This window comes from Sarcophilus harrisii, chromosome 6 (assembly GCF_902635505.1).
Source record: "Sarcophilus harrisii chromosome 6, mSarHar1.11, whole genome shotgun sequence".
Taxonomy (NCBI): domain Eukaryota; kingdom Metazoa; phylum Chordata; class Mammalia; order Dasyuromorphia; family Dasyuridae; genus Sarcophilus; species Sarcophilus harrisii.
In genome coordinates this window covers 35,309,441-35,418,164 of record NC_045431.1, presented here as the reverse complement: position 1 = coordinate 35,418,164, position 108,724 = coordinate 35,309,441, and the positions used below count along the sequence as shown (strand labels likewise).

At 35.6% G+C, this 108,724-nt stretch overlaps 1 protein-coding gene across 1 annotated transcript; it reads left to right on the top strand.

Moving 5' to 3' along the window:
• Positions 1 to 3,302: 3,302 nt before the first annotated feature.
• TEC (tec protein tyrosine kinase) lies at positions 3,303 to 107,759 on the top strand. The gene is made up of 19 exons (XM_031943411.1): positions 3,303 to 3,529; positions 30,900 to 30,983; positions 47,190 to 47,377; positions 69,483 to 69,587; positions 74,189 to 74,270; positions 75,887 to 76,015; positions 77,796 to 77,836; positions 81,277 to 81,449; positions 82,039 to 82,104; positions 86,664 to 86,718; positions 88,729 to 88,808; positions 91,175 to 91,308; positions 94,839 to 94,913; positions 95,907 to 96,078; positions 96,159 to 96,375; positions 102,381 to 102,445; positions 104,490 to 104,608; positions 104,694 to 104,851; positions 105,836 to 107,759. The coding sequence occupies exons 2-19, from the start codon at positions 30,980 to 30,982 to the stop codon at positions 105,917 to 105,919; spliced, it is 1,947 nt and encodes a 648-aa protein (XP_031799271.1). The 5' UTR covers positions 3,303 to 3,529; positions 30,900 to 30,979; the 3' UTR covers positions 105,920 to 107,759.
• Positions 107,760 to 108,724: the final 965 nt, after the last annotated feature.

Genomic DNA, 108,724 nt, shown 5'->3' with positions numbered 1-108,724 from the left:
AGCCACCCCCAGTCAGGAAAAATCCCCAAAGAAGAAAACCCTTAGGTTAAAAAAAACAAAACAAATACTACTTTTTTCTTTTTTTCTTTTTTTTCTTTTTGCAACCTTGCTTCCCTTCCAGAACAAGAACTCCCTTGAGCCAGCTTGATACTTATGTTGGTGTGAATAAATTCCTTTCAAACCTCATATCACACCCTTGGCAGCTGGTGCCAGAAGCATGTAAATTAGCATGGAGTTTCAGTTGATAGTATTGAACTGTTAGAGTAGAGCTGGTATCCTTTACCTTGTATTTCTACAGCTTCACCCGGATCAGAGAACTCCTTAGACCATTAACAAAACAGAAATGCTGAACAAGGGGGTCTTACCTAGAACCGGGAGCCTTGGCTTAAGGGCTCCAGGAACAATTTTTAGGGAGTTCACTTTTCTTACCTCTAGAATGAGGAAGTAGAAGTAGATGAGCTATGAGACTCCTTTAATTCAACAAACATTATCAAATGCCTACTATATAGGGAGTTTATTAAAGACTAGCTACCAGTGACATTAGAAAAAGGAATTACACTTTACAGTGGCAGGTCAGTAGAAAGGAGGCAACATGTTATACAAGTAAATACACTTGGAATGATTCAATGGGATCATAAAGCTAAGGGATTCCAAAAATGAATAAAATAAGGGATGGGAGAAAGTGAAAGAAAGAAAGAGAGGAAGGGTGGAGTGAGGAGGGGGAAACAAAAAAGAGAGAGGGGGTGAGGAAGAAGGGAGAGAAGGAAGGATGTGCCAAAGACAAACTTTGCTTAAATTATAATTTATACACAAATCATAAATGGGAAAGGATGGGGAAGATAGATTACAATACAATCAATTTCAGGGCCTGTGTGATTTCCCATGACAAGTCCACAAATGCAAGTCCACAAATTTCAGTTTTCTGTTCTGTGGATCCTTACTTGTTGGGGGAACAGGACTAGAGTTTTCTGACAGGAATAGGTTCTGCAATCTTTGTTTTATTTCAATTAATATACATATACAAGAAAATATTGTCAAGAATTGATTAATCATTTCAAGCTGGATTATAGACTGATTCCTAAACTGGACAAGGCAGCTTTGAGAAATTTAAATTATTGGTATATTCATTATATATATTTTGATAATTATAAAAATCACAATTTTTCCTTAGTACATATATATGCACACAAACATACATACGCTTCACAAGTTACCATTGCTTAGAATCCGAGTCTTTTTTTCTCTCTCCATATATATATATATATATATATATATATATATATATATATATATATATATATACACTATCACAATTCTATTGAAATAAATGCAAGATAACAGTTTATATGACTTCCTTTGGCAATGGCATACTGCCCACCACAGTGGGGAGCCTCTTCTTGGCTACTTCCTTTGCCTAAGTCCCCAAAATACTTTTTTTTAAGAAATGTGATTAATTGACAAAGCCTCTTTTAAAAAATTTATTCTGTTTTCTGTTAAAAGTAATGATCTTTTTGTACGAGAAATAAACAATTACATTTGGCTTTTAATTTTGTTGTTGTTATTAACCACATCCTGAATTCAGTTTTTACTTCTGTTCACTGAAGTATGTTAACTCTCTGAAGATCTACATTTGCCTACATCCTGCCTCTTAAGGTAGCTCTCACTGTCTGATTTGAAAAGTAACACTTCATAGTACATCTCTGTGGATTTTGAGCCTTATCCACACACCTAAACTATTCAGTTGACACATATAACAGTTAACTATCTGAAACTTTATAGCCACAGAGACAGATACATTACACTAATAGTTCTGGATAAAAGTTACAGTAACCTAGGGGCTTTACTAGTTAAGCATTTTAAAACCTTTTTTTTTTTTTTTTTTTTGAGAGAAAAGGAAAGCTCTTATACTTATCTAGCAAAGGATTTTCTCTTTGTTCCCGACTTCCCCCATGCCTTTTCCCAGATATTTTCAGTCTAAAACAGGAATTGAGTATTACTCCTGGATTATCTTCCTCAGTTGCTATCTTTACCGTCCTTAATTTCTGAGTCTCTGGATTTCAAGATTAAAGTACAAAGACCCACCCAGAAGTATGAAGCAATCTCTTTCTTAATTAAAGGTTAATTGGAATGTAGCCCTTCTTCCAATCTAGTCAGCTTAACACCTTGTTAGTGAGGGTGTGTGGGCTGCTGGCATGGAATTGGGGATTTTTATCACTTTTTGAGATCTAATCTCCAGGGGAGTACTGAACATAAAAAAAAAAAAAAAACTTGGGTAAGATCTGGCATACTCTCTGATGGGGATAATTAAAAATTTAATACGTTTTAAGTTTACAAACATTCATTTTATAGAGGTGGTTAACAATCCTAGGACAGAGTCTGAAACTGAGGATCGGGAGGGGCTACCGATTAGATAGGTGGCACCTAGGCACCTGGACAAATTTCTCTTGTACAACGTTGCCAAAAGCTTGTAGACTGTCATCCGAGGTTCTAAGAGCAGGATGCCAGGCTACTAAGCAGAATGTCAGGAGGAGGAGGAAGAGGTTCCTGCTGCTTAAACCCTCTTTGAGCTACTAACTGCAGGTGATCCCACAAACCCAAGGAGAAACTTTTGGTTGCCCGAGCAAAGTCGTTTCTTTCCTATAGTATGTATTTCTTGGTTCTCCAAAACACCCTCGTTCCCTTACTTACCGGTGAAAGTCTGGGTTCTAATGTCAATTCTGTTGAGCAAATCACTACAAGCTTTCGGCATCTCACTTTCCTGGTCCGGAAACCAAAGGAGTGGGATTGCATGACTTCTCAATTCCTTCCAACTTTACCATTCACAGAGCGAGGATCCAACGCTTCTGCTTTCTTTGTATTTCCTGCGCCAGCATGATGCCGGGCACGGAGTGGGCGCCTGAGAAACGACAGTTTCCAGCCTGATTCTTGTCAGTCTCCAGAAGGACTGGCCGGCGATAGTGGCGAGTCACCCGCAGGTGGCACTGCTCCAGGCTCGGACAGGGTCCGAGGATTCAATCCCCATGTGAGAGGAAGCAGGGGTTTAAGGAAAGCGGCGCCCGAGTTTTGCCAGCGCAGCAATTGCGCAAAGCCCAGCTGTGTGAGCCGAGCCCGGAGCGCCCGGGCTGCCTGCTGCCCACTACCGCCTGGCCACCTGCTGCCCACACTGTGCCCTCCGGCCGCCCGCTGCCCACTGCGCCCAGACCGCAGCTGGGGGCCGGCGCGGGAAGCCGCAGAACTTGTTGTGGGCCCGGCCGCTTAATCTCTGCGGATCCACCCCTTTTGGGTCCGGGCGGCCGCGAGACGTGGGGCGGGCAAGTCGTGGCGGGAAGCACGGTGGCCGAGCAGAGGCCAGCGGCCCCAGCGGGAGCAAGTGGAGGGCGGCTCCCGGGGCGGGGCCAGCCCATCTCCTTCCCTCCCGCCTTTCCTCCCTGCATCCACCTAGGCCACGGGAGCCGCGGCGAAGACTCCTCCATCCAGCCTCGTCGCAGGGCGCCCGTGACGCGGAGAGTCGGCGTGCTCCAGCAACCAGGTAAGGGTGCCGCCGCCCAGGGGGCGGGCCTGGAGAGGTGCGGGGACTCCGGGCAGCCTGCAGGCCGGGGGGATAGGCTGGAGAAGGAATAAAAGTGGGCGAGGGGGAGATCACCTTTCAGAAATCACTCCGGGGTGCTCTGTCCCGGAGGAATGGCAGAAAAAGCCTGGGGGAGAAAGCGTCTCCTACTTTTCCCGTCCGAGTAAGGGGACGTGAATGGGACCGACTTACTCCGCAGGTAAGTGGCGCTGGCTCAGTGATTAGAAGAGTTACGTCCAAATCCTGCCGTGGGAACTACTTTTGTGACCAAAGCCAGTCTCTCGGGGCTTCCCTTTCCTCCTTTGTAAACTGAGGTGGGGGTAGGCTAGAAGGGGTCCCTTAGGGCTTCCGTCTCTTACTTTTGTAGGATTTCCTCGGGCTGGGCAGGCAGGCAGGCAAGCACCGGCGAATTGCACCTTGGGGCTAAGCCGGAGAGTCCCCAATTTCCCTAGCAGCTGGTAGGGTGCCCGGAGCTTTCCGGCCCCCCTTGTCTCCTAGCCTTTCGCGTTGGGAAGGCGGATTGATACCTTCACAATTCCGGGGTGCGCTTGTTTTCCCAGCTGATATTCCAGTAGGGATTTCCCCCTCCCCGCTCCGTTCCTAGCTCTTTGGACTCCAAAGAGAGAAGTCGGGGAAATTCTGGAAGTCGGTCTGTGTGCCTCCCTTAGTCTCCTTTTCATTCATGTTCCTTTCCTTGAATCTTGGACTTGGGTGCTGTGAATGCTTGAAGTTTGGAGTTTGGTCTGGAAATCGGAGAAAATCCCCCGATCTTGGAAAGTGTGTTTCCCTTTCCTGGATTCCCTTTCGTCTCCTTCAAGAACAAGTAAATAAAATATGGGGACGGAGCAGGTTTCGAACTGTTAACACACTTGGGAAAGCAGATTAATATGCAATTAGAAGAATTAATGTGGAGGCAAGCAGAGGGCTCCCTGAATAGTGCACCGGCCCTGGAGTTAGGAGGACCCAGAAGAGTTAATATGGATGTCAGCACAAAAAGCAGCCAACATTGTGACTGGTGATTAAGAGGGCCGGAGGGCTGACAGTGTGCTGTACATGCACAGATGAGCCCTGTTTTTCCAACAGAAAATGTATATGCTTATTTTCCTCTTTGGAAAGTCTGAGAATTCCTTTTTCTCTTAGACAAACTCCATTAGATTGTACAGCAAATTAAAGACCCGTGGCTTTCTCAGTTGGATTTTTAAACAGGTTAGTTTGTGCCACGTGGTATTTAGATTGTCACCTTTGTATAATATTACTACTGTAATAGGAAATAATACATTTGATTGATAATTATATTTGAGCGTGTTGAAAAGGCCCAAAGTCTCTCTTGTAAAGTTAGATATGGAGGAGAATCTTATATTTATCTTTTCACAGTTCCTACTGTCAAATACATCTTCTCAAATACAGGAGGCCTTCCCTAGCCCCTTAATTTCAACGCTTCTTTTAATTGTTAGCGTCCCATCAGTTCTGCCAGACTCTTCATGACCCCAATTGGGGTTTTCTTGGCAGAGAAAGTGGAGTGATTTGCCGTTTCCTCCTCCACCTTATTTTACAGAAAAAGAAACTGAGGCAAATAGGGTGAAGTGACTTGCAGGACAAGTAGGTACCTGAGGCCAGATTTAAGTTCATGAAGAAGACTTCCCTAGATTTCAACCCTGGATTGTATCCATTGTGCCACCTAGATACCACCCTCCCCTTTTAATTATTTCCTATTTATCTGGTATATTGCTTGTTTTGTACATATTTATTTGCATGTTATCTCCCTCTGTAGATTATAGATATGCTCCTTGAGGTCATAAACACTATTCCCAGTGCCTGGCACATGGTATGCTCTAATACATGTTTATTGAATTTATTGAATGAATGAAAATAGAAGAGTCTCTGTTACTTATACTGTTTGAGTCTGAGCTATCATTTCTTCTTACTAGATAATGGTAAAACACCTCAGTTCAAATCAGCCTCAGACTGGATCAAAAGATCTGAGTCTCATTTTTTTCTTCTCTGAAAATTGAAAGTTTTCGATTAGATCAGAGATATCAAACAGGCCTGTTGACTGGAACCATATTAAAATGTAATAGACACATTTTTTAACAAAATAAACAATGCAACAAAACATAGACAACATTGATAAATGACTTTTTAGTATACAACTTACACTAGTTTCTTTTTTTATTGAAGCTTTTTATTTTCAAAACATATGCAAGGATAATTTTTTCAACATTGATCCTTAAAAAAGCTTGTGTTCCTATTTTTCCTCCCTTTCCCTAGCCCCACCCCATACATGGCATGTAATCCAATATATGTCTTTTGCTTTTTTTGGGGGGGGAGGGGGGAGGCAATTGACATTATGTGACTTGCCCAGGGTCACACAGCTAGGAAGTGTTAAGTGTCTGAGGCTAGATTTGAACTCAGGTCCTTCTGATTTCAGGGCTGGTGCTCTATCCACTGCACTACTTAGCTGCCCCCCAATATATGCCAAACATGGTGAAAATATATGTTAATTCTAATGTGGCATACATATTTATACAAGAAAAATCAGATCAAAAAGGAAAAAAAATGAGAAAATAAAATTCGAGCAAATCACAACAAAAAGTGAAAATGCTATGTTGTGATCCACTCCCAGTTCCTGCAGTCCTCTTTCTGGGTGTAGATGGCTCTTATCATTGGATAAGATTGGATGGCAAGATCATTGGAAGAAGTCTGAATCACCTCATTGTTGAAAAGACCCATGGCCATTAGAACTGATCATTGTATAGTCTTGTTGTTGCTGTGCACAGTGATCTCCTGGTTCTGCTCATTTCATTCAGCATCAGTTCCTGTAAGTCTCTCCAGGCTTCTCTGACAGCCTCCTCCTGATTGTTTCTTAGAGAACAATAATATTCCATAACATTCATATACCATCACTTAGTCATTTCCCAACTGATGGGGATCCACTCAGTGTCCACTTTCTTGCCACTACAACAAGGGCTGCCACAAACATTTGTGCACATACAGGTCCCTTTCCCTCCTTTAAGATCTCTTTGGAATATAAACCCAATAGTAACTCTGCTGGATGAAAGAGTATGTACAGTTTGATACTCCTTTGAGCAGAGTTCCAAACTGTGCTCCAGAATTGCTGGATCAGTTCACAACTCCAACAACAATGTATTAGTGTCCCAGTTTTCCCATATCTCCTCCAACATTTTTCATTATCTTTTCCTGTCATCTCAGCCAATCTGAGAAATGTTACACTAGTTTCTATGTGAGTCCTGTAATACTGGTATAGAAGCAGCTAGGTGACTCATGCTAGCTGCTAGGCCTGGAGTTGGCAAGACCTGAGTTCAGATATTCTCTAGCTGTGTGACCCTGAGCAAGTCACTTAACCCAATCCACTGGAGAAGGAAATGACAGACCACTCCAGTATCCTGGTCAAGAAAACCTTATAGAGGGTCAGGAAAGGTCGGACACGACTCAACAACACCATTGGGATGACCCCTAAGGTATCTCTAAATTTATGAGCTTGTGAACTACTTAAGACTAGGGGCAAATTTAATGAAAACATGATAAATACCATAGGGTTAGAGGCCATGAAAGTGTCATACACTAGGATTGAGATAATTTTTATTGACGTGTGCCTAATGGGAGAAAGTCCTTCCTCTTCTTTCCACTCAAGGTTTTGACTTTTAGGAACCTGAGATCGTGAGTCTCATAAAGGATTCTCTTCCTGATATTTTCTTCCCCTATTCCCACCAGTACGATCACTGGCTTCCTGTTTTGAGTGTGAATGTCTTCTTCCTTCTTAAATTAGCTAGCATTTTATTTCTTTATATACCTGTTACACAAATATTTTGTTAGAAGCAAGTAAGTAATGTAGAAGATAGAGCCCTGGGCTTCAAGTCAGGAAGACCTGAGATCAAATAAAACCTCAGAGATTTAATAGTTGTGTGATCCTGGGCAAGTCACTTAACTATTGCCTGCCTCAGTTTCCTCACTTGTAAAAGGGGGATAATAATGGCACCTACCTCCCAGGTTTGTTGGGAGGATCACATAAGATAATTATAAAGAGCTTGGCATAGTAAATTGGCAATAAGAGATCCTATACAAATGTTAACTTATTTATTAATAATATTACTATTATTTGTAATGTCCATTATACAAACACATTTTATTAGGGGCAGCTAAAGGGCACAGTGGGAGACCTAGTGGACCTAGAATTAGGATGAGTTCAAATTCAGCCTCAAACAATAGCTAGGTGACCCTGAGCAAGTCACTTAATCACTTTCTACCTCAGTTTCCTCAACTGTAAATGGTGATAATATCAGCTACCTCACAGGGATGTTGTGAGGATGAAGTGAAATATTTTAAAAGCAGTTAACATAAAGCCTGGAACATAACAAGTGACTGATAAATATTTATTTTCTTCTTTCCTCCCTCCCTCCCTCCCTTCCCTCCTTCCCTTCCCTTCCTTCCCTCCCTCCTTCCTCTCCCTCCTTCCTTCCCTCCCTCCTTTCCTTCCTCTCTCCCTTTTTTCCTTCCCTCCCTCCCTCCCTTCTTCCCGTGCTTGGCAATTTCTTGCAAAGACTAGATGTGCCCCCCCCCCCATTTTTTTTTTTTTGGTGTGTTACAGGGAAGAAAAAAGCAAACATTAAGTGCTTACCTATGATTGATGTAAGTGCTTTGCAAATAATAGCTCTTTTAATCCTCACAACAAATCTAGAAGAAAGGTACTGTTATTATCCCTATTCTACAGTTGAGGAAACTGAGGCAGACAGATTAAATGACTTGTCCAGGATCACACAACTAGTAAGTGTCTGGGGGAAGATTTGAATTCAGGTCTTCCTGATTCCAGGTCTACTGCTCTGCCTTTTTCTTGTTTAGGTACCGACTGGTTGCATGAGGTGGTTTCTGAGATCTCTTCCAACTCAGTAAGTTTGTGATTCCCCTCTGTGAAGTACATTCAGGTTCCAACGTGATGATGGAAAGGTTATCAGTACTGGGCTAGTGCAATAGTAGGTGCCCTGTGGGTACAAAAAAGCTTGATTGATGACAGTGTTAAATAAATATCCGTTCTTCCACGATGTGTATATGGGCAAAATGAAATAGAGAGTTGAGACTTGGGTAGTTGTTTTCCACTTGGACTGGGATAGAAGCTCAGCAGGTCCTGTGAGTTAGAGAGATGCTTAGAGATCAGGCCCGTGGTACCCAAGCACTAGTAACCTTGCAGCGAACATTGTAATTATTGGGAGTGACTTGAATTGCCAATCCCTACGAGGATTCCAACCAACATCAAGGATCTTTTAAATTTCTGCCCTTGTTGAAGCAATTTTGGGATCCAGCATCCCTTCTGCTCCAAATACTAAGCAGGATCCTAGACACTATATCTGATCTTTCTTTTGGCTCTTCGTGACTTTGTTTTGACAACCCCCCCACACCCCTCATCACTGAAGAGTTGATTCTTCCACCTGGGTTGTATTTCCACCTTGCCCTCAGGTTATTAGTTGGGCCACCTCCCTGTAGATAACACACCTATGTTAACCCTCCCTGGCTCTGCCTTGATCCCAAAACTCTTTCTCCTGGCCCTGGGGTCCTTGGTTCCACCCATCCTGTTTCTGGCTCTCTCTGCTAAGAGAGAGAATGCTAGCTTCTCAAAGAGAACACATTTGAAGTCAGAGACTCTTCAACTTCTGTTTTTCTGTCTCCTGCCTAATCTACCAGCCAGCATGGATGGCTTGTTGCTTGACTCTTGGCTCCTGAGACCTGGGTCTTGCTTCCAAACTCCATTTCTACTGCCTGTTAATCTTTGCCATTCTGGCCCATTATTTAGAGCTTGTGTGACTTTTTCATGGCACTAAACTTATTGTCAGCCTAACAAAAATTATTTTCTAAACTTCACAGCTCCACACAAATGTCAACTCTTGTTCATGAAGAAAAGATGCAACTTTCCAGAATGGTACCTTCTGCCTCATAATTTACAGGAAGTGAAAATTATTTGACTTGGGCAAGATGGGATTCAGTAGGTCTTGCTACCCTAGAGGGAGATGGGAGAAGAGCTTGATAAAATCAGGAATAATGATGATAATCATCCTTATTTTTGTCTCATTGAAATAAGTACCATCAAAAACAGAAACCTGGGAGCATTGTTTTGTTCTCAGAGAATAGATGTGCTCAGCCCTTTATTTTCCCCCATGCCTTCCTCTGGATTGCTGTTCTTAATACTTGCTTCTGCCTCTGTCTATTCAAATGACTTGCTCTTTATTACAGGCTATTTAGTTTCAGTTTGAGAGTCCAGATCAGGTTTTTTAGTCTTGTGTTTAGTGTTCTGTATACCAATCACAGTTTTCTAGTCAGAACTCTAATATTCTTACTTTTAAAAATAGGCTAAAAATGGCTTCTGTGTGTGTGTGTGTGTGTGTGTGTGTGTGAGTGCATAGACCACCTAATCTAGGAGGTCTTTACTATCTAAAGGAAGAAAAAAAATTTTTTTACATCTTAGGCTATAATTGAGTGATTGTTAAAAGAAATGGAAGGTATCAAAATGTGTATCAGCACAATAAAAAATTACAAACTTAAAATTTATACATATAAGAAATACTTTGAAAAGAACTCATTCACAAAAAGCTCTTATACAAATTTGTTTGGAATTCAGAATACATTATTTCTGGAGGAACAATGTTCCATTTATCAGCTTTATCACCTAAAGTCTATTCAATATATAATATAACAGAAGTATAGCATAAGAGTATGTAATCTAAAAACTATGAGAAAGTGATTCTGTACAAAGTTTCAGTTTGTCTCCATTTCTTTCCTGAACATATTTTTTTTTTTATTTAAAGCTTTTTATTTTCAAAACATATGCATAAATTTTCAACACTGACCATTTCCATATCTTGTTGAACATATCTTTCTTTAAAAAGTTCTTTTTCATTTAACAAAAATTTATTACACAGGCCACTCAGTTTCAGTTTAGGAGTCCAGACTAGGTTTTGTAGTCTTGAGTTTGTATATCCAAAAGAAGCAAAATAAAATCCTTTATTGTTTATACTCCAGAATATATGTCTCATTTTGAACCCCAAGTCTAATATGTATGTCAGACAAGAGCTAATTAGGATAGCTCATCAGTCCTTGGGGATTTTGGTTGGTCAGTTGCATTGACAAGAGTTTTGAAGTCTTTCAAAATTGGTTGTCTTTTCAATGTTTTTATCTCATAAATTGTTGTCTGGTTCTGCTCACTTCATTCAACATCAGTAGATATAAGTCTTCTCAGATTTTTCCGAAACTGACCCTTTCATTATTTCTTATAACACAATAGCTAACATGCTGTCACATTCAAATGGCACTATTTTCTAGGTATGCTCCAAATGATGGGTACCTTTAGTTTTTAGCTCTTTGCTATAATGATTTACATGCTATATTATTATGCTGTATTATATGCTATATTACAATGCTACAAATATTTTTGTATGCCCTTTTATCCTTTCTTTGATCACTTTGGATCTAGTAGAATGTATTTATTTTTTAGTAACTTGACTAAAGATCTTAACTTCCCTAAAAGGAAGGTATATGATTGTCATATCCAAAATTTCTCTCTTTCCCCATCCTCTAAATCTTGGCTCTTTTTTAAAAATTTATTTTTATTTATTTATTTCTTTTGCCGAGGCAATTGGGGTAAAATGATTTGCCTAGAATCACACAGTTAAGAAGTGTCAAGTGTCTGAGGCTATATTTAAACTCAGATCCTCCTGATTTTAGGGCTGGTGCTCTATCCACTGTGCCATCTAACTGCCCCCATTCTATATAATCTTTATTATAAAATAGAGAAATAGTTAAGCAAAACTATCAAAATGACCAAATCTGACAACATATGCATAATATCATATTTGGTAACATAGGCAATGGTGCATACTTAGGGTTTCTCTCTTCCCCACCCCCCATTCCCAGAATGGGAATCAAGATTCTTCATCTTTGGTCTAGTGGGAGCATTAAAAGGGATTCCCTAGCTCCTATGACCTGGCTGTAGTATATGACCTAGTTTGGGCAGGGATTGGGATTAAAGGTTTATGGAAGGTGGTAGGAGTCAAGGATATGAGTTTTCCATCGAGCCAGACTTAGAAGATTTGGGGGAGGGGGGAAAGGGTAGCCACTAACAAAATCTCTGACTAGCCAAGAAGTGCTTTTCCTCTCTGCCTTCTCTCTCTCCTTTCCTATTATTCCTATTCATTTTCTTTTCATTTTGAGCCCAGGGACTTATCTCTTTCCTTTTCTACCAACATTTGGATTCAACAAACATGTATGAAATGGCTACTAAGTGTTAAGTGGCAAGAATAAGCTATATGGTATCGATCCTCTACTCCAATTAAATTAGAATCTAATGGAGGTCTGGGGGGAGGGAGACATCACACTTTCCTTTATTTCATAGTTATTTAGACACTAGGTAAGTGCAAAAGAAAGGTCCAGGAAAAGAAATATGGGAATGCAGAGTAAGGAGAGAGCATTAATTGCAAATTTACTTTTGATTTGCCTTGGCTATGAGAAAGCCCTGTAACTTTTGAATGGAAAAATTAGGTCATCAGAGTAATGCTTTAGGAAAATTACTTAGGTAGAAGTTTGTAGAATAGCTAGACTGGAGAGAGGTTAGATATGAAATAAATCAGTAAGATCAGTATAGGAAATGGTTACAACAGTTCAAATAAGATAATGCAATGATAGTGGAAAGGTGACAGACGCTAGAGTTATCAAATAGAATTGGTCAGACTCAGAATTTGGAAGAGCTTGAGAGAGAGAGAGAGGTTGGGTCATGAAAAGATTGGTGGTGTTATTAATAGAACTAGAAAAGCTAGGGGAAAGGATTAGTATTTTTTGAGGAGGAAAGATGAATTCAGTTTGAGTCTTGTTGTGTTGGAGCTGCTGATGGGATAATCACATGGAAAAGAAGTCCAAGCAGGGAAACCCAATCCAAATCAACTGTAGGGCAGGAATTCTTCAACTAGGATCTACTATAGATGTCAAGGTTTCCAAAAACTTGGGGAAAAACATGTTTTTATTTTTACTAATCTTTGGTTTTCTTTGTAAGCCTATGTATTTAGTTTTATTCATTTAAAAACATGATTCTGAGAAGGGCTCCACAGGATTTGCCAGACTGCCAGAGAAAACACAAAGAAAGTTTGAGATCATTTGTTCTTGAGCATCTTCTTATGAGGAGACACAGGGAAAAAGTCCCGAGGATATAGGATTCAGGGATAAAAGTTTATAAAAAATCTGTGAAATGGTGTAATAATGGATAAAATTGTTTTATTTGTAAAGATGAAAGATGAGAAAGCAGAGGTCCCAATAGTCTGTTGGAAGATCACCATCAACATGGTGCAAGTGAGGAAATCTGAATTAGCTTTTTTTATTATCATTATTATTACAGTGGTCTGGATGAACCCATAAGGGATAAATTCTGTGTAAATGTGCTATTCTTTGTTTTCATTTAATTTTTCCTAGGAAAAGTTGCATGTAGGTTCTGCTTTTAGTTGTTTGTACTATTAAAAAAAAAGGAACCAACATTCTGGTGAATGCTCTTCCACTGCACTGCATTCCATATAGGTAGTCCCAGTTCTCTTATGGAAAAGAAAAATGTAATTTCCTTATCAGTTCTGTAGGATCATGATCATTCATTATAGTGTAACTACTTTTTGGTGTTATAATTTACAGTAGTACAATTAATTGTGGGGAAAGTATATATAATTGTGTGGGATCTGTTTTCTTCTTGATAACTTCATGTAAGTTCTCCCATATTTTTTTGAAATCCTCAGATTCATCATTTCGTCCTATACAATAATATTCCATTATATCCAATTACCACATTATATTCAGCCATATACCAATTAAGGGTCATGCCTTAAGACAGGGCTGCAGCACTAGAAATGTTTTTGAAAGTCTACTCCCTAAGGCAGCCGGCTGGTCTCTCTGTGCTTTGCATGTATGGTTCAAATTCAGTTATTTAAAAAAAAAATTAAATGAACTTATAATGCAAATCCACATTTTACATGGTAGGATATGGTTGCTGTGTAGATTAGTTTTGGTTCTATGCTTTGAGGTTTGGGGTTATAAGGAAGCGGGGGAAGAAGGTTAAGAGGAAATGACTGGGTTAAAAATAAAAGACAACAATGAAACTTAATAAAATGAGAAGCTTTTGCACTAGATATGGTCATAAGACTTGATTATATCTTGGGAATTCTTTATTGAACTGAAGAAGAGTATACTTTGGCTGAGAATTTGGGAATCAGGAAGTTGCCAATTTTGCCTTTGTAAGAATGGGGACAGAAAGAGAAGATTAGACTCAAGGACTTTGCAGTCTTTTTCTCTGGACTTCCCTCCTGAATTCCCCCTCCCAGATCTTTTCATTGGCTTTGGGTCAAAGCCAGAAATGCCCTGATTTTTTTAAAGCGGGATAAAGAATGGAGTCTGGCAGCTATAGAAGCCAATGACATTGGCAGACCTGTAGAACATCTTATTAAAGGAATGGTTAGTGAGTAAAAGGAAGTGGTGATCACAGACAGCCAGCATGATTTCATCAAGAGCACGTGATGTCAGACTTCCTTTTTTGATAGGTTTGCTAAGCTTGACATTAGCAAAAAACATGACCAAGTCTCTATAACTATTTTAATTAGAAATATGGAGAGCTGTGGGCTAGATGAATTCAGTTGAATGACTAGACCAAAAGAATTGTCCTAATTGGAAAAAAGGTTCTGGCAGATCATCCAAGAACTGAGCTTGGCTTTGTGCTATGAAGCATTTTTACCAACGACTTGTATAAAGGAATAGAATGTATGTTTAATCCGTATATTTTTACCACATTTAAAATAAGTTGGATTACTTGCCCCCAGGTGAGAGGGAAAGTTGGAACACAAGGTTTTGCAAGGGTTAATGTTGAAAAATTATACATATGTTTTGAAAATAAATGGCTTTAGTAAAAATAGAAAAGAATCTATGTTTATCTTGTTTACTGATGACAAAAAAATGGGAGGGACAAACTAACACATTGGATAAGAGTCAAAATTCAAAAAGATCTTCCTGAATCAAAGAATAATTTACTGTTTCCTTCTATAGCTCATTTTATAGATGAGGAAGCTGAGGCAAACAAAGTTGGGTTATTTGTTCAAGGTCACACAACTGATGGGTTTCTGGGGCAGTCTTTGAACTCTTGAAGTCTGTCTGACTCCAAGCTCATTTTTCTGTCTACTGAGCCACCTAGCCTATATAGTGATTACAACATTGTAAAGCAACTCAGTCTGAAAGATTTAATAACCATGATCTTTATCGGTTCAATAACTAATCATGATTACAGAATTTATGATGGCACATGCTTCCCATCTCTTGGCATGGGATGATGGACTATAATTGTGGAATGAAACATACATTTTCAGACATGATTAATATGTTCATTTGTTTTCATTGACTATGCTTATTTGTTTTTCTTTAAATTTTTTTTTTTATTATTCTTATTTTCCTCAGTTACATGTAAACACTTTTTTGTTATACATCTTCATTCACTTTTTACATATTTCCATATGAATCATGTTGGGAAAGAAAAATCAGAACAAAAGGGAAAAAGCACAAGAAAAAAAGTGAAAATAGTTAAGTATTAATCTATATAATGGGCTGAAGCTTGAGTTGATGCACTGAGGTCCCAAGCACGTGAGGCTAAATAGTAATTGGACCATATTCTATTAATATATATGCTTGGAGAAAGAATGGCCCCCGCCCACTCTTCTTGCAAGTCCTATGTGTTGTATAGGAAATGACGATTTTGGTGGGTGGAGGCAAGAGGAGCGGAGAGAGAAGCAGAAAGAGACAGCTGGCTGGCTTCTTGTCTGGCTGGCTTCTTTACGCAGCTGCACACATTGCTATCTCGATCCCCCCTTCACCTCTGATCCCCCTTCACCTCCGACCCTTCTTCACCTCTACTGAGAATAAAGATTGAAGATTTTCCCTTAACCTGAATTCCTGACTCCGGCTGATTTTAAAATACGTGGTCATCACAGATCTACATTCAGTTTCCATAGTACACTCTCTGGATGCAGATGGTGTTTTCCATCCAAAATTTATTGGGATTACCTTTGATGGGATCTATGTTTTTCAATGTGGAGGGAAGCTGAGAAAGAATGGGAGGCTAGCATTGTATTCCTTGTATAAGCAATACAAGTGTAACTCCCTCCCCCCCCAAAAAAATAGGAAAGAAAAAAAAATTATAAAACATTTTAAAAATATACAAGAGAGAACAAAAGAAAAGGGACCTGGACAGGCTGGGTAATATTGGTTGTGCTGTGTTAAATTTGGTGTATACTATGTATACACTATTCTCTAATTAATTTGTTGTTTTTTATACAATCTATTCTTTGTGAATGGAAATGTTCATATCTACTGATATTTGCCAAGTTCAGAATTTAAAAAAAATAAAACAAAAAAGATCTTGATTTCTTAGTTCAACTAGTACAACCAAACAAGCATTAATAAGTACCTTATTAATTAAGGGAACATTACTCCTGCTCTGGCCTAGCTTTTTTCTCTATTGAGGCTTTATAGGATCATAGATCTAAAATTGGACCATCAAATTCAATTTCCTCATTCTTCAGATGAAGAAACTGAGGATTAGGGAGGATAATTGACTTACTTTAAGATCACACAGGTAATAATCATCAATTAATCATATAACCAGTTTAACTTCATATTCTTTTTTACCTTTGACTACCTAGCCTCCTTGTTCTGTTGCCCCTCATCCTTTCTCAAACTCCAGCTCTGAGTTCCTTCTACCCTCTCTCTGCCTTCTCTCTTTCTCCTCTAGTATAGCTAGCTGAATGCTGCTGGAAGAAGCCACATGACTGTGCCAACAGGATCTGTTATATATTTGATATCTAATTCTAACTGGAGCCTTACTAATTTATTATAATTCTCTATTATAATCCCCAATGTGTCTGTCCCAAAGCTTGATCATCTTCCACATCCCTCTCTTATTGTCATTCCCTCTTTCCTGCTGCCTACAAAATAGCCAGATCCTTTTCATTCTTTAAAAACTTTCTCTTGACTTTGTTGAATTTTTGAACTATTACCCCATATCTACACTCATCCTCTTGCACTGCCAACTTCTCCTAAATCTGATTTCAGTCCTTACTTTCACTTCTTTGCGAATGATTCTACCAGTGGACTGAAACTATTCTTTCCAAGTTTGCCAGGGGGGGTCTCTATCTTTTTTTCCATTTAAAATATTTTATTGATCTCTTGTTTTTATGTCATCATTATTTGTATAAATAGCCTTCCCTTGTAACAAAAACTCAAAAAAGAACGAGGGGGGAAAAATTCAGCAAGGCTTATACATTAACTGAGTCTGATAGCATCTGTAGTGGTCCATACCTATGAGTGCCCACTTCTGTAAAGAGGGGTAAGAGTTGCATTTTTTAAAAAATCTCTTCTCTGGAGCTAAGTTAGATCATTACCCTTATATGCTGTATTTATATTGTTGTAGTCATGTCTTATAATGTTTTCGTGATTATACTTAATTCACTTTGCATCACTTCACATCAGTCTTTCCTTGCTTATCTAAAACTTAAACTTCATAATCATTCTTTGAAGTACAACCTGTCATATTCATGTACCACCGTTTGTTTAGTTGTTTCCCATTCAGTGGGCACCTACTTGTTTCCAATTCTTTGCTTCTACCAAAAACCCTGGGATGACTATTTTGGTGTACATAGGACTTTTCAAAAAAATTTTTTTTTTAATTTTCTTTATGACATTTATCTAGAAGTGGGTCCTCTGGTTCAAAGAGATTGGACATTTTAGTTCCAAATTGCATTCCAGAATGAATAGTAGATTGCTTCACAGAGAATATATTGATAATCTTTTTACAATCTTTGTATAACTCTTCCAATATTGACTTCCCAGTTTTGTAATCATTGCTAGTTTCCTGGATGTTGCTGAAACTTGAGAAGTTTTGATTTTGATTTCTTTCATTTTATTACATAGTTGTCAATAGCTAACAGTTCTTTTGAAAATTGTTTGTTTTTATTCTTTGACCACTTATCATACAATGATCATCTCTTAATTGCTAGATCTAATCACCTTTCTTATCCTTAAGATCTCTAAAGCAGTTGACTTGTATATTCCCTTTTTCTTGAGTATTCTCCCAGTTCTAATCTGTGTTTTTGTGATATTCCTTTCCTCTAGTTTTCCTACAAGTCTGAAAATTCCTGCTCAATCTCCTATCCTAGATCCATGGCCCAACCCCTGTGCATGATATTTTTTCTCAGGGCTCTGTTTTATATTGTCTCTTCTCTTTCTTGATGGTATAATAAACTCCCCTGACTTGACATATTTCTAAGTAGGTATTTCCTAGATGTTCATATCCATCCCTCAACTCTTTACTGAACTTGACTTGCATTACCAATTGCTTATTAGACATTTCAAACTGGATGTCATGTAATGTCAAGTTTATTACATACAGCTCATCATCTCCCTGTATCCAGCCCCCTTTCTGACCTCTCATTTTTGTTGAGCATGCCGGCTTCTTTCTAGTTACCCAAGTTAAAAACCTTTAAGTTATTTTTGAGTTCTTCCCTTTCCATATCCAATACTTGTTAACCTTTGTCAATTTTCCTTACTTAATCTCTCAAATATATCCCCTTCTTAATCTACTATTCTGTGTCAGTCCTTCATTATCTCTCACCTGGAATATTACAGTATTTTTCTGTTTGATCTTTGTTTTCTCCATGCCATCCTTCTCACAGATATCAAGTTGATATTCCTTAAACATAGATCTGGTCATGTCACAATCATACTAAGAATTTTTTTATAAGTTTCCTATTATGTCTAGGATAAAATTTACAGACTCTGCTGTTTTGCCATTTAAAGCCCTTCATGATCTATTTTCAACTAGTCTTTCTAGACTAATTACATTAGATTATTCCCCCTCATATACTCTTTTTTTTCTAGCTAGACTGTTCTATTTGCCATTCCTGGTGGTATGCACTATTCCATTTCCTGCCACTGAGACTTTGTACAGCCTGATTCCTGTACCTTCCATGTATTCTTTCCTCATCTTTATCACCTAACGTCCCTTTAGCACTTGGCTCAAGTTCCACCTTCTACTTGAAGTATTTCCTGACTTCTCCAGATATTAGAGCACTCTCTCTCTTTCTCTCTCTCCCTTAAATAATATTTTATTTTCCCTCCAGTTACATGTAAAGACAATTTTCAACATTCATAAAATTTTTTTTATTTTCAAATTTTCTCTCTTCATACTTTACCTCTCCATTCCCTGACATAACAAGCAGTTTGTTATAAGCTTTACATGTTCAATCATGTAAAACATGTTACTTTTCTTTCCCAAATTATTTTGTACTTATTTTACATGTTATTTATTTACTTACCTATATATAACATGTTTCCTGCATACTATTTCCTTCAAGAAGGATCTACATTTCTTAAAATTAGGAAATATTTTAATTTTGTCTTTGTATCTTTAATACTTAGCAAAACATGATTCACTAGTAGGTGCTTCATAAATGTATGTATGGTGAATTGAATTGGAACATTGAACTGTATCTTATAATGTGAAATCATATTGTGATAAATATAATGTTTTGATTTCAGTTTTTTTTACACGGACTGATTGGAGAGCTATGGTTAGGTAACACTTTAGCTGAAAAAGATCAGATGATTGAAGTGGACTACAGGGTCAATCTAAGGAGTCCATAGTATGATATAATGACCAGTAAATCAAATGCAGTCTTAGATTATTGTAACAAAGGATTTGTATTTATAATTAGAGCAGTGATAGTACTGTTGTACTCTGTGTCAGTCAACATATTTGGAGTATTGTGTTCAATCCTGGACACCACAGCTTAGAAAGGGTTTAATGAGATGGACGTTGTAGGGGAAGAGATAGCCAGGATGATTGAGGGCCTTGATTTTATTCCATAGAAGACTGAATTAGCTTGGAAAAGGGAAGACGTGATAGTTATATGCTATTATTTGGTGGACTCTCAAGTGGAGGAAGGTCTTAGTAGAAGTAATGGGTAGGAATTGTGGGGACAAATTTAGGCTTTATCTCACAGTAAAATAGGCTGCCTTAGGAAAGTTTTAGGTCCCTCTCCCCCAACTTGTGATATTCAGACAAAGGTCAAATAACCACTTGTTGGGTATGTCTTACCCAGAGGAATTCTTGTTTCAGTATGGGTTGGATTAGGTGGTACTGACGTCTCTGCCCACAATGAGATTCTATGACTTGGTAAGATGAGAGAGGGTGGTTGGCAGAAGGAAGAAGGGAGTAAAAACCCAAGGGGCAGCAGGATTTCAGGGATTTCCTGTGGCCGCATGCCATTGCAGTGGATATAAGTTGGCTGTGGTTATGTCTGTCTGTATTGGATTTCATTTAATATGACTTCAACCAAAAGCCACAGAAACCAAATATCATTTTAAGTGAATGTAATTTGATGATTGAATGTTTCTTTAACTGAGCATATTCTCAATGGATGACATGAATTTTCAGCATTCTGTGTCCTCATTTACTCCAATATTATGTTTCAACCATAGCTAGTGGGATCTCCACATGATATCTCAAGAGATTAAAACTATAGCCCATATTTTTTGCTCAAGAGGAATGATTTTGAGGTTTATTTTTCTGTAGGTTTTAAGTGCAAAGAAGTTAGTACTCTCATGCTGTGAATTCTTAAAAAAATAAGCAGTTTAAAAATCTTATAATGTAAGCCCCATATTTTGTCATTGAAACACCAATGGAATTTGAACCTACAAATTTTGACATAGGAAAATGTTTATTATCTCCTAGTAGGTACATGGGTTGGACATATACATTTTTAAAGGAATTTGCCTAAGTCTTTAGTTTTTTTCCCCAATGTACTTAGAAATACGTAGAGGGGCATTATACTCTAATGTACTAGTTCTTGACCCTCTGTTCTGAGTGACTGATGTTCTTGTTGAAACTGATAATAATCAGTAGCATATTGTGTTGGTCCTATAGAATGTCCCAGGGCCTTGGCCCTGTCAGTATAATAATAACTGGCATTTAAATATCATTTTAAGATTTGGAAAGGGTTTTACATATATTATCTCATTGTATCATCCTAGTCAGTGCTGTTATCACCCCCATTTTACAAATGGGGAAATTGAGTTTGAAACAACTTAAGTGATTTGGCCAGGGACTTATGGCTAGCTCCTGAGGCAAGATGCAAACTCGGTATTACACCATCTATTCTACCATCTAATTGCCTACTTGTTGTCTTCTTCCTTCTTTCTTTTTCTTCTTTTTCTTCCTCCTCTTCCTCCCTCTTCTTTCTTTTTTCCTTCTTCCTTTTTCTTATTTCTCCCCTGCTTTCTCCCTCTTCCTTCTTCTTTCTTCTCCCTTCTTTTTCTTCCTTTTCCTTCTCCTCCTCCTCCTCCTAATTACATGTACAGATAATTTTTAGCATTCATTTTTGTAAGATTTTGAGTTCCCAAATTTTTTCTCCCTTCCTTCCTTCCCTCTTCTCTTAGATAGCAAGCAATCCAATATAGGTTATACATGTACAATCCTGTTAAATATATTTCCACATTAGTCATGTTGTGAAAGAAGAATCCTAACAAAAAGGAAAATCCACAAGAAGAAAAAAAAACAATAACAAAGCGAAAATATTATGTTTCTACCTGCATTCAGGCTCTGTAGTTCTTTTTCTAGATGTTTATCATTTTCTATCACAACAAGTCTTCTGGAATTGTCTTGGGTCATTCTGTTGCTGAGAAGAGTTAAGTCTATCATAGTTGATCATTGTACAATGTTGTTGTTATTTGTACATTACTCTCCTGGTTCTTCTCACTTCTTTCCACATCAAATTCCACATCAAGTTAGTCTTTCCAGGTTTTTCTGAAATCTGCCTGCTCATCATTTCTTTTAGAGCAATATATTCCATTACATTCATATGTCACAACTTATTCATGCATTCCCCAATTGTTAGGGATCCCTTCAATTGCCAATTCTTTGCCACCACAGAATGAGTTGCCATAAATATTTTTATATCTTTCCCCCCTTTTCATGATCTCTTTGGGATATAGACCTAATTTAACTGCCTATTCTCATGCTAGTTCCTTGCTTTCCCCCAAAAAATCCTCTTGTATTTTTCCTTAGCTTTTAATAATGTTTATAGGTAATATTGCCTCTGATAGTCATGGGGCAACAGGTTCAGTGAGAACCTGTTTGCCTCAGTTTCTTCAACCATAAAATGGGAATTAAGTAGCAGGATTGTTGGAGATCTGAGGACAAGACAATGATGGATAAAACTTCTGTCTATTCCATTTTTTAACCATCTGTCTAGAACATTAGATTTCTAAAATCCAGAAGGATGCCACTTTTGTCTCTCTTATATGCTATCTTTCCATGCACAGATCTTTGTTTAAAATTTCTGCTGACTCCCTTTTGCTTCTAGAATCAGGTTCAAATTCTTGAGCTTAGAATTTGAAGCTTTCCCCAGACTGACACTGTTGTTTCTTGTATGTATCCTGCCTTCACACTGCTGTGCCTTTCTTAATGTAACTGTGTCCTATGTGTAGCATGATTTAACTCTTCCTTGCTTTAACTGTTGAATGCTCATCCTTTTTATTTTAAACACTACTTCTTTCAGGAAGATTTACCTTATTTCTCAACTGATAACTACCCCCCCCCCCATTTCAAGGCATGTGTTATTTTTGTGTTGTTATCTATATATATGTCATATCTCTCCCTCCCACCCCAGGAAGTGCCATGACTATGTGGACAATGTCTCATCTAAATTTTGTCTCACCCTTATAGTCTGTGTCTGGTATATATAGTAGGAGCTTAATAAACACTTGTTGAATTGAATTTGTTTTTCCTGAATGCTTAAATTTCTTAGGTTCTGATACTAGAAGTTGAAAGTTGTTATTGCAATGATGTTGAATTTCTTCATATCTAATAACTGACCTCCGTATAACTGAGAAGATATTACAGATTCTTAGGGAAATCCAGCCCTCATATTCATTTCCCGCTTCTTCCATAGAACAGTTGATAGTAATAGATGATAGAGCACTGGGACTGGACTCAAGAAGATCAAATTTGACCTCAGACACTTACTAGCTCTGTGACCCTGGACATGGTAACTTAACCAGCATTTTTCTTAATTTCCTCAGCTGAAAAATGAGAATAATAACAGCAGGTTTATTGTGAAGTCCAGATGAGATTGTGTTTGTAAAAAGCACAGTGCCATAGTATGTGTTGTACAAAAATATTTATTTATTTCCCATTCTTACCTGCCACATAGCAGATACTATTAAGTATTTATTCCCATTTCCCTCTATTCTGCTCTTTTTGAATAAATGAGGTATAGAAAATTGTACTTGACAACAAAGATGAGTAAAATTTTGGAATGAATGTGTAAATATAGTAGTTCTTTGTTAAGCGATATACAGTTAGAGGTATTGCAGGTAACTTTGTGCTAGGGCAGAATTAATTCCAGTATAAATATTTCTATAGCAGTTTTATTGAATCATAGTTGTTAGTAGAAAGAACATCTAGTTCAATCTCTCTTATTTTACATATGAAAATATTGAGGCAAGGAAGGTGAGAGGGGAATGAAGTAGATTTAGAATGTTCTAATTACTTGTTGAATTGGGGCTTTCTAATGAGTAGAATACCAGAAAAACAGATCTCTTTCTCACTCTTCTGTTAATTAGTTCTTTCATCAATAAAGATATTTAATAGATAAAGATTTATAATGAATCTTATGCTTCAGGAAGGTTCATGGTTTAATATCATTAGGTACTATCAAGTAGTTAAGAATAAAGTTCTGTTTAATGATGGTATATTGCATTATTGCTCTCTTAATGTTTCCCTAATAATTAATCTGCTTGATTCAGGTAGAAAGTTATGGTACATTAGACTCATTTTCTAGTTTAGAAAAGTGAGACTAACAAAAAAACCAATGATTTACTGGGAGCCCAAAAGCAAATTCAGATGTAATGTTTGTCAGATTTTCCTTGAAACTTTTAGAAGTAGAGAAGTAGATCTGTTATTTAAAGGTTATATTTTAGAAGAAAACTAAGAGCTGATTTCCTTTTTTTTTAATTAAAGCTTTTTATTTTCAAAACATATGCATGGATAATTTTTCAATATTGACCCTTACAAAACCTTGTGTTCCATATTTTCCCCTCCTTCTACCTCCTCCCCTAGATGGCAAATAATCCAATATATGTTAAACATGTTAAAATATATTAAATCCAATATATGTATACATATTTATACAATTATCTTGCTGCTCAAGAAAAATCAGAACAAAAAGGATTTTTAGGTATATATTACATTTAAAAAGCTAACACCAACATTGCCTTGCTTGTCTATATCCCCTTCTGTACTTTAAAATTGATAGCATAATCTTTTTTGTCTTTTTTTTGGGGGGGGAGGGACATAATTTTTACCACCTCCAAATTCTCCTTTCCCTTTCTAAACCCCCCCCCCCTTTTTTTTTTTAATAAGTGGAATCAAGAAAAACAAATTCACTCTTTGGCCTCTAGAGTATCAACTCCTCGTTAAAGGATAGGAAGATTTTAACAGTTTTTTAAGGGTTTGATTGGTTATTATCTTGATCAGAGTTCTTAATAGCTAGAATTTGTTAAATAGACATGTGGATAAGAGAGAACTAGTGACTTTTGAATGTTCTGGACAAAGATATGAATTGAATCACTATTAGATAAGGAATAATGCCTTTTTTAAAAATTGTTAAAGAGCTGGCTAAGTTTGAGAAAATAAGGCAGATTTAAATGGGCACCTCGTGATTTTATTTAATGTTTATTACAAATGAAAAGAGGAAGGAGCATATTTTCCAAGTCTGCAGATGACATTAATATTTTTGTATAATGAAAGGCTGAGCTGTGAATAAACATTAGTAGGATTCTCTTAAGCTTATGTGAATAGGTGTACCTATTAGCAGATGAGCTTCAGTGGGCTAAGAAATAATTGATCTTAATTGTGGTGGAAAACCATCTAACAATTAGAGCTGTCCAAAAGTGGGATACCTGGGAAGCTAGTGATCCAGTAATGGATTGAGTACCAAGAATCTCCAATCCCCTGGGCACTTGTACCGATGCCCTCTTCTGAGTGCAGAGAATTTCCCACGGGATCTTTCTATCCTCTTGCCTCCAGATGCAGAGCCCTGTCTCTGATCTTCCTCTGGTAACATTTGTACTTCTACCTGCTTTTTTTTTTGTTAACTCCTGTTATTGAAGAAGTCACTTAATGTAGCTTTTCATTAAATGCCATTTTGAGTGGTATGAATTTAGATTTTTGCTGGAGTAATTATGTGGAAGTTGGGTAGTCTGCCTATTCCGCCGTTCTATCTGCACTTGTGAGGAAGGGGGACAACAATTTCCCATCTCTTGCCTTCATCTCCCTTTACTGATCACTGCAGCTGAGAAGCCTAAGGCTCTGCTTAGAGCCAAACTCCGAGAGATACTGATAACCTCCTGAAATTTGTCCTGTTACATACTCCCCATTCCAGTGATTCTGCCCTGTCACTCGGACGCCTTCCTCCATCCCTACTGCCTGATGTTTTATTTCCATTCCCCTCAGCCCCTCTGCATTCCAGAGTCCCTACATACTCCTATTCTAGCCTTCGCTGTGCTTTTTGGAATGTCTGCTCTGTAGATAACAAACTTGCTTTCTTCTTAAATCTTTTTCTTCTCCTGTCCTCGTCTTTTGGCTGTAACTGAGACTTTGCTCCTCATGATTCAACTTTCCTTTCTATCACTGGGTGAACTTTCACTCATTCATCTCCACTCATTGGTCAAGGTGGGGAGAAGTCCCCATACTCTGGGCTCTCGCTCTAGTACTGTGATTCAGGAGCCTCTCCTCCTTTGAGGGCTCACTTAACCCACATATACACTCCAATCAAAATTCTGGTAGCTGCTGTCTACCAACTCATTTTTTTTCTTAGTGAGTTCAGTGCTTGCCTCATGACCTTTCTCTCCTCCCCAACTTCTGCCTTGTTCTAGGGGACTTCACATATATATTGATACTCCCTCAAACACTCCAGTCTCTTAGTTCTTCAGTTTACTCATTTCAAATGACCTATTCAAATGGCACCCCAGCTCAACTACACACAGAAGTAATTATACCTTTCATCTTTCCATCATCTCCAGATGTACTATGAATTCTGAAATTTCCTTATCTAATCAGTCTGTTGTCACTCCACTTCTTTCTTCTCTACTTTATAATCCCAAACCCTATTCTTAGTCTGTACTTTGACCTCCCATCACTCAGCCCTTAGTTCTTTCCCAGGCCATTCATTACCCCTGCATTAGCAACAATCTTCTTTTGCCATCTTGATCCCTTGGTAAACAGTCATCTCTGCATTGTCTTCTTTCGACTCCCTTCCCCCCATCTTATTTTGTCACCAATCTTGCCCTGCCCAGCCTTAATTTGGATAGTTCCTTCCAACTGCTGCCTTAACCCCAACTCCTGGGCTTCTGAATTAAGTTGGAAAATATTAAATGTGCTGATGGGGCCACTACAAATTCATTTTACGTCATCTCAACTGGACGCTCACTACTGCAAGGCAATGCTTTTACACTTCCCTAAATAACTTGAGATTTCACTCAACGCGTCTTTTCTTTCCCTCTTTTTTCCTCCCTCTTTAAGTCTTTCAAGGTTTCCTTTCCTGACCCTTTTAGCTAAGAAGTTTGCTTGATAAGGAAAACATTGGGGCCCATTTGTCCAAGCTCTTCTCTTTCTTATTTTTCATTACCTAGGTTCTTCTACCACCATCTCCTCTACTTATTTCTCATGTAAGGAAGTGATCCTTCTCCTTGATAGGATCTGACCCTTTCCAACATTCATAAATGATTCTTTCTGATTCTCCTTTCTCTCTCTCTCTGTCTCTCTCGCTCTCTCTCTTTTTCTCTCTCTCATCTTCAGTCTTTCCCTGTTTACTAATGCCTACAAATATGGCCATGTCTCCCTCATTCTGAAAAAAAACTCATTTAATCCAAACACTCCCCACTAGTCACCACTTCATATCTCTTCTCTCTTTTGTCACTAAATTTTTTGCAAAGGCTATCTGTAAACTATGCATGTGATTCCTTTTCTCCTACTTTTCTTTAATTCTCCACAATCTCTCTTCTGACCTCATTATTCAGCTGAAATTTCTCTCTCCAAAATGACCAATAATCTCTTAATTGACCGACCAAATGACCTTTTCTTAATCTTCTTTATCCTTAACTTATCTGAAGCTTTTGATACAGTGAATCACTTTCCTCCTTGATGCTCTCTTCTCTCTAGGATTCCATGATGCTCCTCTGTCTTGGTTCTCTTCCTACTTATCTGATTGCTTCTTCTCAATCTCATTGCTTGATGTTCAGCAGGTCACTTCTTGATCCCTAGGGTTCTGTCTTAGCCCCTCTTCTCTCTTGATTTTATCTCAGTCAGTCATTCCATCAGCTCCCATGGATTCAATGATCATCTTTATGCTGATGATTTTCAGATCACTATATCCAGCTCTAGCCTCCCAATTCATATCTCCAACTGCCGGTTGTGTATTTCAAACTGGAAGTCTGGTATATATATATATTAAGCTCAATATGTCCAAAACTGAGCTCATCACCTTGACTGCCAAATCATTTCCTCTTCCTAATTTCCTAATGATTGTGGAAAATACCATCATCTTCCTAGTCAACCAGTCATCCTTAACTCTATTTTTTCCTACTCCCCCCTATCCAATCTGTTGCCAAATCCTGTCGATTTTGCTTTTGCAATATCTCTCATATATATTCCGCTCTCGTCTGGGAAAAAAAAGTAACCCCAACACAATTAATTACTTTGGTATAGGCCCTCATCATCTTATATCTGGACTATTGCAATGCCCTGATTGGCCTCCTCACTCAAATCTCTCCCCATTTCAGCTCATTTTCTAATGAACTGTGAAATCAATCTTCCTATAAAGCTCAGAGCTGACCATATTGACTTTCTTTCCTCTTCTGCCTCCCCCAATAAACTAGCATCTCTAAGGTTAAGAATAAAAAACTATTTATGATATTCAAAGCCTTTTCCCACCCCTACTCCTAACTTTTCATTTCATGCTTCTTCTCATCTTATCTCTTTAGTCTATTTTTGTGACATATTTTTTGAATCTTTATTTTGATTTTTTATTATAGCTTTTTAGTTATAAGATATATGCATAGGTAATTTTTCAGCATTGACCCTTGCAAAACTTTCTGTATTTTGTGACATACTTGAGTTGAAAGCCATGATTTACTTAAAACATAGCTTCAGTTCATATTATTTGTGAAGTCAATAACTTTCACTCCAGATACTTGTTAAGAGTATTGGCAAGATAAGGAAGCTGGAATGGATGACTTTCCTTAGGGTTCTGTTTTATAAAAGAAACAATAGAAAATCTTCTGAAATGATACAAAATCTTTCTTCAGTTAAACTTCCTTTTGCCTGGACTCTGGCCTCAAGTGGTAGTTTTGATATTGATTCTTGGGCATCCATTTGTGACTTTCCTGGGTAGTACTCTTTTACTCTCACTGTCTATCTTCTTGTTCCAGATGACACCTTATTAGGCTGGAGGGAGACAGACAGAGGTGGAGCGAGAGAGAGAGAAGAAGAGAAAGAAAAAGGATAAGGGAGGGAGAAAGAAGGAAGGAAAGAGAGAGAAAGAGGGAGAGAGAGAGGGAAAAAAAGGAGAAAGAGAGAGATGGAGAGAAAGAAGAAAGGGGAGAGAGAGAGGAGGGACAGAAAAAGAGCAGAGAAGAGAGAGACAGAAAGAAAGAGAATAGAGAGAGAGATAGAGAGAAGAGAAAATGAGAATGAATATGTGTGTGTAGTTAGGTGAGCTTCATAAACAGCTGTAAATGTGAAATACAAACTGGGGGAAAGAATAGAAATAAAAAGGTGAAACAAGTGCAGTTGTTGAATTAGGTCATGGATCTATTAACCACTAGATACTGCATACAACATTTTTACTTTGAAGAAAGGTGGAAGTCTGATATTATGTTATCATGAGACTGTTGATTTTTAGGAAAGAAGGACTGTCTTGTAACATGGCATAGAGGATAGAGTGCTGGATATGGAATCAGAACACTACCTTATATATTTCCTATATATTTACTTATATATTTACTATCTGGGTGACTGTGAACAAATCCTTTATCCTTTTCAGTGCCTCAGTTTGCTCATCTGTAAAAAGTAAATAATAATATAAAGTAAATAATAAAAATAATAAAAAATAAAGTAAATAATAAAAAGTAAATAATAATAGTTGTATCACCTACCCTGTGAAGAAAGTATTTTTCAGATTCACATAAATGTGAATTATTATTGTCATTGTCTAAAAAAATGGAATGGAATGAAGTTGGTGATTGGTTTGGAGCAGTGGCAGTGGTTTGAGGTAGGGAGGCCCTTTTAGCTGTTTCTTGCTATTTCTTTCTTTTCTCCTTTTATTTGTGTCTTCTTGGCCCAGAAGGAGCAAAGTGGGTAGAGGAGGAGAGAGCCTGGTTAAGGGGGAGATGGAACTATCTAATTTCTCTTAAAAAAAAAAAAAACAAAAAAACTTCTTATATGATGATCAATTCTGATGGACCTGGCCTCTTCAACAGTGAGATGATTCAAACCAGTTCCAATTGTTTAATGATGATGAGAACCAGCTACACCCAGAGAGAGGACTGTGGGAACCGAGTATGGACTACAACATAGCATTCCACTCCTTTTGTTGTTTACTTGCATTTTATTTTGCTTTGCTCTTTTTTTTTCTGGTTTGATTTTATTTTTCTTGTGCAGCAAGATAATCATATAAATATGTATGCATAAATTAGATATAACATATTTCTATCATGTTTAACATATATTGGACTACTTGCCATCTGGAGTAGAGGGTAGGGAAAGGGGAGGTAATTGGAACACAGTATTTTGTAAGGGCTAATGTTGAAGAATTGTCCATGCATATGTTTTAAAAAATAAAAAGCTTTAATAACAAAAAAAAATCTTATTTTGAACTGGACAGTAAGTACCCTAAAAATGGGGTACTTGCCTCTCTTCCTCCACTACTTATTTTCAATTTAAGCATTTATATCGTCCCTCACTAGGGACTAGTGGAAATGGACGAATCATATTTGTCCCTCACTAGATTGATTTATTTATACATATACATATAAATACATAATACAGATTTATTTATACATACATATAATTACATACATTTATACACATAATATACATTTATTTATACATTACACATAGGCATATGTATATATACACATATTTAAAATTAATATATATATAATATACTTACATACATTATAAAATAGAATTATATTGTATCTTTAGTATATTGTAAGGTTTATTTAATATGATTTATGTTATACTACATTATACATGACATAAATCATAACTTGTATAAATAATTTACTTTATATGATTGTAGTATGTGATTTATATATATATATATATATAAAACAGACATATACATATGTGTATGTTTATAGGTGTGAATGCATGTAAATGGGTAGAGGGGGAGACAGAGAAAAAGAGGGGAGACAAAAAAAGGGGGGAGAGAGGAGAGAGGGAGAGACAGAGAGGCGGGGAATAGGGGAAAGAGAGGGAGAGGGGAAGGAGAGAGAGAAGGAGAAAAGGGAGGGGGAGAGAGAAGGAGGGAAAGAAAGAAAAGGAGATGCATATAGACATACCTATACACAGAGACATACAGAGTTGTAGACTCCTTGATGCAGTGGAAAGGACCAACTGCTGGTAGGAGATGCAGTATCTGGTGTCAGCTCCACCATTGACTTTCCCAGGGACTGAGTAGATGTCCCTCTCTGAGCTCAGTGTTCCCATTTGAAAAATAAAGGGATCGGACTGAAAGATGTAGGGTTTCTTTCAACGGTTATAGTCTTAAGATCTTTCCATAAAAGTAATTCAGAAAAATTATAGTAAAGGAACAAAATATAGAGTTTGAGGACGTGGCCATCCTTCTCTTTTCAAATAACTGCCTCTTTTTCTGGAGTTTTTCACAAGTGGTGCTTAATCTCATTCATCAGCACAAAAACCATTCTATCCCTTAAATGCAGAGATAATGGGAAAAAAAAGTCCATGTAGGATGTTTCTATGTAAAAGCTTCGTTTTTGTGGGTCATTGTTTTTTCTCTGAATCTGTCAGAAACAGGAAGAGAAACGTTTTTCAGATAAAGAGTATATGTTAAACTGTTGCTTGCTTAAAAGTTACACTCTCACATAATACTTTTGCAATTTTGGGAAATGAAACAGTAACTTCCTATTGCTCATGGTTCACCAATTGATTAGCATCTATGTTTTTTTACTTAAGGCATCAGATAGTGTGGTGGACGTGGAGTCGGGAAGAGCTGTATTTGGATCCTGTCTTAGACACTCCCTAGCTATGCGACGATGGGTAAGTCACATAATTTGGAAACCTCAGATTTCTGTGATCTGTAAAATGGGGCTGGGAAAGGCTTGTACTTACCTTCTCGGATATAAAAGGGGTGTGTGTGTGTGTGTGTGTGTGTGTGTGTGTGTGTGTGTAGAGAGACAGACATAGACGGACAACCAGAGAGAACCTGATAGACAGAGAGAGGATTCACACATACAAGTGTTATAATCTTAAATGCAATAAAAAGCCTTTTTTTGTAAGTTATAAAGTATTATATAAATATTACTTATGAATTTATGATTGCTTCTGCTGCTTAATTTCCTTTTTTTTTTTTTTTTTTTTTTACAAAAGGGACGATATAAATGCTTAAATTGAAAATAAGTAGTGGAGGAAGAGAGGCAAGGTGGTATAGGAGAAATAATATAAGTTGGAGTCTTAGAACCAGAGTTCAAATTTCAGCTGTGGACTTATTTGCTGCATGATTGAGGGCAAGTCACTGGGCCTGAGTTCCCAGTAAAATGAAGGATTGAAAATTCCTTCTAGATGTAGAGGAGTGATCCTATTATCTCATGTTGCCAACTAAGGCATGGGCTTGACTTTCTCCACCATTATGGAAGTACCTTAAGGCATACAAGCCAGTATGTACAAAATATATTCTATAAAGATAAATGTTAGGTAGGAAGAAAGTGACTTTAAAAATATCTTATTTTGGAGATTGGAAATTCTTGCTGGACTGGAACCTCTCTCATTTTAAGACTTCTTTGAACTTTGGACTTCTACTTTGATTCTTTAGTTTATGACCTTTGAACTTCCTCTCTTCCTACTAAAACTACGTCATTTCATCCATGCCTTCCTTATTGCCCAATTTTGAACAGTATTGAATGGCTCTGTCAGCACATATCCATTGATTACTATGAATACTAGTGTGGTTTAACAGCACAGTTTTGGCTAGCCCCTAATAATTAGCAACCTATGTTTTCCAGTTATCTTGTCATAAAAGAATTATACTATTGATGTCACTCAGCCTTAGGTCATCTCTGATAAATCTGAATGTGCTGTCTTGCTCAAATCATTTTTTATTTTTTATCGATTTGTTTATTGATGATGTTCTTTTCCTTTTAAATATTAATTTCCATTCCTCCCTACCCACTGAGAAGGCAAAGAATATTTCAGTTATGTATGTGAAATCATGCAAAATGTCTTTCTATATTAGCCATATTGTAAAACAAAACTGTAAGAAAATTATACTTCAGTTTGTAACAAGAGTAGTTCTCTTTGGATAGCATTTTTAAAAAATCATAAGTTCTTTGGAATTATCTTGGATCATTATATTGATCTGTGTAGCCAAGTCTTTCACAACTGATAATCATTACAACATTGCTGTTAGAGTGAATATTGATCTCTTGATACTTCTTGCATTTAGTTTTTGCATTAGTTCATATAGGTCTTGCCATGGGTTTTCTCAAGTCACCACTCTTATTCTTTCCTATAGAATCATATACTCCTTCACAGTCATATGCCATAACTTGTTTAGTCATTTCCCAATTGATAGACAACCTCTCAATTTCTATAACTTTACCGCCACAAAAAATTGCTATAGTTTTTTTTGTGGGTGTATATATATATTTTTTTAAAAGTTTGAGTACAATATACACATACACACATATTTGTATATATCAACTTTTTCTTTGATCTTTTAAAAAATATCTCCATATTTGTCATGTTGTGCAAGAAAAATCAGACAAAAAGGGGAAAAAATATAAGAAATAAAAAAAAACAACCAAAAAATAAAAATATGATTCATTCCACATTCAGTTTCCATAGTTCTCTTTCTGGATACAATTGGCATTTCCCATCTTGAGTCTATTGGAATTCCTTGAATTACTACATTATTGAGAAGAGCCACGTCCATCACAGTTGATCATTGTATAATCTTATTGTTGCTATGTATACTCTTGATTCTGCTCACTTCACTCAGCATTAGTTCATGTAAGTCTCTCTAGACTTTTTTGAAATTCACTCTGCTCATCATTTTTATGGAACAACAATATTCCATTACCATCATATACCATAACTTTTTCAGTCATTCCTCAACTGATGGGTATCCACTCAAATAGCAGTTCCTTGCTCCTACAAAAAGAGCTGCTACAAATATTTTTGCACATATAGACCCTTTCCCCTCTTTTATGATCTTTTTGGGATGCAGACCCAGTAATAAGACTGCTGGCTCAAAGAGTATGCTCAGTTTTATAGCCCCTTAGACATGGTGCCAAACTGATAATGCAGTTTTATAGTACTTTGTGCATAGTTTTAGATTGTTCTTAAGAATGATTGCAGTTTTCTACTCTACCAGTAATTCTTTCATGTATGTTATCTTCCCTCATCCCCTTCACATTTGTCATTTCTGGAAGGTCTTAAATGATATCTCAGAAGTATTTTAATTTGCCTTTCTCTAATTGTGATTTAGAGCATTTTTTAAAATGATGATAAATGGCTTTGATTTCTTATTCTAAAACTTGTCTGCATCCTTTGTCCATTTATCAATTGGAGAATTGCTCATATTTTTATGAATTTGACCCTATTCGTTATATATTTGAGAAATGAGAACTTTATCAAAGAAACTTGCTGTAAAAGTTTTTGAAATCAGTTCACTGTTTTATGTTACCTTTTAGCAAGATGTAGAGTTTTTGATTATCTTTTAATTAGGTCTATTTTTGCTTTGGGTTCATCTGAGATTATGGTTGCTACTCTTGCCTTTTTTACTTTAGCTGAAGTAGAACAGATTTTGCTCTAACCTTTTATTTAAACTCTGTGGGTGAATTTCAGCTTGAAGTGTGTACATAACATTGTTGGATTCTGCTATCTGCTTCTGTTTTATAGATTGTCTCATTCCATTTACATTCACAATTGCGATTACTGTGTATTTCTCCCATCTTGTCTTCTGCTTATCCTTCTCTTTCTTTCTATTGTACTCCTCTTTAAAAGTCTGTTTTGCTTCTGATCACTGCTTTCCTTAATCTATTCTCCCTTTTATTACCCCCCCATATATTTTATTCCCTTCTCCTCCCATTTCCCATTTCTATGCCCAAATGAATGTGTGTGTGTGTGTGTGTGTGTGTGTGTGTGTGTGTATTCTTTCCTCTTTGAACCAATTCTTATAAGAGTTAGGTTCAAGTATTGTTCACTACCTTCCTCCCCTCATTTCCCTGCAATTATAAAAACTCTTACATAAGAAAGAAAACTCTTTCTTATGTACCTCTTTTATGTGGGAAAAAAATTTACCATTCTACCTTTCCCTTCCCCCATTTCCAAGTCGTTCCTCTTTCTCAACCCTATATTTTTCTGAGATGCTTGCAACATAATTGATTTATACTTCTGTCAGATTCTGTCTTTGTAGATTCCTAAAAATGATAAAGTTCTTAGAAGTTACATGTATCATTGTTCCACATAAGAATGTAAGCAGTTCAACTCTATTGAATCCCTTATGATTACTCTTTAATGTTTACTTTTTGAATCTTCTGTTTGAATGTCAGATTTTCTATTCGGGTTTGCCCTTTTCATCAGGAATACTTGGCAGTCCTCTATTTCATTAATTACCTATTTCTTCCCCTGAAAGATTGCAGTCAATTTTGCTTTTTTTTTTTTTTTTAAATCATGGCTTTCAGAAAGTTCAATAATTCTTAAATGATCTCTCCTTGATTACCAGTTCAGTTGTTTTTTTTGAGGAGATAGTTAAGATTTTCTTCTACTTTTTTTTATCCTTTGTTGATTTCTCACAGAGTCATAAGTTTCCACTTGCCCAGTGCTCAGTATTTTTTTTTCCTACCTCTTTTACCAAGCTATTAATTTCCTTTTCATAACTTTCTTGTATCACTCATGTTTCTTTTCCCAATTTTTCCTCTACTAAATTTATCTGGCTTTGGGTCCAATTAGCATACTTTATTGAGACTTTGCTTGTGAGTGTTTTCACATTACAGTTATCCCTTTCCTATTGCAGGGATTAGGGGCACATATGCCCCCTATAATCTGGAAAATTCAAATAATTTTTTCTCCCTCCCTTTGTACAAGAGAAGTCTGAATTTAAATTTTTTTTTTTTTTTTTTTAATGGAGTGTTCACAATACCTTATTGTAAAAAATGGGTTAAGTATTTGATTTTAGGTCTGACCTTTGTATATCTCTGTGGTTTAAACTCCTCCCAAATTCCTAATTTCTTAGGCTGGACTTTGATATATCGACATCATGATAGGAAAGTTATGATGTGGAAGAGATAATTGTATTCTAAATTTGTGCCTTAGAGTTAGCTTTTTTATAGTCAAACTTCAGGCTTTTTCATGCTGCTGTTTTCAGAGCTAATTTTGGGAGTTTGGGTGTTTTTGGTACTTCCAAAGTGGTGTTCTCCTGGGAGATAGGTAGTCACTGCTTTCCTGCTTTGTGTTCTGGTCTTTACCCAGGAAGGAACTCTGCTCTCCTGCAACCACTACTACTAGTCCTCCTCTTGGTCCTGGAACTGTGACCAGGCCCCCTTCTCTCTTGTAGCCACGACTACTATTTCTTTTCTGTGCTCTATAATTTTGAACAGTGCCCTTACTCTCTTGGGACTGATCACAGATGTTCTTCTTCCCATAAAACTGTGACCCAAAACTGCCTCTAGGCAATAGAGTTGCCATTCAATGCCAGGTTCATTCAGTGCCAACAAAGGGTCTCCTGTGATCTCTTTCTGATGAGTTGTCAGAGATTTATGGTCTCTGAGCTGACAGCTCCTGAAGCTGCTGCTGTTGCTGTTGCTGTTGGGCTACTTACAACACCTTTCCTGGTGCTCCTGCTCTGTCCCTGTTGTTTTATTGCTGGATAAATGTGTTTTTCTGACCTTTTCTTGGTTTGTTGCTCCAAAATTTGATTTGAGGTATTATTTTAAAGTTGTTTGGAAAGGATTGTTGGTGAGGTGATTCAGGCCAATTCCAATAGACTTGTGATGGAGAGAGCCATCTATCTCTAAAAGGAGGATGTGAGAACTGAATATGAATCACATCATAGTATTTTCACCTTTTTGTTGTTGTTGTTTGCTTGTTTGTTTTTTTCTCATTTTTTCCCCTTTTTGATCTGATTTTTCTTGTGCAGCATGATAAATGTGGAAATATGTTGGGAAGAATTGCACATGTTTAACTTATATTGAATTTCTTGCTGTCTGGGGAAGGGGGTAGGGAATAGGGAGAAAGGAGGGAGAAAAATTTAAAACACAAGGTTTTTCAGGGGTGCGTGTTAAAAGCTATCTTTGCATGTATTTTGAAAATAAAAAGCTATTATTAAAAATTTAACAAAAGAAAGGATTGTTGGGAGAAAATTTTCTTGAATAAGTAAGAGGGACCATTATGGGATATAAAGTGGATAATTTTGATTACATTAAATAAAAAGGTTTTGTACAAATAAAACCAATATAGCCAAGATTAGAAGGAAAGCAGAAAACTGGAAGAAAATTTTTTCTATCCCTTTTCTTGAATAAAAGCCTCAAATCTTTAGTATATGGAAGACTTTGTCAAATGGATAAGAATATGTTATTTCCCAGTTGATAAATGATCAAAGGATATAAACAAGCAGTTTTTGAAGAAGAAATCAAAGATACATAGTCATATGAAAAATGCTCAAACCATGATTTATGAGAGAAATGCTAATTTTAAAAAGCTCTGAGAGCAATTTGGAATTATGCCCCAAAAGTTATAAAACTGAATCCTTACCCAGCAATACCAGTATTATGTCTGTTTTCTAAGATGATCAGGATAAAGGGAAAACAATCTCTGTGTTCTAAAATATAGCAGCAAGGAACTGGAATTGGAATCTTTGCCAAGAAAACCCCAGAAGAGTTGGACATGGTTGAAAAACAACTAAACAACAAGAGAACATCCTATACAGTAACAGCAGCATTGTTTGAAGAGTAATTGTGAATGACTAAACTATTCTAAGCATTATAATCATTCAAATCAACTATAAAGAATTTAGGAAGGAAAATGCTATCTACCTTTAGAGAAAAAAGAGCTATATGAAGGTATATTTGTATGGTTCCCCATATGTATCTGTATCAAACATTGACCTTCTCTAGGTTTGGAGGGGATGGAAGGAGTGAACTCAAAATGTAGCCTATGTATACTTTCAGGTAAAACATTTTTGTATTAGTTACAGTTGTGAAAGAAGAAACAGATCAAAGGGGAAAAAAAAACCACATGAAAGATTAAAGTAAGTGAAAAAATATGCTTTGATCTACATTCAGACTGCAGCAATTCTTTATCTGGATGTGGATAGTATTTTCTGTGGTAAGTCCTTTATACTTAAATCATTTTGTTGCTGAGAAGAGCTGAATCATTCATGGCTGATCATCTCACAATGTTGCTGTTGCTGTGTACAATGTTCTCCTGGTTCTGCTCACTTCACTCAGCATAAGTTCATATAAGTCTTTTCAGGTTTTTCTGAAATCTACATGTTCATCATTTTTGATTGCACAGTAATATTTCATTACATTCATATACTGTAGTTTATTCATCCATTTTCCAATTTATGAGCATCTTCTCCATTTCCAATATTTTACCACCACAAGAAGAACTGCTCTAAATATTTTTGCACATGTAGTTCTTTTTGCTTTTTTATGATCTGTTTGGGAAACAGATCTAGCAGTAGTATTACTGGATCTAAGGATATGTACAATTTGTTTGCCTGTTGGATATAGTCCAATATGAACTATTCTTAATGACCCTACTCTGGCTTTTAGTTACCCTTGCTTCCTTTTTAAAGTTCTCAAAAGACATACCTTTAATAATGAGTTCAAGGATTTTGATAAAAATCAAAGTCAAGCTTACTGGTTCATGTTTTGGGAAAAGCACCTTTTTTTATTTTGGAAAATTTAAACTTTTGCTCATTTCCAGTGCTTCTTGCAGTGCTTCTATTCTTCAGAATATTCCTATGAATACCAACTGAAACTTGGCAGTCTTATCAGGCTCTTTGACTACTCATTGACTTAATTGATCTGGAATTGGTGACTTGAAACTCACTCAGTATACTAAGTAGTTTCGCCTTATTTCATTTATCTTGAGTTTCAATTTCTTTGTTATTTTTTCCCTCTAGTTTGAAGATATTATGGTAAAAAAAAAAAAGAAACAAAAGCAAAATAGGAGTGGAGTAGTTTTAGATACTATTATCTCTTAACTTTGTCCTATTGACCTCAAATGGTTGATTGATTCCTATTTGATTCCAACTTTATTTGATACTAAAGATGATCACATTCTACTTCCCTCATCTTATCTAATCGTTCCACTGACCAAGTCAAATCAAGTCAAGGCCAGAAGCATTTATTAGGTATCTACTTACTACGTGCAAAGTGCTAGAGTAATTAGGGGCTAAGGACAAAAAGAAAAGTCAGATCCAAAATATGCATACATATTTATACAGTTATCTGGCTGCACAAGAAAAATCAAATCAAAAAGGGAAAAAAATGAGAAAGAAAACAAAATGCAAGCAAACAACAACAAAAAGAGTGAAAATGCTATGTTGTGAGCCACACTCAGTTCTCACTGTCCTCTCTCTGGGTGTAGTTGCTGTCTCCATCACAAGATCATTGGAACTGGCCTGGATCATCTCATTCTTGAAAAGAGCCACATCCATTAGAATTGCTCATCGCATATAACAAATATTTAACAAATGCGTTTTGACACACTGACTTCTGTCTCCTGATCTAATGGCCACTGTCTATGATCTCTTTAGTGCTACTGGGCATTATTAGTTGCCTACTGGTTTACCAGTAGTTGCCCTATCTCCTCATCAAACATGACAGAAGATATTTTTTGTCTTTCTCTGGGAGCTTCTGGCCCCTGAGATTATTCCTATTGTAGTCATAGAGCAGCAACAGACTTTAAGCTTTAAAAATCATTTCCAGGGGCAGCTATGTAGCACAGTGAATAAAGCACCAGCCTTGATGTCAGGAGGACCTAGTTCATATCTGGTCTCAGACACTTAATACTTCCTAGCTGTGTGACTCTGGGCAAGTTGTTTAACCTCAATTACCTCAGCAAAAAAATAAAAATAAAAAATAAAAATCATTTCCTCTGACCCCTTCATTTTACATATGGGGAAACTGAGGACCATAAAGTGAAGAGGCTTGATAAAGACCACACAGATAGATAGTTGACAAAACTTGGAAGTAAACCTGGGTCCCCTGATTCCAAATCTGGCACTTTTTTGTGAAGTGACGCCCTTAGGTCTTTTTCAACCCACAGTTCACCTCAATTCAATTCAATCAACATTTATTGGGCACCTATTATTTGCTGGATACACAGGGACTAGCATGAAAAGGGCCATATAAAATATTCTATTAGGGAGCTTTGCAGTAATTTATGAGCATTAGGACTAATGTCAAATGTGAGACTCAGCTCCTACCCTTGTTTCCCCTGACATGCATCTCAATTTTTAAAAGGAAAAATGATAAACTATGATTTGGAGCCTTAAAATAATCACCATCAGGTGATATCCAGTGGTATCTACTTCCCCTTATTGTTGACTTCCTGGAACATTTGTAGCTTGCCATCCGAGCCCACTATTCTCCAAGGAAAATTCCTGTATCTGCTATAATTGGAGGGGCAGTGGGGTGTTCTATTTGTACCTTTAGGACATAACTTATGTTGCTGTTACTTTTCATGTCACCAGAATGATTTCTCCTCCACAAAACATCATAAAACCTTCTCTACGAATACACCTTCCCTTCCCAGCCCCAACTCGGTTATGGATTCTGAACCTAGTTCTTTTCAGTTGTGATACTGGCAACGAATGATTATGTGGGTGATCTAGAAGTTGCCCAATCTGACTCCTGGAGACTGCAGTGTCAGCAATTAGTGAGTGATAGGTCATCCAGGTAGACCCTGGAGTAGACTGGACCTGAGAATGTACTAATAACATTTCTTCTATTTGGCTTTCCAGTAAGTTAACAAATTATGGAAAAGAAGGAAAGAGCATTGGCTTTGAAATGACAAACCTAGGTTCAAAACCTGCCTTCAATACTTTACCTTTATGACTTTGGACAAATTGTTTATTTTCTCTAGGTCTCAGTTTCGCCATTTTTAAAATCGGGGGTGGGGGGTGGGGGTGTGAGTAGGTGTATGAGGTGATCTCTGAGATTCCTTTCAACTCCATTTCCATGATTCCCATGATCTTATGTACTTTCCCCATTATCCTTAGCGTTAATTTAGTGACTTCTGATCTTTACTTTGTCCCCTCCTTGAAAGGATTATCATCATCAATGTGGATGAAAATTATATCCTATTTATACCTTTTTCTTTGAGCTTGATATACTTGTCTAGATCTACCATGAGTGTAATGAGACCTTCTTCTAAGTTTCTAGACCCTGAGAACCAGTAGAAGATACCATGTTTTGATTTATTATCCTTCACTCTTTTTACAAAAAATCCTTCACTCTTGGTACATGACCAGCTCCCCGCCTTTATTTTTGCTTATATATAAATTTGGTAATGTCTTTTATGCCTTTTTCTGGTGCATGGTTCTCCACTGGTAATATATGTTACAACATATTTTCATCTTTTCCATTGCCCTTTAGGTGAACTATAATTTAAGTTTTTGGAGCTGTAATTCTGTGTTTCAGAATCACTGTTCTGTGATTCAGAGTCAGATAATATCTCAGAATGATACTGATGTTAAATGAACCTTTTGTTTCAAGGAGAAATTTAAAGTTATTAAAAAGTCTGTGCAATTTTCCAAAGCTATCCACCCAACTCATATCCTCCATTTAATTCTGAGCTCATCTTATTGTTTATCCATACATGCATCTGAGAAAGATGTACAGAGATTATGCACTTTTCATGAGAGCAAACCGCGTATAGCATTTATAAAGAGTTTAGCAAGACTTTTGCTAAAGTAGTTCATATTTTTTAAAATGTATTTATTAGTTTTTGATATTTACTAAGATTTTGATTTCCATTTTTTCTCCCTTCTTCTTCTTCCATTTCCCCAAGATGGCAATCAGTCTGATTTAGATTATATCTGTACAATCATTTAAGCATATTTTCACATTAGTCATCTTGTGAAAGAAGAATGAGAACCAAAAGAAAAAAAACCAGCAACAGCAGCAACAAAAATAAAAAATAGTATCCCTTGATTTGCATTCAGACTCCATAATTCTTTCTCTGGAGTATCTCATATTATTTTGAAGATGTTAGGTGGACTCAGAACTGATCATATGATTAGGCTCAAATAATATTCATTAATAGTTATGTATCTATTTCCATCTTTTTCTTCTTTTTTTTCCCTCATTTTTTTTTTTTGTTCTGATTTTTCTTTCCCAACCTGACTCATGTGGAAAGACATTAAAATGAATATATAACTTAATAAAATATATAAAGTAAAATAACAAAGAAAACAACAATTCAGTCTCAACTGAACCCATGAATTGAGCGGTAGGTAGGTGGTCTCCAGTGGAGTACCCCAGGGTATTTGGGTTTGTTTCTTTCTTAGAGGAAAGAGCTGGGTATGGAGTCAGAATTGGATTTAATTCAGCCTTTGATGTTTTACTACATATGTGACCTTGAACCATTCCTGGGCCTTAAGTTTCCTCCTTTGTAAAATGGATGACCTTCTGGTGATATTCCTTCAAATTCTAGATTTATGATTCTGACTTCATAAATTAAACTTCATTTGCCAAAGTGGCACATAACACAGAACTAGGTGTTATAATGGATAGATTAGTGAACTTGGAGCAAGCAAGGCCTGAGTTTGAATTCCGACAACTTATTAGCTGTGTGACTATGAACTAAACCTGTTTTTTCATCTGTAAAATGGAAATTAAACACTTTGCAAACCATCAGGTTCTACATAAATACATTGTTGGCATTTTAGTTAATATTATTGCTAGCTGACACATCAGCTCACAGGATCAGGATCTGAAAGACTCTTACAGGAAAGATGAAGATTAAGGAAGAAATTTCTAATAACAAGGACTGATTAGAGTAAGTTCCTGGGAAAGGCAGTAATGTATCCTTTTCTAAAGAAATCATAGAATTTCATTTAGTCCAATTTACCTTATAGTTGAGGAAGTTAAATATTTAATGCTCTGTGTGACAATCATTTAACTGCTATGAACCTCAGTTTCCTCTTCTTGTAAAAATAGAGATAATAATAACTTCAATACCTACCTTGCAAGGTTGTTACAATGATCAAATGAGACACTGCATGTAAGGGGCTTGTAAACTTAAAAGCAGTAGATGCTAGCTATTGTTATTTTTTTTTGTTCTAGGCAATTTGCTATAGCTTTATTAAAAATAGGAAATTAACCTGGAATAACCTCTGAACCTTCTTTGATGCTTTGAGATTCTATATAGTTAATAGTAACCTTCAAGGGCTATACTAAGGGAATATACTAAGGTACTTTTGTAGCACTCTATACAGGAAGACATTACATATGGTATTGACATATTCTTGAAAAGTTGTTCAGAAAATCAATTTCTATATATGAAATCCCATTTTGGGGGATGTGTTTAATTATAAAATTGGAGAGAAGTTCCCATGGGAAAACTTTTGGTCTCTAGGTAATATATTAATAACATAGCATCTTTCAAAGTCATCTAAAGGAATAATGATCAATTTTGACTAGGACATTACTACTAGAAGCAGGTTTTTCATCTAAATAATGAGGGGGTTGGATATCCAAGTTCCCTTTCTGCTCTGTGTGTTTTAATAATTCAACGAAATCTAAATGCAAGGGAGTTGGCCCTTTCATTATGTTGATAAATAGATCTGAAAGGTTGAAAGGAAAAAATAAGACATGAACTGAATAGAAAATATTACACTATAATTGTCACTTAGTCCCCTCACTGATAGATAGATTTAGTTGCCTACCATTTGGGAAGCTGCCTGCAGGAGTAAAAGTCTTCCTGAAGACAGCTGAAGGGAGGAGATAATAATATACCCAAGAGAACATTTCAAAAAAAAGCAACTATAAATGAGCTGATTGGGTAGACCACTTAGAATAAATGAAATACCTTTTTTTGTTTGCTTGCTTTTCCTTTGTCACAATTTTTTTCCCCTTTTGGGTCTGATTTTTCTTGCACAACGTGACACATATGGAAATATGAAATATGTTTAAAAGGATTGCATATGTTTATTTTATATCAGATTTTTTTCTGTCTTGGGGAGGTAAGGGAAGGAGGGAAAAAATGTGGAACACAAAGTCTTACAAAAATGAATGTTAAAAACTTTATACATATATTTGGAAAAATGAATTACTATTGAGAAAAAAATAAAATATAGAGGTTAAAAAAGAGTAAATTAAGTAATGGTATATGAAACATCTTCACAGAATCAAAGTTTAGCAAAGATCTTAGAGACTTCTGAAGCAGCTTGTACCTGAATAAGAATTCTCTCTCCAATATAACTTCCCAGGTTATCTAGTCTTTGCTTAAAGATTTTCTTTAAAAATCTTTAAGCACTCTATACAGGAGTATAAAGTATAAAAAGCCAAAGGGCTTTCTAAGCATCCTCCCTTTTGGATAATTCCAATTACCAGAAAGTTTTTCTTTATATCAAGCCTAAATTTGAGTAACCATTTAACGTTACTCTTGAGGTAATGTTACTTAGGGTAAAAAGGTATTTTTTTTTTTAAACTTCACTGTCCTTCTCTGAAGATGAACTCGTTTTTCCTATTGCCATAGTAAATTTCTATGGTTGGTTTCTTTTGACTTTGCCTGTTCATTTTTAAAAAATAAAAACTTATGGGGAAGTTAGATGTACAGTGGATAGAACACCAGCCCTGAAGTTAGGAGGACCTGAGTTCAAATCTGACCTCAGACACTAAATACTTTCTAGCTGTGTGACCGTGAGCAAGTCACTTAACCCCAATTGCCTCAGCAACAAACAAACAAATAAATAAATGAGGGGGATGGGGCTATAGCTTCACCTTAGCTCTCCCCTCTGACTTGGAATCCCAAACTTAGGGTTGTCCCAGGAGAACCCCTGTTCTCTTCCAAGTTTTATTTGTTTTTCACAAGTATATGTTCACTCTGAAGTGTAATTTTGTTTGTGGGGGAAATTTGGAGAGCTTGGAATTTTCTGACTTACTCCACTGTTATTCCCAGAATCCTCCCCACTTTTAACAGAGACCTTTCTTAGTAAATAGTAGGGGGAAAGGTTTGATTGGGCGATTGGGCCTTTATCTTGAAAAGTGAAGTTAAAGATCATGAGAATAAGTTCATTTTATCTGAAATTTAACACAATTTTGGTCTTATTGTAATTATATAATAATTTAAAAAAATGAACACAGGATAAATCAATTATTGGTTTTGGAGGACATGATTTTTCATATTAGGACAATATGACATCCTTAAGCACACATTTGATTTTTGCAGTAAAATAATAAAAAGAGTTGGAAAAATAAAAAGAGTTGTTGGCAAGAGATAAAACATTGACATGATGGATGGAAAGATGCTAATTATATGTTGTTGATTCATTACTGAATATTTTCAGATTATAGTGACTTTTGTTTTCTTATGTGAATTCCTAGGGAGTCAAATGGTATAGCAGATAAAGAGTTGGATTTGATGTCAGAAAACCTGGGTTCAGATTCCCACCTTGGCATAAACTGTATGATTTTGGCTACATCAATTAACTTCTAAGTTCTCCAGACAACTCTCCAGAACTATAAGTTATATGATTTTTGTAAATCTGCTTCCTTAGAGAATCTTCTCACTGGGAAAATCTATAGGTTTGGACCAAAAGCAAACCAAACTTCCTAACTGGAGGGACTCCATTATTGAATCTTTGGGTACCAGTGACCCCTAAACATTTTAAATAGTTATTTCATTTTCCCTTCCACTTGCCAACCTAAAACATTAGCACTTAGATGCTCTTGAGTAATCTTACACTAAGTGACTACTGATGATTCAGCAAAATAATGTGCTTCCATCACGTTGGGATGCTGGATCATTACTGCTACCTCAGCGTGACACATTGCTGTGATGCTGCAGAGGAGTTTGAGCTCTTTAATTGGTTGCTGTTGGTGACAGATTCTTAGAAGCTGAATTAGTTCTGTTGATTGGGGAATGGGCAGCACTTTTAGTTAAGATCAAGTCTGGTGATGGATCTGAGGAAAGTGGTTTTATAGTGCAGATGAATATGGAGCTCTAGCATATATCAGAAAGATCTATTTGACTTCGAAAAAAGATAATCACTTCTCATAGGAACCTATTGGCATTTAGAGTTTGGGGAAACTTGAGATTTTCTCCTTCTTTTCCAAAAATGGACATCTTTGTGTATGGGGACACCCCTGTTCCAGGTCTTTTTTATCCCTCATCATAGACTACTTCCTTTCTTGAATTTAACCTTCTACTGTGGACACAGGGGGTCAGTCTCACTTTTACTATCTCAGTATACCCCTACTATAATCAATCAGCATTGATTAATACCTACTATGTGACACACACTATGCTAAGTGTTGGGGATACTTAAAGAGGCAAAAGAAAGCCCCTGCTCTTCAGGATCTTATGATCCAATGGAGAAGCTAGCAACTGATTCTAAATACAAGTCTTCTGCAAACTTGAGAAATCTGCTTCTCACTAAGCTAATTTTCCTTTAGATATTACTTGTTGCATTTCCATCTTATATTCCTTTCCTCTTCTCCAGTGATTCTTGTTTTGTTTTGTTTTGGCTGAGGCAACTGAGGTTAAGTGACTTGCCCAGGTCACGTAGGTAGTAAATGTTAAGTGTCTGAGACCAGATTTGAACTTAGGTCCTCCTGACTTCAGGGCTGGTGTTCGATCCACTTAGCTGCCCCTGTCTAAGGTGAATCTTTAATAGATTTCAACTCATAATGATTGTAGTACCTTTCTTCTGCTCACCTTTGCATTTGTAGAGAAATTCCAAGAATATTATATCAGTTTTTTTAAAAATGGCATTATATTCTCTGAGAAACAGGGGAGCTGCCTCCTGACATGAATATCCCTCAGAAATGAATTTTTTAGTGTTTTTATTGCTATCTTTTATTTTTATACCTTATATGGAATAATTTACATAAATTGATATAAAATGATATCAAGTAAGTGGAGCCAGGAAAATATTATAGGAAAACAGACTATATTTCCTAATGTGTTCCATCTTTTCCTCTTTGTTTTCAGGGAGCTATCCTTTAAAACAAAGAATTAAAAAATTAGTTCTTCAAAATTAACCTATATATTCCATACCCATAGTCCTCCATTTCTGTCCAGAAAGCAGAAGTGGTTGATAAAAGTCGAGTGTGGTGATAGTTTAAGAGTACAGGGAAAAGATTATCAGTGTGACAATTCTGCTTTTCTTTTTCATTTATAGGTCTGGAAAGAAAACAAGTTAAATTAGAAGATAAATGATTTCATTTATTTAATTCAGTCAAATTTATTGAATTCCATCTATGTGGAAGATACTGTTAATTGAGGTCATAGTTTAATTCTTTGTCAAGGGTTCTAACCTTTGGAGTTCACCCACTTGGGTTTTTTGTGGCACCTCTTATAATACTTTATTTTTTTCAATTACATGTAAAGTTTTTAAATTTTTAAAAAAATTTTGAGTTTCACCACCTTCACCAACAGTGTATTAATGTCTCATTTTCTCCATTGTCTCTCCAACATTCATCATTTTCCTTTTCTGTCAGAATAGCCAGTCTGATAAGTAAGTATAAGGTGGTACTTCAGAGGGGTTTTAATTTGCATTTTTCTAATCAATAGTGATTTAGAGCATCATTAGCTTGTTTTAAAAATATTTTGATAATTGATTTCTTTATGCAGTTTATTTTGTGCATTTAATAATGTTATTCTGGAGGGATCTAATGGCTTTGCCAGATGACCAAAGTCATTCGTGACACAAAATGAAGTTAAGAAACCTTGGTATGAATAATAGACCTAAAATCTGTCTGCTGTATCTAGAAGGGATCTCAAAGTTGAGTTGTTTTTATACACGGCTCATTCTTTTCTTTCCCCTCCCAGCATTTTAAACAACCTTTTATTCAAGATGAAATGTAAATAGATTTACAATTTTTTTGTGAAGAGAAATGAAGATAATTTTCAGAGTGAAAGTAGATGAGGACTCTAAATGTAATATAGACTTGAAATGTAAGTTTGAAATTACTGCTCTTTTTGGTTTATGGTAAGGAGAATGTCATTTTCCCAAAAATTTACCAGAAATGTAACTTTCTTTAATTTTCTGTTTTCTTGATTTAGAAGATTGGATTTTCAATGGCAGAAGAAAGAGGAGTAATCAGATGACCGAGATGAATTATAACATTCTTCTTGAAGAGATTCTTATTAAAAGGTCGCAACAGAAGAAGAAGACTTCACCTTTAAACTATAAAGAGAGGCTTTTTGTACTAACAAAATCTATGTTGGCTTACTATGACGGCCGAGCAGAGGTAGGAGACGACCCAACTTTCTTTTGTCTCTTTTTGTATTGGTGATTATTGTTCTGTCAAATTCTCAGTGAGAGAGTGGATAGAAAGCTGACTGAAAGTCAAAAAGGCCTTAATTTCATTCCTGCTTCTCTTTGTTCTAGGTAACTAAGCCTAAAAGCTGCAAGTGTGTATTGATAGAGGAAATTCCTCCCCCAGGACTCCCTATTTATATGGAATTCAATAGATATGAAGTTTTTTTTTTAATTATAGCTTTTTTTTTCACAAGACATATGCATGGGTAATTTTTCAACAATGACCCTTGCAAAACCTTCTGTTCCATCTTTTCCCCTCCTTCCCCTCACTCCCTCCCCCAGATGGCAGGTTGACCAATACATGTTAAATATGTTAAAGTGTATGTTAAATACAATATATGTATACATTAGATGTGCATTTTTAAAAATAGGTTTTGGGTGGGATAGAGTTTTACTCAAGTCTGTTGCATTGTTCCATTAAAGAAAACACTTATACCAATTCAAGGTATCCGGTACTTTATGACATTCTTGTGTGCTGAAGGAGGCTTTCATAGAATACTGTTTTATTCATCATGACACTCTTTAATGCATGATAATTGTTAGTGTTTTGATCACTACAACCTAGTATTTGTGCTCCCTGTTAAAGGGAGAGTTCTCAAATCTGAATGGTCATTGAAGGTACCATGAATTGCTCATATTGACCTGAAAAACAGGGCTTGCAACCCAAAGCCCATATTAACCTGGAGGCATTGGGGAAGCTCTTCTACCTCTGTGTCCCAAGCAAGAGGGTGTGGCAGCAGGTTCTGGTGTTTCACGTACTTTGGTTTTTGGCTGTGTCTTGCACCCACTGGAAATGCCTGTGGAAAAGTACTACAATGACCTTATATTCCTTCTCTTCCCAACTTCTCTCCTCCCCCTTCCTACATCATCCAGAGGCAACTTCAGATTTGCATTTCTCTCATTGCTTTTGTCAACTAGATTACCCCAGAAAGGTGATTCCCAGTTGCCTCATAATGATCAGGGTACAGTATGACATTAAATTGGTAAATGCAATTTTTAATTAATCAGAATTTTTGACAAAGTGATGCTCCTCATCCCCTTTCATCATTTCACCCCTAATTTGCAACCCCTTAACTAAAAGAAAGTCATACTTCTTACTGGCTATTTATAGTGTCTGTCTCTCCCTCTCTCCCTCTCTCTGTTTTTTTCTCCCTCCCTCCCTCTCTCTCTCCCTCCCTGTTTGTCTTCCTCCCTCTCTCCCCCCCCCCTCTCTCTTACTCCCTCCCTCTCTCTCTCTCTCTCTCTCCCTCTCCCTTTCCCTTTCCCTCTCCCTCTCTGTCTCCTTCCCTCTCTCCCCCCCCCTTCTTTCTCTCCCCCCCTTCCTCCCTCTCTTTCTCTCTCTTCCTCCCTCCCCCCCTCCTCTCTCTCTCCCCCCCCCCCCTTTCTCTCTCTCTCTCTTTCTGTGCATGTTTTTTCAAATAGATGATCACAGCCAAGCTGTTTCCTCAAAGTCTAGTATTGCACAGTTAGTCTTCCATTTTCTAATAAGTTTTTAATCTTGTATTTGCTCTTACAAGACAGGCTTTTTAATCACATAGTTATGGATTAGCTTGCATTTTTGCATCGTTAAATGAGTTTAAAAAGGATCTTACTGGCAATCTACACAGCCAGTTTGCTGTTATTCCTATCAACAGATCTTAGATTATACTTCAAAGGACTCCAGAGAATTCATAACCAGTGTTCTTTAGCTCTTGCAAAAGCTGTTTAGGTAGGAACAGTCCATCCCTTGAGCTTGTATTGAAATGTTTAAGAGCCAGGGCTGAGGTCATTGAAGGGAAAGGAATTAATCCTGGAAACAGGAGGAAGATAGGTGATGCAGAGTTTAAGAATGTTTGACTTGGTGCAGGAAGAACCAGAGTTCAAATCCCAGTTCAGATGTTGAGTAGCTGTATGATGTGATAGTCACTTAACTCATTTCACCCTCAGTTTCCTCATCTGAGGTTGGGCTAATAATATGGTGATTATATTTGCATCTACTTCATAGGATCAAATGATGTTACAACACTTTGTAAACTTTAGAGTACCATAGAAATGTTAGCTGTATATTTCAGAAAGCAGGAACAAAAGGGAATTTTTGCTAGCTTTGACATGAATAACATACTTATTCAAGTACACAATAAGCTGAATGGCTTCTGGACCTTGGGACTGAGCCTGTAGAACTGTTCCTGTAGAACTGTACAACTATTCCTTTGAAGAAGTAGAGAGAAAAAAGCTTGAGAGGGGAAAACTTAAGCAAGGAGTGGTGATAGAAACAGTAAAAGAATACAGAGGGAGAAAGTTTTATGTTTTACTCTATGTTTTATACCTATCAGAGGATGAGGTGGAAAGAGCAGTGGAAGTCAGGAGAACTGGGTTTTTACTCCTACTTTGGCCACCAACTTGTTGAATTACTTTCTATGAGTCATGTACAAGTTTCCTCACCAATAAAGTGGAGGTTTGGAATACACAATTCCTAAGATTTCTTCCACAACTAAGACTTTATTCTAGCTGAATGGAAATGGGCCCTCATTGCTATTATTATTATTACCAACAATTATAGCTTATTGTTTATATACAATTTCATGGTGGACAGTGACATTGGATGGTAGAATCTTTGATTCCCATTCGCATAGGGGACAAGGGTAGCCAAAGGCTGAGACTGATTGTGAAAGGTTATCTCAACATATTCTTTGTACCCTAGATCTTTGTACAAGATTCCCATGGGATTCCTCAGGCTGAGTTGGAGCAGGGTAGTTTGTACTTGGGCCAGCTCTGAAAAACTAGATTTCAAGGCAGTCGCTTCTGGTGGTATTTTTGGGACAGGATTAACCTGAAGTGAATCATCATCATCACTGGGATGAAATTTGGCACTATTTCTTCATCTCTCCATTATCCTATCTTCCTCATAGATTAAGTAGATGATCTCTGGAAGATCCTATTTCCTGAAGCTCATGGCTGTTTAGTTTATAACTGCAGTCTTAGTGAATTTTTATTCCCTTCCCCACTTCCAAAAAATAATTTTGGGAGTTTATATAGAATCAAAGTCATATAGCAATCATAAATTTGTAACTGGAAGGGACCTTAAAAAGCATGTAAACCAGTAGTATCAAACTTGAATAGAAATTAACGTGCTAAAGCATATGTAAGGATTCCTTTCAGTACTATATTGAAAATAGAAAAACATTTGTCATCATGATCTGTATTCTGTTGTATTTTTATTTATTAAATATTTTTCAGTCATATATTAATTTGTTTAGACCCAATTTGTAGTATAACCAAACTCCTGTTTTATATATAAGGAAACTGAGACTTTGGCAACCTAAAAGTGATTTAACCCAAAATCATATGGCTAGCATGAAGCCCAGAAAGATCTGCACCGAGGACTTCAAATTTTATTTTGACTGTTGTTGATCTTTTTGATTCATGTTTTTGGATGTTATTTCTGGATATGACGTTCCATTCCTCCACCCAAGAGTGAATCTTTCTTTGTGACAAAAATTGTGCAAAGATAGATAATAGAAAATCACAAGTAGCTTATGCTATATTCCTCATCTACAGACTCCTCCCTATCTAGAGAAAAGGTCAAATTGCATTTCACCATTTCTACTTTGTGCCCTACATCAGGCATTAGAATTAAGTTTTCAACTTTATTTTCCTGTTTTCTTTGTTTACATTGTTGGAGTCATTGTAAGAGTTGCAGACATCTTTTGTTTTTACATTATTTAAATTTCCTGCTGTATCCTTTCTTCTCCCTTTCCCCCTTACATTCTATATAATAAAAAATTTTTGTTCAAAGCAAAAGGGGAAAAAATAAGCCAAACTAAACAATGCAGTGAACTAATTTGACAGTTTTTATGATGTTCTACACCTGTGGACCCTCCATTTCTGTAGAGGAATTGGAGGAAGTGTCTTTTTATGACTTTTCTTGGGGACCATGAATTTGTTATTTTGCTGTGACTACTTTCAATTGTTTTGTGGTATATATTTTTTTGAATGTAGTTACAGCAAGTATGTATGTTCTCTTCTCTCTTCTGTTTATTTCATTTTCTAGCAGTTTATTTAAGCTTTCCCATGCTTCCCTATATTCATTATATTCATCAGTTCCTACAGCAGGATAAATATTCCTTTACATTTAGGTATCACATCTTCCTTTAGCCATTTCCCAATTATTTCCAGTTCTTTGCAACTACAAAAAGCCCTGTTATAAATATTTTAACAGATATGGGTCCTTTCTTTCTATCACTGACCTCCTTGGGGTATACATCTTAGCAGTGGACCATTTTAGATATTTTATCTGCATACTTGGAGGGTAGTACCATCCTCTGAGGCATCTGGGCTTATAATCCAGGTGTAATTATTACCTATTTACTTTCTAGGATCAAGAAGAATGAGTTTAACACCATTTCTACATGATAAACTTCACATATTTGAAGACAGCAATTAGATCTTTCCCTGCCTCATCTGCAATTACCTCTTCTCTAGGTTAAACATTCTTTTCCCTTGAACCAGTTCTTCTGTGGCATGATTTTGTGTCTCATTATTTTGTTCTTTTTCCTGGATGTGATTCCAATATCCTTTCCTAAAATGTGATGCAAAGAACTGACGTAATACTGAAGTGGTCTGAGCATAACAAAATACACTGGGACTAAACAGAGTTTCCTTTATTCAAATGAGGAGGGACAGTATATGATATAAAGTACAGAGCATGATGGGACTTGGAGTCAGAAATTTGTACCTCAACCTGGTCACTGAATTGATGTATATAAACTTAGCCACTTTGATCAAGTCTGCACTTTCGTGTCTACATCTCATAATCACATTATTGGAATAAATGATATCTAATTTATCTCAGTCAGCAAGCATTTATTAAGTGCCTACTAGCTGTTAGGCATTGTGCTAAGAAAAGGGGAAAATTAAGTGGTCTCTCTTCTCAAGGACCTCACAGTTTAATAAGGAAAAGAACATGCAAGCAACTATATGACAGACAATATAGACTGGATAAATTAAAGAAAATCAATGAAGGGATGTTACTAGCATTAAGGGGGATTTGAACACAATATCAAAGAGTACTTTAAAAAAATACTTAGTAGTATTTTATTTTTTTTAATTACGTGTGAAGATTTGTAAGTTTTTTTTTTTTAACATTTGCATTCCAAAATTATTCTTCTTTCCTTCTTTCCCTTCCCCTCTCTAAGACAGTGAGCAATCTGATAACATGTATAATCATACATGTACAATCATATTAAATATATTTCACATTAGTGATATTGTGAAATAAGAATCAGAAGAAAAGGGAAAACCCATGAGAAAGGAGAGTGAAAATAGTCTGCTTCAGTCTGGATTCAAGTACTATGGTTTTTTCTCTGGATGTGGATAGCATTTTCCATCACAATTTCGGAATTGTCTTGCATTGCTGAGAAGAGCTAAGTCCGTTGTAGCTGATCATTACACAATGTTATTGTTATTGTGTACAATAACTCACTAGAAGATAGTGCTTGAAGGATGCCGGAGAGAAGGATGCAGGAGATGAAGAAGCAAAGAATTCCAGCTATGGCACTCAGTGAAAATGTCCATAGTTGGGAGATGGGAAAATCTTGTTTGAGAAGCAGTTATGGAGACCAGTATCATTGGATCTTAGAGTGGGTGAAATGAATATAAGGAGTAAGAAGATTGGAAAGGTAGGAGGGAACTAGATTCTGAAGGACTTTAAAAGCCAGAGGATTTTATATTTGATCCTGGAAGGTGATAGAGCCACTGGAACTGAATGGAAATTGGAGGGTGGGAAAAGACTTGAGTGAGAGAGACTGACTAAAAGGCTAGTGTAGTAATTTATATGTGAGGTTGTGAAGACTTGCATCAGAGTGATGGCAGTGTCTCTCAGGTCTGATATTCTGTAATTCCCTGTATAATTACTGTAGAAAAGAAAAATAATCTTAATTTTACCATCCTATGAAAAGTATTCTAACTTTCATTCTTATATTATTTCCATTTGTTAAATGAGATGCTATTACTCTAAGGCAATCACTTATTCTTTTGGAATATTACTTTTCTTGTTTTCTAAATAGACTAACGCCCACTTCCCTTTTTAGATTTATCCCCCATTTCCACTCCTGACTCATTCTTCCTCCTTTTCCCATTTTTAAAGTACTTTCTGTTACCCTTGTGCTTAAAAGTGCCTACCATCATCTGGTGTCCACATCTGCCACATCAGTATTATAATAATGTTACGTCTTATCATGTGATTTAAAGCTTCTTTTGCTAAATCAGCTGCTTTCCTTTATTCAATATTTGTAATGACTGTCTTTTCCAGATAGCCTTTTTTTTTTATTAGATAGAGTGGGAAAGAATATTGTTGCTTTATAGATGACTTTCAAATATCTTCCTTCCCCATCCATTCCAAATATTTAGAACATGAAAAAAAATCCAGGAGAAATAATATTTGCTTTTCATACCAAAAGTGAGGACATTTGCATATTTTTATGTTGATAATACAGTGTGAATTTTCAATAATTCAAGAGTTAGCAGTTGAGAGTTGGACCAAGATGTTTGATTTGCCCAGTCTAGGAGTTGGGACCTCAAAAGACAAAAGCCCATTTTAAGTCTAGTCTTTTTAGATAGGTTAAAAACCACTTTTTAAGTTTTCTTTAGCCCATTTATTTATTTTTATTCCTTCAAGTAAAATGGTGGATAAATGATAGGAATTTTTATCAAGAAAAATCACTTTTATGAAGACAAAGAATTTAAAATATAGAGTCAGAAAAAAGTAGCAGTTGTCCTGTGGCAGAAAATTAAGGATCAAAAAATTGATATTGCCTCCTTTTTTCAAATATCATGCCTACTAATATAAGGTAAATGAATAAATATTTGTAGGTCTTCATCAATACTGTTGGTTCTAACCATTACTCTGAATACTTGTATTTTATTAAATTGTCATTTGACTAATTCAGTTCAATAAAAATTTGAGTGCTTACCATTTTAATGTAATAAGGCTGATTTTTTAAAAAAGGAAACTTGTATGTCCAAATAAGGATTTTTTTCAAAATAATCTCTTTAGGATGCTACACATAATTTTTTTTTTTACCCAACATAATTTTTTTTGGAATTTTTCTTTTGTAATGACCTTCAGAGTCTGTTTATAGATTGCAAGAGAAAGTGGTATTGTTCCTTTAGATAACATTTCATTTTAAAATACCACAAACTCTTAACTAATTTGATTCTGTTAGCCTGTTCATCGGACATGGCTTTTGATTATTTTTGGCCGTTTCCAAAAATCTGATTCATCCTTAAAGGACAAACTGTATTTTATTGAGGAAATTTAAAGAATATTCTGGATTTCTAGGAATTCCTGTTTTATGAAGACAGTTCTCAAAGAGGCATTTGAAAGAGATTTTGAACACATTGTAATAAGTAATTATTCTTCTCCCATCTGCTCCAAACAATGAAATTATTTTCAAGAGATGAATATATAAGTTTTGGTATGTATGAAGACAGTTCTCAAAGAGGCATTTGAAAGAGATTTTGAACACCATTGTAGTAAGTAATTATTCTTCTCCCATCTGCTCCAAACAATGAAATTATTTTCAAGTGACAATCAATCATTTAGATATATGTTTCGATATATATATTTTAAAATAGTCTTATTCATTTAATAATTGTGTCTCATATAATATCATGACTCCCTCATATATATTTTATTTTCAAAAAATTGATTCAACTGAACTGAAAAATATATTTAGTTAGTATTATGCTAAGAAGTGTGGCAGAGCTCCACAATTATGAATAATTTTGAACAGAGGAATCACATGTTCAGAATTTACCAGAAAAAAAGATTGTTCTGGTAACAACATAATATGTAGGTTGCATTGGAGGGAACTGAGACTGAAAACCATGGGACAAATTAGGTCATCATGAGTGCCTAGGCTAGAGTGAATGCAGTGGGAACAGAAAGGATGAGTTAGGGACAAGCTATATTTTGGAGGGCAAGGGATATCTTACTTGTTTTTATATCCATCACTTTGCGCATAATCAAATAAATGCTGAGGATACAGATGTTTGTGAAAGTTGGTGATGATGATCAGGAAGCAATAAAGCAATTGGCAGAGGTCCATTAGGCTTGAAAATAGCACTGAAAATGCTTATATTGTTTATTATTTCCCTAACAAAGAAATCCATGACAAATCCATTCATTCAATACATTGATTTCTTTGATTTTCCTACTAGAGTCATAGATCTAGTCCCAGAAGGCACTCAGAAGCAGTCTAGTCCAACTTTCTCATTTTATGGAGAGAGGAAACTTTAGACTGTTGGAACAGATCTTGTATACAATGATGAATGAAACAGTAGTTAGTGAAGAGGGGATACAACATAGACACAAATAACCCTGGTGGAAAGTAGACTGTGCAAAGAGTCATCTAATCCAGTAAATATTTAGTAACTTCACAATATGGTAAACTAAAGCCCTGTGGCTGTTTGTCAATCTTGTGAGTTGGAGTTACAAAATGAAAAGTGGTACAACTTGTATCCTTAAAGAGTTTACAGTCTCCTGGAAGGACTGGAGGTAGAAAGCTGTGATGATTGTGTATTTTAAGATCAGCACGAGACAGGAATTCAGATTAGGGGAAAATCGTCAGTCTTTATTCTCAGTGAAGAAGGATCGGAGGTGGAAGAGAATCGGTGATAGCAATGTGTGCAGCTGAGTCAAGAAGCTAGCTCGACCAGCAGCCACACAACCAGCAGCTCGGAGTCTCGAACCCAGCCCAATCTCCCCCCATTTAGTCTTCCTCGCTCTCTCTTTGCCTCCACCCACCAAAATCGTCATTTCCTATACAACACATCAGGACTTGCACGGAGAGTGGGCAGGGACCATTCTTTATCCAATCATGTATATTAAGAGTATAGCCCAATTACTATCTAGCCTCATGTACTTGGGACCTCAGTGCATCAGCTCAAACCTCAGCCCATTACAGAAAGCTACATAATATAAGACAGAAGGTAATAAGGGCGAAGCAGAGAAACTCATAGAAAAGACTTCAAAAAAATGTGAGGAGTTTGAAAAGGTTTTAAGATGGAGAGGAAAGGGAAGGCTTCATGGATAAAGTGGGATTTGAATTTATCTTTGAAAGAATAGAAGGCTGAAAGAATGATGGAGATGTATTTCTGCTATGGGGGAATGGTCCACATAGATACTTGGAAATGGGAAGTGGTAGTACAAAATCATGGTACCTCTAAGGATCATTTGGCAATAAAGCAAAGGGCATGAAAGGGAATAAAGTGAAGGAAGAATGGAATTGTAGTTTATGTTAGATTATGGAAAACTTTGAATTCTAGATCAAGGAGTTTATATTTTATATTGTATGTCTAAGTAATGGTATTCATTGAAGGTTTTTGGGTAACATGGGGAATATAATTTTTTTAAATTTATTTTTAATACACATTGCATTATGAATCATGCTGAGAGAGAAAAATCAGAGCAAAAGGGAAAAACAATGGGAGAGTAAAAAAAAAAAAATAGAAAAAAGAAGTAACATAGCATGTGTTGATTTATATTCAATCTCCATAGTCCTTTTGGTATTTCTTTCAGTCACTGAACCAATGAGAAGAATCAAGTTTTTCATACTTGTTCATCACACATTCTTGCTGTTATTGTGTACAATGTGCTCCGGGTTCTGCTTGTTTCACTCAGAATCAGTTCATGAAAATCTTTCCAGGCCTTTCTAAAATCAGCTTGTTCATCATTTTTTATAGAACAATATTGTTTTATTATTTTTATATCCTACAACTTATTCAGCCATTCCCCAGTTGATGGGCATCTACTCATTTTCCAATTCTTTGCTACCACAAAAAGATCTGCTACAAATATTTTTGCACATGTGGGTCCTTTTCCTTTCTTTATGATAAAAATTCTGGTTTTGGTTTTTTGATTAGGCAACTGAGGTTAAGTGACTTGCCCAGAATCACACAGCTAGGAAGTGTTAAGTGTCTGAGATCACATTTGAACTCAGTGTACCAGCCCTGAAGTCAGGAGGACCTTTCAGCTGCCCCTAATAACATAGGGAGTAACATAGAGACTTGCATGAAGAGAGGAATAAGAAATATATGGCATCTTCTTCTGCTCCCTCTTCCTCTCTCCCACCATCATCTTAGAGGGAGGAGAAACAAGTTCTTTTGTAAGCAGTGAACAAAGGCAACTAGAGAATGATTACATATTGTCTGTCTGAAAATGTATGACTTGATCCTCATCTGTAAAATGAGCTGGAGAAGGAACTGGAAACCCATCACCTTTCGGTTAAGAGATGGGGACCATGTTTTCTTACTGAGTTTCTGGAATTGTGAGTAGTCATTACATTGATCAATAAAGCAATCATTAATCATTTGTTAAACCCCTATTATGTGCTAGGCTCTGTGCTAAGTACTGGGGATACAAAAAGAGGCAAAAGATAGTCCCTGTCCTCAGACACCCTACAATCTAATTGGGGGAAAAAACATTTAAACAAACTATATGTAGGATAAATAAGAAATGATTAAGAGAGAAAAGACACAAGAATTAAGAGGGATTAAGGGAGGCTTCCTATAGAAGGTAGGATTTTACTTGTGACTTAAATGAAGTCAATGAAGTCAGTAGCTGGAGCCAAGAGATGTTGCATTCTTAAATCTTTGAAAAAAAAATTTTTTTAACAATGTTTTTGTTCCATAACTTGTTCTCCCAATTTTTCTTCTCTTTGAACCAGTTCTGAATCCATCCCTTTTGGCATTTTTTATGGTATAACAGTATTTCATTACATTCATATACTATAATTGCTTTAGCCATTCCCAAAATGATTCCTCCCATTTCCAGTTCTTTGCTAACCCCAAAAATGTGGCTATGAATATTTTTCCACAGATGAGCTATTAGAACTTTTTGAGCAGGTCATATCTATGCTTAGGAATATCTTTTTAGCAGCTGTAGAGAGATAGCATGAAGGGGGAAAGACTCGAGGTAGGGAGGTCAGTGAAGAAGCTATCCTCAGGTTACAGGTGGTCAGTACCAGAACCAAGGTCTTTGTGGTGTGATTGAGGAAAGATATGAGATATATTGTGGAACTAAAATCAGTATTATTTTTTAGTTGGCTGGATAGGAGACAGAAGGGAGAGGGAGAAGTAGAAGATAGTTTTCAGTTTCTAAACCTGAATGACTAAAAGGATAGTGTCCTCCATAGAGATGGAAAGTTAGGAAAAGATGAGGGGTTGAGAAGTGATCTGGATAAAATGAACTGTTTTAGATGTAATGAATTTGAAGTGCTTTTAGGATATTCAAGTGGTGATGTGAGGCTGAACTTCAGGAGAGAATAGTGCTGGTTACAGAGATGACAGGTGTACCCAAGGGACTTGATGAGATTGCTAGGAGAAGGTAGAGAGCAGAAAGCTCAAAATGGAGTCATGTAGGTTCCACATTTAGACAAGGTGGAATATGAATACTCTTTCCCCAAAAAGAGACTGAAAGGTGTCAGAAAATGACTGGGAGAGAGGAATAATTTTTCAGCTTAAAAAGAGATAATGTCTTGAAGGGACATTGTCAGATGTTGCAAAGAGATCAAGGACAATGAGAACTAACATAATTTGTAACCTTGGAGAGAAGGTTACACTTGAGTGATGAGCTCAGAAGCTTGATTGCAAGTTGACAAGTGAGTGGGAAGTAATAGTTGATGATGATGATGATGATGAACAATAACTAACATTTCTACAGCACTTACTATGCTCCAGGCACTGTGCTACATGCTTTACAAATATTATCTCATTTTATCCTCACAACAACCTTGGGAAGTAGGTACTGTTGTTATCCCCATTTTACAGATGAGGAAACTGAGACACATAGAGTTAAATGACTTTTTTAGGATTACCCAGTTAGTAAATGTCTGAGACTGGATTTGAACTTAGGTCTTCAGTTCCAATATTCTGTCTAGTTGTTCTTTTAACACCAACATATTGTGTTTAATCATTTCTGTCATGTCTAACTCTTCATGACTCCATTGGGGGTTTTCTTGGCAAAGATACTGGAGTAGTTTTCCATTTCCTTTTCCAGCTCATTTTGCAGATAAGGAAACTGAGGCAAACAGCCAAAAGTGACTTGCCCACAATGTGTGAGACCAGATTTGAACCCATGAAGATGAATCTTCTTGACTTTAAGCCTGTAGAATGTAGAGGAATAAGAGAAAAGATCTTGTTAACATATTATTTGGTTCCTATATCTTGAGAGGGCAGAGATCTGATTCATCACTATTTTTTGTTTTGTTTTTGTTTTAATTGGTTTATCTGGAAATAAAACTAAAAGCCAAAATGCTTTTCCATCCTGTTTGCTACCTCCTCCTATCCAGTTCCTTTGGCTTCCAAAGATAATCTTTTAATTACTGTATAAGTCCCGTGCAGTGTCCTTAAGGGTTATAGTTATTGTCTTTGTGCTGCCAGTAACTAATCTTTCTTGAAATGAACTACAAAAATAATCCTTCTGTCCCACAAGAAGTGTCATCTCTTTTCTTAGTCTTAATAGAGTTTGATTATGAAGTAAGAATGCCTGTTTATGGCTCCAAACATACTGAGAACCCTTTAGTGAGCGCCGTTGCTATGCTTTTGAGCCATTCCATACCCTAACACTTGGCCTACAGATTAAATGGAGACAGGATCCAACATTTTGGAAAAACTTGGGTTTTGAAATCCAGATTTCTTTTGGAAAAAACTTGCAAAGGAAGTTCATATAAAAGTCTTAGGAATTTTAGGACTTTTGGAGGAAGCAGAGTAATAACCAGTTATTTAGGTTGCTTTAGTTTTAAAACCTGTATTTCTCTATAAGCTGGGAGTTCAATGATATTAGCTCTGAAATGGGCCTTGTAGACAGTTAGTTTACTTTGGTGCCATTCTTAGTCATTTCAGTAGCATTTTCACATTTCAGTCCTCCCACATGAGAGTTGTCAACCCAACTCCATCAAAGCTATATTGACCTTTATGATGCTGATTCTTATTAATCCTTGCTAGCTGTAGCAACTTCTGATAGATTGCCACAAAGTCTAGTTTGCTGAAGTGTTCTTACTCAGATCTGTTTCAGAACTGAAGTTGGAGATGGGTAATTTTGTCTGCCTCCAAACAGCATCACTAGGTTAATTAGAAAAGGCTATAATTTGCTTGACGTCCTTGCCTATCGGTTTGTAGGAAATATTCCTACTGTGGACATGAACACCTGGAAAACCAGCATAGAACGTATCTCATCTCCTATGAAGTGAAACATGACACAGAGAGGTAGGAAGATAGGAGTATGTCAAAGTTGGGTGATTTCAAAACAGTAGCATCTCAGAGGGGTCCCAAAACTCATGTAGCCTCTGCTTCTGTTGTTGGGAGGAGGTACGATGACACCGGTATTCTGGAAAAAGTAAACTGACTGAAATATGGTCTCTTTCCATGGAGAGTAGACATTTGTTTCAGCACTGTTTTTTTTTTTTTTTTCTTTTTTTCCTTTTCATTCTGATTTATTTGGGAATAATACTAGAAGCCGACCAAATTGGATAGAAATGGAAGAGAGGAAAATCAGAATAGAAAAAAAAATTACAAATAAAAATATTAAGTATTTTGGAAGCATATTAAGACTTAGATTTGGTGGATATATGAATGCTGGTCCACTGGACTGTTTGATGGTGCTTTGGAGTGTGACAACCATATTTATACTTATCTCTTTAAATAATATATAAATATATTAAAATTATAATATGAAACACCACAGTGGATTATACTTGCTTTAGAACTATTTGCATTTAAATGCATTTCAGAGATAAAATATCAGCTTTTTTCCCTTACTCCCTCTAAATCTCTATCACAATTATTTTTCCTTTTATTCCCATATGGTCGATATTGGTATGTGCTCTGTTTTTCTGGTGCTGCTTTGTTTTATTTATTAATTTTTTTTTTGTTATATAAATCTTGACAGACTTTACAAAACAAACATTTTCTTGTTTTTTAAAAATATTTAAAATTTTAAATATTTTTGTTGTGTACTTGACACATTTCATCAAACATAAGCATTGCCATGTATACAAAGTACAGAAAAAGAGGATTGTACATTATACCGCAAATCTGTATTATGTATAGTTTGAATTTTTCAAAGAATATTATGATTAAATATTAGTTTAAAGCTTTTCCTTTCTGTCTCATTCTGTTTGCTAATGTGGATTTTATTCTAAAAAAAAAAAAATGCTGCAATGATCCTATTTTCTTTCATTTCTTTTTCTTTTTTCTTTTTTCTTTCTTTTCTTTTCTTTTTTTTTTTTTTTTTTTTTTTTTTTTTTGGTAGTCCCATTGTTAGAACTGCCTGGTAATATCCTTTGATCATTTATCTACTGGGAAATGGTTCCTGCTATTATATATTCAAGTTAGCTCTATGTGTATCTTATATATGAGAACACTGCTGCAAAATTTTGCCCCCCTAAAATTTCCTTTAGAATTTTAGCTGTATTGATTTTGTTTTTGCAAAAGCTTTTTAATTTATTGTGATCAGAATGTCCATTTATCTCCTGTGTTCTTCTTTATCCCTTCCTCTAAGGGTATGGTAAGTGAAAGGCATATCCTTCCCTGCTTCTTTAATTAATTTATGATGTGACTTTTAAAATCAAGGTCATGTAACCTTTTGCGGCTTGTTATGGGATATACTGTGAGATGTTAGTTTCATCTTAAGACTGCTTTGTAATTTTTCTATCTTTTTTTTGGCTTTATCCTTGTATTTTAGAGTGTCTTTGGTTTTTTTGAAGATTATGTTACTATGTTCATGTCCTTATGGACCTTGCATCTCTAATCTATTTCAATAATCAACTTTTTAAATTTTTTAATCAGAACCACATAGTTTGAGTGATTGTTACTGTATAATATATTTGAGATTGAATGTTGCTAGGCCTATTTACTCAACTTTTTTCACTATGTTCTTTGAGATCGTTAAACTTTTGTTCTTCTAGATGTTTTTCCTTCTAGTTCTTTGGTAGTTTTATATGGAACTGAATAAATAAAATCATTTAGGTAGTAATGTAATTTTTATTTCATTGCCACTACCAAGCCATAAACAATTATTATCTTTCAATTGTTTTAAATCTATATTTGTTTCTGTGAAGAGCATTTTATGGTTGTAGTCATTATTTTCATCTATGTCTTACTAGGTAAATATCCAATATTTTATATATTCTGGAGTTATTTTAAATGGAACTCCTCTTTTTCTTCTCTTTTTCTGCTGGTTTTGTTGGTAACATGCACAAAGATGGATGAGTATATATCCTCTTACTTTCTTGAAGTTATTAATTGTTCCACTTAATTTTTTTAGTTGATTCGCTAAGCTTTTCTAAATAATTATATCATCTGCAAAAAGTGATCATTGGGTTTCTTTTTTGCCTGTGCTTATTATCTGTATTACCCTTTCTTGTTCCCTTTCTAGTTTTATAGTTTTATAGTTCTAGTAGCATTTTAAGAACTATATAAAGTATTATCATTGCTAATGAATTGCATGAATGATTTTATCTAAAATCTTACTGGAAAGATCTCTAGCATTTTTACGTTATACATAATGTTGGCTCTTGGTTTCTGGTAACTATTATTTGTTATAGTAAATAAAAATTCATTTATTCTTGTGATTTTAACAAATCAGTGTTGTGTTATGTCTAAAAGTATGTTTTGCTGTGGATGTGGCAATTTTTTCCCTTTTTCTATTTTGTATTTCAGTTTTAAATAAGTAAATTTTCTAAAAAAGCTTGTATATCTTGAATCACTGAATAAAAGGTAATTTGTGGACTTTTGGTACATGGAACTTAGCTCTGGTCTAACCACTATTCCACTAACATGGGCTTATAAAAGATGGTGCTTCTGATGTTTCCTATGAGCTGTGCTGTAATAGAAAGGGGAACAGAAGGGAGCAAGCATTTACTAAATGTATCCTCTGTGCCTGGCATTGGGTTAAAGTTTTTGCAAATATCTCATTTGTTCCTTGTAAGAGATGGAGTTGGTATACAGAGTTTTTAATTCATCATGGTATTAATTCTCATATACTCTACATATCATTAAAATTGGGCTCTACATGATCTTGATTTTTTTTTTCTTTTAATTATTTACAAATGAAAAAACCAAATTGCAGGAAGAACCTATAAGATTAGGTGTTTGCTTTGAAGTAATATGGCAAGTTCCTCTTGGGGAATTGAGATATGTCTTACAGGGTACTCTTCTAGCTGTTTGACCACATTGCCTTCCTTCCTACAAGGGGCAACTTCCTTATAATTTAACTTCATGCTGCTTTCAAGTATAAACTGCTTATTTTCATTTTTCCTTTCTTTTCTTCTCTACTTCCTTCTTCTAGCACCCCTTTTTTCTACTCAATAATTAGTTGTTGGTTTGTCTTTCCACAATATCCCAGATAGATGGTAAACATCTTGGTGTGTGTAAGGTATTAGAACTGTTAGCAAGAGGTGACATAAATTCCCTCAAGTTAAATAATCTCTTCAGTACCTGGCACATATCAAGCACTTAATAAATACTTATTGATTGATTGACTCACCCTGAAATATCTCATAGTACTCCGTCTCATAATTTATATTATAGATATCTCTGTATATCTGTGTCTCCTGCTATGCTGTAAATACTTTGAAAGCAAAGTATATTTGTTTCTTATTTTGTATCTTATCCATACACATATCACAGTGCCTTTTTCATTCTTGTTGAATTGCATTTGAGGTCTGAAAACATCTATCCTAATACATGGCTGTATTAAAAAGAAATAGAAATTGGGAATTTCCTAGTAGGGAAATATTATTATTATTTTACAAAGGTGAGATGATTCATGTAGGAAGCAGTTCTCAAGGACTTGAAAATAGATTTTTTTTGCTTGTTTTATTTTATGGAAGTGTTTAATGTACTTCATGTAGAGTAGATTCTCAAGTCAACGACTGTTTGACCCATATTGTTTTTACTCCTTCTATGACCTGCACTGAATAAATGCATCCCTGTTAAAAAGAACCCTTTTAGTTCCTTGATTGTAGAAACTCAAGTAACAAAATGTATTAAGTTCATCAGTGTAGCTTTTTCCAAACAAAGTGATCTAAGCACAGAATTTGACCCGATTCTGAATAGGGCTGCTCCTTGAATTGTATAACAAAGAAGCAAGTGTACAGATTGTTGTGAATTTTCTTGGGAAAAGATGTGCAGAATGATATGAAGGCACAATCTGCAATTCAGAGCAAGGTTACCAAGGGCAAGAGAGACTTTTTTTTTTTTTTTTTTTTTTTTTTTAAAGCTGATGTCTTTATGTTGGTAGGAAGAACAGACATCCCAACTATTTGCAGTAAACATTACCCAAGTGGAAGGAAAGAGACAGTACATTTTGGAGGTTTCCAAGAAAGAATGGTTTTCACTTCTGATTAAACTAAAATAAAGTTTTTATTATTTTTTAATTTTATTTATTTATTTTTTAAATAATAAAATATTATTTTATTATTTATTTAATTAATTAAACTAAAATTTCAACGTCTGCATGTGGAAATTTTCTTCACATGCATCCTCATACATGAGTGTTTTAAAATAATAAACTGATGTCAATGAGCAGAGTTCAATTTTGGTCTCAGACATATATATTGTCAGTGTAATCTGGGCAAAAAAATTTAACCCCGCTGGGCCTTTATTTCTTCACTTAGTAAAAGGAAGAGGTTAGACTAGATGATCTCCAAAGTTTCTTTTGATTCTGAATCTATATCGTGATGCTGTGAGATCAAATTTTACCAGATTTGGTGATAAGAATTCATTTTGTGATTTTTTTTCTTTTAATTAGCAAAATCTGGTTTGTAAAGAATGGACTTAAATTCAAAGGAGAAATATTATACATATAGCTGACATTTTATGTACATTCTTAATGCAAATTAAGCTTCCTTCACCCAAAAAATTATCCATTTTAGTTTATTGTCTATGAATGCGATCAGCATTAAAATTTGGCCTTTAGAATCTGAAAAGTTTGACTTTACTATTTATGATCAGGATAGGCGTGTATCTACCAAATTTGAGAGGCAGTATAAAGAAACAGAAAAATTTTATTTCATTTCATCATTCATTTATTTTGTTTTGATAGTATTTTATTTTTCCAAAGACATGCAAAGATACTTTTCAACATTCACTTTTGTTTGCAAAACTTTGTGTTCCAAAATTTTTTTCCTCCTCCTCCTCTACTCCCTCAGACAGCAAGCAATAGGTTAAATATGTGTAAATCTAATAGAAAAACTAAAAAAAAAAATAAGAAAGAAGATTAAATTCCAGAGAAGATGTACTAGAAGGAATTGACTCATTCCCTTTGGAAGAAGGGAAGTGCCATCCACATCCAGAGAGAGAGGACGATGAAGGACTGTATGTGGATTAAAGCATAGTGTTTTCACCTTTTTTGTTGTTGTAGTTATTTATTTGCTTTTTTTTCTTTCTCATGGTTTTTTCCTTTGATCTGATTTTTCTTGTGCATTAAGACAAATAGGGAAATATGTTTAAAAATTATGTACGTTTAACCTAAAAAAAAGAAAAAGAAACAAGTGGGGACTTAGGAACATCCTAACTGATTCCATTTTAGTCTGTTAAGAGAAGAATAATGTCTGGAAAGAGGTGGTTTTAGTTTTGTTAAATACTCTGCTAGTGAGACAGGATTAGAAATATAGCGCTGAGCTCTTGATGAGGCAGCCAGGATACACACTGGATAGAACGCTGATACTGCAATCAAGAAGACGTGAGTTCAAAATCAATCTTAGACACTTCCTCACTGTATGATTGGGCAAGTCACATTTGTGTGCCTCAGTTTCCTCAATGGTAAAGTGAGGATAATAGCACTTACCTCCCAGGATTGTTGCCTGGATCACATGTGAACTTCTTTGTAAAGTGTACCTGTGCTTGACACAAGTTTTTCATAAAAGATTGTTCTTATTCCTTTATAGATATCACATTTTAGGAGGAATGGGAAAGCATCTTGAAGAGGAAAACAATGATGGGCAAAGCCATAAGTGGATTTTTTGCAGATAGTGGAGAAGACCTAAGGAGTATATTAGTAGTGCTTTCCATGTATTTAAAAGGTTATTTTATGGATTAGACTTACTTTATTCAGCACCAGAGAGCAGAGCTGGGAGCAGAGGGTAAAAGTCACAAAGAGGCAGGTTTAGATGTGAGAGAAAGAAAAGCTTCCTGGCAACTAGAATTAACTAAAAGTGAAATACCCTGTCTTGGGGGAAGAGAGTGGTTTCCCTCATTTTAGATCTTTGAGGAAAGCCTGAATGATCTTTTGTTGGGAATATTAAAGCTTCTACTCTTCAGTTCTTTGAACTGATTGGCTTCAGATTCCTTTCAACACTGAAATTCTATGATTTTATATTTAAATTATCTAAGAATAGGTTAAAGTATAGAAAGAAAAATTGGGGGAGAATCATTTATGTGGCCTTGGGGTTTCTTAATAGCTATTACCATTATTTGAGAAATATAGACATTTTTAGATTAATAGTAATCATTAAAAATGATTATAAATATTAGTACTGTGGTTTTAAGGCTTAGGAGTGTTAATTCCCATTCAAAAGAGTTGTATTTCTTTTCAGGGTATGTTGATGTTACTCCTTATTAAACTTGTTCCTTGTTGTTACTAGGCTATGTATACTCTTGTCAAGCGTGGGAATCCTGGGTTTAACTGCCTTTTATGTTCCTACTATGACTGGTCCTTTTATTTCCTTTAGAATGTATCTACATAGAGCAGATCAAGCAGACTATTTATAAATAGAGTATTCTGGTTATACCACCCTGAGTTTGTTTTTTTGAAGTGGCAAATCTTACTCTGAAAACAATGTGGGTTTTCTACAGTATTCAGAAAAAGGCAGTTTCTTTCTTTTCTTTTCTTTTTTTTTTTATTTAATAGCCTTTTATTTACAGGATATATACATGGGTAACTTTACAGCATTAACAGTTGCCAAACCTCTTGTTCCAATTTTTCACCTCTTACCCCCCCCACCCCCTCCCCTAGATGGCAGGATGACCAGTAGATGTTAAATATATTAAAATATAAATTAGATACACAATAAATATACATGACCAAAACGTTATTTTGCTGTACAAAAAGAATCAGACTCTGAAATATTGTACAATTAGCTTGTGAAGGAAATCAAAAATGCAGGTGTGCATAAATATAGGGATTGGGAATTCAATGTAATGGTTTTTAGTCATCTCCCAGAGTTCTTTTTCTGGGCATAGCTAGTTCAGTTTATTACTGCTCCATTAGAAATGATTTGGTTGATCTCATTGCTGAGGATGGCCTGGTCCATCAGAACTGGTCATCATATAGTACTGTTGTTGAAGTATATAATGATCTCCTGGTCCTGCTCATTTCACTCAGCATCAGTTCATGTAAGTCTCTCCAGGCCTTTCTGAAATTATCCTGTTGGTCATTTCTTACAGAACAGTAATATTCCATAATATTCATATACCACAATTTATTCAGCCATTCTCCAACTGATGGACATCCATTCAGTTAAAAGGCAGTTTCTTTTAACAATATCTGTAAAAAACCTATCATCCACTTATTCATTGCCTTTGGGGATAGCTGTGCTCTGGAGCCTAGACAGGGAGGACATTTATCCTTCTGGAATTAGTTTTTTCCTTAAAAGTTAACAATTATAATAATCTTAAAGTCTCTGGATTGTGAATTTGAGGTTCCATCAGGAAGTGGGTATAAAACAATCAACACAATTATCATGTTTTCCCCATTCTTCTTTGAGGTTTTAAATTCTGGTTCTTGATTGCTGATTATTTAATTCCAACTCAGTTCTTACCTTTTCCCTCATCCTGCTCTTTTTGGGTCTTTCCTTTATCTTTATCATAGATATGATATATTTCTGCAGAGAGCAAGCTAAGACAAAGAAACAGAGGAAATGAAACTTTAAACTAGTTCATTTGACTTTTCGAAAGTAGATGTTGGTGGGCAGGAAGTTGAAACTATTGCTTGAAATCACCTTTTAAAATGCTTCACTAAGGTCCTTTGGCCAAACTTTTTTTGGCCTGAATTAGTATAGATGACCAAGAGGGACTGATCTGTTGTTGGAGTTGTTGTTTTCCTGTCATGTTGTTTCCTGAAGGGAAGGAAGACAAAACCGTAGAAATAGCTCAGTCTGGGGTTTGGAAGTTTATTTTGGGGGTCAGGTTAGTTGAGGTCTGACTGTGCGAACTCACCAGGTCCTCTGAGCAAGTGATGGAAATTTTCTGAGCTTCCATTTCTTCATCTGTGAAATGATCACATTTGATATTCTAAGTGGTCCCTGACACTTCTAGGATGCTATGATTTATTTATTTACAAGGATTATATCTGAAGCAAATCATATTTTGGGGGAAGGAGAAGAAAGTTCTCCTAAATTTACCCTAATGTTTCACCTCACTTCTCAATGCCTTTTGTATTATGTTAAGTGGGGAGACCTATAGAACAGGGAAAATATGCTGGCTGCAAAATATTGCAGCATATGGCCATATAAGTGGTTTTGCTTGATTTGTTAATTATTATTCAGTATCAGATAGTGAAAAAACACCTTTACATTGAACCCAGGAGACAAGAAAACAGGTTTCAGTATTGACATTTAAAAATTGGGTAGCCCTTTGAACTCTGAGTTTTAGTTTTCTCATTGTATAAAAGGGATCATATTTGTTCTACCTACTTGCTTTATGGAATTGTGGGGCTTACTTAAAGCGGTAATGAATGTGAGTTTTAATTGTTCTTTCATCTTTAAGTTTTTTCTTCTTAAGAGATTAATTGGAAACAGATGGGAGAGTAAAGGACACTGATTTTTCTGACTTTAGGGACTACCTAAGCTTTATTGAATGGATTAATCTTTATGGAGAAATATGCATTATTTTAGCATTTATTGAGCACTATAACTATTAAAGGGTTGTGGAATTATATGGAAAGGATGTTCATATTTTGAACTGCTGACTTCACAAATAAATGCTATTTTTAAAAAAAAAAAGTTTTTTTATATGTTATAATTCTTAATACCTCATTTTCTCTCTTTTAACAGAAAAAATATAGAAAGGGATTTGTTGACATTTCAAAAATCAAATGTGTGGAAATAGTGAAGATTGATGATGGTGTGATTCCTTGTCAGAATAAATATCCATTTCAGGTGAGTGTGGGTATTTTTGCTTTTGTGTACTGCAAGGTTTTGAGTCAAGTTGATTACTTATTATAGTTTCATCATCCAGTATTTTGGAATTTCTTCATCTATTGATTTTTCATAGTATTTGCTTGTGTGCTGAAAATTTTCAGTGCTCCTATGTGAAATATTCCTTCTGATTTTTAAGAAACAGTGAATTTTCTGTTTTAGATATCTACATCTTTAATTCCTCTCAAACTCAGAATTTTGTTCCTCTTTGTTAAGGAAGTTACTGCTTCTAGTTTTAAGCTTTTATTTTTTAGCCTATCCTTGACATTCAGAGTCCTGAGAAAGTATCAAATATGGGAAATAACTTGGCTCCACTAAATGGAAATTATATGACTTTTTTATGCAGATTATGGGCTAATCAGGTAATTCAAAGATAGAACCTTTCTGCATCCTGTTCTCTCTCTCACCAATACCATTCTAACCTAGTTTTTCTTCCAGATTCTGAGGCAACTCTAAGCCATTCTGATGAAGATGCTTATCATAATAAACTATCACTGAATAAATGTTCAGTGTTATTTAGCATTATGGATCTTTGATAATAATTGCTGACATTTAATAGCACATTAAAGGATGCAAATAATTTTGCATCTACATTCTGTGAGGTAGATAATAGTGGTTTTATAGATGAGAAAACTGAATCTTAGAGAGATTGATCCATGTTTGTCCAGCAATTTGGATCTCGGTCTTCCTTACTCCAAGACCAGAAATCCACAATGTCATGCTTCATTAAATATGTAAATTAATTATGAGAACATTGTGTCCTTTTTATTAAATTGTCCCAATTTATCTAAGCATAGTTAAGGTCCACTAATCAGAAAGGTATTGCTTTATTTCAGACATTGTAGTTTATAGTTATCATGTATTTCCACATTTCTAATGCTATTCTTTTTTTTAAAAATATGAATTAATTCATGTAAGAAGTGTTTATTAAGCAGCTGCTTCTTTCCAAGCATGGCAATAGAGACGGCATACAAAGACAGGCTCTGCCCTTTTATCAAAGGCCTTTTCTGCTTCCATTGTTATAGTAATGAGGGTTTTTTTTTTTTTTTTTTTTGGAGTACTTTTTGTTTACATATTAGATTGTTCATAATTTTTCTACTGTTGAACCAGTCTTGCATATTGTTTGGTCACAAAGAATAACTTTTACTGTGTTGTATTCTGTTAGCTAACATTTTATATAATATTTTTACTTCCATTTTCATGAAGGATGTTAGTATATAATTTCGTTGCCTATCACACACTTGTTAAGTTTTAAAATAAACTCATTATTTTCCAAAATATAGACTATGGACTAGTAATCAATTTTTATTATTATTTTATGTGTATTTGTAAAGATTGTATATTTCCTGCTTCTCCCATATAGCTATCTATTCATGTTGGTAAAATATTAAACAAGCAGATCAGATCTGTGATTTCTTTTCTTTTAATTTTTTCTCTTGAATTGCCAAATTTGAAGTCTTCTACTCATTTTTTGACTTCTTGTATTTCTCTCAAAATTAATTTTATGAATTTGTGAGTACAAATGTTACTTACATGTTTTTATATTGTAACTTATGTTACTAATAAATTGAGAATTGTTAAGTTTCTCTCTTATTTCTACTCTCTATTTCTACTACCGTCCTTCCCATCACCTTGTCTCTTAATACAATTATCTGAGTCTTCTGTCTCCTTATTCCACTTCTCAAATGAATCAACATTTCCTTTCAATTCTATCTTTGCTCTTCTGAATTTCTACCAAAATTACCTTTGTTGAAGACTTCATATTTTACATTGGAGGATATTCCTGGATCACAGGTGCAAGTAATCAGCAAAGTGAGGGCCAAACCAGATTAAAATGAAATTGGAAAATGTTTAACAGAATAAATACAAATACAGTACAGCATAGACTGTGTTAATTTGTAGTTTCTAAGTCAACATGTGACCTTACGTTTCTATTTGAGTGTGTCATCATTGACCTGGATTGCTCTAATATCTTCCTAACTGAAAGCTTTTCCAGTCTATCCTTAACACCACTGTTCAAATAATCTTCATAAAGTTTAATCCTGATTATGTCACTCCTATATTTAAAAGTCTTCATTGGTGCCCCACTTCTTATCAATAAGTTAATAAATAAATCTCTTTTTTTGTGCTATGTTTTTTCACATGCATTATATTTCAGATAAATTCCACTACTCTTTGTCACCCATTTTCGTTTTTTATGGTGATGGTACTGTCTCTTTGATTCTCCTCTCCCCGTTCCTCACTTTCTGGGGATGAAGCTACATAATCACCTCATGTAACAGCCGACATCTTTGGAGAAGATGCTGTCATTTATAATTAAGATGATTTCTTTAACTGTGTACTGTTTCTGATAACAGTGGTTCTCCCCCTTTTTTCTGTTCTGTACTAGTGAGACTTGGACCACATCTTTTCTAATATCTTGCTTCCTTCTTTGCTATTCAAGGGGGATTGGAAGAAGTCTTGGGTAGATATATACAAGCTCTAGTTCACTGGGGCACTGTGAGGCACACATCAGCCCTCAAATCAGCCTGCATCCCTAGCCTTACTTTAATTCTTTCTAAAAGGCAAGGCTGGTGTAGGGCTGGAAAGAGAGCTGGAGTTAGGACTCTTCTTGTATCCTGGCTTCAAAACTTACGACTGTGAGATTATTGACAAGAGATTGCTTTTTTTTTGAGTGTATAAAATATGGATAATAAAATTTCCATTACCTGCCCCATTAGGAAAATTTTTTTATAAATCTCAAAGTTTTATGTAAATGTGAACTATTGTTGTTACAGTTCTGTGCTATTCACAGGGTTATTACATCATGTCGGTTCATACATCATGTCTGGGAAAGGAACAATTTGTCACATGGTTTATTAATGGAAAAATTATAAAAATATTTGTTTATCGATAGTAATGAAACCACAGTGAGAGGAGATGATTGTGGTCATTCACAGCTGTCTAAGGTAGGATGACAGACTGAAAGTAAAAGTAGTAGAGGACTTCCCACCCTTTACACTTGGTTTTGTCGCTTGATCTTGTCCTTAAAACAGCAGAGACAGGGCTGAGTAGAACAGTTTCCTTCTAAATAATCCAATTGAAAATGGTTGCTTTTTTCTTATAGACTACAAGAGTATATTGCTTTATGTAAAATAGTTATTCCAGAACAGATTTACTTAAATTGAGTTTTTGTAAATGCAGTCATTTAAAATCAGTGAGAAATCTTAAAAGAAAAAAAAAGCATTCTGATTGTAAAACCTTTTATAAAGAGGGAAATCACTCCTGTTTTATCTTTGGTAAAGTTCCAGATTTTCAATTATTGAATTTGAGCAGAGACCTATGAGTGAGCTTAAAGAAAGGTAAAAAAATAGAGAGAGAGATATGGAAGGAATTTAAGAGCCAAGACAAATGTGACTCAAAACAAAAACATCACTAATATATTCAGTCATGGATAGATCTATCTACTGAATAAAAGAATAAATACTGATTATAAGAATTATAATTATAAGTAGTGTGATTATAAGTAGTGTGTAAATTACTTAGGATGAACAAAAAATTCAGGTATAAGTGAATACTTATGATTTATAGGTACCCAAAAGAAAGATATAAAGTAAAATGAGTTTGTTTTATTGGTAGTTAGGAGAAAAAGTTTGAAATAAAACAATGTAAAATTATTTTATTAATCCATTTGAGTTTTTAAAATTTATGTACTCATACAGAGTTAAATATTTTTTAAAAGTACACAAAAACCAACCCAGACTCTAAATTGAGAAAAAAAGGGAAAAAAAGTCAACAGATGACTTGTGTTTAAATATTCTTCTCAAATTAATGCCATTTTCTCTTCTTTTGATTGAATGATATAGATTAAAAAACCCTCTAATACACTTTTAATAGAACACTATAGGATATAATTTAGGTTATATTAGTATTTGTGAGCAATAGGGGAAATGTTAATAGAGGGGTACTTCATCTTAATACTTCACACTGTTTCAGGGACCCATGATTTTATTGGTGTGTATTATAGTTCATTTATCCCTTGTGACAGTCTCAAAGAGGTGTTATTGCTAAGAATTTCATAACTCTGTAGTTAGCCTTGTGATCATCCTCTGAACTTTTTGTAGCTGATTCTTGCAGAAAGAGTTATATCACTGATCCTTACTCAAAGCCTTCCCAGATTGATGCTAAGATCTGCCATACCAGAATTTACTCTCCTTTGGCATAGATTTCAAGAATCCAAAGTCATCTCATTGTGAGACATTGAAAAAGGATATGAAACAAACAAACAAACAAATCTGACAATTGACTCTTTGGATCCAAGGACATTTTCAAGACATCAGGATGATAGAAGCTGCTGGGATTTATACATTTCTTTCCTTTATATTTTAATTTTTTTTTCCTTCTGTTATAAGAACCCTTTAAAATATTTTTTCATCATAGGAGAGAAGGAGGAGGTAATTGTGTTTGTATAAGGAGGGGATCAAAGTGCTTTGGATCTAAAATAAGTTTAATAAATCTCTTAAGAAAAATAAATCAGTGTTTATAACTAATCCTCACTGGGCTCATCTTTCATTTCCTTTCAGGTTGTCCATGATTCAACTACACTTTACATTTTTGCCCCCAGTGCACAAAGCAGAGATCGATGGGTGAAAAGCTTAAAGGAAGGTAAAAAATGTCAATAAACTTAGATATATGAGAAATTCAAGGGACAAGACATGTCTCAATTAAAACAAAAGTACTGTCAATATTTCTATTCAGCCATTCATATTTATATGTGGAAAAGAGAAGCTAGATCTCTTGACATGATGACCACACAACCCTGCTGATTATGAGAATTACAGTGCTGTTAATTACTTAGGACAAACAATAATTTTGATATTTAATTTTCTGACATCAATGACCATGTGTATGTATTTCTATTGATACCAGACTAATATAGAATATCTAACTCTGTCTAGGTGAAACCAGGTGAGCCGGTTTTCCCACCTTTAATCAGTCCTCTTGTCTGCTGAATATATGGATTTCCTGCCATCTTCATGTTTTCTTGCCCTCCTTTGCTGTCTCTTTAATTCTGTAGTGTAAAAAGCACTTAGGACAGTACTTTACCACATAGTAGACATTATATTAAGGCTTATTCTTTTCCCATTGCCTTTCCATACTCTCTATTTTAACAGCTTCCTAAATAGTCTCCTTCCAGTGTGTCTCCTTCCCATTCTATCATTCACACTGTAGTTCAGGAAAGCTTCTTAATGGTCTGCTTTCATTATGTCACCTCTTCATTGTCTTTCTAATAAAATACAAATTCCTGATCCCCTCCAAGGAGAGTCCCACTCATAATGGAGTTTGGTATCATGAAAATCTGGCTTCATTTCCTGGCTCAGCCGCTCATTTAATGTATGATCCTAGTCACTTAATCTTTCTGCACCCCGTTTCTTCTTTTATAATATGGAATTAAAATAGCAACTATCTCACAAGGCCAAATAGTATAATAAGAATAAAATACATTGCATATGTTTAAATACTATATAAATGTGAACTAGAAGTGATAAAGATTATTAATGATTGTATGATCTTTGCATCTCCTTATTCAGTGCATTTATTTTCCTGTTTACCTGAAATGGATTTCCCTTTTCTCCTCCCATTTCATTTTGTCAAAATTCTTTTCCTTTTCCAAAGTGGTTTCTTCAAGTGGTCTTTCCTTCATGAAGCTATTCTTTGATACCCACAGTGAAAGTAACCTTTCCCTCCTTAAACTTCTCATAACACTTTGTATCTCTCTTTTGTTCTTATTTCACTTCCCCTTGTAGGATAATTGTTTTATTATTAAAGATACTGACGATCTTATTCCTTATACTGAACTTGCAAGTAGGAACTGAAATCCTATAAAAACTGCCTTATCTCCTAACATAAAACCATACAGTTTATGGGAATCCAATAAATCAGTAGTGTTGATTGATTGGTTTATCATGAAATGTTTAAAACTGGAGATAGCTTAAGTTGCTTAAACTCCTCTCTTCCTTTCCATGGAACAGTATGTTTATTCCTGTTTTCCAGCAAACATCAGCTATGTTAACAAAGCTTTCTTTGTTAATAAAAGAAAAGAAAAAGAGTTAATAAAAAGAAAACTTTATTATATGGGCCACTCTCACCTAAATTATTTATCATGAAACTTTTATGATAAATGCTGTATAAAGAGAACAAGTAATAAAATTCAAAGTATCATTTATCAATTTTTTGGGTGCATTGTCTCTGCTAATAATGGATGTTCCTTTTAATTACAGAAATCAAGCACAACAACAACCTGATGGTCAAATACCATCCCAAACTCTGGGCAGATGGAAGCTATCAATGTTGTAGACAGACGGAAAAGTTAGCACCTGGATGTGAAAAATACAATCTCTTTGAGAGTAGTGAGTATTGTTTTTCTTTTTTATGATTATTATTAATATTTTAGAGGTGTATATTTATGATCCATACACATAATCAGAAAAATACTGTATGTCATTCTCAGTTTGAATTGCTTGCTTCCTAGGAGCCTGCTATCAATATACTTTATTAAACTGATGAAAAATGATCATTATTGAGTTCATTTTAAAGAATTGGAAAAAATTGGTTTGGGGGGGGGAGCTTTACTTTTTTTTTTTTTTTTTTTTTTTTTTTTTTTTTTGCTGAGGCAATTGGGGTTAAGTGACTTGCCTAGGGTCACATAGCTAGGAAATATTACGTTTCTGAGATCAGATTTGAACTCAGGTCCTCCTGACTTCAGGACTGGTGCTCTATCCACTGCTCCACCTAGCAGAGGGAGGGCTTTACATTGTATAACTTCACATGTATACATGTGTGCAGGAATCAGCTCTCTTGATAGACAGTTAGGTTCAATTTCTGTCTGATGATGTATCATCATAAATCATATTTTTTTGGTCACCTTAACCTTAATTTATTTTCTACAAAATAACAGCTTTTCTAGATTTGTAATTAAGCCTTCAGCCTGACCACACATCTATCTAAATTTGAATATCATGTTCTGTGCATCTTTGGTCTTGGTCCAATATTCACCCAAAAACATCAGGCTTCACTGTGATAAATGCAGTGACAATTTTTATCTTACCATGGATCATCACACTGTTTAAAGGTGTGGGGTTTTTGTTGCTGTTTTTGGCAAGGGTAGGGTTTATCTTTAATTAAAAGAGCTACAGGCTTAGGAAGAAGTTAAGGACCAGTCCTAAGTGTGAAGGGGCAGGTCGAGAGCTCCCACAGCTGGGAATCATAACACACTTGGAGGAATTGCAAATCAGCCTTTACTGATGCAGATGTTGTTTGTGAATTGGGAATGAGATAAATTGGAAGCAAGAGGGAAGAGGAGAGAGATCAGAGAATGTAACTACCTCTGTCTCCTTGTATCATCATCATCCTCTCACATGAAGGGATCTATTCTGTTAGTCAGAATTAGATCCCCAATAGCCATTAGCAGATGGCTCCCATAATAGGAAGAAGTTAGAGCTGTTATATTGTTATTTACTAAGGACCAAGGAAAACTTAAATCTCTCAGCTATATGCCCTAAATAAGATCTGTAAATGATATGCTGCCTTGAGATTATAGCAATTTTAGGGGTTAAATGATGCTAATTCCAAAATGGTTAGGTTTATTATGTTGATCTTCTCAGATGACTTCATAATTCTTCCTGACACTGCTTAGTCAATTAATTTGAGATATATAACAATGAATTGGATTTCCTGAGGAAATAGTAAGCTCTTATTACTGTAGATATCTGAGTCAAAGTTAACTAGGCACCTGAAAGGGTCACTGAAGAAGGGATTTCTTTACTGCTTTGGAGGCTGGATTAGGTGAATTAAGAAGCCCCTTGCAATCCCAAAATACTAGGAATCATTGTACCTCAGTCCTTTGGGGATTTGTTGCTATTTATTTTTATCATATTAAGTACTTTATGGACAGCTCAAGGTATCAGAGATTTTGTTTGTTCAGTGTTTTAAGAAGTCTTTAATATATCTTTCTAAGTTTTCCCAATAACTCAGTACAGAGTATTTTTTTTTTTCTGGCCATGTCCATTTTCTTTGAATTATTTGTGTTGTGTATATGCTGGAGAACAATTCATGTCGCACTCTCATTTTCGCTTATTGATTATTGGTTTCATTGTGAATCTGAATCACTTCTTTTATTTTTATTCTCAGGTATAAAAAAAGTACTACCTCCAGCACCAGAAAAAACTAAGGTATGGGAGTTTAATTTATTGAAGGGTCTGTAGCTAGATCAGTAATCAATTCATGATCAATCATTTAATCAATTAAATAATCACTTCTTACTTAATCAACTCATTGATTAAATAAGCTTTTATTTAATATCTTCTCTAAAGAACTCTGGGTGATGACTAAAAACCATTACATTGAATTCCCAATCCCTATATTTATGCCCACCTGCATTTTTGATTTCCTTCACAAGCTAATTGTACAATATTTCAGAGTCTGATTCTTTTTGTACAGCAAAATAATGGTTTGGTCATGTATACTTATTGTGTATCTAATTTATATTTTAATATATTTAACATCTACTGGTCATCCTGCCATCTGGGGGAGGGGGTGGGGGAGTAAGAGGTGAAAAATTGGAACAAGAGGTTTGGCAATTGTTAATGCTGTAAAGTTACCCATGCATATAACCTGTAAATAAAAGGCTATTAAATAAAAAAAAAAGAAAAAAAAAGACAATGGGGAAAAAAAATTATATCTTCTCTATATGGCAGCAAGGTAGAACAGTGGAGAGTTCTGAGTCTGGAGTTAAGAAAATTCAATTTCCTGAGTTCAAATCTGGTCTCGGATACTTGCTAGCTGTTTTGACCCTGTTTGCCTCAGTTTCCTCATATGTAAAATAAGTTGGAGAAGGAAATAGCAAATTAGTTCTAGTTATCTTGGCCAGGAAAATCCCAAAGGTCGTCACACGGAGGGGTACACAAAATCAGTTGCTGACTGAGTTTCAGACTGAAATAACAACAAATGGGCCAGGTACTATACTAGACAGTACAGATACAAATGCAAAGAATTAAATGATTCTACTCACAAAGACTTTACATTCTAGTGGAGGGAGACAATGAAAAAAATCTATGTACAGCATAAATATAAAGTTTATATCCATGGACATATATGTACCTAGTAGTTCAATGTAAGGTTCCGTGAGAGGAAGGAAAGCTTTATGAGGAAGATGGTGTTGGAAATGCATCCTGAAAGAAGGGGGTCTCTATATGGTAGGGAATGAAGGAATGCATTGTAGGTACAGAAGGGCCTTCCATTGAAAAAACACATAGCTGAAAGATGGAGTGGAGGGAGGAACAGAGAGAAGGGCAATTTAGCTAGGTTGCAAAGGGAAGGAGAAAGACTAATATCCATTGATGCTAGACAATTAGGTTAGGGCAAAGTTGGTTGCTGAGTTTTGAATGTTAAATAGAAGAGCTTATGCTTTGTCCTAAGATGATAAAAAGCTATTGGAGATCATTGAACAGTGGGTTCCCATGGTCAGATCTGCACTTAAGTGAAATGATGTTGGCAGAATTATGTTGAATGAATAGGAATGAAGAAAAAATTGATCCAGGGAGCTCTTGCAATAATCTAGAGAAAAGGTGTTGAGGGTCTTAACTGAAGTGGTAGACATGTGAGTAAAGAGAAGGAGTCAGATGTAAAGGATGTTATGAAGTTGTAAAGATAGAAATTATAAGATTTGGCAACTGACTGAATATCTATGGTAAGAGAGAATGAATAATTGAGTATAATGCCAAGATTACGGATCTGAGAAACTGCAAGGATGCTGGTATCTTCTATGCAAATAGGGATATTTGGAAGAGGAAGATTTAGAGGGAAAGATCAGTTTTAGATATCTGGAGTTTAAGATGCCTTTGGGACATTGAAATATCCAATAGGCAATTGATGATATAGGATTAATACTCTGGATTGTAAAAAAGACTGGGTCTGGGAGTCATCTACATAGAAATGATAATTAAACCCAGAGGAGGTGATGAGGTTACCAAGAGAGAGTATAAAAGAGAAGAGGTCCCAGGCTAGAACACTGGGGAACACTCAGTTACGAGTCGCCAAGTGAATGATGAGCTAGCAAAGGAGACTGAGAAAGAGAGATCAGACAGATAAAAGGAAGACTGGGAGAAAAGAATAGCATGAGAAACCAGAGAAGAAAGAATATCCAGAAAAGGATGGCAATAGTACCAAATGAATTGGATAAATTGAGAAGAATTAGGATTTGAAGAAGGCCATCAGTCTTAGCAGTTCAGGGATCACTGAGAATTTTGGAGAGAACAGTTTCATTTGAATGGTGAAATCAGATGTGAGATTGTAAAGGGGTGAGCAGTGAATGAAAAGATGAAGATATGAGGATAGCAAAAATAGACATTCTCAAGGGACTTGAGAGATAAAAGATGATAGCTTGAGGCAGAATCTAGTGAAAATTTAAAACATGGGAGACTTGGTTGTGTTTGAACACAATAAGGAAGGAGCTAGTTGAAAGGGAAGAGACAGAAGATGGAAGAGAAGGAAGATGATTGAAAATTCAGTTTGCTGGAGAAAGTGGGAAAGGATAGTTTCAAAGGCACATGTAGAAAGGGGTTGACATTAATAAATTGGAAAAGGACTTTGTAGCAGTCATCGTTAGAGTTTGGGGAAAAGGAGAAGAGAGTTAGGAGATGAAAATGAATGAAGAGGAAACTCATCAAATAGTGTGTGGTTTTTCAGCAAAGAAAGCAACAAGCTCATCCACTGAGGCTTTGGCTGAGAGACTTCAAGAGGGAAGAGAAGATTTGGAATAGCTGCTGTGGAAAAAGAGATAAGGAGTGAGATAGTTGATTGAAATTGGGTTAGCATATTATGTTATCAAGATTTCAGAAGTTTTCCTTAGAATCACTGTTTTATGGAAGGAGAGGTGTCAGTGAGTAGATATGACTATATCTTCTCCTTGACAATAATATTTTAAAGCCATAATTCAAGATGTTTATTTTTGTTTATTCTTCTTTATTCTGCCTGATTTTTCTGTATGCACTGAGTATTGTCAACTTCCTCTGTTTTCTGGATATATCTTCTTCCATGGCTTCAGAGACACCATATTCCCTTGGTTCTCCTGCCTGTCTAACTGCTCCTCCATTCCATTGCTGGCTCCTTGTCCTCTTCCTTCCTGGATTAGGTATGTCTTTCTCAAAGTTCTGTTTTCAGTGCTGGCTCTTATATTTTGTCTCTTGACAATCAATAACTGAATTCAGCCATCAACTCTATATGTTTCTCCTGAATCTAGATTCCAGCCTTGCTCCTTTCTGATTTCAAAAGCTATATCTTAAATTGCCAACAGGACCTCTCTGGATGTCTTGCTGGTATCTCAAACCTGACATGCCTCAAATTGGACTTATCTTTCCATCTAATTTTGACTTCACTTTTTCTATGAAATGATGCTATCATTCAGCTTGTTCTCTTTAATTGCCATCTCCCAACATGGGTTGAAATACCTCTTGATGAAGTTGTTTCTACTTACTTTCCCCCTACAAGTCTGGAACATTTATCATTTCAGACAAAATAACAGGTCTAATGATGGAAGGATTGAAGCTGTCAAAACTTTGTTCTCGCCTTGGGCAGAAGAGATTTTTATCTCTCTTTTTTTTTCCCTTTAAAGCGAAGACCTCCGCCTCCTCTTCCGCCTGAAGAAGATAAAAATGAAGAAATAGTTGTAGCAATGTATGATTTCCAAGCAACAGAAACACATGATCTCAGACTAGAGAGAGGCCAAGAATATCTTATACTGGAAAAAAATGATGTTCATTGGTGGAGAGCAAGAGATAAGTATGGGTAAATAGACTTTCTGTACATTATGTTTCTTTTGAGGAATGATGTGTGAAAATGGATAGGATGTGTCTCTAAAATAATGAGATATTTCTGAAATCACAAGTTACTTCAGTTATATAACTATATAGATATATTTGTGGTGTGGTTATATTAAATCAGATCTACCTCATTCATCCTTTTAAAGAAGTATAATTTGTGACTTCTTTTCCAAAGAGCAGGCTAAGGGAAGAGGAAGGGAAAGGGAAGAAGCATTTATATAGCACTTATGTTCCAGGCACTCTGCTAAGTGCTTTCAAATCTTAAGGGAGAATTGAAGCTTAGATTTTTCACATTAAAGTCTCCTCATTCCTTTCATTTTCATAATTTAACATTTTCTCATTCATTTAAAATTTGGATAGTCATAGTCGAGACTAATGAGGAGTTAAAATAATGAAAGCTGTAACATATGGCTTTTCAGCAGAATTCAATCATTACAGCCTCCCAACTCAGTGATGCTTAATGCTCCTGTATTTTACTGGTGTCAGAAAAAAAATCAAGAGAGTGGCAGGAGAGAGGTTTTTCCCTTTTGTTAATACCCAATGTTTACTTCTAGGAGTGAAGGATACATTCCAAGCAACTATGTTACAGGGAAGAAATTGAGCAACTTAGATCAATATGAGTAAGTAAATATTTTTATGATCAAGAAAAATAGATGGTCTCCTTCTCTCTGTGTCTTTGTCTTTCTATTTTTTCCTCTCCTTTTCTCCGTTTCCTTCTCTTCCTCCTTTTTTCCTTCTCTCCCTCCATCTCTCCTATTTTCTTTCCCTCTCCCTCCCTCTTCCTTCTTGTTTTTTTCTCTCCCCTATCTCTTCTCTTTTCTCCCTCCCTCTCTTTTTCTCCCTCTTCCTCTCTCTATCACTTCCTCTTTTTTTCTCCTTCTCCCTTTCCTAGCTGCCCTAACTACTTGTGTAATCCTGGGCAAATTAGTCTTTCTGAACCTCAGTTTCCTTGTCTGTATACTGAGATTTGGATAAATTAAGAGGTCTCCTACTCTAACTCTGTGATCCTAAGGTCATCTGGCTCTCCATCAAAATAGGAATTTGATTTAAGGCCCTTCCCTTGTGGCTCATTTAGTTCTAGGCAAGACTTTTAGATAATATATGTCTGCAGTCTTGTGTCATGACTCAATAAATTTATGTAAGCAAAAATTGGTCATTTGATGATGCCTTACATGCCCTGCATCTACACATGACTCACTGAACTTGCTATTTGTAGAATTTGGTGCCAGGAACTCTCCGTGGCTGTCCAAGAAGTGGAGATGTCATTCATTCATCCAAACATTTGACTCCAAATGAGAAGCTGAAGGAAGGGGAAACACTGGATCTTTGGTCTGGACAGAAAAAGAGCTTTTCTCTGCCCTCTGGTTCCCTGTCACAGCATGCTGTTCTCGAAGGAAACCTTATGTAGAAAGCCAGACAACAGCCTTATTTGCCAGCTCTGTTCTTTGATCTCTAGGTCTCACCTTATTCTGCTTCCAATGTACTTAGGCCTAAAAGTAACCCATTCTTTGAGCATTTGATGGACAAGAGCCATACTCCTTTTTAGCATAAATCTTGGAAGGACCCTGGGAAGCAGAATGGGTCTAGTGGTTGCTCTTTGCCCCACCTGGTGGTCTCTGAGAACCCTGGGTTTATCAGCCGGGGTAATCAAGGACCAGCAGAAGGCTACCAGGCTGAGGTGATGCTCTTCTATCTTCCTTGCCTCTTCTCTTAACATTATTCCCTTCCTTCTTGACTCAGCACAAGTGCTATTGGTATATACAAAAGCTCTCTTGATCCTTACCCCTTCTCTTTCCCTCAGCACCTCTTATTGTCCTTTTTCTCTAAAAACTTTTAATAGCTCTCTTTCTCATTTTACCCATTCTGCCTCTCTCTGCCCCAAAGCATAGTGAGACTCTAAGACAATGGGTCATTTTTTCTTTTTCTTTCTATCTCTAATATTTAGCAAGCTCCCTTACAATTCCTGGTATTGAGGATGTAGAGTTGGAAAGTCCTCTAGTTCGTTTTTTCCCATTCCCCTATCTCTTCCCATCTAGAAGAAAACCAAGGTATACTACTGGGTTGTGCTTATTTAAGGGATTAATTCTAAATATGAACTGAGTTGGGTGGGGCTATTGACATAAGATATGCTGATAGTGGGAGAATGGGACAAGAGGAAGGAACCTGGGGAATCTATAGGGCAGTGAAGAAGGCAAAGTTCATCTTCATCTGCCTTCTACTTCCTTTGCCTTTTTTACACTTTCTTCCAGTGTATAGTGGCTTCATGTTGCCCCCCAACTACCTAATACAATGCTTTGCCCATCGCTTGCATCTATTTAGAACAGAATTAAAAGGGGTTTTTAACTTTTTTTTGGTACTTTGGATCCCTTAGGCAGCCTGGTGAAGCTGCCAAATAATTTTTCAAAATACACAAAATAAAATATATAAGATTATATTATTATACCTAAGTATAATTAAATATATTAATAATTTAAGTACAATGAAATATATTAATTATATTTAAATACAGTTACCAAAATTTAACAAGAACCAAGTTTCAGGACATAATCCTGAACTAGATGGAGTGGAATTGGAAATACCAGCATGGTAATTCCTCACATCATTTCTCTCCTAGAATAGGCCCAAGGCCTTGAAACTTTTCTCCTTCATTCTTTCTCTTCTCCAAGGAAAAACTTGGAAAGGAAAGAAAAACTTAATTCTCCTGAATTTTTGTTAGGAGATTGAGTCATGTGGTAATCCAGTTCACTTTAAACTGTTTATGCTGGTCTACTTCATTGCAAATTCATATCAACTCTGAAGATACCAGTTGTGTTCAAATGAGGTGCTCACAGTTGTTGTTTAAGGATTATTGGGAACCCATATCTGTTACATACTCATGGAAACCAGTGTTCTGATCTTTGAGGTACACTATAGATTGTGCCAACTGAGTGGTGCTGGATATTGTTTGGGGCAGTGATTCAGAACTGAGTAAGCCACTGGTTCTTCTCCTTCTCTCTCTTCCTTTGGTGAGACTTTTGCACTCCCAAGGAGAATTTGAGGGGAACATCCTAGTTTGCAAGTGAGAATGCAGAGGCTCCCCTAAATCTTGAACTTTTGAGGGAGGAACTTCCCAGAAAGAGAGTATAGGGAATATAGCATATGTGTACCTCAGTGAGATCTTGGAGATTTGTATAGATTTTTTACTATTTTGCTGATAGATCATTGCTTGACATAGTGCTTATATCCAGGGATATTTTTATTTTAATGAGAAATTTCTAAAATTTTAAGCCAAAGGAACGAATCTCTGATGGTAGAATTCCAGGCAGGATGGTAGTTGAGACATATGGAGAGTAGATTTGCTTTTAGCATCACTATTCATGTCATCCCAGTATATAAGCAACTTTGAACTCAGGATGCATAAGGCTGGCATTAGTAGGGTGGGTTTATGAGCTACACATAACCCTATATCCTTTGTGAGATATGCTGTTATTGGAGGAGGTGTTGTCAAAGAGAAATGATCTTGGCAGAGCTTGGAAGTTTGGCACAGAACTTATTTCAACAAGTAGAGGGTTGTCCTTCCATGAATAACTTGACATGGTCCAAAGACTGGCTCCTGAGACTTCCTACTATTGCTCTCAAAGGCTGTACAACATACCTTCTTACCTGGAACTGATTTGGTCCCAAATTCTGTGACATCAGAGGAACCTCCAGGGCTTAGAAAGACATCTGACAGCAGCCAGAGGAATTGGAAGGGTTCCAGCGCTCTGTGGGAAGCTGGCCTCGTAACTAAGGATGCCGTATTTTTTTCTTCTGGATTTGGATATTTTTATTATGTTATTTGAATGATCATCTTCATTGTCACTATTATTCTATACGCCCCTCTACAAACACAAAAGCAAAAGCAAAATCTGGCATTTGCTTCTGTTAATTATTTTTTAGTTCATGTTAACTTCAAAGAGACAGTATGGTGTGACAGTTAACTTTCTTTGAACACAGGAAGACCTGATGTAAAGACCTGCCTCTGACAAATCATTTAACCTCTTGTGACTCCAGGTAGAACTCTAGGGCTATAAATCATAGACAAGTGCCAATCTCTGTTCTAATGAAATCATGGGTCTGGACCAATATCAAGAGCAACAATTTTAACAAAATAGTAACAGAATCCTTTTTATTTCTCTGTTCCTTTCTAAACTTTTTCTGTGCGTTATCTGTGGGGTTTTTTGTTTGTTTGTTTTGTTATTCTTATTATTTCCACAGTTGTAATTTATTATTCTTTTGTTTCTGTTTTTTGATCACATATAAGACTCATAGCCTCGGTGCCATCTTCCAAACTTATCATTTGGGAAATCAGTTTTGGAGAAGAGATTTTAAGTTTTTTGCTGGAGCTTTTTCTTTAGTGATATGGGAAGTAATGGAAGAGTTGGAATGATTGGGAGAAATAACAAGGGAAGGAGGAGAAGAGTATCTTAATCAATAAGAAGACAGCAGCCAGTATCATATGGATCAAGTAGATTTTTTTTTTTTCTGAGACAATTGGGGTTAAGTGAGTTAACCCCAAGGTTAGTTGGTAATGAAGCTATTTTCATCTCACTAATTATCATAAGTATAAAAATGGCACCACATACCAAGGAAGTGTTAAGTGTCTGAGATCAGATTTGAACTCAGGTCCTCCTGACTTTAGGGCTGGTGCCCTATCCATTGTACCAGCTAGCAGCCCCTCAAGTAGAATTTTTGCAGCCCAGTAATTTGTGAAAGCACAAGATGGTTGATATTCATAACAGTGATGCTGAAAGGCGAGGAATTTTGTAATCACAGTGAAAATTATTGGCTTTTCCCAGATTATTTCTCATCTAAGTCTGCTTCTATAGGCAGCTATCTCTGATACTGTGTACAAGCTATAGGCAAGAGCCTGGGAAGAGGTGAATGGGAAAGATAATAGAGTACATTGATCTGGGTTAGAGCCAGTACTGGGCTGTGTCCTCCAGAAATCCTTCACTCCAAAAAAAAAAAAATTTTTTTTTTAAAGAATCTCCTACTTTCTTGAATAATGAAAAACTTTAAATCCTGAATAGTATTAGTGTCACAGTACCTAAATTCAGGTTTCTGAATGAAATGGAATATATTTGATTGGGGCTTAAAAAATAGAAACTTCAACCTTTTTTTTCATTTCTCTCTCTCTTTTTTTTTTTTTTTTTTTCAGGTGGTATTGCCGAAATATGAATAGGAGTAAGGCGGAGCAACTCCTTAAAAGTGAAGTAAGTGACTGTGTTATCTTAGAACAGAGATACAGTAATGGTTTTTTACCATAGATGCTAAGGAGATACATACTGATATTACTTGTTATCATCTTTTCCTCCCTGCTTAATAATATTTTATTTTTTCCAAGTACACGTAAAGCTAGTTTTCAGTATTCATTTTTTGGTAAGATTTTGAGTAACAATTTTTTTTCTTCCTCTCTTCTTTCTCTCCCTTCTTTCCCCAAGACAGCAAGCAATCTGATGGAGGTTATACATGTACAGTCACTTGTATTATCACCTTTTTGTTCTATTTCTTTATTGCTTATTATTGCTACACATAGTTCAGTATTGAATTGTCACCTTTTTCTTCCTTCTTGGAACTGAATTTTTCTTTTTAATAAGTGATTTATATTCATAGTATGTGGTGCCATTTTTATACTTGTGATAATTAGTGAGATGAAAATAGCTTCATAAAATATATATATCTTAAAGGATAAATCTGCAAGTTATCTTAATGCTCCTAAATTAAATGAGATAGCAAATTAAAAAGAGTCAGGGATAGATAGGTTCATTTCCACTAGCCAGCTCTGAAAAATATTTCATAGATATATTTTATGTAGTTACTTAATATATTTATATGAAATATTTTATTATAAAACATTTTATTTTATTATAAAATAACATATTTATGTAAATGTATTTAACATTTACACATAAATATTTTCTATATAAAATGTTTTTCAGAGCTGGTTAGTGGAAAAGAATTATAGCTTCCTGAATTTTTAATTTGCTATGTTGCCTCATTTAATTTAAGAATATTAGGATAACTAGTAGACTCGTCCTTTAACCATGTGTATATATGTGTTTGTGCATAAAACCTATTATTTCTAAACTTCCAATTTTTAGCAACTGGAATTGAGGGTATTAGAACTGATGAAGTCTAATTTTCCTTTTAGTTCTAAGTTTATATAGTCTACTGTAGCATAAACTGAATAACTAATACAGCATAACTAAATATGCTGTTGATGATTTGTGAATGTGGATCATTGCCCTTAGCAAAAACAGGGAAGAATAGATTTTAAGGGGATCTAGGTAGAGCTGGTCAGAAGGAAGATGCTATTGCAGGACTGGATTTAGAAGAGACTAGGGCTAGATATATAGGTTTGGGAATCATTTGCTTAGAGTCTATTAAAGGTCTGAGTGTTGATAAGATCACCATGGAAATCAATGTATGATTAGAACTTCACCTGAGGAATACAAGATTGTCACACTATCTTTTATTGTGAATAGGTAAGAATGAAATTTGCCTGTTTGTCAATATTCAATATATTTTTGCATTTGAAGAAAGTAGGTTTTTATTGGTAGAAGAACTCTTTCAAAGCATGATGCTCATAAAAATTCTGAATTATATGTTTTGATTTTTCACTAGGAATCCACTGGGGAATTTGATCTCACATAATCAGGCAAATTATCTTAATCTCCATGGTTTTTATTTTAAGGGTGCTAGAATACTGACTTATTCTGCCTCCATTTCTCTATCCGTGGAAATAATGCTGCTTGCCATTTGTTTTCCAGAAAATTGAGGAATGTGGTTCTTACTTAAAAGAACATTTGGAAAACTGCCATATGAGCATAAAACCATATTGAATTACGATTCAAAGATTTAATTAAAAAAAAAAATCTAGGAAATGAAAATCAAATATTATAGGACAATTTTTTTTTAAACTAAGCATTTGCATAAGTAGTCAGTACCTAAAGAAAATAAGAACAGGTTTGATTTCATGGGGATTTCCATTTGTGGGAAATGACTAGGACATTTTCTATAAATGCTTTTGTGACCTCTCACAGGTTTGATAGGGAGAACAATAGGAAGAGGAGGTAGGAAGGAATGAAATAGTCCTGGGAGGAAGTAGCTTTAAATATAGGGAAGACCAATGTAGATTATAGGGACTGGGAAAAAAAGTGAGTATTAATTGCAAAGATATTTTATCAGTTTCACACAAAACATCCTTTGTGTTTCAATTTTAGGATAAAGAAGGTGGTTTTATAGTGAGGGACTCCAGTCAACCAGGCATGTACACAGTCTCCCTTTATACCAAATTTGGAGGGTAAGTCAGAGTTTGTTTTAATTTCTTTTGTGGACTCCTAGATTAATAAGATTCAAACATATCTTTTTAATAAATATTAAAAAATCATTTAGATTTTGCCTCTGAATCCAGTTTTTTTATCTGAAATCATAATTTCAATAATTTGTTCCTATAGCTTCTGGACAGTCTAGTTGCAAGAGTCAGTTAATGGAAGCTATGGAATCTAACCCTTTAAAATATTGTTGTTGTTATTTTATTTTATTTTTTGTTTCTTTGTTTTGAAGCAATTGGGGTTAAAGTGACTTGCCTATGGTCACACAGTGTCTGAGGTTGGCTTTGAACTCAGATTCTCCTGAATTCAGGGCCGGTGCTCTATCCACTGCACCATCTAACTGCCCTTGTTGTTGCTATTTTAAAACCAGAAAAATACACAGAAGATAAAGAATGTTTAGAGGACAAGGAAATAAATGGGATTTTTTTCTTGATTTTTAAAAAATTAACCCACATTCAAAATATGTATGTATATATCAGAAATTTCATTATTTTATAATTTATAAGTTTTATTTGTTTTTTGAAATATTTTGTTGATGGCTAATAAGTTTAGAATACAATTTTAAATGGATTTTTCATAGCCATGTAATTTATTTACATTTGATAGTCTGAAAAGTGGACAAGTATTAATTTTCATATTTTAGCATATTGCTTGATCTCCCTTATTTCTGATTATCTATCATTGTAATGTTGTGCATGATACGTTTTATGGAGAAGGCCCCCTTCTGGACAGCAACTTAGTTTAACATGTTAAGAAAAACAAGTAATCTCTTGTCTTATTGGACTTAAGACTGAAATTCATGATGAAAATTTCTCCTGCAGCTCTTACATTGAAGTGTTTAAAATTTGTACTCCTTTTTGAGTCACAAAGGACTACAGATTCTCAGAGTTAGAAAGGATCTCAGAGTTCATCTAGTGCAAACCTTCTTAAACTGTGGGTTGCAACCCGATATGGGCTCACATACCTGAAAGTGGAGGTTGTGAAATTATGATTTGTTATCAGTAAGTGTTTGATTTGTATATCTATATACCCGAGGTTAGATAAAAATGTCTTGGGCAAAAAGAAGTCCCAAGTAGAAAAAGTTTAAGAAGCCATCAATTGTATTCCCTTTAAAGTATCCTTGACAACTAGGCATCCAGATTGTCCTGAAAGACATTGAATGATGTGGTTATAATTTCAGGAATTATTAGTTAATTCAGTAATTAAAAAACTACCCTGAGGCAATTAATTCTTTCTTTTAATGGTTACAAAAATATTTCTCATTGATTTGATATCTGTATCTATAAATTTTTCTTTTTATTAATTATTATTTTGAATTTTTCTTTCACATGAGACTTCTTCACATCGTTGAAGATAGCTATCATGTCTCCATGAAGGCTTTTTTTTTTTAAGTAGTTTTAATAACCATCGTGTCATTACTTCTATTAAGTTGTTTCCTACAACTTAAGTTGATTTTTTTTAATCAACTCAGTTCTTTTTCGTGTGAATTTTTTTCTAGTTGTGTCTCTAAATCCTTTGATTCTTTAAACCCAAATGTAGGAGTTTACATTTATCACAATGAAAATTTGTTTGATAAAATTCTCTTAGACTTTATAACCTTTCAAAATATTTTTGGATCCCAATTCTCTCTTTCTCTGCACGAGATATCCTAACCCTAACCATTTACAAATTGGATAAACATGTTATCTGTACTTTAATCCATAGAATTGATTTTTAAAAAATGTTGAACAGGGAGTCCTTGGATACTTCACTGGAGAACCTCTTCCAGATTGACATTGATCCCTTAATCATTACTTTTCTGGTTTGAATATTCCGCTAGTTTCAGATTCATTTAATACTGATTTTCCTTCATATTTTCCACAAGAATATTATGAGAGATTTTGTAAAGTGCCTCATTGAATTCCAGATATAAAATATCCAGTAATATTTAAAAAAATACCCCCCAAAAATGAGGTTAATTTGGCATGACCTACTCATAAGTAGCCCATCTTAAGTCCTAGTGATTACTATTTGTACTCTCCATTTACATATATTTTTTGGATGTCTGGCAGTCAAATGAAAGGTGATTTGGTATTCTATGTGGATTTAATGCAATTTGGACCTTTTAGGACACAGACCAGGATCTAAAGGATATTTTGAAGGACTCTCAGTAGTTATTCAAATTATAGCAAGATAATAGTTTATTTGTAATTATTCCAAATCCTTGTCCAAGTCCAAGAACCAAGTCTTCTCTGAGAAGTATATTAAACTTTTTTATGAGCTATTTCAAGAATGTTATAAAATTTGTAAGTCAATACTGGTGAAGATTAATTCTTTTTAAAAAATCTTATTTTAGGGAAGGTTCATCAGGATTTAGACACTATCATATAAAGGAAACAACAACATCTCCAAAGAAGTATTATCTTGCCGAAAAACATGCATTTAATTCAATCCCTGAAATTATTGAATACCATAAACACAATGCAGCAGGTAAAGTTATCTGACTTTAAAAAAAAAGTGTTCTATTTAATATAATCGATATCATGATCAAGTTTTATGGTCAATCTTTCAGAAAATACAATTTTATAATTTAATGTAAAGTAGGATTATAATTTATTTAAATTATTTTGAACTTTGAAAATAACTTTTATATAGAATAGCTGTCATTTTGCATAGGATATATGTGCATCTACATATTTGAAACTAGGAAATACTATTGAACCTTTATAAAAACTGACCTGATGTATTAGGACAGTGAATTATTCTAATATCTTCTTTCTTTAATTTAACTTCCTATGTTATGTTATTCATTATTTAATTAGTAGGATCTCTCAGATTTTCCTTTATAATTCTTTAGTTCAGTCTTCTTTAAAAGATATATAAATTGGCTATTATTAACAAGAGCATTTATATACATTCAGTTTGGATGCTAAAATTCTTTGCTAAGGGGTAATCAGTCAATATTTCTTGACTTAGGTCCCCATAAGAATGGAAAAAATTTAGCTGGAACTATTTATTGGTTGAGGAAGTCCTTTCTTTATGGATAGTACAAAGGCAAGTATTAATTAACCTTGTTCAAATCAAGACCTATTTCACTCCCACTATGGAAAAGGTTAATTTGGATAGAAGGAAAGAAATATGGAAAAGTGATGCACTGAAAATGGGACCAGAAATAAAAATTAATGGTAGTCTTCCCTCTTCCAGTGCCAAAAGGTAATTTAAATCTGCTGAACTTGGTTATTTTGATCATATCCACTATTCACCAAAGACCTTGTCACTGTCAGAAAAGGATATGCTTTGATCACTAGAAATGATATCAAAGAAGATGCATTCCATCTGCTTTGTCATTGTATCCTAAGGACTTTGGGGCCTTTCCATCTGTTTGTCATCATAAATTTTTTCACGTGTTATCTTATTCTGTTAGACTGTGAACTCTTTAAGAGCAGGGATTTAGCTATTTAACTATTTTTCCAGGGTTCAGAGCAGTGCTGGTACATAATAAGAGTTTAATATGTTTTTTCTCACAGATGGAGAATTCTTATTCCATTATAATTGAAGGTTATTTTAATATCTAAATAAATTTAAATTCTAAGGAAATAAAATTGCATTAATTAGATGAGAATCTTCAATCCATAAGAATACTAAAGACATTTCTAATGCATAAATTATAATATGCAGATTCACAAGCATATACATATGATATAACAAATTATTGGGCATCCTGGACCAGCTTTTAAACTGTGGGTTATGAACCCAGATGGGGTCTCATAGTTAAATGTGGGGGTCAAAAATTATGATTTATCAGCAAATATTTCATTTGTGTACCTATTTTATATATATCTATATATAGATATAGATATTTATTTATATAGAGATATATATTAAATATACATAGATATTTACACAATCCAAGGTGTGAAAATTTCTTTAGATGAAAAGGAGTTGTGAATGGGAAAAGTTTAAAGAAGCCTTGTTGTAGAAGAAGGATTGGAAAGATTTGCCTGCTAATTAGGGATAAGGGCAAATGTGGAATTGAGGACAACACTAAGGTTAGAAATCAATAAGACTAGAAGAATCACAGTAATTTTGACAGAAATAAGGAGGGAGAATTTTGGAGGAAAGATAATGATTTCTGTTTTAGACATGTTATCTTTATGTGACATTTTAATATACCATATACCTGGGAAGGCAAGAGGCAAATTGTGAAAGATTTTGAAAGCCACGCAGTGTTTAAGAAGCCCTGGCCTAGGATACCAGTAGGATAATTCTCCCTTCCACATCACAACTTTCCCTGTCGTGGTTTCCATATATCATGGGTTGCCATAAGAAATTAAATAGGAATTTGTGGGGAGTTTTGTGGAAGCCACAGACAACATAGAGCTTATGACCAAATACTTAACTCAAATTTTACAATAAAATACTGTAAACAACTCATAAAAGCAAAAAAAAAAAAAAAAAAAAAAAAAAATCCAGGCTTCTCTGGTACAAAGAGAGGTCCAAAAATTTTTATGTGGATTTTCCAGATTGTGAGGGCATCTTGCCCCTAACCCCATTGATGTGGAAGGAATAATTGTATTTGGCTGAATGATGGGGTTTCTATCTCTTTGTGCTTGCTAAGTACTTAGGGGCCCCTGATCTTAGAATCTGGACTAGTTCCAGCGTCTGTCAGATCAGTCACATCAGTTGATTTGAAGGGTACAAGCTACAGGTGTCTGAAGGCTTAGGTACCAGTGTTTCTTTCCATGGCAGGCTGAACTGTGAAGATATATAAGGGTTGACCTGAACTTGGGTATCTCCTCCCATGGCAAGCAAAATACTTGGTACACAGTGATCACTTAATAGATGTTGAATTGAACTTTAAATTCAACACTTTATTTGCCCTTAATATTTGAAAATTTTAACATTTCTTATTAGGATTTCCTATGAGGAGTTGTATGGATTGCATCTTTTTTATTTGAATAAACCATTGAGATGAAATATCCTTCTACCTCACCCCTATCTGAAGCTATTTTGTTGCTATTTGTGATTTGCAGCTAGCATAATAACATACAGAAATATCTGAAATGTAACTTCTCATCTTGATCCTTTATTTTTGCTTTTTTTTTTGGAGGGGATATTTTTTTGTGGGAGTGTTTTTTTTTTCTTTTCTGTTTAACCTTCATATCAATTTCATTAGGTTTATCCATCCCAAACAAAATTACTCATTTTGTTGCAGGAGGGAGGTTAAAATATCTGACATATATTTAAATTACTTCCATTCTAAGTAACAGAAACAAAGCAATTGTGCCTTTTAGCGAAAAATATATCAGGAAATGTAATGTATACTAGCAATATTTCTTAACCAGTATGTCTAATTCTCATTTTCTCAAGTGAAAAATCTATCTGAAAAGGTTGTTATATCTCAACCATTATTAACAGCAAATGTGTTCTCTTTTAAGACAGTATTAGCAAGCAGCCTGCCTGTAGGATTTAGAGCCCTCTCCCCCCAAAACAACTGACCAACCAAACAGTTTAATTAGTGATTTTATTCACTTAAAGTGAATAACAATGTGAGATTATATTATAAGCTCCTTGAGTTTGGGGATGAAATTGCTATAAAATAGGATGTATAAGATGTATTCTACCTAGCCCCAGAATATTGATCTCATTTAAACACAAAGTAGGTAAATGCAGAGAAGTTGTGACTTGATTAGCCAACAAGTCCTGGCTCGAACCTGAACTTTTATTTATTTATTTTGGTGAAGCAATTGGGGTTAAGTAACTTGCCCAGGGTCACATAGATAGTAAATGTCAAATGTTTGAGGCTGAACTCAGATCTTCCTTCGTCCCATGTGAGTGCTCCATCGATTGCTCCATCTAGCTGCCCCCAAACTGAACTTTTGACTTTATGTAGCATTATTCTGGGTTATCTCTCAGCAAGTAAATAAGTGAATGAATGGAATAGATGAATTTATAGTGATAATGCAAAATAAAGAGGGTTAGTAACAGATGTTCTATTTTAATATTTTTCTCATCTTAAGGGCTTGTCACCAGGCTGCGGTACCCAGTAAGTGCTAAAGGGAAGAATGCACCAACAACTGCAGGGTTCAGCTATGGTAATGTTTCTTGTAATGATTCTTTTGGACAGGTTATCACAGGACAAATTCAAGGTGTAAAAAATTCTAAATTCCCAAAATTTGAGCCTGAAATTTAAAATCTTAATAAATATAGAGCAGGAGTTTTAAAAACATTTCTTAGCTGTACCTATGAATTACTTACCAAAATGAATTCAATTTGTAGATATAACTTTGCTTGTTTCATATTTTATAGTAAAATAGAAAAATTTTTTCTTTGAGAATATTAAATGCTAGCATTATATTAGACTCTCTACAAATTAATGTGATTCATTCTCATTGTTATATTGTTTACTTATAGATGTATGAGGAAAAAGTTACTGATTAAGTTAATCAACTGAATTAGAAGCTCCTTGAGGGTGAGGACTCTCATTTTTTGTCCATGAGTCCCTAGCACCTAACTAACAGCCCCATACACATTCATTGGTTGTTTAGTTGTGACTGTCTCCATATGACCCTTAGACTCATTGTCCATGGGGTTTTCTTGGCAGAGATGCTGGAACAGTTTGCCATTTCCTTCTCCAGCTCATTTTACAGATGAGGAAACTGAGGCAAACAGGATTAAGTGACTTGCCCTTGATAACTAACATCTGAGGCTAAACTTTACCTCAAAGCTTCCTGACTCCCAGCCCGGTGCTCACTGTATATAGTGGAGATGCAGTTTTATTCTGTTTGACAAAATTAGCACCTGTTTTGTCCTTTCTGGAAGTATTTGTGTTCTCTCAGAGTTCAGCAAGAAGGCAGGTGCTCAGCTTGGAATGAGGAAGATCTGAGTTCAAATCTTGGCTAAAACACTAACTTGCTCTATGACCCTGCCTGAGCTCTCAGTCTGTTTCTTCATCTGTAAAATGGCAGGATTGGACCCCATAATTCCTAAAATTCCCTCTAGCTTGAAATCTATGATTCTCTGATTCCATTTTGCCAATGGTAATGTTATACTATGGTCCTTAAATTTTAATACCATCTTTCTTACAGAAAAATGGGAGATCAACCCCTCAGAGCTGACCTTTATGAGGGAATTGGGAAGTGGACTTTTTGGGGTAGTCAGGCTTGGCAAATGGCGGGCCCAGTACAAGGTGGCAATCAAAGCTATCCGAGAAGGTGCGATGTGTGAGGAAGACTTCATTGAAGAAGCCAAAGTGATGATGTGAGTCTTGGGCTTTTCTTTTGGCTATGCTGCGTGTGTGCATTGGCTGGGGCAATAATTTTGTTTTTCTGCCCTTCCAGGAAGCTAACTCACCCCAAATTAGTTCAGCTTTATGGTGTGTGCACCCAGCAAAGACCCATTTACATCGTCACGGAGTTCATGGAATGTGGTTGTCTTCTGAACTTTCTCCGACAAAGACATGGTCATTTCAGTAGAGATGTTCTGCTGAGCATGTGTCAGGATGTGTGTGAAGGAATGGAATACCTGGAGAAGAACAGCTTCATCCACAGAGATCTGGTAATCTTTTGTTGGCTTTTCAGCCAAGCTTTTTGGTGAAGAGTATCTGCGAGCTTAGATGGCTGGTCCTTAGCCAACACTCACAGCATCTATTGCTCAGCTTATCCTCAAAACCCTTGCAGCTTACAATTTAGGATTCAGAATTAGTGGTGAAACTCTAAGGTTACTAATTCTACAAGTTCTCCCTAATTGCTTGGGAACAATTCATTCTAAAGAGTTGCAGTGGTGTGTTTTTTTGAAACACTTGAAAAATTTTTTTATTCTGAATTCAAAATATACCAATAAAGTAGGCATCTCTTTACATTTAGTAGAACAGAATAAGAAGATTGCATTGCTTTTTCTTTCCAAGTACAAAATTAATTTGAACATTAACTTTGAAAGATCCCTAACTTGTCTTTTTAGTGATTCTTACTTTCAATTTTATTAATCTCTCCTTTGATTTTCAGAATTTCTAATTTGATATTTAATTGAGAGTTTTAATTTTTTCCCCAGCTTTTTAAGTTGCAAACCCAATTCATTGATCTTCTCTCTCTCTATTTTATTCAAGTAAGCATTTAGAGATATAAAATTTCCCATAAGATGCTTTGGCTGCATCCTGTAAATTTTGGTCTATTGTCTCATTATTGCCATTCTCTTAGACAAAATTATCGATTGTTTCTATGATTTGTTGTTTGACCCATTCTTTTTTTTTTTCCCCCAATAATAGCTTTTTATTTTCAGATTCATTCGTTCTTTAGGATTAGAATTTTTAATTTCCAATTGGTTTTTAGTCTGCCTGTCCATGGCCTTTCATTACATATAATTTTTATTGCATCATGATCTGAAAAGGATGTATTTAATATTTCTGCACTTGATTGTGAGGTTTTTAATGCCCTAATATATGATCTGTTTTTGTGTAGGTACCCTTTTGTATGATTCTTTCTGGTCTGGATTTTTTCTTTTTGCATTTTTAAAATGGTTGAATATACCTCTTTTTTTTTTTTTTTTTTTATTTCCCTCTTCTTTCCACTGCTTTCCAACTAAAAAATCAAATCAAATCAAAAGCCTTTGCAACAGGGCGCAGCTAGGTGACTCAGTGGAGAGAGCATCAGCCCTGAAGTCAGGAGCATCTGATTTCAAATCTGACCTCAGACACTTAACACTTCCTAGCTGTATGACTTTGGGCAAGTCACTTAACCCCAATTGCCTTAGCAAAAAGCAAAAAGCAAAAAAAAAAAAAAAAAAAAAAAAAAAAAAAAAAAAAAAGCCTTTGCAACAAATTAGGCGTAGTCAAGCAAGACAAATTTCCACACTGGCCATATCTAAAAATCAATGTGAGTAGCGAGTAGTGTGCTTTATCTTTTGAAATTATGATTAGTCATTGAATTCATCAGAGTTCCTAAGCTTTTCAAGGCAGTGATGTCTTAATAGCCTAACTTGATGTAATCATTCCTTCTCTTCTATTTTCCATCTTTGTTTTTAAGTCTTATTTACCAAGTCTTTGGAAACAAATTTCTCTGAATTCTGACTCAGAGCTAGAAGAGAATTAAGGAAGTTCTGTTTGATGTCTTTTTCCCTGTTGAGTTTTCTGAAATTCAAAGAGGACTCTCTTTCTCACAAAAATTCTCAGATGAGGTTTCACTCTTTTTTTTTAGGCATTTGTGGATTGCCTATGGCCCAGGGGCTCCTCAGTGCCTCTCAGGCAGTCATTGAAACACATACTACTGCCCCACTGTTTCATGCTCACTCTTCTCCCTTCCCATCTTTCTATCTTGAAAGATCTCAAACTTTTTTGGGTCATGACAATTTGCTGAAGCTTATGGGCACTTTCTCAGGTTAGTGTTTTAAATGCAAACATACCCAGGATTACAAAGAAAGCAACCATATTGACAAAAGGATGTAATTTTTTTTCCCCATCCAAGTTCATGGATTACCTGAAACTTCTTCCTGGATCCATTGGGGATCCTTGAATGCCAGATTAAGAACCCATGCCCTCTCTCTCCCTCTTTTCTTCCTTTCTTCTCTTCTCCTCATTCCCTTTCTCCTTATTCCTTAGCCATTACTTTACATTCTTCCTCTTATTCCTTTATTCCTTTTTAAGGGCCTCAGATCATCTTGTTCCTGCTTCTCAGATATAAAGAGATACTGTGATCTCCAAACTAGAACTTTCTGCTTATGCCTGAGCTGTCTTGCCAATCCCTGGTCCCATTTTGGAGATTAATATCAGTTTCCTCTAGATCCACAATCAAGTGAAATGAAGCACATCTGGTTGTTATCATGTTTAATCTTTTGAACTAAGTTCATAAATTAATGAAAAACAAAGAAGTATATGCTTTCAAATCAAAGCTGTCTAGACAGGGAGTAATTTAGTAACAGAAAGAACTTTCCTTCTTGGTACCATTGATAGAGATAAAGGAAAAAAAAATTCTACATTGATTGAATACCTACTGTGCAGGGCACTCTGATAGGCACTGATAAGGTATTTGACAAAGCGAATTTACAATAAATTTTAGCCTCAGTTTATGCATTGGCTAGTATTCTTGAATTGCTTTTTATCTTTATGATTATTTTGTCTCTAGGAATGGCTTGATGAGTAGGGCAGATAGGGTGGGCATTTAGGAATGAATGTGATATGAGAAAAAAAGGTAGCAATAAAAATCCAAAAAGAAAAGAAATATGGCTGAGTCCATATCCTCAGAGACCGTACACTATTTCTAAAGAAGAGAAAACTTGAGGCAATGATATTTATCAATATATATTTGAAAGATTGTCTTGGTGAAGAGAGTTTAGACCTGTTTTTCTTGGATCTGCAGGTTAGAATTGGGGAAAAATGGGTGCAAGTTCTAAGAGGGATGTTAGGTTTACTATCATAAGAAATGAGCAAGAATTAGAGCTACCTAAAAGGAGTTTGGTCTGTCTTACAAGATAGAGAGAGTTCTCCCTCACTCAAAGTGGCCAAGATTACTTGATTCCTTGGCATATACAAAGTGAGGTACATTGTAGAGAGGATTCTTGCTCGATACTGGCTGGACTCACTAGCTCTGAGTTTCTGAGATTCTGAGAATTAAGGCAAGTATTTTCTTTCTGAGGCTGCTAGGAGGCAGTTGTATTTCTGCTTTCAGGAATATTTCATGTTGGTTTGATGAGCATTTGTGTTCCATGTTTCTTTTTGTGTGATTATATCTGCTGCTCTCAGTCATGGAACAGCATCCCAGAATAAATGGAATTTATCAAAAGAGATGCATTCATCATGACTGTGATGTTGTAGCGGTGGCCTTAAACCTTATTGGTAAATGACAATTCTTATTTCACTCTATCACTTAATCAATAAATGCTGGGAGAGAGCAGTGTCACATGCTGACATATCAAATGCAATTAGCACTGAAATTGGATTTTGGATCTTTGACAAATCTTAGGAACAAATTGGAATTCACAAAGCTTTTCTGAAAATGTTCTGATTTTTTTTGTATGTCCATGTATAACCTCTCTCAGATTGTTTTCTATCTTAGGGAGAAGGAAGGTATGGGAGGAAGAGAGAAAAATTTGGAACTCAAAATCTTACAAAAAGGAATGCTGAAAACTATCTTTGTATGTAATTGGAAAAAATAAAATATTCTTAAGTGAAAAATTTTTGTGGAATTAAAAAAAGGCTGATTTTTTTTTTTTTTTTTTTTTTTTTTTTTGGTGAATGTAGATTCAGCATTAGAATGTCATATTTCTATGTTATAGAGCTCCTGTCCTACCTAGTGTAGCTGTATTGCTTTCTCTCCTCCCAATCCCCCAGAGTTATCTGTTTGGTTAAGAATTTTGGGGGTAAGAAGGCATAATATATATATAAAAAAGAGGCTAAGTTTAAAGGTAAAGAAGGGGAGATGGAATCAAAGAATTATTTCTGACCAGGCTAAACTTTTCAGAGTGATTTTGATCTGGAAACATATAATATAAACCTATATGTAAAAAACCACTCCACTCAGTTTTTGTAACAATATATTCTAATTTCAATGACTCTTGAAATGCAGACAAAAATATTTGTAATAGTACTTTTTTGGATAGCAAAGAGCTAGAAATAATAGGTAGCCATCATTTGGGGATTGGCTAAATAAAATGATATATGCATGTATTAGAATATTGTTAAGAAGTATGAAATAATGAGCAAGCCAAACATGGGAAAACTTATTAACCTAATATAAAATTAAGGAGATAAAACCAGGAAAACATATACAGTGACTACAATAGTATTCTGTGTCAGTAGAAAGAACAATAAATTAATCAAAACAACAAAAAAGGAAATTTAAATGAAAATTTTGTTGCATCTCTGAAAGAAATAGTAGTAGATTTGCAATTTCCTGTAAAATCTTTTTTTGTACTTTATTATGGAAATGCTTGCTTTATTCCAAAATTAAAAATGAATTTTATATAAAAAGGGAAAATGAGAAATTTTTAAAAATTGAGTGCTTCAATTTAAAGTGATGAAACTTGTTCTCAGAAGGAACTCTAATGACAATTTCATAGGAATGGAAGACTTTGGGTGTGAGTTAATGCATAAAACATAAGATTTTGATATGTAGGTTAGTTTTTCAAATTTTTTTTGTCTTTATCTTTGATTATGTGGAGGGAGAAATACAGGGAGATATGTAGATGATGTAAAAACATAATATATTAATAAAATCATGTTTTTAAATTTAAAGTGAGAAATTGATGTAGGAATCTTATTATCATTCTGTTTTTAAAGACCTTATGGGATTTTTCCCTTGGCTTTTCTCTCAGGCAACAAAATAATTTAGGGTTTGGTCAAGACTTCAAAACCAAACTAAACAAAACAAAACATGAACAACATAAAACTCTATGGTATTTCCCTTGATAAAACGCTTTTTTCCTTAAATTATCAGCATCAATAATTTGGTGTTCTTGCTCAGATTCTCATTTTGATGTGTGCTGGAAGAGAATCATCTCATGGGTGGAAGAAACTTTAGCTCAATAGAAAAATAAATGCTTCTTAGTTCATTCAGAGTTACCCAGAAGATTCCATGGTATTATGATGATTTTTTGATGGAAAGACTGACTATGAAATTAATAATTTTTTTTTGTCTGAGGCAATTGGGGTTAAGTGACTTGCCCAGGATCACACAGCAAGGAAGTGTTAAGTGTCTGAGGCCAGATTTGAACTCAGGTCTTCCTGATTTCAAGGCTGGTGCTCAATCTACTGCACCACCTAGCTGCCCCATCCCCAGTTTTACAAATCAGGAAATTGTTGCCCAGAAAAATGAAGTCCTGGCACAAGGTGACATAGCTAGTAAGTGCCTGAGATGGGATTCAAATTCATGGGTGATCCCCAAGTCTGGTAGTCTACCACACACACGCTCCCTCTCAGCACATTCTTTGATGACTACTGCCTTAGCTATATAATGCTCGTGAGTGATAGACAAATATAAATTAGAAGCCAGATTGATTTCTCATTTAAACTTCCCCTGAAAGCATGATGATGATTAAATGCAGATTGCTTTTACTTAGTGCTTTGGATTTGACTGACTTGGGGCTGGAGTGTTTGCTTTTGCCATGTTTGTTGTACTTAGTCACAACGATGCACAACGAGCAAAGGAGTGAATCACCGGTCGATAGTTTGGCTATTAGACATCAATCTACAGAGTCCCGCAGATCCAACCCTTCTGAGAATCGGGCTCAATGACCTTAATTTCAAAATATAATAGCAAGAGAAAGATCTAACGGTATAAAAGGAATGACTGTGGAAGGAAAGAGATTTGCTAACCTAGCACTAAGTTGGATATTGAAACCTGAGGAAGATGATGAAGAAAGAAAATCAAATTCTGCATTTGTGATTTACCAAGTAAATGTTCCTCATCAGATGTAGTTCTGTGACCAGTCATTTTGCCAAAAGTCTATCATGCCTTTTCCCTTTTGGCAAATTTTGGTTCCACCATGAGTGGAAATTATCATAACTTTTCATGGTAGAGTTTCTTTCTTTCTTTCTTTTTTAACTAATATAGCATCACATTTTTGTTTTGCAGGCTGCCAGGAATTGTTTGGTGAATGAGTCAGGAGTTGTGAAGGTGTCTGACTTTGGAATGGCAAGGTAGGAGTGAGTTTGCATGAATGTTTTTTTGTATATTTTCTCTGAAAAAAATTCATTATGATTAAATGTGTGACCCTGGGCAAGTCACATAACCCCAATTGCCTTGGTTAAAAAAAATTTGGTATGTGCACATCTTTTTACTTGGAAATATAAAGCACATTTAACTGTGCTATTTGATGGAAAATACACTGGAGTATGAATCAAATGTGTTAAAATGTAAAACATTTTGCAACACAAGCACTGTATAAATACTGTTATTATTAAGATGATGATTATTCATTTCACTTGATATCAGATGACCTGTTTCTGTCCTTATTCTGCTGCATTATTAACTGTAAGTCTTTGGGAAAGCTACTTAACCTCAATTTCCTCATCTGTAAGATGGAAACAATGATTTCCACCACCTTTTAATATCATTATCAGGATCAGAGAAGGTCATCATATACAGTGAGAGAAACGGACACAGAATGAGTCTTGTAGCTTGAGCAGATAGAAAGATCAAGTGAAAACTATTAAAGAATGAGGGGTGGCGTAGTACATAGAGCACCAACCCAATCTGGTTTCAGACACTTAGCATGTCCTAGCTGTGTGACTCTGGGCAGGTCACTCAACTCCAATTAAATCCTCAGCAAAAAAAAAAAACAAAGGAATGAGGGAAAGGTGCATATGTTTGTAGGCAAAGAGCTACTTAATAAGGCAAGATGGGGGAGAAGAATGGATAGACTGGCAGCTTCATAGAGGAGTTCTTGTAGAGGAGTTGGTCTTGTCTGAGATGAAGAGCCTCCTCTTCATCAAAGAGTAGGGGAGAGAATTAGGGGGTGATGTACAGGATTTGGGGGGATTTGAAGTGGGAAAGAAAAGGGAACTCATGATAGATGACGTCTATCTTCTCATTCAAGTGTGGGGTGAGGTGCTCTGGGAGAGAAGCAGCTTGACGAAGGAAGACGTGGAACAGTTAGTGTAAGCAGTGTGATGGAGAGCGCATCAGGGAAAAATAAAAGGATCCTATTGGTTATTTGGGAGAATCAGTAAGCATAAGCAAAATCTTCCCATGTCAAGTGCCTTCCAGCTACCACGGGAGATTAATTATTGTGCTTGGTTATAAATGTTCTTTAATTATGAACCATTAGGTGGCAGTGCATCTCATAAAATGCTTTGCAGCCCTTTTCTCTCCTGAGATCTCATTATAATATTATTTTCATAGAAATCTGCTTAGAGCCTGACTTGAATACACCTTCTGGAAGTATATTCTTATCTTCTCCTAGCATTAAAATAATAGGATCTTAGATCTGGAAGTAACTTGAGAGAGCCTCTATTATAATCCTTTCATTTTACAGAGGACCTTGATATAGTGTACCTGCCAAAAATCGGTTATTACATTTAGGGGAGGGAGTGGGGGGAAGGAGGGAAAATTTGGAACACAAAGCTATGCAAGGGTCAATGTTGAAAAATTATCCATGCATTTATTTTGAAAATAAGAAACTTTCCCCCAAAATAGAAAATTATGCATATTTTTATTTCTGAAGCCATTGGGGTTAATTGACTTGCCTAGGGTCATACAGCTAGGAAGTGTTAAGTGTCTGAGGTCAAATTTGAACTCGGGTCCTCCCAATTTCAGGACTGGTGCTCTATCCACTGAACCACTTAGCTGTCCCCATCTATGCATACATTTAAAAATAAACAGTTTTAATCAAAAAGAAAAGAAAAGAAAAAAATGCATGGCACATAATAGATGCTAAATAAATGTTCATTAATTGGAAGCAGAACTCAGATGGCAGAGTAAAGGGAAGGATTCAATTACTTCTCTCCCAAACCACTCCAAATATATATAATATAATACACATATTATATTATATATATATATATATATATATATATATATATATATGTATATAAAAGTCTGCTATTAGTAGCAGAACCAAGCATTAGCATACATATTGCCATAATGTTGTGTATTCAAGTTATCCCTCAAATCAAATCCCGAGAGTACTTGTCTTGCTCAGAGCTGAGTATGGACGGTGAGTTCTTGTTATGTTCATTTTAGATACGTCCTGGATGACCAGTATACCAGTTCTTCAGGTGCTAAGTTTCCAGTGAAATGGTGTCCCCCCGAAGTTTTTAATTATTGTCGATTTAGCAGCAAGTCAGACGTCTGGTCCTTTGGTAAGCGCTTTTCCCAAGGTTTCCTCGAGATCATTTTGTGGAAGAAATGCTTGGAGTTAACTTGGTGATTTGTGTCCATTTCCAGGTGTGTTAATGTGGGAAATATTCACCGAGGGGCGAATGCCTTTTGAGAAAAACGCCAACTTTGAGGTGGTGACGATGGTTAGCCGTGGCCACAGGCTTTACCGGCCAAAGCTGGCTTCGAGATATGTTTATGAAGTGATGCTGAGCTGTTGGCATGAGGTGGGTTTTCTCCCCTGAAAGATTTGTTTAATTCTCCAGAAAGATTTGGCTGTGGTTGAGGTTTTGTGGATGGCGGGGACTGATCATTTTATAGGTTATTCTCTTGGTACATACATTTAGTAATTTCTAATAGCCTAAGTGGATTTCAAGTAATTAATGTCAACTATCGCAGCAGTCTATGTCTGTGATATAGAATGGGCAATTTTTGGTCTTTTCCACCACAATCTGGACTTAGTCTTAGGGTCTTGTTCAAGTCACAAAGCTATTAAGTATGAAAGGTGGAATTAGAACTCAGGTCTTCTGGACCCTGAGCACAGTCATTCTTTTCACTTTGTTTTGCTGCCTCTTGAAGCAGTAAATAATGGATTCTACACTAGTTCAGGGCTACTGCCCTGCTCCCTATTTTAGGTATATTTGCCACAAGGAACTGGACCACACTTAACCAACAGGGTTCTTAGGGAATAATTCATGCCAGAAGGGTATTCTTACTCCTATAGGGACACCCACTTACACAGAACAGACATTGACTAGTTCTTTCTTGGGGACTCTCTTGGTCCCAGATATGGTCCCAGTTGGGCAGCATGGTAGGGAGCTGGTTAGGGTATCTCTCTAGCCCCAACATATATAGTGTGGCAGAGCATCTGCCAGTAGATATTTGGGAATTGCCTCGCTGATAGCCGTGCTCTGCAGGATGGATTGGAAGAGGGAAGCTTGATCTGAGTGGCAGGAGCTCATTATTTCTAGGTGAATGCTGTGATGAAAATTGTAATTTGGGATCATTAATTCAGCTGTGCTTTGCAAAAAGAACTGATGGAGAATTAGTTAAAAGGGAATTAATTTAAAAAAAACTATTAGAATGTAGTGGTTAATGAGGGAAACGCTGTTAGTGTGTTATTTATTACACAGATTCAAAAAAAGATAAACTAAGTTTAGAATGTATCTAAATATCAAAATATCACTTTTGGGTTTTTTTTTTGGACACAGAAACCAGAGGGAAGACCTTCGTTTGAAGAGCTGCTGCGCACAATAGATGAACTAGCAGAATGTGAAGAAACTTTCGGAAGATAAATGGTGCTGTCTACCCGGTCATTCCCTAATGCCAGAGCCCAAGGAAAATTGGTGCCTTGGGCCGAACTCTTAATTTATTTTGCACATGGATAAACAGCTTATTTGGTTTATTCCTAGCATTACTCTGGAGCATTTACTCCTAGCATTTACTTGAAGAGCACCCACAGCACTAAAAGTGTGGCTCATCGTCCAGTTAGGATAGCCTTGCGGAGAGGAACTATAAACTACAAAAAGGTAGCTCTTCAGAGACCTGGAAGGAAGCGTTGTCGTGTCGGTTGGAAGAAGCGATGCTGGTGGTAACAACAGAAGCTCAGGATCAGACGGGAACAGGAATGGGGCCGTGAGCTGGAGGAATGCCCTCCCAGCTTCTCTCCTCATCGCTTTCTCAGACCCAGGCCCTTCATCCTGAAAATAGGAACAGAAAGAGCAAAGAGCCCAAATCATCTATGTCTCCATCATTGGGGTCATTTGCAATATGATAGAATTGAGCGTTCTTCAATACTTAGATAGTGTTGGTTGGTTACAAGTGATTGATTAACCCATTCTTCCAAGAATTAATATTGTGTGTCATCTGAATGCAGTGGAGGGACCCAAGAGCTGCACATAATGTTTTCAGAGACACAGGAGATTGGAAAAGGAGAGGGATCAGTCACATAGCAAGAATGAGAAATGGCTGGCCTTTACATCCTATTATTGGCTTCTCTTCAGTGTCAAGAGATCTAGAAGAAAGCTACACAATTTTGGGTCTCACCCATTCACCTTATCAGAAAATCCAGTGGGAGGATATGAACCAGAGATGAAGAGAATGAGAAGGCACAAATGGGTTGCTATCTGCACTGTAGAAGGGACTCTCCACATCCATAAGATCACAAGTCCATTGAAGTATTAAGTGATATCACAATCCATATAATTTACATGTTGTATGTATTGTAAATATATACATATACATAAAGTTATATATTTATAAGAAACGTGAGTTCTCTTTTGATTTAAAACCAACTGAATTTCTTTTTACAGTTTCAGTGCTTCCACTTTTTTACTCTGTCCCCAAGATTTAGTATTTCTCCCTTTGCCCCTGTAAGCCCAGGTGAAAGCAGCATTATTAACATCAATCATCATTTCTTGAATTTCTTCTAAAACTAGACATTGTGAGGGATGTGAAAGATGTAAGATATGATCCCTGCCTTTCTTTTGTCCTACCATCATGCCTCAGTCCTATATCTTTTCTCCCTTTTCCTGCTAAAATTTTACCATCTGTACACTTGCTATTTCTGCTTCTTTGTAATTCCCTTACAATTCCTTCATGGTGGGTTTCCCCAAAGAGTCAGGCCAGTAGGTAAATAAAAGAATAGGCCTTTATTAAGATGTGTTCTAATTCAATCAACAGGCATTTATAAAGTACCTACTCTGGGCCAAGGTCTCTGCTAAGAACTAGAGATCTAAGGGGAGAAAATGAAATGATCCCTGCTCTTAAACAGTTTACATGTTATCCGTGAAAGACCCCAGGCCTAAAATGAAACTTTAGAGCTGAGAGCAAGAAAAACCTCAGAGCGGTCAACACTACAACCAAATAGGTTGCATCCAATGGCTCTAATGTACTAGGTTTCTAGACTTAATTTATACTGATCTTTGTACAATACAGTCCCACCTAATTGGGCTACTTTTTCCCTGAATGTGACACGTCAGATTCATCCTTATTTTTGCCTTTCATGATCCTTAGCTTCCTTTCAGTACTCAGTTCAGGTCCTATGTACTCTAGTGAGTTTTCCTTGACCTATCCTTCCCACCCCCAACCCCAGCTAGAGTATTTTGTCTAGATCTCAGTCTCTACCTTATATCCTATTTTTTTCTATACATATCATATTTAATAAATTGTAAGCCCCTTGAACTGTTATTTTATTTTTTTTTTTTTTTTTTATTTAATAGCCTTTAATTTACAGGATATATATACATGGGTAACTTCACAGCATTAACAACTGCCAAACCTCTTTTGAACTGTTATTTTAATCTGTGGATTAATACCTAATGCAATATCCTGCACATAATCAATGTTCAGTAAATGTTGAATTCTTTTGAAAGGTCTGAGTTCTAATTCCTGTTCTGCCTAGATGATTTTGGGGAAGTCATTTAAGCCTCCTCAGTTATATTTAAAGTGGATGGAATGGAAAGATCTCAGAGACTTTTCTAACTCTTAAGCCATTTTGAGGAATACTGTTGGGAACCCCAGAGCCTGGCTGGTTTGTGGTTCTAAATGACAACCCTTTGAAACCCAGAATATCATCTCAGCCAGTTGATATTAAATAGGCAAGGATACAAGCGCTGGAAGAGTCAGAAGGTGATAGTTACGAATTTGGAGGACAGAGAAAAGAAGCTATGTATGAAGCTGCAGGTCAAAGAAAATATGGGTGAAATCTGCCCTCTAGATATGTGATCTCCGTTGGGATCAACATAACTCATCCAATTGCATCATTTTATATATGGCTGCCATCTGCTAGTGATCAGCAGTATTTATTTGGCAGCTGAAGTAAGTGGAAAGTCTGTATCAAGATGTTCTACATTTGTGTTCTTAACTCCCCACCAAAATCGTGTGCAATGGCATTGTGCGTTGTTCTACGGTCAAATCTTGATATAAAACATCATAACAAATCAGAGGGATCAGGAAGACAGAATCACAGAACTAAAAATGAATTAGCAACCTATTGTTATGTCATGGGTCCCTTTTGGCAGCCTGGTGAAACCTATGGATCCCTCAAATCATATTTTTATATGCATAAAATAAGGCATATAGGATTACAAAGGAAACCA

Bases quoted from the DNA above. Each gene is read 5' to 3' on its own strand.
- TEC (XM_031943411.1), top strand. The intron at 69,588-74,188 runs GTGAGTGTGGGT...ATTTCCTTTCAG, and splicing joins AGAATAAATATCCATTTCAG to GTTGTCCATGATTCAACTAC. The intron at 96,376-102,380 runs GTAATCTTTTGT...TTTGTTTTGCAG, and splicing joins GCTTCATCCACAGAGATCTG to GCTGCCAGGAATTGTTTGGT.